General features: G+C 55.0%; 5 protein-coding genes across 16 annotated transcripts; 4 read left to right on the top strand and 1 right to left on the bottom strand.

Annotated features, from left to right (window-relative positions):
* The first annotated feature begins 41,152 nt into the window (after positions 1–41,152).
* Positions 41,153–89,271, top strand: NOS1AP (nitric oxide synthase 1 adaptor protein). 8 transcript variants are annotated; one of them, XR_012043308.1, is made up of 13 exons: positions 41,155–41,347; positions 51,577–51,648; positions 73,352–73,444; positions 73,823–73,896; positions 74,529–74,637; positions 74,880–75,021; positions 76,292–76,455; positions 76,997–77,164; positions 80,327–80,492; positions 81,065–81,214; positions 86,419–86,432; positions 86,724–86,991; positions 87,092–87,231. XR_012043308.1 is itself a non-coding variant. In XM_072866836.1 (12 exons), exons 1-12 carry the CDS (start codon positions 41,243–41,245, stop codon positions 87,576–87,578), a joined length of 1,977 nt encoding a protein of 658 aa, XP_072722937.1. In that variant the 5' UTR covers positions 41,155–41,242; the 3' UTR covers positions 87,579–89,271. The 8 variants fall into 8 exon arrangements, 6 of the variants coding, with proteins under 6 accessions (XP_072722938.1, XP_072722937.1, XP_072722935.1 ...); XM_072866836.1 differs by lacking the exon at positions 86,419–86,432 and having other exon boundaries at positions 76,313–76,455; positions 87,092–89,271; XM_072866834.1 differs by lacking the exon at positions 86,419–86,432 and having other exon boundaries at positions 81,068–81,214; positions 87,092–89,271.
* SPATA46 (spermatogenesis associated 46) lies at positions 84,670–85,969 on the bottom strand. Its single transcript, XM_072866839.1, has 3 exons — positions 85,864–85,969; positions 85,717–85,733; positions 84,670–85,182 (listed from the first exon to the last, which is right to left on the bottom strand). The coding sequence occupies exons 1-3, from the start codon at positions 85,967–85,969 to the stop codon at positions 84,718–84,720; spliced, it is 588 nt and encodes a 195-aa protein (XP_072722940.1). The 3' UTR covers positions 84,670–84,717.
* A 1,231-nt stretch (positions 89,272–90,502) lies between the features above and the next one.
* Positions 90,503–105,938, top strand: UHMK1 (U2AF homology motif kinase 1). 2 transcript variants are annotated; one of them, XM_072869059.1, is made up of 8 exons: positions 90,503–90,899; positions 91,958–92,250; positions 95,077–95,268; positions 96,055–96,149; positions 97,058–97,134; positions 100,372–100,470; positions 101,420–101,508; positions 102,003–105,938. In XM_072869059.1, the coding sequence occupies exons 1-8, from the start codon at positions 90,614–90,616 to the stop codon at positions 102,147–102,149; spliced, it is 1,278 nt and encodes a 425-aa protein (XP_072725160.1). In that variant the 5' UTR covers positions 90,503–90,613; the 3' UTR covers positions 102,150–105,938. The 2 variants fall into 2 exon arrangements, with proteins under 2 accessions (XP_072725160.1, XP_072725161.1); XM_072869060.1 differs by lacking the exons at positions 100,372–100,470; positions 101,420–101,508; positions 102,003–105,938 and adding an exon at positions 100,517–100,662.
* Positions 105,939–106,919: 981 nt separating this feature from the next.
* On the top strand, positions 106,920–115,216 carry UAP1 (UDP-N-acetylglucosamine pyrophosphorylase 1). Of its 3 annotated transcripts, none has more exons than XM_072867833.1 (10): positions 106,920–107,473; positions 107,556–107,760; positions 108,565–108,740; positions 109,017–109,189; positions 110,390–110,583; positions 111,000–111,143; positions 111,574–111,762; positions 112,226–112,240; positions 114,324–114,390; positions 114,655–115,216. In XM_072867833.1, exons 1-10 carry the CDS (start codon positions 107,173–107,175, stop codon positions 114,745–114,747), a joined length of 1,557 nt encoding a protein of 518 aa, XP_072723934.1. In that variant the 5' UTR covers positions 106,920–107,172; the 3' UTR covers positions 114,748–115,216. The 3 variants fall into 3 exon arrangements, with proteins under 3 accessions (XP_072723934.1, XP_072723935.1, XP_072723933.1); XM_072867832.1 differs by having other exon boundaries at positions 106,924–107,473; positions 112,226–112,273; XM_072867834.1 differs by lacking the exon at positions 112,226–112,240 and having other exon boundaries at positions 106,921–107,473.
* A 2,333-nt stretch (positions 115,217–117,549) lies between these two features.
* Positions 117,550–130,885, top strand: DDR2 (discoidin domain receptor tyrosine kinase 2). Of its 2 annotated transcripts, XM_072866301.1 has the most exons (17): positions 117,550–117,707; positions 121,413–121,504; positions 123,426–123,528; positions 123,652–123,883; positions 123,969–124,116; positions 124,272–124,377; positions 124,782–124,965; positions 125,042–125,285; positions 125,408–125,470; positions 125,635–125,765; positions 126,287–126,497; positions 126,999–127,222; positions 127,340–127,476; positions 127,893–128,084; positions 128,216–128,450; positions 128,984–129,133; positions 129,582–130,885. In XM_072866301.1, exons 2-17 carry the CDS (start codon positions 121,423–121,425, stop codon positions 129,717–129,719), a joined length of 2,580 nt encoding a protein of 859 aa, XP_072722402.1. In that variant the 5' UTR covers positions 117,550–117,707; positions 121,413–121,422; the 3' UTR covers positions 129,720–130,885. The 2 variants fall into 2 exon arrangements, with proteins under 2 accessions (XP_072722402.1, XP_072722403.1); XM_072866302.1 differs by lacking the exon at positions 121,413–121,504 and having other exon boundaries at positions 117,622–117,707.
* Positions 130,886–131,144: the final 259 nt, after the last annotated feature.

Below are 131,144 nucleotides of genomic sequence, written 5' to 3'. Positions count from 1 at the left end.
AAGGCAGACAAGCAAAAAAGCTGCGTCTCAAACACACTGAAATGGGCTATTTTTGCTGTTTTCTAAACCAAACATTTCATTTTGAGGAGACAGGAATGAAATGCCTGATGCTGTTTACATTTCTCTTCCACATTTTCTCCTGGCTCTGCTTACCGAATTTGACCTAAATCCACAAATCATTTCAGTCCCATCTTTTCAGCCCATCCTGATCTGTCCAAAATGTTTCACCCAGCCCTGATCCAGCCTTCCAAATTTAGGCCCAGCCAATCACAGCCCTGCTTGGCCACCCTGTCACCCAGGGATGGCTTTGGGGGGTGGGTTCTCTACCGGGAATAAATCTGCTGAGAAACAAAATGGTATCTTTGCCAACAAAAGTGAGTTTGCAATAGATTTAGCCAACTGAAAAAGTTTCTTCTTCCTTTCCCTCAGAGAACATGAGAGGAAGAGGGCAGGTGATTTAAAAGGTATTAGCAGAAATTAATTAAATTGCTAAATTATTCTGGAATACCTATGGAATTACATATTACATCTCTACTGGTGCCATTAAAATACATGCGATTTACATCAGTGCAATTAACTGCCAAGTATCTAATAACATTCTGCTACTCTTTTAGGTAATTAATTTATGAGCCTTTGTTTTACAGCTCTTCCCCAGAACTGAGCGCAGCAAAACCTGCAGGTGCTGGAAGCGCAGTGCTGCCGGCTCCGGCACGGTGCTGCGCAGCGGAGGTGCTGTGCAGGCTGCACCCCCAGCGGTATTTGATCCTGGGGATAAAATAAATTACCCGGGGGTTACTCTGACAGGTTGTTGCGTGTATTTTTATTCTGTCTCAGCCTGCTACCTAGCTCTCCAGCCGTGCCTTATATTGGAGTAAGTTAATATTCCCTTGAGCCTTATCTGTTGCTAAGGTTGCTTGGGGGGATGTCTGGCTGTGCTCCCTGGATGAAGCCTGCATGGAAAGGGCATAGTGCTTTATCCTCCGGGTGCCATAACCTCCAAGCAAGCTTAGGAGTCCCCACAACCTTTTCCCCGAGGCTGCCAGGCCCTGCTTTCTGCTGGCGACACGGAGTTGTTGTGGTTGTGGAGAGCGGTGTCCTTGGGGAAGGGCTGCCCCGAGCCCCCGCGGTAGGAGCAGGAGTGGGAGGGGAGGTCCTGGTCCTGATGCTCACCTGGGATGCAGTGCACTGCATTGCTCCCCGTAAAGGCACCTGAGCTCGCTGCTGCTCGAAGCCTGCTCTGTGGCGAAGGGAGGGAGGGAGGGAGGGAGGAGAGGCTTTTCTCGTCTTCTGCTGTTCAACATCCCCCAGGGGCTCTGTGTGCATCGTGTTTCTTACTCAGCAACACAACCCTTTCTTTTCAAAGCCATCTTGAAAGCAAGTGTAATAAGCTGGCCCCTCCACAGCAGCCGCCGGAGGAAGGCTGGGAAGCAGAGGAGAGGAAAGCTAGCTGGGAAAGGCAGCGTGGCGGGCATCTGCGAGCAGAGGGGAGAGCCAGCACAGCCAGCGAAGTCCTCGGACACACGGAGACAGCGCAGCAATGGGAGCACTACAACTGTTCCTCGCCCGGTGCTTGCTGAGGGCAATGCAAGCTGCCACCTCCTCCCCGAAATCCAGCCCTGCGCAGCAGAGACAAGACCCCTGGGAGCCGTGGGACTGGCAGGAGGGACGGCACGGTGACGGCGGCTGCGCAGGGTGACTGGCTCCCAGCCTGGCTGTTTGTTGGGGAAGGTGATATTTTGCCACGGGCAATGAGAACTAAAGGAAACAATTAAAACTAAATAGGCTGGAACCGAGCAATTTTTCAGCTTTCCGCTGAGAAGGTGTGTTGGCAAAGGAGCTTCTTTGTGAAATGAGAAATCCTCCTGGCAATCTATAGACTCCCACCTGCTGAAGTGAAAGCAGCACAACAATAATGCAGAAGGGACGCAAATTCCCAGCCCTCCAGTGGAAAACCCACGGGGGCAGCATCCCTCGCTGCTGTTCGAAAACAGGCCACAGGCACAAGGGAGCCCTTGCCCTTGGCGGGGAGAGGCCGGTGGTGCTCAGGGGCCCAGCTGGTGCTGTCCTACCAGTTACTGACTCACCAGGCAGCGCTGAGGTGAACGCCTCCTTCCAAGCCAAGCGACAGCCTCTGGAGGAGCCAGGTCCACCCCATCACTTGCAGGGGACACCAGAGCAATGGCAACGTCTAGAGATGCAAAACCTGAGCCTCTCTGAGCCTTCCTACCAGGCTAGTCCCAAAGGGCAGCAAATTGTCCCAGCCCTGCACAGCCACAAATGATCTGTGATCGCTCTCCGGGCAGCAGGGATGGGCTGGACTGAACCCATCCACTTCCCAAGCAGCGGAGAACTGCAAAACAGGAGCTCACAAGTAAGTGGAGCAAAGCAAGCCATACCAGGCTGTCGCGAAGCATCGAGCCCAGATAAATCCATCTGGGTCCTGTCCCCCTGCCAAACATTTGGATGAAGAGGCAGCGATGGGCTTGAGCTGCTGCATGGCTGACGCTGTCTGTGAGAAGAGCCCGCACCCAGCTCTTGTGTCCCAACAGCCTCGTGGTGCCTGCAGTACCTCCGTCCTTCTCGCCACCTCGAGCTGAATTTTACCCTCCTGGAAGCTCACATCCAGCACGCGGGCACGGCAGGTACGGTGGGGAGGGATCGAGGCTGTCAGGTTGCATTTAACTGAGTAGGGTAAAAAGGCTCTCCATTCCCTCCCTTGCGGAATCCATATGGCCTCCCCGCGGGGTGCCACGCGTCCCAGTGCCACCCAGTGCCGCCTCGCCTCGTGCACTGTCACCTCAGACCGCATGCAAATAAGGAAATTTTTTTTGTTTTCTTTTGTTCAATCTGGGTTAATTTGTTGAGTGGAGGGAGACTGACTACTCATGCCAATAATTGTTTTCCTTTTGCCTGCTCCAGATTCGCTGCACTTCTTTAGCTCAGGCCAATGCTGCAATAAAAAAGAAGGGCAGGTGTCCAGAGCACCGTAACAGCAGTTCCTGTCCACCTAAATTTCTCCTGCCCAGGCTCTGTGGCAAAAGTTTGAGTTTCTCATTAATTTCATCCTAACTTCGAATGCCCTGGATTTTTCAGCTGTGTCTGGTTTTTAGGTCTGGCATCCTTGAAGGATAATATCCATTTAAGTTACTGATTCAGGCTTGCTCATTTAATTTCACCTTAATAAAGATTTTATGTGGGTTTGACATGTTCAGTGTCTCAAATGTATTGACATGGCAGCCTGAAGAAACATTATGACCATAATGGCTCAGGAAGCATTAAAAAGACCCTGGCAAGGTATATTGATTGCCCTCTTTTACAGTTGTTTGAAGACAAAGACCAGTCAAAGGGAAGAGTGAGTACTGTAGTTTGTTTTTATGTGAGCTTCCCTGATATTACAGCATTTCATGTGTGCAAAAGGCATTTGCAAACATATCTTTGCAAGTTCTTCATCGGGATGTGGAGAAGCAGCAGTGCTGTTGCTGGAGCTGGGATGCTGTCAGGAGGCGGATTTCAAAGGAAAAATGCTGCAGATAGCAGAAAAGTCACCTCCAAGGAAGGGGCATCAAGGTGTAAATAAATAAATAAGTGAAGAAGATGCCCAGATCCTCCCCACTGGTGCATCCCAGAGGAAAAGCCCACAGGCTGACCATGGCTCACTGGGGACTTGCTGTAACATGTTGAGGGACATGGTAAATCATCTTTCGAAATCTGTTCTTCCAGCTGTGGGATTCCCCATCAACTCTTCCCAGCTAATGTACCCTCAACGTCTGTGCGAAAATGCAAACACATTACGGACATGGTACACTAAGTGCAACGGAGATAAAAATTAGTAGAATGATCCATTGGCAGGGGTAGGAATGTGTTTGAGATGGGAGAGGAGGATAATTAGCGCCTTGTGGCCAGTATTTGCATACAAATATACACCCCAGAGGCCCCTGTGCAGCCACCTGCCCAATTGCTAATGGGAGGAGCTTTTGAAAGGGCATTTTACTAATTGCAACCAATTTCCTCCAACCCAAGCAAGGGTGACTTCTGTTCAGAGGAGCCATGCACCAAGGAAGAAAGCTGGCTGCAGCAAAACAGCATCATCTCTAACAGTATAACCATGCATTATTTTGCCGGGCTGTGCTGGTCTGGGCTCTGCCCTCTGCACCAGCCCAGCATGAGGGTGCAGAAGGCAGTGCTGGGCCCCCGCTTGGCTTTTGGGAAGGGCAGAGGGAGTGGGGATGTCCCCAGAAGCAGGTCAACAAGACACATGCAATGAGGGGACTGGCTGAGGTTGAGGTCCAAGAAAAGACCTTCCTCCTTCACCCTTAAAGCATAACATAGCAGAAGAGATATTGCCATGAAACTAGGCCAACATTTTGGGCAATAAGGCCAGCAGACATGAGGTTCTGCAGGGTGCCATAGCCACAAACCCTTTTCCTAGTGCCTTTACATTGCCTTAGCTGAGTGATCACCCTTGCCTTGGTCTCCAGGGCTCCCCTGCTTCTCCAGATCTGTGGTGGAGTAATAACCCCTCACTCACAGGAGCTCACAGGGCTGAGGATGCTGAGAAGCAGAGCGCGGCGCCTTGAGCATGCCAGCCACATCCTCTGACACCCCGGGTGGGCCACGCCAGCAGGCATCTAATAACCCAGCATCTCAGCTCCCAGGGCTTTGCACATGGAGCCTGCTCTGCCCAGCAGAATAAATACCTCGAGCAGAAAAAGGCACTGTTTCCCTTTTTTGCGCTAGTGCCAGGGAGAACTTAGTATTCAAAAACTGTTTTCAGATGTTTCACTTCACAGCTGGTGAATGAACTCAGAGAACTCAATAAACCTCTTTGTAAGAAATTATCTCTCATTAATCTCTCTGGTGAGGCTGGCACCTGGAATAGCATAAATCTTTACCTGCACATACCAGGAGGCAGGGGAATGGGCCATAGGCAGTAAGCGTGCTATACTGGGAGAGCCCCAAACACCAAATAAAGAATAAATCCTCATAAAATTTTCCTCCTGATCTCCTCCTAGGCAGAGGACATCAGCAGTTGGAGGAGATGGATCCTTGGTGGAAGGACTTTTAGCAGGAGGTAGGGCAGCACAAGGGCCTCAAGCAGCCTGCAGGCGTTTGGGGGGAAACCTCTCCTCCCTTCTATCAAACATCTCAGAAAATGTCTAAAAGCTTTAAATGGTGCTGCCTGCTCAGGAACAAACTGCTCCACAAGGACTGCCAGCTCAAAGACTAGCTGCTTTGGAGACCACATGGCTTCTGCCTCATCCTTATCCACAGCAAGAAGCTGGGCTGGCTGCGCTGGAGCACGCCGTGCACCTCCGGCATGTACCATCACACTCCTACAAGCTAACCGCTACCAAACCCATCTCCCCAAGTCAGGACAGCTCTGAAAAATGCTGCGTTTGGAAAGCAGAAAGATGATTTGAGCAAGCCTTGAACAGCTTGCCATAAAAATAGCATCCAGAGTTTTCTCCCTTGCAGGGGATTTTGAAGTTTATTTCGGTGTCCTTTGCTTTGATGCAACAGATGGCAGGGAGACGGGGTGGCCCAGAATATTAATGCTTCCCTCCAGCATCCAAGTCCTCAGAGCAACCAGCGTCTCCATGGTCTTGCTGAGCATCATGCAGCCTTGTCTTCTGTCTCAGGGCCGTACTCTTCACACGTCGGCTAGGAATTAAAATGTGTGGCTCTCTCCGCAGTGGCCCCCTCAGGGTTGGGGCATTTTGCATCAGGAAAGCTGCAGGGCAGAGGCTGGTGCTGGGAAGCAGGGATGTGGTTATGGCAGAGGTATCAGCCACCTTGCCCAAATCGGAAACAAATGCAAAAATAAAAAGGCAGTGAAGCAAATCTGTTCTGCGCCCATAACCACCACACTGCGCTGGAAAGAGTATTCAGCCCGTATTTTAAGAGTCGTCTTTTATTGATGCCTAATGTCCCATGACCAGTGTCCAACAAGGAGCAATTAAGCATTTCCTTAGATAAAACGTAAGTCTTCAAGTGATAACCGGAGAAAGGATCTTCCACCATAACGTCAATATACTATTTTGTACCATGGAAACAAGTGTGTCATAAAAACCGCTCTGCTCCCATGTAATGGCTACCGTCTCCCTGTTCCCACCATGTTGACAGTGGCTCTCTGCGTGCCAGGGCTACCGGGGCTGTGAAGCATTGCATGGCTCAGCTTCCCAGCTCGCTGGTAAGCAGAGCCGAGCTCAGCCTGCCGTGGTCCTTCAGACATCTCCAGCTGACAGGCTGTGGTAAAGGACTGTAAGCCATTCAGAAAGCATAAAATTATACAGCTCCAAGGTTTGATAGTACGAGCCCCAGCAATCACACAGATAAATTTAACGGTGACCACTTAGAGACCTGCTGGCTGAACTGTAATATTTGATGAGGTTGCTGAATAATATGCCAGTCTTTCTCAGACCCAGGGAGGCCTATAAAAGCCAGTGGGATGGAGACCAGCGTTTCAGCCCTCTCCAGCTCTGCGTAGGAAGGAGCTGGCACTATGCTGCCCATGAAGCGGGGACAGCAATGCGTCCTTCACCTCCCAGGCACAACGCTGTCGACGGGCCAGGTGTTTTCTGCTGAGAACACGATGGCACCAGCCCAGTGGTACCCTGCAGCCTGTGCCACCCCTGCTTCAGGCTGTTGGGACTTCTGAGCATTGCTTCCTGTGGCTGGCTGTGCCCTGCAAGATCCTCTCTCTGCCTCCTCACACCTCTGCCAGGCACCTTCCAGGGGCTCCACCTGATGGAGTTCTTCCTTTATTCATTTTTTATAAAAGTAGGAAATTACATCCGTACTATTATGTGCAAAGAACATGAGTGCTGTGGGGTTCAGGATTTAAAAGGCAGCGAGTGCTCATAGCAACTGTGCCTGTGCCATCCTAACACAGGCACCGTAAACGCTCTTTGATTTTTGTTTTAACAAGAGCAGTGCCAGGTACAGGGCACATGGGCTTGCAAGGGATGGGATGTCCTTTAATAGCTGGCTCTGTTCTTCTTCCACGGGTTCATGTGGGATGCTGGAAAGGTTGCCGATGCCCACAGTCAGCTAATATCTGGGGCCTTGCAGAGAGATAAGCAGTGGTGCCGGGAATACCCTCACTGCAGCAGGTCTCCTCACATACAAACCCAACCTTTCCAAAGCACCCTGGACATTTGCTTTTGTCAGGATCAAGCTTACAACAAGTTCCTGCTGCTTTCTCTTTTTCCCAAACATTCCTCTGTGAGGCACGCAATGGCCCATTTCAGATTCCCGGTCTGTCCCTGGAAGAAATCCTGTCCCCGTCCTGCTTAAGCCTTGCCACGGTGCCCATTTACTCACTCCCTTACTGGGCTGAGCAGCTTGCCATACCTGCCTCCTTCAGCCCAGACCTCTGCAGGGCATGTGCCCATAGGCACACTGGCCCCAGGAGGGGTGAGATGCACCTAGCACAGTTCTCAGGAGCACGGTAGTAAGCTTGGCATTTAATCTGCTGCAGCACCAAGTAGGATTTAGTAAAGGATCTATCCGTAATTGTCGGTGCCTAAAGAACTTTTAAATATGTCCTTTAACTGGTTCCTGAAGGACTTATACTATTTTAATGAGCATCTCAGGAAAGAAAAGCTCTCTGTAGAATATTAGCTTTGAGAACTGAAAGCAATCTCACCAACACACAATATCAAGTTTGATTGACAAGGCCAATACCCATGAACCATGCTGATTGACATTAATTAGTCTGCCAGCCTTTAATTGCTTCTGATCATGTCCTACATCACTCTGATTAAAAAATTAGTTCCATGCAAAAAAAAAAAAAAAAAAAAATCAATGCAGCAGGGGGTGGTTTGAGAAGATCTCAGCTGGGGCCTGGGATTTCACACTCAACGCCTTCACTCGTGGAGCACAGACAGATCTTTTCAAAGGCATATCACAGAGCAGGGGCAGGCAGGCAGGGAAGAAGCCTTTCAGCCTAAGAGTTATAATGAACCTCTCCCGCTTAAGGTATTTTTTCTTCAGAAGAACCCAAATCCTAGAAGAGGAGAGCGGCTAGCCAGGCAAGGTGAGGCCACGCCAGCAGGCAGAGCTGCAGCGTTATGGGGCAGCAGGAGCAGGCAGGACCCAGCTGAGCAGCCGGAGGGATGCAGGCAAGGCTGCCCCTTGTCCCCTGGGTCACCCAGAGCCGTGCACCATCACAACCCCTGCTTTGAGGCTGGACCGGGTCTCTTGCTGCAGAAGGACAGTAAGACACTTGGCAGAGAAGCTTTGCTTTCACCCAGGCCCCATCCGATCCCTGCGGGAGCCCATGTCCCTGCAGCTGCCACCCATGCCCAGCCCAGCAGATGCACACCCACCATGCCGGGTCTGGCCTTTATAAGCACTGATGAGCTGGGGAGCAGCTGACAAGGCACAGAGGAGGCTAATTGCTGCTGCCTGTGGGGCAGGGGCCTGAGCCCTCAGGCTGGGGGTCAGCTCACCTGGGCTCAGTTTAACAGCCAGCTGGAAAGCTGTCTGGGCAGACCCAGCTGAGATGTGCTCCAGCCCCGGGCAGCACGGGTGCACCTGGAGCCTCCGGCCTGCTGCCAAGCTTGAAACACTAACGGCAGCCAGGACCAAGTCGTCTTTCTCTCTCTCCATCTCTTCGCCCTTTGCATTTGATTGCATTTGTTAATATAGATAGACTGTCCCCTCTCTGCTGCACACAGGCAGGCTGAGGGAGGTACAGGCTGCAGCCCCCACTCTCCTCTCCCCTCCTGCCGCTGCCCACCTCACTGCCCTGCATTTCGGGAACGCTGCAGGACCCGGGGAATGCCTCCCCCGCCCTACTTCTCTCCCTCTTCTCAGCTAACTTTCAGGAAGACCCTCCTTTCCATGGCCCACAGAGGTGCATTGCAGCGGGGCGGCTTCCTGCAGGGCGCGGGGCTGGGGACAGAGGGGTTTTGCTTCTGGGGACAGCCCCAGCGCGGGGCAAACACTGCTCCATTCAGCGCTCGCATGCAGGCGCTGCGGCTCGGCAGGAGAGTCCTCCCTTTTCTCTCTGCTTCCCTTCTCCGTGACTCTAGGTTTCACCCAGCCCCGCTGCAGCAAGGGGGTTGGCGAGCAGGGGGGCAGGAGGGTGGGGGTCAGGGCATGAAGAGCAATGCTGAAGAGCAGCCTTGGCCAAGAAGGAGGGGGTGAAAAAGTCCCAATGGATAACTCTCTGAGGGGAGCAAGTCATCGGATCCTTGCAAAGCAAGGACATTTGGGGGTTCATCACCTCTTCCCTTCTTTTGATGCCTACAAACCAGAGCTGAGGAGCTATATGAAATTCACTGTTCCCATGGCAGCCAGCAGCAGCTCCCAGACCAATAAAAGCCAGGATATGATCACACTCTATTAGTTTGATATATCATTTATAGTTGACTTAGAACTGCGTCCCATCTAATTAAAAGAGAGCTGCTTGTGAAAAACGCAAGAGCAGAAAAAGGCAGAGCGGATCGTTGCCCTGAGCCCCATGCCTGCGCAGCTGTCTTGTCGGTGAATGGCTTTTTATTTCCCGTTTCACACTGGAGCTATCATCCATCACCAGAACCAATGTGACTCATGCCCCCAGCGAGAGACCGATGCAATGAGAAAGCACCAAAAGGGAGAGGAAAGCACCATTCTCCACAGCCAGTGTCATCTGGAGCGCCTCTTTTCCTTAATTGTGCTGTTCTGTCTCCTGGGTTTTTCAGGGGCTCGTGTTTCTGCAAAGCCAGGGGAAAGCAGGCAGCCCGAATCCAGCCCGAATCCTCCTCCTCTTCCTCATTGCAAGCAGGCAAGTGGAGGGAAGCAGGGACAGTGCAGGGCTGGCTCAAGAGCACTGGTTAAAAGGGTTCAGGCTGGAGGTATAGGAGAGCGCAGGGATTCCTCAGAGATACGTGTCTTCTTGGCAAACTACCGGTTTTTGTGGAAAACAAAATGCTGCGTTTTCGCTTACAGCCAAAATGTCAGCATTCCCCCAAATGCCCCCAAATTAGGAGAGGAAAGGGAGCGGTTGTGTACGCAAAGGAGTGAGAGCTGACCAGATCCTATTTTCCGCCTGGGCAGCTGCGGTCCTGAGGCAGCTCCCAGTCGCTGGAGCAGCCTGGATGCTGCGTTTGCTCCCTGAGCCGTGCAGGTGCAGGCCGATGGGCTGCAGCCGGGCTGTGATGCTCAGATACCAGATCAACCTGTGGGCTGGTAAATAGTCTCCCACTCCCCCAGGCTGTGGTGGGGCTCCTCTCGTGTCCTCCTGGAGGTGGGAGGGAGCTAAACCGCACCTGGGAGCTCTCTGGAGCCCACCTTAGCTGGGCAGATGATGATCGCCTGTGTTTCACAGCAGGACTCTGCAAAGCTTTGCCAGCGTGGAGCAATCCAGCTTCTCTACTAAGAAAGTCATCCTGGGCAGGACCGTTGCTTCTTTCATAGGCGACTAATTGCTGCAGTTGGAGAGGTGCTGGGAAACATTTGGAGGATGTAGGTCATGCTGATGAAGATAATGCAGACAGACAGGTCCCTGGGATCTCACGGCCCGATGGAGCCGCTGCAGCCGCAGTGGCCGCTGCCTTCCCTTCCTCATGAGGGGAAGGAGGAATGGCGGGCTCTGGAGCCTGCTTGGGTCCCTGGGCCTGGCACCGGCACTGCGGGATGTTTGTACAACTGTGGGCATCACGAGGACTGCCAAGGGCACACAGGCTCCTGAACTACTTAGGTGCTTTTGAAAGATGTGTCCTGAGCAAAGGCATCGAAAGAACTACCAGCGTGGAGGATCCTGGAGCCGCCGCAGCAGCAATCACCCCCGGGGATCTCCTGATGCTGTGGCACCAGCAAGGAGCTCCTCTCCTTGCTCCCACCTGCCAGCCGACCAGGCAATCCCCCTGGCCATGCTACAGCAGGCAGCATTTCCAGCACAGGCTGCTTTCCCAACCTGCCCTGGGGGGTTTGCAAAGGCCCTAACAGCACTGATCCCAGCTCTTCAAGATCAAGGGGATATGAGCTGTTGCTTTCCTTAAAGACTTATTAGCTGGAGCGCTCTCCAAGGAGAAAGCTGTGCAGGATGCTGAGCGCAGAGCGTGGGGAGAGGGGCAGCTTTCACAGGGCTCAGGGCCGCACAGGAGAGGGGCGTTCACGCCGGGGACAGGCAGCAAAAGCCCTCATCTAATGTTCACCTTGTGCAGGAACCTATGCAGGCCATGGCCCCCGCAGACTGGGCACAAGCTCTTCCTCACCCGCCTCCAGGCTGCCTCCCAGGGAGGGCTTTTCTCTGATTTCTGGTGAATGATGGAGTGCAGCGTCCTGCTGTCCTTCAGGGTGATCACCAGCATCTCATGGCATCATCACCCAGCTGCTCCTGCTGCACCTACACTTACAGGTGAGATTTTCTGGGCCATCAAAGTATGCGGGGCTGGCCAGCAGTCCTCATTCGGAGAGCGGAGACCTGCTTGCCTTTCAGAGCGTGATAATGGAGCTGTGAAATTTCAGCTGCTTTATTCTGCAGGCAGCCTTTAGCACACTGTTGTTCTCAGAGAGATTGCCAAGTTGTCTGTTCTCACACCGCGTTAGATGCGGTCATTGCAGGCTCTCACCTCTCCTCGCGAGCGTCAGCGTCTCCCTGATGGATGCAGAGTTTGCTTGTCACAAGTCCAGCTGCAAGCCCAGGGTGCTCAGCCTGCAGGATTCACAAAGACTATCTCCTCAGTGCCTTTTTTCTAGGTGCTAAATCTTAATCTTGTATGCATTACATCCACCTGAAATTCATGGCCTGATGTGAACCTCCCCATCAGAAAGATGCTATCAACAGCCTCTGGCTTGTCCTCCACTGGGAAGCTTGGGGACCGGCTCCCAGCAGCGCTGCACATCCCTCAGCACAGGGACGCTGGCGTGGGAACCTTCCCCGCTACCTGGGCTGGTGCTTCTCCCCTTAAACTCATAACCTCTATGTTGCATTAAACGTCTCCTTAATTTAACATTCTATCTAATCCATGTATATATTGAAACCCAGGGCCATCTTTCCATCGAGGCAGTCACCAGACTTCATCTCACAGCTTCCAACCTCAGCCATTTATTCCTACTACAAAACACCCCCTTCCTGGGCTTTCAGCATCATCCTGCTGATCTCCTGCCCAGGAAGCAGAAACCTGAACAGAGCCACATCGCCTCCAAAGAAAGCCGTCTCCACGGGGCTGGCTGAACTGTCCGAGAGTCACACCTCGGACAGGCTGCAATTAGTGGGTAGGATGCTTTCTCTAAGCCCTCTGCTTTTGCAAGCCGCCTCTGCTAGCTTCACCATGACACTTCGAGGGGACGTGCTGAGATCCTGAGTCATATCAGGGAGCAGGTTACAAACCCTGTGAATTATTTCACCTCTGTCCCTGACAGTTCCTTTCCGCAGAGCCCGGTGGCAGCTCTGCCGATGGGGCATGGAGCACAAGTGGGGTGTTGCAGCTTGGGGCTGTTCTCTGCTGCCGTGTCCTCCCGATGGGCGCTGACGTGAGGAGCGCAGTCAATAATCGGAGCTGATGAGCTGTTTAAAGCAAAGACTCTGTCTCCATGTTAACACACCCCGCCAGGATGCGGGAAAATTAAGCAAACTCACGAAGCAGAAGCCGAATTATCTCCAAATGGGTTTTCTTTCCACCGTTGCCTAAGAGGTGTCAGTCACTTTTCAAATTATTTTCCCTAGCTGGGGATGATGAAGGAAGACGTCTGGGATAAAGGTGCCTTCTGCTGCCATCACGCAGAGCAGCTGTGTGACAGCCTCTCCACCTGACAGGCCTGAAGAATCGGATCATTTCTCTGTAAAATCAGCTTTAACAGCCATGTCCCTGGGAGCCGGGGACGAGGGGCTGGCAAGGAGCGAGTAGCCATGGCAAGACGAATGTCAGAGGTGGGCAGAGCACCTTGCAAAGTATGTGAGACCACCCCGGCTGGTGGTCTGTACACTTTAATGGAAAATTAATTCCAGTCTGTACACTTTAATGGGAAATGAATCCTGTCAAACCCTGCATGTTGGGTTCTTTTTCCCATGTAGTTACAAGCATGATTGATAAAAGTAAATGTGTTGACATTACACATAGGCACCTGCCATGGTATCACCCATCAGTCTGACTAATACGCACACAAGGTACAGATGTGTGCAGTTTATAGACTGAAAATTGGCTCATAGATAAACCTCAAAGTACTTGGAAATGGAAAGGCATCACCCGATGGTGGTAATTCTGGTGGCACCCCACAGGTACCAGTCTTCTGTTGTATTATTTTCTTACTGAGATGGTTCAAAGTGAGCAGGAACACAATTTTAAATAATAAACAGGCAGCAGGGCAATCCCGCTGAAGACAGGAGGCAGCGAGCCAGCCACCCCAGCCGTGTTCACCCTGAGGGCTGGGAGCTGCTCTGTGAAGGTCCACGCTTATTCCCCATGGGCTGCTGCCAGCAGCATCCATTGCTTCATGGGATGCTGCAGCAGGACAGAGAGCAGGTTGGCCTGTGCTGCAGAACACTTCTCTTACCCTAAACCCTGTGTTCCTCCGGCCTGGAAAAGTGCAAGGGCTCTGATACAGCCTCTGCAGTGCAAATCAAAGCAACCACATCAAAGGAGACAACAGTGGAGGAGAAAGGAGCCTTCAAAGGCAGCTGGGCACGGGGCCAAAGAGAATTTATCTTTTATCGCTTTCTCCTGAAAGGGAGAAAATCCTGCCCGTCGCACTGGGCTCTCCCTGCCTAAGGCATGAAGCGAGTGGGGACAACCTCTGCTGCAGCCAGAGCGAGTGAATCAGGAGAGCAAGACATGTCTCCCAGGGCCAAGGACACATGAGGAGGAATTCAAACCCATAAAAATAAGGAACCTCTGAGCTTCCCCCGTGCTGGAGGGCACAGGCATTGGGCAGTCGGGATGCTCCTGCCCGCTTCAGCTGTGCCCGGAGGGCAGGAGGCTCCTGCCCGTGGTGGGATGCTCCCTGCAGCAGATGCCCAGTGCATCATCTGGCCCTTCCGGAGTGGAGGCAGCAACAAGATTTCCACCAGTCCCATCAGGAGGCATTTCTGACCACGACATTTCCCCCTGGGGATTACTCCTGACAGCCGGCTTAATTGCTTCCAATGCTAACGTCCTGCTGCTGCTCCCCGTCCTGCCACCCTGGCTCGAGTGCCCACGGTCTCCGCCCATCCAGCATTTGCCTGCCTTTATGGGCTGCTTCTGAGATGTTGTCTCCCTCTGCCATACACATTGAATTCTTCAAAAAAACCTGCTCAGAACAAAACTCAGATGTGAGACCAAAGACATCCAAGCCAGAAGTCAAGACGCTCTCGAGGCAACCTGCCCTGAGGAGCCTTCACCCTCATCAAACAGGGTGAATAAAATGAATGTATCTGCAATATTATTGCAAATGAACCTGGCTGGTTTGCCTTTTCAGTATTTATGACCCTTTTTATTTGTGAATGTTCAAGAATATCCGCTTATGCTCACAAAACGTTGCTGGAAAGGAAATGCATCACGTCTGTCTAAGAGCAGAAAATAGGGAAGGAATTTCCCTGTCATTTGGAAAAGCTCCTTTTATTATCTGTATAATAAATGTACAGACTTCCAGCCTGCAGATAATTTGCAGAGGACAAGGTACTCTTGGTAAGGGTAAAAACTCATCTAAAATAAACCTCTTTTGCCAGAAAAGTATTTAATTTGGATTTGGGTCAGGGTTTCAAGCTCATGCTAAGTGCCTTTGCAAATCGCACCCCATGCACACGGTACCGTCTTTCTGATGAGCACAATGAATGGGCCATGAACGTCTGTATCTTGAGGGTTCAAAGGAATTCATAGTTTTCAACATTAAAAAATTTCCTGATGATTTTTCAGCTGAGATGTACAGGATCCTTGTAAAAACTTGATTTCTTGGAGTGCAAGACCATTCTAATAAGCCCTGTGATTTCTTTCTGAATGTCCACCATGCAAATTATGCCTGTGCATCCATGGGCCCACACCTGAAAACACAGCTGGGGACGATAACTGGCAGTGCATTTACTGAGAAGGCAGCTCACAAGCTCCAGGTGCTTAAAAGGTGGAGGCCATGCAATCTGACCATGTCCACCTTGGTGCAGAGACAGCTGGAAGCTGGTCTGCATGCTAGGAGCTTGCTGGGCCAGCCTGGACAATCCCATACTACCTGTCCTGCACATGGACAGTGGTGGAGCATGTGGTCCTCAACAAGCTTGGGCTGTCAGAGGGTCCCTTGGGTGTAGAGCTGGTGTCTTCTGGCTCAGAGAGACAAGCCAATGGAAATGTCCTCCGCTGCAGCCAGGAACAACCTGCGTTAAATCTGCTGTAATGCAATCGTAACATGCAGGGTCACTTCTTAGCTGCTCTCTGTTTCATATATAGGTGTGTTTAAGGAGAATGTAAGCAGGAGTTCATACAGTATCCTGACACCAGAACTGCTGTGTAAAGCAGGTACCCAGGGCGAGCCCGGGCAAGGAGAGCGTCCTGCCACAGGCAAGGGCAACCAGGCTGCTCCCTGCCCGTGCTGCTCACCTTGCATCCTCCACCGCTCTGCTCCCACCCTCCAAACACCATCCCTGATTTCCCCATGGCTCCCACCAGCCTGCGGCTGTTTCCTTCCCTCTCCTGCTCCCAAATCAGTGTGAAGCGGAAAGCAGTGGGAAGGATTTCCATTCAAGCGCTTCAAGGCTGATTACACTGGAAAAGCAACTGGGAATAGGGCAAACATAATCACAGGTAGTGGTATTAGCATCACTAAATCAGGCTCTGAAAAACAGCCTCTTCCAAAAAACTTTAATTTCCTTTAATTCCTGCCTTTTGCTGGGCTGACAAGGTATTGATAGCGCCTTGTTCGGCGCAGCATTAAGAACCCTGGTTGGTGCAAGCAGATGCCATCTGCGGAGCAGCACCCGGGCTTGGTGCCTGATTGCTCGCAGATTAATACCAACCCATCGCGTGTCTAATCTCTCCAGCCACGCAGGTGTAATCGCTCCACAGAGGGGATGGCATCTAAGAAACTCTCCCCAGTGATGTTATTTTGTTTATGTATTCTCAATTACATACCTGATAAGGAAAATGTTGAGGAGGCAATAAGCTTTCAGGAGCACAAAGCAAAGACTTTCTTCATCACAGCGAAGAAAAGTCCTTACGTACTGAAGCTGTCAAAAAGATAGCCTGAATTATTTAGGGGGAACTCTGTGATGCCTTCACACAGTGCCGCAAACCGCTGTATCTACAAGCTGTATGGAAAGCAGCTGCACTGGCATCTGACACCTAATATCACAAGAGGGCCCAAACTGGCAGCGTTGGTTTTACAGCATCCATTATGGGTGCTGCTCCAAGCATCCCCTGGCAGATGCCCTCTGCTTGGATCCTCACTGCTCCGTGAGCTATGCTGCAGCATCGGCTTGCTCCTAGGAAAGACAAACACCCATGAGCAGGTGGAGGGGTGCAGGGGCAGCATGAGAGGCCTTTGGATGAGGCTGGCAGGCTCAGCTGTTACATGTGTTTATTTTTCAGATGCGAGCAGGCTTGCCCTCGTGCAGGGATACACCAGCATGGCTGGGTTGCAGGACTGTCTGCGGTCCCGGGTTTGGGTGGGCTCAGTTTACTCGAGTATTTCAGACCTTTCCTTTCCTTTTTAAATGTACACTAAGCCCTCAGCAGACAGGATCTCTCCTACTTCAGCATTTTCATGTAAGCTTAATTCTTGATTTTACTAGAAACTGGTGTTCTCTCCAGAGTTGCCATAGTTACTGATGCATGCGTTTCTGATTTCACATGCTAATGACTGTCCCAATCTCTTGTTTGTGGAATAAACTACGTAACCCTGAAAGCAACATAAAATGGAATATTAAAGCACTTATGGTTCAGAAAGCAGGCATCATGAATCAGCAATTGGAATTAATCACATTATCAAGCCTGGATTAAAATAATCCAAGCCTCTAGGCCAAGTAAGAGAGCAGGACAGCCCCCAAACCAGATATGTAGGGGATGCTCCAAATCTGAGGGGCAGTGCGATGTTGTGGGGGGTGTCACCCCCCTTCTGCACGCCAGCGCTAGCCAGGCAGTGGCTCTGGGTTTCCTGCTCCATGAAATGATGGTGGGAGAGACCTGCCAGCCTGGCACTGGAGGGGCAAGCGCAGAAGCCGTGCTCTGGAGCAGCCCAGGCTGAAGAGCAGCATCCCTACGTGAGATACCATCCCCACTTCCAACGCTTTTCTCCCGCAGCAAGGAAAGAGGAGAAGTAGGTATCTTCTGGATAGCATGCAGAGCGGCACTGGCCGCAGGGAGTGATGCATGGATGTGGGGAGAGCGCTGGCCTTGCAGTAAAGCCCTGAAGCTCTCACCTCCTTCTCCCTGTGTGTTGGCCAGCTTCCCAGGACTGGGCTGCGAAGACACTTCTGGAGCGTGCCGTTGCGCTGGGACAGCAACAGGCTGCTCTGAAAGACTGGCACCGCCCTCGGGATCCTCACAAGACCCTGTCCAGGGCCTCTCAGTGCCCTCCAGCATTTGACAGGGCACACGAGAACCCTGAAGAGCCATCTCACCGGCCCAAGGGCTCTGTTGGGGCTTTTGAGTTTGAAGACGAGGGCAGTGAACCACCCTGGGCACATCCCCCGGGCACTGCAGCATGGCTCTCAAGCATCCTGGCGGCTTCTGTGTGGCTCTGCTGGTCCCACCGCTTGCCTCCCACCTCGAAGGGTGGTTGGCTAAATCCTACACCACCCCCCCAAGAGCTCCTGTCTCTGCCTTTTCCCATGCCACAGCCGTCCCCTGGGGACAGCCAGCAGTTCTGATACATCCCTGTGCTAGCCCTGCTGGCCAATGGCCCTGTCCTTAGAGAGGTCGCTGGGCAGCCAGGTGTCCCCGTCAAGGGCAGTCGTGTTACCCGAGGACACATGGGGTGGGTGAGCAGCCAGTGACAGTCAGGAGCTGCCTTTCCCTATGCTGGTGCTGATACAACTCATTATGCACTTGGCTGGCTTGAGACTAAATTATAATAAATGCATACTGAAATATTTAAATTTCCAGCAATGGGATGGAAGCGCAGCTTCGTTTGCCCTGCCGATGCCGGGCTCTGCTAAGAGCCGCCCTTTCCCCCTGACACCGCGGGGCCCATTGCCTCGTCCTGCAGAACACCCACATCCCCTGGCAGCTCGCGGGGACAGATCCCCCCCAGGCATGGCAGCTCTCACTGGGAACGGGCTGTTGTGGGTTGACCTTGGCTGGCTGCCAATTAAAATGGATTTAGATAGTTAAAATTAAAACAAACACAAATTAAAACAGAGGACGGGCTGGGGGAGCAGAAGCAGAGGCTTGCCCTTGGTGCTCGTCCTGGGTCTGTTTGCATGTGCCACCCGGGAAGCCGGGCCAGTGCCGCCTGCTCCATCCGCCGGACGGGCACCCACATCCCGTGGCAAGCACAGAGCCTGCCAGCCCCGGGTCACGGGATGAAACCTTGACCCCAGGGATGGATGATGGCAAATTCAAAAAACCCTTCCAAAATCTGGCCTGGCCTCCGGCGCACACTCTCTCCTGTTCCATCGCTCAGGAGCACAGCCATGTTTCGCCCAGGAGCAGCTCCCAGGCTCAGTCCAGCGGATGCAGGGCTATTTTTAACCCACTTTCCGCTCTGGCAGACGCTGGCTTTGGCAGGAGATTTTTGCAGTGTCACAATGCCAGGCTAAGCTTGGAAGCATCCCGTCGGGACTGCTGGAGGGATGGATAACTGGCAGAGAGGCTCTCGCCAGCTGCAGCCCTGCGCTCGCTGTGGCAGGCGTGCGCAGGGCAGTGTCCCTCTGGGCAAGCAGGAGGTCTGAGCCAGGCTGCTCCTTTTTGCCACCTCGGCTATTGCAGTTTGGGCAACGCAAAGGGAAGGCAGCAAGGATATTCCTCCCTGAAGCTTTCCTCACCCAGTTACAGGCCAGAGACCAATTTGGTCCTGGAGATGAGTCTGCACCGCTGCAACCAGACCATGGGGGTCTTTGGTGCACCAGCGCAAGCGAAGCATCTCCTTCTCCCCACCTGCTGTTGGTCCTGCTGGAGCACCTAACCCTGGTCTTGGGCCAAGACAGCAGTGAAATCAAGAGTCCTTCTGGTGGGGCTGAGACCCTGGTGGGTGCAGTGAGGTGCAGTGGGGAGGAGGTTCATCCTGGAGCCATGCTCTGCTCACTGCTGCTGACTGCTACCCCTCCAGTGCCAGCCTTGGCCCCTGGGTAAACTGAGGAGATGTCATCTTTCTATCAAGGAGCTCTCCACAGCCAGGGCCGGCAGCCTGTCACGCTCCACGGTGTGCTCAACTCAGGCTAGCTGCTATTAATTCACGATCGATACCTCCCTCGGCAGGGTGCCCTTGGTTTGTCGGTACTGTGAGAAGCACGCAATAAACCCATGGCTAACCGCAGCAATCGGGGCGCAAAGACCCCCCCGTTACGGCTGGGAGGGTTACAACTGCCAGGTCCCTGCACCCAGGCGGCTTCCAGCGTGCATCTCTGTGGCACTACGTCCCTCTGACAAATAGGGTTGCAACAGGTTGAGATGAAGAGGATGGGACTGACAGAGAGACAAGCCATAGGCACACAACCCAGGTGCATGAGTGCCGTTCTCCTTGGGAAGCCAGGCTAGAAGTCACTTCTGCGGAGCCATGTTCGTGTTGCTTTGGGTCCTGAGCCCTGCCTCCAAGGTAATTAGCTCTTTAACTGTCTTTACACTGATGAGTGATTCAAGGAGCTCAATCTCTTTAGCTTATTAAAGAGCTGGGTGAAGCAGAAACTTGACCACAGTCTTTAAGCACCTGTGCAGGGAGATGATGTGCAATATTTAAATAGGTCTTTGCAGTAGCTGATGAAGACACCACAATGTCCAGCACTGAAAATTCAGCAAATTTCAAGCTGAAAATGCAATGAGAACTTTGCTTGTAAGAGCAGTTGGCTGTCTAGGGGATTACCGAGAGACCTGGTGGGCTCAGTGCCACTCGGAGTCGGGTCACCCACAAATTGTTGGTGTCCTCTGCAGATGAGCAGGGAAACCCCCTCGTTCGGGCTTATGCAGATGCCTAAATGAGAAAACTTACACTGTAATCTGCAAGTATGCAGAGCAGTGCACAAGAAGGGCTGTCCCAAGCAGGGGGTGGTGGATGGACAGACCCTCAGAGAAATAAAGCAGTGCATGGAGCAGGAGGAGAACCTGGGAGTAAAGATGATAGATATAAAGGAATCAAAATTAAAGAAAGAAGTTGAGCAGAAGTCCTTTAAAAAAGGCACAGGAGAAGGTGTGCTCCAGGCAGGCTTTCACAGCGTGCTCTGGCGTGGGTGTATTCCCTGCAAATACACAGAACTCATTGCTTTTCCTCATCACCTCTGTGGCCACAAACGTACGCTTTGAGTTCTCCCATCATCGTCGCTTCAAATTCTTCAGCTTCCCTCTGAATCGCTGCTTTACCTCATCTCTCTAAGTACGATAGAGGGAAGAAATTGTACATGGAGGAAAGCAATTAAAGATGTTCATTTTTTGTGAAGCTGTTGAAAAGACAAAACTGACATAATTTCTTAGCCCAGCGTGTGCTCAGGAAAGATGCTCTTCAAAGCAAGGATGTGGAAATGCATGATGGCTACCTCACCTTCGGGATCAGCAGCGTGGAGCTGGCCGTGTCTTGCAGCTCCTAGCTCCCAGCTTTGTAGAAACCCAGAGGTCCGTGACACGTGAGGACCCTGAAGGACATGTAAAGCAGCATATGGAGAAGATGCGTTTTGTGAGACAGCCCAAGCAGCACCAGGCACTCGGTGCTCCTGCCAGACATACTGGCGAGGCCGTGGGGTCTTGCAAGTCACAGGGAGCTTTCAGTTCTCTGAGCTGGGCTGGCAGGGCCCTGGGGATGGTGCATGAGCACCAAGAGCATCCAGGCACATTTTCTGCTCCATGCCCCACGAGCCTTCACACCTGGCTCGGTCAGCGACTCAGTCCAGAGATTTCTCAGTAATTCTTGGAGGTGTTTACTTTACTGTCTCATGCTATGTATTTGCATACATCCAATTTACAGTTCCCGTCATCTAACTGCCTCGGTAATTGGGCAGCTGGTCTCAGAAATGCTGATTTACCGCTCTGCTGATGACATAATGTGTGTTTGCACTTGCGAGAGGCAGCCGTGAAATCCCTCCCTCCTGAACTGAATTCCACTATTGATTTTGCTTTATTAGATTAATATTACCATGACCTGCTGTTTTACTCAGCACGTTTAATACACTGGCAAGAACATACCCATGCAGCTCTTTCGCCGCAAACTGCATTTCCCGCATGGGGCACGTGCACCTCCCCTGCCTTGGCACTCTTGCAAGGAAATAATAATCCCTGCCCGCTGAGAACAGCAACGAGACTGCAGCCAGGAGTGCAAACAGTAAAGGCCACGTCGAAATATTTCTCGTTGGGTTGTGTTTTGCTTTGCCAACACTTGCCCGGGCTGGGAACAACTTTGTTGCTTCCCCCCCACATCTCCCTGTGCCCACTGCTGGCTGCAGGATCTGTCACAGCCACCAACTGGAGGGCTTCGTGGTGACTTGTTCAAGGTGGCTGCATGCATCCCTGCCGAGCTCCATGCACCAGCCGTCACCAGTGCTGGCAGCGGCAGAGATGCCCGAGCTGCCCGACCCACATCAGTACGGCTGACTCAAGGAGGACAATGTGCAGGACAAGTGAAAATGGTAATGTGTGTTCCCGTCGCAGAGTGAGAGTGCTCAGAGCCAGCTTCCCACACGGCCAGCTGTCTCGTGTGCTTTTCACATTTGGTTTCCGTCCAACCTGAAATAAGAGCAGTCTCCGAAGCAAGGCATTTGTCACTGCCCAAAAGAACTTGCGAGCAAGGTCAGCCCGGACTGCCGCAGCGCAGCTTGCCGGTGCCTTGCGCTGAAGAAGGGCATGAACATACTGTCCCCAAGCCTCCATCCACATCCCCCCTCAGCCTCCAGGTGCACAACAAAGGAAACAGCTACAGCACAGGCTCAGTACAAATAAAAAGAGCAAGAAAGCAATTTTGCTTATAGGCATCCTTATTCTTGCAGTCCAGCAGGCCTGATTTTTTTTTTTCCTGTAGCTGGTAATTTGTGTATTTGCTTATTTCCTAAAGGAAAGCTTTCTCTTTCAAACCAGAAATGACAAACAGAAATGGCAGGTGTTACATTCATACAGCGCTTCGGAGGCTGGCACATCCCTGCGCAGCCTGCCACGGTACCCGGGGACATGGCGTCACTTCTCATCACCCAGTGGCACGGGACATCCAGCAGCAGAGCGCAGGACCTCTCCCACTGAATTTCCCTTCGTGACTTTCTAGCCGCACTATGCAAAACCTGCCAGCAGGGACGTGCAGGGGGAAATATTTTCTAAGAAGCTTTCAAAACTCCTGTGCAGTCCTTATATACCAGGACTTCCAGTGAGACCCTTTTTTTCCAGCGCTGCACAATGTGATTGACTCATACATTTCCCTTAATGTGCAAATTTGGGTAGCAGAAAACAGGCACCAGAAGGATAATTTCAAGAGGGCAAATGATGAGGAGAATGTCACAAAAATGAAAGGCACTGGAAGGAAAAATACTTGCAAAAAGCAAGTTGAGGCTGCCCAGAGGGGACTGGGCAGCAGATCTCCAACTCTGTGATGGATAATATTGACTTTTCTGCTAGTTCTTGAATTGCTTTTATTTCTGTGGAGCGGCAGGAACAAGCTCAGACCGTGCGCTCTGCCCGTGCCCGCCTCGCTCTTCCGCGAGCCCTCCGTTTCCCACGCCGGGAGTCCCGCAGGAGGCAGCGGCGGCCGGGGGCTTGGGGGGACTGGGAGCAGCCCTGCGCTGATGAGTCCCAGTCACAACCTCCGTGCAGCAGGTGGGCTCAAGTGTATTAAAATGCCAGTCTTCCAGCTTCACCCATACAAATTTCTCCTGTCTCTTAGTAACTGGCTGGTGGAGGTTATGTTAATATGGATTTAAATTCTCCAAAGAGCAGAAAATTAAAGGAAATTATGAAACAATTTATGTTTCATCTGATTCATAAACCTACACACTCTACAAAATGAGTTGATTTGAAATAATTAAGGTTAAGAATGTCCTCATCACCTCTTCAATACTCCTACTAGATGCACTGCATTTTCCCTGTCTTTACTCTTGCTCTCTTTAGCATTTCAAATTACACGTCCTCCTTTGTTTTTTTTCAAGCTATCACAAATTTACCAGGCAATTAAAAAGTTATATGTAATAATAACAACAGCAATAACAATAATAACAGCTATAAGCTGTGTTCGCAGCAGTAAGAGCAGAATGCTGAAGGAAGGGAGATGAATGGGGAATTCCTGCTTAGATATAGCCCTTTGCAGAGCAACCCCAGCACATGCTATTTGTCAGGCCGTGGGAATCAGATTATTTATAAGCCCTTTCACATGTGAAGGGGGGGGGCTCATGCCTCTCCCTGCAGCTTCAAAACCCTTCCTGGTGCAGCAGCCCCCAACTTTAGCAAACAGCTTCCTTTGCCTAGCAGACACCTGTGCTTTGCTATAGGAGTTTCTTCTGCAGAGCTGCGAGGCCAATTGCTCCGACTCTTCTGAGGATTTTTCATTAAGGTAATTTTTTTACCAGCAGGTTTTACTGTCAGGATGATACATTTAAATCAGCTCAACCACAGTTGACTCACATGTGAATAGCCCCTAATGAGCAGCAGAACCCACTTGTCATGGGGAAATTTTACAGGGAAATAGAGAGGGGATTTTTCTGTAACCTTGCATCTGGTATGATGTGCTTCCCAGGCCATTCGGATTGTAAGATGACCCAGCTGGGTCTGAGACCCCACAGTACAAATGCATAGCACTTTTCTTTACCTATTGAAGGTAAAGCAGGGAGAATGGCTGTTTTCATGGATGCATTTCAGAGCAATGGGATGCATTGCTCCAGTACATGGTTGCTTTCATTGCTGCTTTTTATTGGAGATTACAGATTTGTCAGTGGTTACAGTAATTCTCTTCACTGGCAAATACACATCAGCTATGCGCAACTACGTGGCAGCAGTGGTATTTCACTCCAACAGACAACTGCTGTCTGTCCAGATTGCTCCAGCGATAAAGCAGAAGGAAAATGTCATGCATCCCGAGTACCATTTCTGAAGGTCCCCAGGGAGCAACAACATGTCCTTCCCCACCTGACCTCAGACAAGTGTTATGGCGGGGATTTGTGAGCAGGAATTGTCACAGTCCTTTGCTTGGAGTCAGGACACAGCAGGCAGCAAAGTAGCTGAGGAGCAGGGCCCGTTGCCATGAGAAGGCAGCCCCTGGTGCCAGCTGAAGGGCTCTGCGATGCTTCCAATGGGGCAGAAGGGCTCTGCAGACACTGACGTGTGATGTTAAATAGAAGTGAATCGTGTCTTTCCTTGGCTTGGCTTGCTGAACCCTGCAGTGCTTTGCAAAGGAGAGGGTGTTTGATTTGATCGGGATAACGCAGAAGCTCAGTCATCTCCTTTGTGCGTTGATCTGGCTCCATCCACTGCAAGCCAGAGCATTTGCTCCATGGTGGGTGACCCTGTGGTTGGTAGCCAGTGCTCTGTCATCTCAGGGAGGAGAAGAATTTGTTTCCTCCTCCTCAGAAGCAGGCCCACAGGCATGCCGGTCTGCAGACACACTGCAGGACAAGGCAACCCACTCCCTGGGCTACTTTAGGAGGAGTGAGGCTAGGAGATGGAGGGGAGTTATTAACCCCCTTCTGCTTGGTGCTGGCAAGGCTGCACCTGAATTAGAGCCCAGTTTGGGTCCCTGCCGCCAGTTCAGGAGAGACATGGAGAAACCAGAGGCTACTAAGATGGTCAGGGCCAGATCTGGCACTGGCAATAGCCCTGCCCTGAGCCAGGGGCTGGACTAGGGACCAGACAGCAAACTTTGGTGATTCTGGGGTTCAACATGCAGAGCCTTCCCTGCAAGGGAGGGAACATGGCATCCTTGGGGAGAAGAGCATGTCACTTCTCAGCATGCTGCAGAAACAAGCCGAAGATATTGAACCCCTGTGAACCATAGCCTGAATTTCAGCCCTGCCAAACAGACTCAGCAGCATTTGAACTGAGAGAGAAATATCCAGGGGCGATGTCAGACCCTGGGAAATGCAGAGCAATTACAGCAACACCCAGCTAGGCAAGCCTGTGACTTAGGAGCGTGGCTGCACTCTTCTCTTCAAACCTTCCAGTTTGTATCACGTTTCAGGAGCTATTCCCCCTCTTCCTCCCCGTGGTGTGGACCAGCAGCTTGCATCCCACTTGTTGACACAGTTGTAAACAACTCTTGACAAATTTAACAACTCTTGACAAATTTAACAACTACTCGAGGGCAGTAAAGAAATGGCAAACAGCAAAGAATGAATGTTGTTCCTGCCAAAAATCGGTGCATGGCCCAGTGCCTCCTCCCCCAGCCACCTGTGCCTGCCTCCGTGGGGCCGGCAACACGTGCTGACTACAGCCAGAAAGGTCACTCACCCCCACTTAGAGATAAAATGCCAAATCACAGCTGACATTTAACTTAAACTTCCCTTGCTGAGTGTGCTGCAACAGGCACAGGAGCCTGCTCCAAGCAGGCTTGTGCCAGCGAAGGCGAGAGGAACCCCCAGCACCTCTGCAGGTGGGCTCGCCTCTGCAGCTGATGCTCGAGGCTGGGAGCACTGCCGTTCCCAGGAGCTAATGACCATGGTCAAACCTTGCCCGCAAGCTGCAGTCCCTGTTCAGTCTTGGATCGTGCCCTTGGATGCTCCTGGCTGGCTGGGGCTTTTAACCAGGCGCAATCCCGTGCATCCTGCAGAAGAGCCTGTCTCCCATTTCACACTGCCAGAGAAGCAAAGGGCTGGGTTTTCCCCTAGCAAAGGGGCTGGAAGTGGAGTCACAGCTCACTGTGCCCATAGCTAATTCTCCTGTGGGGCTGCAGGCCACTTCTCTCCTAAATAAAGCCATGGGGCATGGTCAAGAGCCCAACCCTGCAGTCTGGTAGCCAAAAAGGGCAAAAGCCCATGCCCTTTTGCTCCCTGCTCCACTCCTCACCACTGCATGCAGAGAGCACAGTGAGCACCCAAGGTTGCCCAAAGCCAGCACTCATCTGCTAGGACGCCTGGCTCTAGTTGCCTGTGCCCTGCAGCCACCCTTCCCCCCGGCCCCGGTGCAAGGTTTTCGGGCAGTGCATTAGGTCGTGGAGGGCTCCCATCACCGACATGTCTCACCTTGATTTGTGCCTCAGCCCTTCTGCTCTCCAGACTTCTGGGGCTTGGGTGCTCTGTGTGCTCCCAGCAGGACCACGTCAGCCGGAGAAGCAGGCAGGAGTGGGAGAAGCCTGACGGGTTATTTGCATTGATAGCAGGAGATATGATGCGGCTGAATATCAAACTGTCATCTCCGTCATCTTGTGGCCAAGGTAACGGTGGGAAAGGGGTTCACCTTGTTGAATCCCTCTTCAGATGAAAAATAGCTAGCATCAAGCTGCTCTCGTTCACAGATTCCTCCTGTTCGGTTTCTAATATAATGATCCAATTTGCTCAACACAGCTGCAGTTTTTGGGCTCTTTCCAACTTCCGTGTCTGATACAGAAATTCTGCCTCCTGTGTAGAAACGAGCTGTCTGTCCACATGCAGGATCTGGCCCCTTCCCCCTGCAATGCTCCCTGAACATACTGTCCCCCTTGCTCCAGGGTGCAGGACAGAAACTGGCACACGTGGGAACCTTTCCTGCACTTTTAAGGTTTTATTGTCCATGGCAAAGAGTTTGAAGAGTGCAGACCTGGGCACCCGAGCCAGCAGCATGCAGTAACATCATGCCCTTCCCCTACCCACAGCTCAATCCTGAAGGTACTGGGAGCTCTTCCTTTAACTGGGCTCTCCCTGTAACACCAGTAGTTTGCTCCCTGAATTCTTTTGCTGCAAGATTAACGCATATGGCAAAGAAGCAGAGCTGCCCAAATCACATGGCTCTTGCTTGCAAGAGAAGAGCACCTGGAAGTCTTCTGGGACCTGCTTTCCCGGATGCGGGGCCAGCTGAGAGATCCCTATTTCTCGCCTGAACAGGGGAAGCGGACTTTCCCTGGCCTGCTCCCCTTCTCTGAATTACCTTAATCCAGCCGGAGAGGAGGATAATGCGGAAGGGGGTGCCCCCATCGTCCCTGCACAGCTCTGTGCACCTGGGTCAGAGCTTATGATTCTTAATTCTTGCTTATTCTTACCCTGAGCACAGTGGTTCCCTCCATGCTGCCTATCAGCAGAGCCCCCTCCCCATGCCATACAGCCTGCAGGTAGAATTGCTTTTCCATCCCCCGCTTAGAGCCATAATCTGACACCGCTCCCATGGGCAAGCCAGCGTGCTTGCAAATCCAACCATCTTCCCTCTGCTTAAACAAAACCCATCCTAAATATAACCTTGCCCTGGGCAATGGCTCGCCAAGCTTCCCATGCGCTGCAGGAGCCGTGCAGCTGTGAAAGTAGCGGCGTCTCTGAGGGAGGGCTGCCGGTCGCTCGCCCCACACACAGGGCTCAGCACCCATGGCCGGGCAGGGACTGCTCTGACAGACAGACCCCTCAAACTTTCCCCATCTTGCTGGGCAGCCCTGGGAGAGGGACCAGACCTCAGCATCCCTCCGCAGAAGGAGAGGAAGGACAGCAACATCTGCGTCTCGTCCTCTGTGCCGGGCACCAGGCATGATGCACGGGGAGCTCTGACCTTTTAAAAGGGGATGTGCAGGTGGCAAAACAAGCCCTGCACCTCTGCTGCCAGGGGACAGGCAGGCACAGGGCACTGCCACTGCTTGGGGGGATGGCTGATGCCATCAAAGGCTCATTTCTGCTTCACTGATGGCAGAGAAGAGCCATGCAGCGGGGCAGAAATCAGAGCAGGCAGAGGCACGGTGCAGCTCTGGCCAGGCAGTTTGCTCATGCAGCTCCAATTCAGCTTCTTGAAAATGTTGTCCTACTTATTTAATCTTTCAGAAAGATGCCTGACGGGTTTTATAAAGTGTCTGAGTGCAGTTTATGCTCTTGGGTTGCAGCAAATTAAATGCCTTTTGGTTGTCTCTGAGGGTAGCAAAGAAAGAGTTCAGGAGCCTTATTAGACTTCATTTCCATTTCTCCCCATGTTGAAGGCATACTAAATAACTCCATCTGGGTGGATCTGGAGTATCTGTCATTTGCTTATCTGCAGGACAAGCAACAGTATAGATTATTACAAGTTCAAAATTGAAAAAAATCTTACTCATTCTCTTATTTACTTATTTTTTTCACTTTTTTTCCATACTATCATCTTGCAATTGTAAACAGCTTGGGCAGCTGAACTATTGCTTCTCCCCAGTTTCACTGCCCCAATCCCAGACCCTGAGACTTTAAAGGTGTACTGAAATCCAGACAAGAAACTGCTCCCACAAATTCTTATGCTAGGGTCATGTTTCTGCAACTCTAAGTCTCCAGGAATAAGTGTATCATATTTCTTCTTAATTCTGGGCTCAGAAGAGTTTTTCTCCCGTGTGTTTTGGATCTGTTTCTCTGAACAGAGCAGCCTGAGGAGGACCAAGCACAAAGCAAGTGTAGGGTGAGTCATTGAACCTGCCTTTAAATTGGCCCCTTGAATTCCTCCGCTGAGTCGTTGCACCCAAGAAGGCTGCAGGGCATCTGGGCTCTAGAAATTGGGCACAAACGGAATCATTGACTGTCAGTGAGGAAAGGCAGCTTTCCCTTACACCGCTACCTGATGCTACACCCCTGTTTGTGCTGTCACTTCTCACCACACACCTGGCTACCAAGCAGGTTGCAAAGTGTAGGGGTTAGTGGAGAGGTGGATGTAATTCGGGTCAGGGAATGGGGGTCCTGGGAACCCGGGGAGGGGAGAGGGGCTTTTTCTCGTTTTCCTAAAAACAGCACTTCTATCACAAAAAGCCACTTGGTTTGCTGCAAGTGGCAGAATTGATGCTCTTTGGCATTTCTGTTTCCCTGGGACGTTTCTCTTTTACATTCTGTCTATTAAAATACATTTTAAATGATTGTTATGTCTCAGGGAAATGGCATAGCTATTTTAGTAATTATCTGGTTTATAGATTCATAAGCTTTAGGGCCAGAAGGGACTAACATGATCTGCAGAGCAGCAGCCAGAGAAGCTCGCCTGATGATTCCTCCCTCAAGCCCAGCTTTTCTGGCCAAGCGACAATCTATCTTTGCACAGAGAAACACATAGTCGCAATTAGAAAACGTCCAGTGCTGGAGAATTTACATCACCTGCGGGCACCCCGTACCTGCACGGCATGCTCGGCAGTTCTCCTCCCCAGCCATCCCGAAGGCAGCAGAGGGGCAGCCCACGCTCCGCTACGGCTCTCTCGTTAAGACGGAGCTCTCTTTATACCAGGAAAAAACCTCTCTGCTTCAACCATTTCCTTCCGAATGTCTGGAGCAATTGCAGACGAAGGGTGAGCTGAGGCTGAGCTGGCGGCACCGATCCAGCCGGCTGCTGCCATCTACGGCGGGAGCGCGCATCTGTCAGGGCCGGAGAGCCCAGCCAGGTGCACCGCACACGTACCCACCTCCTCGCCCCGTCCTTCGCCTTCCTCCTCCCTACGGGCTCCAGCGTCTGTAACATCCAGGGCAGCACAGCCGGAGATCACAGACTCTGCCAGAGTCCTCGAGCCTTTAATTTATTATCCTTCCCTTTCCTATGAGGAGAAATGCCTAGAGGCGGGACCTGGGGTCCTGTGCAGAAGCAGCAGGCTCTCCAGCCCCCAGGGTGCGAGGACCAGTTAATTGCTCTGATGCAGGTTGTCGATCCATTACCTCCAATCCTCTCTTTTGGGGCCGTGAAGAGTTTTACAAGTGCGGTGGGCAAAGAGGCTGATTCATTCCGCACAGCCCGGGGCTGCACGGGAGCCCCCAGCCCTGTGCTGGGTCCCTGGCAGCCGCTGCAAAGCGTCTGTGGGTTGTTGTGGCACTGTGAGCTGTTTCACCTGCGCGCCATAGTGGGGGACCAGGAATTAAGTGGACTCTAATTTTATCGTCAGGGTTCATTAGGTTAATTAAATACCGTGGACGCACTCTGTTAATCAGCTTTGCAGTGGGAGAGCGATTTCGGCAGGAGTCAAGGAGCTGCTCAGAAGCCGCTTGGCTAATGGTGCTAAATCCAATTTCATGCAACAGCACAGCGCCGGGGAGCTGATTAACAGGTTTCATGTCTCCCCATCTGTGGGGGCTGTCCTCAGCTCCCCCCGGAGCTGGAGGGAGCGGGCGCCGGGCCAGCCTGGAGGCGGCTAGTTGCTGGCTCGCAGTGCGGCAGAGCCCGGCACAGCTCCTTGCTCCTTTAAACAGTCTTGGGATCTGGGCAGGGGAGAGAAGTTTTTCAGGGCTGGTGTCAGCATCCCGATGCCAGGCAGGGCCAGTCCAGCTGCTTGGGTGAGCCCACCTGGGCACCCTGGCAGTGCCAGGCCCCCGTGCCAAACAAGGTTTCAGCCGGTGAGGAGATGCTGATTCGGAGCTGTCAGAGCAGAGAGCACCCCAGTGCTGCATTGGGGCACGGCAATGATTTCAGCGGCTGATAACAAATTGCCCATACAAATATATTGCTGGATTTAATGATCTAATGCCATTTGGAAAGGATTTGCATTTTCATATGTCTGAGAGGAAGATTGGAGACACCACCTTCAAGAAAGCTCTCACAGGCTATTCCCTCCTCCCTCAGTACACAAGAAGTGACTTTGAAATATGAAATGACATCGACTGAAAATTATTTGAAATAAAAGTACTCATTATGTGACACAAAGGTTTTCTTGGTGGGGAAAATTATCACCTGAACAAGTAGGAGGATGTGACTGGTGATGGCTTGAGGTCTGGGCTCCATGCAGAGGGGTGACACAGGCGTCCCCACGCCAGGGAGTTGCCCCAGGCTGCTGAGCACAAGCAGGAGTGGGGTGATCAGAAATAAGCATATTTTCCCCTGTCGTTCAATGGGGAGGAGAGAAGAGGCAGGCATCAGAGCATGCTCCAGCCGGGCGTGTTGACTGAAGGGCCATAAAGGAGCTGGCGGAGGGCTGGACTGGGCCAGTGCTGGGTGATAGCATCTCTTGTAACTTCACAGCAGCAAATAAAGGGCAAGTTTACTGGGATTCGATGATTTTAGAGCAGGTGATAGGAAGATAATTCATTCCCACCCTCTGGCTTTTATGGGGACGGGGTGCTCATCAGGTAATTCTGATTTCGCTCTTTGATGAGATGGTGACTTTGGCTTGTAAAGGTAACGGCACAGACATGAAATACTTGGGCTTTGCTGGCATTTGAGTCTGGACAGTGCGACAGTCTGATTTTAAAAGTTATCAGTAAAAGACACATTAAATTAATTAAAATGTAGCTGACAAGCCCGTTTCAAGAAGTCAGCATCAGCCAGAAACCCTCGGCCAGTGGGCATCGCTGGGGTCTGTGGGGTTCAGAGTTTGGCATTTCTGCCAGTAGCATCGCTGCCGGCAGCATTTGCCGTGTGGCCAGGACGAGCCAAGCAGCCGTGACGATGAACACAGGGCCGAGCTCCGCAGCCCATGCCAAAGAGGGAGCACAGGGGCGGAGGCTTTTTGGATGGCTCCCCTTCCCCGGGGTGAGCTAACGCACCTCTCAGCCTCTCCTCATACGGCCCATGCTCCCACCCCAGCCACCACAGTGGCCTCACTGGACTCACTCAGGATGTCACTGTCCTTGTGCCGGTGAGCCCGAGCCAGCCCCAGCTCTGCACCTGCAAACAGGCATTTTTCCCCCATCAGCTCGTAAAGTTGGGCGATGCTATTTTAAAAGCTAGATTCAATGGATATGTCCGTGTGCTTTTCTTACGGACAGTAATTTCAGCGTCTATTCAGGCTGCTGAAGCACCTTATAGCACTGGAATCGTGTGCTCCAATATTTGTTAAAGGACAGGATTATTTTCTGTTGATTTCAGGCTAATCACACAAAGAAAAGCAACATCTGCTGAGTGAATGGGCTCCCAAGGAGAATTAACCACTCTCACACAGAAAAGAATGGGAAAGAGTTGAACCAGCAAGATTCTCTTTAGGAAGAAGCACATTTATTTTTAGCCCCTCGTGTGGCCCCATCCATCCCTCCCTCTTTTCTGCCCGTGCCTGTTGGAGGCGGGCAAATACTGCTGGCATCGGCTGTTGTCCTTCCTCCCCATCATCCCCATCCCCACATCTTGAACCCCCTCGCTGACTGACCCACTCAGACAAAAGTACAATTTCTAGCATGTCATCTGTCTATGGTGCACATGAACTTATGTGCCAGCAAAATGAGTGCGACAGAGATTATTTGAATCCATGCCAAGGTTACCCATAAAACAAAAGTCAGCTGCACAAAGGTGGAGTGGGGAGCCCTGGTAATAAGATGGAAGCAATATAGGAAATATCCTAACAAGAGCACAGTAATTAGAATTGGGCTGTTTGTTTCCCGTGGCATGAAGAGGCAAGCCATAAATCAGGAAGGCATCTGCCGTGCAGGATCCAAGGGCTCTCAAAGCAGTAGGAAAAAGCCATCCATCACTGTTAACAGAAGGAGGATTTGAGTTTAAATTACAGATTCTCAAACCATGCATTTGCAATTGTTTGGAAACAAAGTCCTCTTTAATTTCTCCCTCCGTTGGGAGGGGGCTGAGCTAGCTACAGCAGGGTTCAGCTGATGCCTAATCAGGCCCCAAAAGGAGCAGAAAGAAAATTGAGGGGGGACCCAAGGGCTCCGGTGCATAGCTGCTACCCTCCCCGCTGAGCACCCCCACCCACCCTCTTACCCACCTTGCCTTCTTTCTTTTGCGGGCTTTTTTCACTTACGGCATGTTTCCAAAATAACGTGGTCCTTGAAACAGAGATAAGGCAAGAGAGGGACAATCTCAAGAGCTCTCTTCCTGCTGAACACTCCCACTGACCTCTCTGTGCTTCCACCAGCACCAAAGTCTCCTGCAGAGAAGCGCATCCTCAGGTGCCCAGAGGATGCTGGAATGTTCCCCCACACCTGGTCCTGCGAAACCCCAGGCACTCACTTGTAGCCCAGGGCAGATCCCGTGCCCCATATTTTTTGGACAGATGACCCTTCCCTGGGTGTCACCTGGAGCTGAGGCTGTGGAAATGGCTCCCTGTGGATCACAACTCCCAGCTCCTCCTGCGAGGCTTGGTCACCCCCCTGTCCCCATCACAGAGCCTGCAGCCACATCCCCATGTGCCCCTCTTGCCCATTTGCTGTCACCCCACTGGCATGCCCAGCGCATTTCCATGTCTCCCGTGGCCCTGGTCCCTCCGTGCGCAGGTGCCAGCACAGGGACACCAGCGCATCCAGGGTGGCCTGCCATCTCCCTCTGGTGGCACTGGCAACGCTGAGGACCAGGCACACTCTGGCCCCAGCAGGCAGTGGGTGGGCACGGGGGGCTCTGAGCATCCCCCACCCCTCTCCCTAACGCCCCACCAAGGAGCCAGCCGGGCTGGCTCTGGGCATACGGCTCCCGGCACCTCCTTCCACCTGTCTGTCCATTCGTCCTGGCAGCAAGCAGCCAAGCGCCCAGGCACCCACCAGAGCTGCTCGTCCCTCTGTCCACCAGTGTCCAACCATGGTGAAATGATGTAAATTCCGTAATGATGGCAGCCGGGGCTATTAACTGTGCTGCTTTAATTCTTCCCTGGGCATTTTCAGTCACTGGGATTTGGGGGGCTGGTATATATATTGTTTTTTCATAAGAATATATCTCCAGGCAAGAAAGTTGACCAAATATGAGACATCCCTTAGGAGAATATATCAGAGTTATGGCATTAGCACGTAAAATATGTGGGAGTGAGAGTGAAATATTGCCTTTGCAGGCCATTGATTATCGACAGGCTGTGAGAAGATGGCTGTGGAGAGGGGCAGAGCTGGGGGAGGTTTTCCAGGTGACGGAAGGGACCGGCACGTGTCCCCGAGCATGTACATGAGTGCCAAGGGAGACATTTGCCATGGACTTCTCCTCGGCAGGGCTGGGCACAGGGACTGTTTCTGGGAACGCTGCACCCATCGGCAGGCACCGGCCCACCAGCACAGCTACTGCACAGGCACAGCTGTGGTTTGGGCACCCGTAGGGTTTTCATGTCCCCTTGCATGGGGAAAGGGGTGCACACCCACACGTTTATCAAGGGTGAGGACCAACCACTTGCACCCAGCAGGAGAGATGCTGCCCCAGCCTGGTGGGCTGGACGGGGGTGTCCCAGCCCTCGCCTCGCCACCCTCGTAAGTCACCGCATGTCAATCCCCGATAAACACAGGCTTGTGTCAGAATTAATCATTCTGGCAGTTTACAAGGCAATTAAAGGAAGGGGCCATGTGTCTGATTATACAGCAAATAAGCCTTGGCAAATTACAAACATATCAAAGGTAGTTCCAATTAGCTGCAGTGATTCACAGGGGAGAGCACCCAGGATAACAGCTCCTCCTCAGTTTGGTGTCTTGCACTTGGGAACCAAGCAATAACATGTCTGAAGATCATAAGCTGCATTCCCAAACGAAGAATGCCAAGTATTGTATTTATTTATCAGCCACAAGTGAGGGATTGCTACAAGAAGCTTGACAGCTAGATGCAGCAATTAACATATCATTTGAATATGGCTATTGCTTGTCACACAAATGAAGAAGATGCTCTTCTTCCTTGCTTCTTCAAATAGAAGCTGAGAAAAGCCATATTCCTTCAGATTCCTTCTTGTCTCTGGTGCCACATAAAAGCTATGGCCAAAATTGTGCCCTCTGGACTGGGATCATAGGGACAAGGCTAGCCTGGAGTCCTGGCTGCCCTGGGCTCTTCCTGTAGAGAGGGGAGGTCTTGCTGTATAAATTCCCCTACATCCAGACAAAACCAGCGTCAAGACCTTTCCTTCTGCAGTGATCCTACCTTGGGAACAGCATCATGATAAACTGTGAATGAATTTCAGACCAAGGGCTTGCAGAGCCAGCACCTTGCGGTGTTGCACACCCGGAGCAGCTGCTTGCTGCCGGAGCCCTCCCTGCCGTCCTGCCGTGGGATTGCCAGCCCAGGTCCCTCTTGCTTCAGGTCCTCACCCTCCTTCTCTGGGCATCTGCCCTCAGCAATTCCCATCCCCATTTCTGTGGGCAGCCCAAGCCTCCTGTGGGCAGGGGAACCTGCCAGCCACCAGGAACAAGCCGACTTGTTGGCTTCTTCCACTTTTGCATTATTTTTTTCCCTCCGTGGTCTGGTAGGCAGCATGGGGCAGCTTCTTTCACTCACTGGGAGCACCTGGAGAAGTGGTGATTTTAGGGGATGTGACTCACCTTGCAGTGAGGTGGTCTGGATATAGAGGATGGTAGGATTTCTTGGGTGGGTGGAAGCTGTGTCCTGTCCTTAGTGCTTGCTGCAGATGTTTTCCAGCTGTGTCCAGGTACAGCCTAGAGGCTGTTGGAGCTGGGGAAGGAGCTGAGCCCTGGGGCTGTATGCTATGCTTGCTGTGGGGATGTGAAATGCTCTACCTTGAGGGGGTAAGTGCTGACTTTTATAATGAGCAGCTGTTAGCACATTTATTGATAAGTTTACTGACAGCTATTACAACTGATCATGCTGAGGATGGTTAAGAATGGTATTATAAGAACACACTGCATAAACATCATTTAGGCATGTTTATCATTAATGGGCCACTGAGATGAGAACAAGATGAATATTGCATGGGATGGCTCCTGTGTGGCTGGGAAATGTGCAGTGGATGTGGCCATTGCTTCAGCCTGCTGTGGGAGTGCTCTGGCTGCTGGCCCTGGGTTGCTCCCATGCGTGGAGCCCTTGGGACGCTCACATAGGTGGGCTCCCACTGCCACCAGCTCCCTGCCATGGCAATGGGACCCTTGGTGCCCCAAACTTTCCAGGCTTTTATGGCTTACTTGCAGACTGTAGTGGGGCTGGCTGAGGCTGGCAGGGAGGAATGTTAATTTTAGCCGGCACCTGCTCCGCTCCAGGGAGTGTATTTATTTCAGAAGCACCATGTGTTTGTCTTTCTGAAACAAAAATGTTTCTAGACTTGGGGTTTGTGGAGAGCTTCCAAAAACCTGGGATAACTGCAAATTGAAAGGAAATTGTGGTGCAAAGAATCAAAGTGTCTATGAAGGCAAAATCTGGGTTTTCAGGTGGTTCCATTAACAGTCTATCCGCACTCCAGTGGATATCAAAGATGGGACCGTGTTTTTAAAAACAGCTCTGAAATTGTTTCCAGTCCTACCTCTAAAATAAACAAACACATACATACGTGTGTGTGCCTGATGAGAATGAGCTCTGCTAGCTCATCAGAATAAAATGTCAGCAAATGCCAGCAAGTTCCTGACCTTAATTCCAGCAGACTTGCCTTCCTCCCCTTTCAGAAGTTTTTTGCTTCCTTCCCAGCCCTTGCTATTTAGATGTTAATCACCAGGTTTTATTAGGCAGAAAAGGCACCTGCTTGCTGTGCTGACCTGCATGCCTTGCTTAGCATTTCTTCCCCCTGGAACTGTGCAGGTGACCGGAGGGACAAGGTGAGTCCCTGCCCAAGCCCACCACGGGTTCACAGGTAGCAAGCTTTGGGACGCTCTGTGCCACCTGGGCCTCGATGTCCCATAGGTGTGTGCTCTAGTGCACTCTTCAGTTGCAGGACCGTGACCCTAAAAGAATTTGCTGCCGTAGGATTTCATGGAAAGACATTAAAGCAAACTGGAGCACCCAAATATGAGCTGGATCCTACCTTTCCTATCTGAATGCCTGCCTAAAAGCCAATTTGCTTTACAATTTATTGCTTAGAGCTGCAAAATCTGCCATCTGCTCATTTCCTCTCATAGCCGTGCTCTGTGATGTTTCTCGTTCCCACCCACATCCAGTACAGTAAAAAAAATATTTGCATACCTGGCCAAAAGCCCTTTTATTGCTCTCCGGAGGAGGGGCCTCCTCAGTGCAAACAGTGCACAGTGTATTTTCCCCAAAACCACTGTGCTGCACTGTTGCTGTGGAAGCAGCACATGCAAAGATGGCTATGGAGTAATAAGCCATGGTATATTGAATCACTTGCTTTGAGAGTGCTAGCAGCAAGAGAAAGGGGATACTGGCCTGCAGGGGCTGTGGTGTGTGCTTGCGTTGCCTTATTTGCAGGTGGTTGTCCTCTCCTCCCACAGTGGTGCAGCACAAGAGTTGTGGGGAAAGTTGCAGCTTTGCCATCCTGGCTCAAACTGTGTTTGATGTACAAAGTGCTCTGCAAACATTATGTTTCCCCGTGTCTCCCCAGGAAAGGATCACAGGTGGTTTCTGTTACAGGCTGTGGATGTTACAGTAACAAACATGCCTTTCTGCTGGAAATACTGCAGTATTTTCATAGTGCCTTTTTTCTTTTCTTAAGGGCAAGACTAGACAATGCATGCTGGCACTTGCAGGCCAAACTGCCTTTGTAAAATATTTGCACAATATCAGCTCTTTTCCAGTCCTGAAACCTACCAAAGCTTTGCCATGCTTTGAAAACCACAATGGGCAAGCTTAAAACACCCCTGACCAACTCTTTCAGGTCCTTTGCTTTTGGGTACATTGCTCGGTGCAGACAAATGCACAAGTGTGCTGCCAGTTGGGGTGACAGCTGCCTGTCCCCACTGTGCCCCAGCAGCATCCTCCCACTGCTGCCGGAGGATGTAGTGGAGCCCCGGGGCTCTGCTGCTGGCCCTGTCTGGAGGGGTCTCCGCAGCGGGCACATGGTGACATGCTTTTTTGTCTGGCTTTCACACAAGCGTTGCGAGAACATCTTCTCAACTTGATAGGGTGAAAAAGGGGGGTCTGCGGATCTTAGGTGGGGCGCGGGACAGGTTTCCCTGGGGTGCTGGGGCAGGAGCAAGGGCAGAAGCCCCCGAAAGCCCTGGGTCGCAGCGGAGGGGAGCTGGGGCACGGCGGGGCGAGGAGACCGCCTCCCCGGCCCGGGCTGGGCTTTCTGGGCTGCATTTCACGGCCTTCCCAGGAGATGGCAGGCCAGTTTTATAAATCCACAACCCGCGGTCGGCAGCGAGCAGCTGCAGCCTGCGCCGGGAGAGGGCTGGGCAAGACCCCCGAGCGCCCGGGGGGGAGCGGGAGCGGGAGCGGGACCGAGCCGCCTTCCCCCGGCACGGCCGCGGCTGGCGGGGCTGCCCCGCTCCCCCCTCCTCCGTGCACCTCGGAGGCTGTTCAAAACTCTCCTGTTAGTGGAGGAGTCCTTCAAAATGTCCTTACGGCTTGCTCAAGATTGCACGGGCCGCATCCCCGTCAATAGGTGTCCCCGGCTTTGGTGAGGTCCCCTCCTGCGCAGGTGGCACATGGGACCTTTGTCCCAGGCCGTTGTGCAAACGCGGGCGAGCCACCGTGTCCTCGCACGGGGCGGGAATGGCCGGGACTGCAAAAACAAGCAAACCGGTTACACAACTTCAACGTGTAATTCCAGCGCTTCTAATGATTGATTTTGAAAGGGAGGAAACAGGTTCTGGACTTGCAGGACAAACGCAAGTGTGAGAGTTTCGTTCTCTCCCTATTCTTCGGGAATCTCCTGTACCTTCTGCTTGTGGTGGTGGTGGACTCGGCTTGACGTCCTGGGATCAAAAGCCCGGAAAGGCTCTCCCAGGAAGAGGTGGTGGTTTGGCAGGCATGGTGCAAGGGGTGGGAGAGTCGGTCATTGATCCCAGAAAAAAGAGACACAGTAAATTTTTGTAACATAACAGGAAGGTGGAATCATGTGAGATGCCACAGGTATCCTAAACTGCCTGCAGAGCCTATGTGACTTCGTCTGGAGCACGACCTGATGCTGCAACTACCACCCAAATCACACTTGGGGCAACAGGCAGGTGGGGGTTTGGGACAAACCGGTTGCAGGAAGAGCTGCTGCCCCCCCCCCCCAAGCTGCTGATTCACATGCCACAGCAGTACTGAGCTGCTGATGTGAAAGGCTCACAAGCTGAGAGTCCAGAAGTGACTGCAGAGTGAAGCTCATCCTTTGGTTCAACCCCAGTATTTTAAGAGCAGTCTCCAGGTTGGTTCTAGGCACTGCAGCAGTCAGTGAGAACAGCCACTGTGACTGTGGAAGAGGCCAGAGGAGCTGGCTATGGACTGCCCAGGGCATCCACCACCCACCAGGGTCTGCGAGCATCCCCAGAGCTGCCAGGCAAGCCCACCAGGACTGCCTGGGAGGAGCTGGTTTGTTTGCCAGGCTCTGAAGGCTTCCCATCAAACACCCATGTCTGCGCCTGGGGGAAAACCTCCCTGAAGGCACCATTCACTGAAGAGAGGCTCGCAAGCCCTCCCACACAGGAGTTCAGTTCTTCACTAAATCCACAGGGCTTTGCTAGCTGTGGAAAGCCAGCAGTTGGCAAGACTGTATGGCTTTAATTAAATTTAGCACAGGAACAGGGCTCCAGAGAAGCTGTGGGATCTCTGTCCCTGGGGATACTTGCAGCTCACCTAGACTCAGCCCTGAGCTGCTGTTCTCATCTTGAAGCTTGCCCTGCTTGGAGCAGGCATTGGACTAGAGACCTCCAGGGGACTTCTCCAGTGGCTGTATCATTCCCAGCACCTGGGACTTCAATGCTGTCACCTAAGCCTTTGCTAGAGGTAAACAGAAACCTTCAGCAAGAACCCAGAGCATCAAACACCACAGAGCAGATCTAGGCTCAAGGCTGTCCCACCACCAGCTTCTGCCTGTCCCAGACTTAAGTGAGCTCGAGTGCCTGGTGGGTGTTCAGTTCTCTGCACCTCTTTTGCCCAGGGATCTCTGCAAGTGCAGTCACCACAGCAATGCACAGCATTGCACAGCAATGCACAGCAATGATCCCCTGCCCCCTTCCAAAAGAAGGAGTAAAGGTTTTCAAGAGCCTAGGGCTTGCTGGCATCTTGCCTTCAGTGGGAAATTGTCCCTTGATTCACTTGTCCAAGTGCTGACAGCTCTGTGATTTCCCCCCCAAGCCTGGTGCGGGGAAGCTGGCAGCAGAGCAGCCATTCCCATACACCTCTCATGGGCATGACTGAGCACAGGGATTTCTCAGCTTGTCGTGTAATTGTCTGTGCCCAGCCTGTTATCTGAGCCTCTGGGGATGGTGGAAAGCACACTCCACTTTGAGGGGAAACAATTTTTCAGATGTGACTGAAATGCTGCAACTGTGGATGGCTTTGAACTACATTATAAACTCAAAGGAACTTTCACCACATTGATTCAGTCTGAAAAATCGATGGCCCTGAATCTGTTATGCCCAGGGAAGGGTCAACAGCCAGCACCGCTGTTTGCATTGCAGTCATTTAGAAACCTGAGGCACGTGAGGGAAACATGCAAGCAGATGAAGGCAAGGGCTTTGGGAACTGTGGGTCTCCTGTGGAGTGGGGAGACATGTCTGCCCTGGGAAAGGCTTGTCCCAAGTGGTGCCTCCAGCGTGTGTGAGGGCCGGTGTGAGCTCTTCAGCCGTGCTGCAGTGAGATGAGCTTCACAGCTGTCATGCAGCATCTGTGGGTGTTAAAACACAGAGGGATGGAGCCCTACCTGAGGGTGTGCCACACACGTGGGGATAAGGGGTGAAACAGCCTGGACTTGCAGTCAGAGCTACATGAGCGGGTCCCTGCACATCTGGAAAGCAACTCTGGGGTGCTTTCAGTGGGTGGGGGAGCACATTCACAGCTTTCAGGGCTTTTATAAGGTAGGGCACAGTAGGGTCTGGTCACAAGGACCAGCCTTTCATTACGCACAAGATGAGATGTTTCACCTCCAGCTCACTTGATTTCCATCACGCCCGGTGTTGATATAAAGACTTTGATACAGAGTTCGTTGGCCTGAGCGTGTGTAGCAGCCCAGGCTCTCCCACCGAGGAGGGATGCCTTTCTCGGGGCCCCGCTCCCAGCCGAGGGCTCGCCGTGTGTGCGCCGGGGAGGCGGCACGGCGCTCCCCAATCTCAGCGCACCCCCGCCCCCCCCCCCCGGGCCCACTTGCGAGGCTTTCCCCCCCCTCGTTTTTGTTTTTTTTTTAAACTTTGGCGGGGCTGGGGTGCAGAGCCGGCGCCGCGCACTAGATGTCAGCGGTGCCTTCCCCGGCGCCCCTTTCGGGTCCTCATTTTTTAACGCTTCCCTGCCCCTCCCTCCCCGCTGGAAGAGGAGGGGTGCGGAGACCCACGCTCCGCGACCCCCCTCCCCTCCCTCCCCGCCCTTCCTCCCCGCTCCGCGGCGGCGCGTCCCCGCCCCGGGGCCGGCCGGCGGCGAGGGGCGGAGGTTCCGCGGCGGCGGCGCCGGGCGCGCTGCAGGGGCAGCCCGGCCGCCGCGGGGCCGCCATGCCCGCCAAGTCCAAGTACAACCTGGTGGATGACCGGCACGACCTCCGCATCCCCCTGCACAACGAGGACGCCTTCCAGCACGGCATCTGCTTCGAGGCCAAGGTGGGACGCGGGCGCGGAGGCGGTCCGCGGGGGTCCCTGCCCAGCGCTCGCACTCCGACCCCCCGGGATGCCCTGTTTTCCATCTCTCTTTTCGCTTAGCCTCGGGTTTTCTCCGCTTACCCCGTTGGCATTGCCTGCTCTCCCCCAAACTCAGCTGCAAAGAGTTGGGTGAGGCTTCCCACCACTCCCGTAAGGATGTTGAAGCTGGCTGGATGGGTCAAGCCGGAGCGGGGTCACGCTGCTGCTTTCCCTCCTTGGCCCTGCATCCCTCCTTGGCTCGGCGCGGTGTCGCTTGGGGATGTTGGCCCAGGAGAGCCAGGGGCTGTGTGCATCTTCCCGGGAAAGAGCAGGGGGCTCGGGCTTTGCTCTGTGTTTCCAGCGCTGTGGGTAATGCTGGAGTGCTGGTGTGATGGTGTCCTGCAGGGTGCCTTGTACCCTGGTGCTCCTCTAAGGGGATAAACTCATCGTGTAAGCAGACGGAGGAACTGCATGCCATTTGCGGTGCAGTGCAAGAGGTCAGGGCCGCCTGCCCGAAATAAAAGCTTGCTATTTCTCCCTATGTATATAAACCATTCTTGCGAGTGGATTTGGCAGGAAGCACTATTTTTTTTTTTTTTTCTGTTGGGACTTCTCAGTCTCTTACTTCACTTAGGCTGTGGCTTCCCACAGCCTGAGTGCTTGCGCTCTCTCAGCAGGCTGGGAAAAAGCTGAGCTGCCCGTCCGCGTTGCCCAGCCCTGAGCAGGTAGCGCTGGCCAGCAGTACACCAGGAAGTAGCTGGCCATGAAATTTGAAAAAGGGAGACATAAAACCCTGCCCCCTTTGCTGTTCCTGGGGGATGCGGTTGTCATGCTGATGAGATACTCCGAGTGAGGTTGACTTGGAAAAAACCTGGTGTAAAACAGATTTTGAGTGGCAGGGCGGGAGGCATCTGTCGCACACCCTTGTCCTTGGAGCGCAGGTGCTGGCAGGGGAAGAATCGCAGCTTTGGCGTCTAATCCTGTGCAGTACCCCGGGGGCAAGGCTGCAGCTCCTTGCAGGGTGCCAAAGTTGTGTTATTTCCCCCTCTTCTCACGTCTGAGAGGGTTCCTCTGCAGAGGCCATCGCCTGCCTGACGGCGGGCACCATGCTGCAGAGAGCAAAAGAGCAGAGGAGTTGTTTATGGAGCAAACTTAAACCTGCTTTGCAACTTTTTCCTGGAAAAGACTGTACAAACCCAGCTTTGCAGCCTTTAGCTCCTGGATTATTGGAGCCAGTTGCTGTTTTACTGCCAGCACCTGCCCGCCCCTCACCTGTGGGGAGGCTGCAAAGCATCTCCCCTTCTAAATCCTGTGTGCCCGGGTGTACGTGCTGTGCTTCTTCCATGCCAGGTTTGGGTGGCCCAGCTTGGGAGAGGAGGAGTGGGATGGGGCTTCAGTTGCCCCTCAGTCTGCTCATGGCTCATCTCTTTTCCATGCTGCTGGTCTGGCTGCGTTAATGGGGTGGTGCGTATTAGCCTTTGTTAGATCCTCTTTCTCTTATTTTGTATCCTGTGGCACGCGTTAACGCCAAGCGCAATCTGTACAAAACCCAGCTTCCGAATTTGTGGGTTTCTCCAGCAGCTCCTGATGCCAGATGCAGAATGCAGATGGCTTAGGCAATTACTCCATCCTTTTATTAGATTGCTGGAGATTAATTAAATGCTTACACTCCTTTAGTTCCTTTTATCCCCAAGAATCCTGAGCGCTTAAAACCGCATGGCTCGTTTCGGCCAGGCACCCAGCGCAAGTCACAGAAATGAGGAACTCTGATTTAGAGCAGAACTTTGGGGGAAGATTAAAGAAGAAAAATGCTCGGCTGGGGTGCCAGGACTCATGTGTCTGTCTCCTAAAAGCCTCCTGGGATTGCTGATAGCACGGGTGGCGGGGATCCCGGTGTTACAGCCCGCAGCAGCTGGATCAGCGGTCTCTGCTCTGGCAGCCTGGGATTCCTGACGAGCTTGCTTGGGGCTCACTGCAGGGGGGTAACACAGGCCTGAGTCGGTATGTGCTGTTTTATTGCTTTAATTTTAAATTTTATTTTTACACTCAGACCTATGCTGTCTGCTGCTGTCCTTAAATGGCACATGCAGTGGATGTAATGTGGGTTTTGGTTCATCAGTAGGTGCTGGCATCCATGCTGATGTTCCCCTTGCTTCTTTCCTGAGGGAGTCCCAGGGTAGGTGGCCGTGAGCAGTCAGGATTTGGGCCCATTTCAAGCACAGAGTGATGGACTCGCTCTGAAGCAAGCAGTGCTGTCACATGCGATGCCATCAGGAGACTTGTGTTGCTCATCCCCACTGAAGCTACTTGCAGCCATATGCTCTGGCATGGGGACACTGAGTCTGAGTGAAGCGTCCTCTAAGGATTATGTTAATCCATTTTCTGGAGATAAATCCAATAGTTGGAAAATCCTACTCCATCTTCTTAGGAATAGTAATACATTTCACACTTTTGGATTGTTTTCATTGGCCACCCCTCTTGGCATCAAACCCCTCTGTGTCCCTGAGGTGCCTCGGCCAGGCTGCTGGGAATCGGGGGAGCTGGCTCCAAGGGAAGGCAGGGCGTTTGCTTTCTTCTGCGTCTTGTGATCTGAATTGTTGAATAAAATAAAAAGCCTGGCCTCTTGAGTTAGCTGAAGCGTTCGGCTGAAAGAGCTGGGAGCTGCAGTGTGGCATAGGGGAGCAGGCGTAAATTCCCACTTGTGCAATGGTTTCCTGGTTAAATAAATGGGTATGTAGAGAGTAAAGACTCCTTCTGTCCTCCTCCACCTCTCCGCCCAGCACTTCTCCTCTGGTTGGGGCGAGGAGGAGGGGGATGTGAGCATACTTCTTATCTTCCCAAAGCCTTGGTGCCGCAGGACAAAACCCAAGGGCCAGCTTGTGCAACACCAGCAGTTCTGCACATTCAGAAATCATGACTCAGGCTACTCCAACGCCTCCAGAGAGATCAGCATGTAGAGGAAATTAAATGGGGTGGTGGAGCCTGTCATTGGACTGCTGGATGCCCCCATCCATTCGAGTGCAGGGGTGCTGGGTGCTGCTGGGTTTGCTGCTGGGTTTGCACAGGGAAGCCGTTACTGGTCCCTGTCATTAGAGCTGCTCTCAGGAGCTTGCTGGGCTGGGTTCTCCTGCTGCCCTGGAGATCCTGTGGTCCAGAACAAGATCCCACCTACCAAATACCCATTATTTGGAAACCGCTGTTAATTCTTCAGTCCTGAGGCTTGTTAATCCATTTACAGTGCCCTAATGTGCGTGGTTCCCAATGAAGGGGGGAGGTGGGTGCAAGAACCCTCTCTGCTGCTCCCCCATCTGCAGGCGAGGGGAGAAAGGCCTGTCCCAGCAAACCTTGGTCCTTGGGCAGACCCACCGCCTGCAGTCCGGGACTGCCGTGGGCTGGGACAAGACATGTGCTGAGACCTGGCTTTCCTGATATCAGACCTGTCTGCAGATAAATGCGGGACTGGAGGTTTGGGAGGATTGCTGTTGTTCTGGGCAGCAGGTGGTATTTTTGGGTTTGGGTAGTGGGTTGTTTTTTGGGGTTTTTTTTCTCCCCTTAAGGGACCTTGGCAACCAGGCGTTTTCTCTCATGTTTGTCAGTACTTTTCTCTGCTTTTGTGTGGGAAACTGAAGTTGAACGCAGCATCTGCTGCTGTCTATGTTTGGAAATGGGACTTGAAGGAGACTTTAGCCTGATCCAGTATGTCCCTTCCTATGAACCCCTCCAGCTTGCCTGCCGCCACCTTCCCGAGGCTGCCAGCGCCTGCTGGTTGCTGCAAAGATAATCACTTTATCAGGAACAGGATTATAGCCTCAGGTGAACACTAAGCAGCAAATGCATGTGTGTTTCCACTCTTGTGTATATTTTTGTGTATGTAGGGGCCATACATAAAAACATTTGAAGGGAGTTGAGTTGCAGGCAGCTCCGATCAGGGTCTTCAGTTCCCCTCCTCTGCTTCAGGCTCCCTTCCCAGTGAGGTTCCCTTTCCCAGAGGGCTGGGAAGCCAGAGACAGGTTGTGGGAAGCTCTGCACCTCTTTAGCTGCCTGGGAGAGACTTGGCAGCTTTATTTGGGGGCTGTTTGTACTGGCAGCTCCGGAGTACGGTGTGCGCTGTCAGGGCTGCTCAGCCCGGAGCAAAGCTGCAGTGTGATTTAGCCTGGGATTGCTTGCTCAAGGCTATAAATAACCTTCCCAAGTGCCACAAAAGTTCTCGTCTGAAACAGTGGCATATTTCTGCCATACTTGTTAAGTCAGTTCACAGGCTGCTTAGTGAAGCTCTTAGCAAAAAAAAAAAAAAAAAAACCAAAAAAACCCCCAAAAAACCAAAAAAAAACACTGCCAGGATTTGGCAAAGCTGCGTGTACCCAGACTGTGGGTACCAGCCAGGCAGTGCGTGGGCTCGTCAGATTCCAGAAGGTCTGAAGGAAGAAGCGATGGGGGTAGGATGCTCCCAGCCCTGCTTTCTGGCCGCTGAAGTGCTCCAGTCTTGCGCATCTCGTACACGAACGCCTGTGAAGGCTGTAGCTGGGTGTAAGTGGAGGAAGCTCAGCCCATGCACAGGGGCGGCCGTGGGTGGTGTGGCTGGGCAGGGTACGGAAACGGAGGCGAGTGGACAGCGCTGCTTTATTGCCATGGAAAAACTTCAGCTCTCCTGCGGCACGCCCTGGCTCCGTGTCCTGGTGTGCCTGCTGCATCCTGCTGCAAAGGTGTCCCCCCTTACTGCGCGAGCCCCATTTTGGCTGGTGAGAGGGGAGGGTGGGTGCAGTGCACATGGCTCTGGTGGGAGCTGGGGTCTTGTCTTGGGACCCCCAGAGCTCCGTGTTGTTGGCGCTCGAGCCCCTGCACAGCTCATAGGCAGTGCAAGTGTTTCTAGGATCAGCAGGCAGGTAAGCACTGATATCCTTAGGGCATCAGCTTGACCAGGGGTGCCTGGCATGAGGTGTCCCTGTGTTAATGCCCACTGGGTGATTGCGTAGCTCTGGATGGGTCCAACATGCTGCGTTAAACTACCTGGCTCCCAGGACTGGATGCACCCCAGTGTCCTCAGGGTGCAGAGCCTCGTTAAAGGAGGACTGGGCAGGGCTGGAGCCCTCCAGCTCAGCAGAGAGCCTGCTGCACCTGCCTGCCGGGCTCAGGCTGGAAAGCCAAGGCTTTTTTCCATTGATGTCAGCTGGCATCATGACTTTTCCATCCCTTTTGGCCTCTGAGCCCACGCCACCGCAGTCTGAGTAAACTTCCCCCATTTCCTTCCAGCAAGACTGGGTGTTCCTGGGGTGCAGGGCAGAGCTGGGGCCATGCCAGCCCAGCCCCGTGACTCCCCAGGTGGAGGCTGTGCGTGGGAGAGTGGGAGCACTGGGACAGCAAAAGTCCCAGGAATTGGATTTCTCCTTGCTTTCCCTGACGATGGCAGCCCCGGGAGAAGCCCTTATCAGCCATGCTGCAGAGAGGCTGCATGTTTTCCTGGGCACTGAGGAAATAAAGAGATTTCAAATCTCAGGGCGCCTGGCTGGGGACTGATGCCCAAGCATTTTGGCCCTCGCTTCGTGGCACGGCCGTGTCATGGGGCCGACGTCCCAGTACCTGGTGTGGCCTCACGCTGCCCTGGACTCTTCAGAAATCTTGGGACCCTCGTGCCCTGTATCTGATGCCTCCCACCCAGCTGCCGGTACCTCTGGTAACCCCTTCCCGGCCCGGGTGCTGGGTCCCCTGCTTGGATGAGGCTCTCCTGGCCCGGAGGATGGCTGCGTAGCCCGTGGTGCAATGCCCCAGCCTGGGGCTGGTGCCAACGTGTCTCCTCTGCCCACGCTGCCATGCTGCCTGCCTGCCTGCAGCTCCTCTTTAGAAGCAGTGGCTCTTCATCTGTGGCAAGCTCTCTGACTCAGGGTGGCTTTCGAATGTGGAAACCCAGCAGACAGCCAATCTAGGCTCCCCTGCAAGTTGGGTATGATTTAGCCCTGACCTTTGCACGAAGCATCAGGCTGGCGGAGAGGCAGCGTGCCTCCCTCGGGAAGGCGGCAGCCTCTCTCCAGGAAGGCTTTCGCTGCCCACCCCTGCCCACCACCCACAAAGGATCTCATCAACACCCCTTGGAAGGTGTCCCCCTGTCAGGGATGCGATCAGCCTTCAGTTTTCTGAAAATATCTGCCACCTGCTGTCACAGAAAAAGCACATTCTCAAGAAAATTTGTTTCTGACGGAGCAGAAAACAAGCAATATTGAACACCCTCAAGGAAAAATGAGAAACTAAGTGACTTGTGCAAACATTGCTTTGGCAAAATGCTCTCCTTTGTGTTCTTGGGATTTTTCTTCTGGCCTGGGGAGGACTGGTATTTCCTTGAACTGGGCAGGTCTTTTGTAAGCCATGGGCAGAGCGTGCATGGTGTGGGCTGTGTCTGGAGGCCCCTTCCAGCCATGCCTGACACAGACAGGGGAGCTTATTTGCATGGGAGGGGGACAGCAAGCAAGCTCCCTTTGGGTGCTGAGAAGCCCGATGGGTGATGGCCACGAAGCCTGTGCAATGGCAGGGAGAAGGGCTGCCCTTTTTAGGGTCCCTGGAAGGACCGATGGAAGGCTGGGTCCCACACATCGGGATGAGGAGCAGCAGGGTGAGTGGGGGACCAAAAACACCCTGCAAAATAGGTGCTTTGTGCCTGCCTGCCCGTGCCGCCGGGTGACCAGCCCTGAGTGGCTCTGGCCGTTCGCAATGCGAGGGCTGCCTTTGTGGGGCTGCCAGAGTGCCTCATTACAGGAGGGACCCCCTCGGCTGCCCATTCACTGGTGCTCCAAGCGGGTGGCCTTTCTCCTCCTAATTGGGCTGGGGAGGAGGGGGCTGCCCAGGACGGCCCTCCCCGCTGAGCCAGCCATGCCCCCCGCCTGCAGCGTGCGGGGATCGGTGACCCCCTAATCCTGCCTGGCTCTTGGCTGCAGGTGGGGGGCTCCACCTCTGTCCCCCATCCGCTGGCAGGGCGGTGGGGCCACGGATCTGGAGGCGATTATTTGGGAAAGCTGCGTCCTGCATATGTGCATATGGTTTCCTCCTCCTCCTCCTCGTTTCCGGGGGCTTGGGGAGGGTGGGTTCTTTCATGGGTTTATTTTCTTTGTCAGTTCTCTTTCACACAGCTTTATTTTCCTTCCTTTTGTGTCGGGCGCCTTCCTTTCTCCTCCCCGGGCTCAGCCCCGGCCCCGCTGCCTCCCTTTCTGGCGAGGTCGACCTGCTGGCACAGATGCTGGCCCAAGCCCTGGGAGCTGGCACATCGGCCCCTGCGGGGACCAGGGCCACCGCCATGCCTGGCACCTCACTTGGGACACGCAGATTTTAAAGGAAGGCAAAAGCCCATGCCTGGGGTCTGGGAGCCCCCATGCTCGGGCGTCCCTGGGGCTCTTGCCCCAGGAGGGGGAAGCTGGGTCTCAGCATTGGGGTGGGATGAGGGGCGAGTCCTCCATCCCAGAGGCTTCTGCTGCTTTGCTGATCCTCGCCTCTGCCTCACCTGCTTTTTCCCGCACCTCTTCCCAAAATGAAAGATGGTGATAGGAGTAGGAGGGCTGGAGGAGAGCGGAGCAGAGCAGGAGCAGCCCTCGGTGTGCTTATCACCTGCAAGTCACTAACAAATATGGGTGGTTTCTCAAGCCATCCCCACTCCTCGCCTGGGAAATAGTAGTTTAGCTGAAAGGCTGACCTCCAAGTCTGCATTTTTGGGAGGATACTCATCACATTGTGAAGGGTTACTCCTCTGCAGTGCAGTTCCTGCTTGTGATTTCTGCCCTGAAGGCAGAAATAATCTGGGGAGACTTTGTCCATCTGTTGAGTTTTCTGAAATGTGCAAAAAATACCTGTCTCCTGAGTGGAGGCAGAAGTGGGTGTTTCTGGAGCTGTGAGCACAGTAATTGTGTGAAGTGAGCCCACACTGGGGCCGGAGGTGCTGCGGGCTCTGGTGGAGCCACACTCCCGGGTGCGGGATGCAGGGGGATGCAGCAGGATGCCCTGGTGCCCAGGCTTGGAAGCAGAGATGAATCCTGCATGGTTTGTGACCTGAGCCCCTTGATTCAGGTGCTTGCAAGCATGGGCTGGAGGGGAATAGCTGAATAAAGGGTCGTATATAGGGTGGCATTGAGACACTTCCTACTGCTGGTGCTGTTTTTCAGGAGGGCCATCCAGGGAGGTCCAAGGTGGTGTCTGGTTTCTGCTCCATCACTTGCTTAAGGGGTCGCCCAGCCCTGCAGGGCTCGCTCATGCAGTTACGGGCATGACTGAGTGTTGCTGCTGGCTGAGGTTGTGGTTGTCAGCCAGGAGGTTGGCATTGCTCGAATTCATGTGGCTGTGAGAGCCAGCAGTGAATGGGGCCGTGTCCTGCCCGGCTGATAGCTGCCACCGCTTGCCCTGTCCTTGCACATGGCTGTACTCTGCGCTCGCCTGTGCAAGGAAAGCAATTACCCCTCCAGTGGCAGTGACCTTGTGCTGTTGGGAATAGCTAGAAGAAGATGGGTATCCTCTGGCTGTCCCTTTTGCTAGCAAAAGTTTGTCCTTTGCATAATTCAAGCTAAGAAGTCTCCCTTGCAGGTGAGTGGGAAGCAGTGCCGGGTGGTCCCCGGCAGAAGAGCGGCGTGGGGAGGCTCGGAGGGAGAGGTGCTGTGGAGCCAAGATGTTTGCCTGGTGGGGGAAGGCAGGGAAAGGTTTCTCCCTTACATGCTGCATGGTGACTGTGTGCCCAGGGCTCTGACTGCCTCAGCCCTCCTCCTCGTCTCCTACTTTTTACTGATGGTTTCCAGACTTTATAGGAAGGGAATCAATTGATGTCAAAGACACCTCTCTTAATGTGACCTGAACCTTTGAAGAGGTGGGAAGGTTCCGTTTAGGGGATACAACTAAAAACTTACCAAGACTTGTGCTTTTGCAGTCGGGCATTCAGCGGCTGGGGTCTGGGCAGTTAATGCTGCCTTTGCCAGCGGTGTGCATCGTGAGCTTTAATTCCTGGTTACATAAAGCTGCCCTGCACAAGGCAGCCTGCTCAGCACATGACGAACACGCCAGCTGTTTGGTGTTTATTTTTGTATCCTCTCACTTCGCATCTACTCTCAGCACTGGCTGCCTGGTGCCGGTCGCTGGACCCATCTGCGCCCGGGGCAGGAGCTGTGCGGGTGGGCTTGTTTGGGGTGTGGCATGGAGGGTTAGCAAGGAGGGCTCTCCAGGATGGCATGCACACACAAAACCCAGGGGCGGTGGTGCAGCCCCCGCTCCATGCCCTCGATAGAGGTGGCAGCAGCGTCCCAGTGGACAGGAGCCGGGAGTCCCACAGTGATGCTGGGTGAGAAATAACCCCTCTCCACAGCCTCTGCCTGTACGGTGACCCCTAGCACTTGTTAGGCCATTGAAGCACCCGTCTCAGTGCTGGGGCTTGAAACCAGCGACCTGGGTTTTCATGCTGTCGGTGAAGGTTATGGCCGTATTCACAGGAACACGTAGCCCTGTTGGGTTTAGTGCCTGCGCTGTGCTGCCGAGGGTTACGTCAGCGCTCGTGTCGAGATGAAGCGTGGGAGCACAGGGGGCTAGTAAATAGACGCAAAACGCTTTTCTTCTAGCAACACATTTTTAGTGCTCTGCATTGACTCTTCATTGCTTGTCTGCTTTCTGATCCTTCTTCTGAATCTGCCCCCTTCCATTTTATTTTTAAAAAGGTTTTTGTTTGGCATCTCTCCGTGCTGGGTCGCAGCGGTGCTGCCTTTGGTCCCCTTTGAATAGCAAAGCAGCTCCTTTATTCTGGAGGCTTGGCCTGGAGGCTCAGCATCGCTGCAAAAACAGCTAAGGGTTTGGCAGGGCTATAATTAAATAGTGAAGGGCCTGTCACAGGACAGGTTGCCCCAGCTATTTTAGGGATATTCCAGTATCCAGGTCTATAATAGATGACTCAGTGCAGCCGAGGGGATATTGGATTATACCTCCGTACTTTGATCATGGCATAGATGAATGAGTCCTGCTGGCCTGATTACTGAAGTTATTTTATTGTTAGAATAAGGGCGGCTGAATCCTTGAAACATTGTGGTGAGGGAACAGCTTCGTGGTGGGAAGCGTGCAAGGCTTCAGGTGCAGTGGGCAAAATGCCGCCTGTTCCCCAGAAGTGACCCTGGGTTCCCTCTGGGGATGCCATCGAGGCCATGGTGGGACTGTGAGGTTTCCAGTGCTGTGGAAACTCGATTGATTGGCTCTTTCTTTCCCCCTAGTACATCGGGAGCCTGGATGTGCCACGGCCAAACAGCCGGGTGGAGATCGTGACGGCCATGCGGCGGATCAGGGTGAGTGTGGTGAGGACGCTGCTTCCCTTTCCGCATTGGGGTAGTGGGGGCACCGCTCCTCCGTCTCTGCTTACAGCCTTCTCTTGCATAAGTCCTGTCCTCCAGGTTATTCATAACTCTGTATTTTTCACCGTCCCTCTCTCCATTGAGATCTCCATGTAACCCGGGCGCGGTGCCTGCAAGTTTCATGTGCCACACTGTCACGTTTGGAGCATCCCCAGCCCTGGCTGTGCCCCGTGGTACCCAGGCATCCTGTGTGCCATGGCTGGGGTTAGCTGCAGCCCGAGTGGTAGCAGGGCTGTCCCCGTGCTCACGGTGCTGCGTCCTGTGCAGGAGCGTGTGCTGCGGAGGCGGGGATGGGGTGGAAGGTGGGTGCGGGATGTGGGGCTGCTGGCACTGGGTGGAAACTGTAGCATGTCTGCAATTCGGAGGATTTCCTTGTGTGTCAGTCCCAACTCAAAGATAACAGCAAACTATTTGTGAAGGATGTTTGTGTTTTACTGCTTGTGTAAGCACTTCAGCTGCATGAAAATTTGGGCGCTGCCTGGATATGCTAGCTGGTTAGTGCCTGGTAAGTGGCAATATGCAAATTAAAGTGCTGAGTAACGAGCTCTGGGGCCAGCCAGCAGTGAGCTTGTTTAACAGCGAGTAGGTCAGGGGATGTCAGCTGGTAATGAAGTCATCTGGCTTCCCAAAATACTTATAGTCAGGATACGGGGAGCTGTTGCCGTATAATGCTTGGCTGATAGCCAGGAGAGGAGCTTTTCCTCTGTGCCCTGGCCTCTCGCCTGCACAATTGGAAGGTGTTCAAGGGTGGGCTGGGAGCGGGGCAAACCACACACCTGGCAAGCTCGCTGCCCCAGGCTTAAAATAGCAGGACCTTGACTGCTCTCCAACATACAAGACAGCCCTTTGGGCAGTGGTTGGACCTTGGTCTGATGTACGTGGTGGTGTGGCCACAGGCGCAGGTAATTTGGTGTGCTCCATGGTCACAGCAAGGGGTCTGCCCTGTCTGCCAGGGATGGCGCTCCCCTGGGAATAACACTCTTAACTGGAAGGAGCTGAGGATGGTTGCAGGGACGTTGAGTAATGGATGAGCTGTCTTTCTGGTGGCCTCGTGGGATCCCATGAGCACTGGAGCTGCTCATGTGGCTGAGCAGCCCTACTGGGGCTCGGCTGTCGCCCTGATCCTCTCTCGGCCTCTCCTGCGGACTCTTGCTGTAATCTTGTTTTCTCTTTTCTCATTGCTAGAGCAGGAGAGGAGTATCATATCCCAGGGACACAGATTGCAAGGCTCTTCTGTTTCAAACTTTCAGTGCATAAATAGTTTGTGGGCTTTTCTCAGCAGCTTTCCTACCCGCTGCCCTGTCCCCTCAGTGGTGGTCAATGTTGTGGCCGGTGGACAAGTTGAGAAGTCCTTTATGGCATTAGGTTTGCTCACCACGGTTCCAAACAAGGTCTGGGGCAGAACAACTGTTATGCAGTCAAGAGCCCTTATAAACAGCTGTTTCCTCTGCTGCCTTTCAAGATAAGACCTTTGAAAGAACGCAGCTCCAGCCCCAAAATTGCATAACTCCACATCAGTATGGGAGGATTGGCACAACTTTGAGAGCTTAAATAAACCCTAGGAAAAAAAAAAACCAACACCAAAACATCCTTGTTGACCAATATAAACAAACTTAAGCATAGTCTAGAAAATTCGTAGATAAAGCTCTGAATGGTGGGGAAAGGACACAAATTAGGGTAAGATAATGATTTTTCATGATGAATGATGTGCTTGAAACACGTGCTCAGTCTTTCTTGATGTAGTGTAAGATGGGAGAGATGCAAGTCATTGAAAGGCCATGGGTTTGCAGATGAGATCTGGCAGAGAGACTTTTAATGTCAGTTTATTTGTCACGGGGTGCTGTTTGTGAAGAGGATGCCAGGATCGTTTGTTTGACGGGAGTTTACGTACATAGCCCTTCCCTGGTTTCCCATGCTTTGCGCTGGCCTTGCACCCAGCAGCAGGACGTTACCCCCGGCGTTGCAAGGGCATTTGCTGGTTGGGCTGGGCACCAGAGGCTGGTTTCAGTTTGGCTGGACGTCAAGGAATGCGTGTCCTTCTTAAAGCAGAAGGGTAGTTGTGTTCTTTAAGGAATGCAGTAATCCCAGAATATTGGCATGGGGAAACCAGAGGAAGAAAAAGCTTGTTTAGGCACAGAAAACGAGCAACAGGAGATCTTCAAGTGCAGGCTGCAGTGATTCTGCATGTGGTGTGTGAAGCAGCTGCTGACCCTGAGGTTTGTATGGTTTTTAATGCAGTCCCTGGTTTAGGGGGAAAGTGCTGTGTCCCGGTTTGTTCTGAGTTAATTGCTGCTGGTCAAGGAGGGGGACCCTCGCCGTCCCCCACTGCCGCTGCAACTCCCCTTTCCCAGTGCTGCCTTCGCCCTAACTGCTCACTGGGCTTTGCCTCTATTTACTGAATTATTTAAAAAATGATCCTGCAAAGAAGTGAGGAAGCACCCTGCCCGACAGCAGGGGTCCCAAGGGGGAGAGCACCCTGGAAGCCCCCTGTAGCTGCCTGTGCTGGGCTGGGAGCAGGGAGGGATGGGGCCACGAGCAGCAGCAGCTCCTGCAGCGCTGCCTCTCCTCTCCTCCCCGGCAGTCAGGACTCAGGGTGAGCACCACGGGGCCTGCCTGATCCCGGCTTCCTGTTTAGATGGAGACCTGACCCTCTGGGGGCAAAGAGAAGGACACGGCATAGCCGGCATTGCTGGGATTCCTGCTCCAGGCCGGGCTCTGCCACCCTGCTGGCAGTCTCCCGAGAGCAAAGCAGAGCGACAGCCATGGGCAGAATGGCTCCACCAGAGTAAGATGTATATATTAAGCCCAAATCTGGTCCCTTTTGTGGATCTGGGTTGAGAGGGACTTTATACAGGGAGTTGGTGTTGCAGGGCAGGGATGCCATCCCCTTCCTCCCCCCTGCAGAAGGGCTGGCGGTGGCATGGCCATCCTCACGGTGCTGGCCAGAGGGAGGGTTTCTGTCCAGCAGCAGGAGGATGTTGGAGAATTCCTGGGATTCTCACAGCTCAGGGGTGAGGAGGGAAGGGGGGGTGCTCAGCCAGCTGCCTCTGCCTTCCTGCTTTTCCTGCCTGCATCGGCTGGGCTTGCTGGGGACACAGCCCCGTCTTGCTCTGTGTCTTAGTGCAAATCCCTGGCCGTGAAAGGACTTGGTGGAACAGGACATTAGCCATGCCAAGGATGCACTTGGACAGCAATATCGTGAGTGTTTGCTGCAGCTTTCCTCCAAAGCCTACGTCTTCTGGCTTTCCTGCAGAGCACCGATGGCCACATCAGTACTAATAAAAACAATAGACCAGGGCTTGTTTTCCTGGCAAGTGGTTGGGCTTGTGTTTTTACAACTGATCCCCTTCTCCTCCTCATGCCAAAACAGGGTGACCCGGTCCATGTTGCTTCATGCCCTAAACTGCTGGGGTAGGTTGGCCTTCAAAATGCTCCTTGGCTCCTCTGGATGCAAGGTGTGAGAAACTGATCCATAAGTCCAGATAGTTACCCATGGGCACCTGAACATCAAAAAGTCCCAAACTCAACAGTAGTTAAATGGTTGTTAAAGCTGCAGCCAGCCTGTCCTATTGGTGTGAGCCCAGGCGACCTTCCTTGCCCAGGCTCTCCTGGGAAGCAGCAGCCCAGAGGCCACAGTCCTCTTCTGCTCTGTGCCGGTCACGGGCAAAGCCTGAGAAATTCAGAAGGGAGCTCATGAGAGTGGTCTGGGACGGGTTGTACGTCTGTCAGTTACCAAAGAGGGTGTTACGATACTGGAGAGCAAGAGCCCAGCTGATGCATCTTCCCAGCCATAGGGACTATGAGTTGTTGAAGATTTCAGTTTAAAGTGCTGGAGCTAGCTGCAAGATATCTTTTCTTTTGCTTTTTTTTCCCTTTTTCTTTTTTTTCCAGAATGGCTGAGCACATGGGACCCTAAATGACAACGATACCTGTATATTTTTTTATGTTGTCATAATGTAAATATATGCAAATGCTTTCCTCTCTGTGCTCCTGGCATGTCTCCAATGCAGCCAGTGCTACCTGGCTGGGGCTTGGTGCGGCTGTTCTAGAGAATTTGGAATCATCCTTTTTTTGCTACTTGGATTGCTGAGTGCAGCTTTAATCCAGGTTTTCTTTGATGCCAGAAAGGATGAAATCCTATATAGGCACTTCTTAAAAGCTGCTTCTGTGGAAGTCTTCTGCAAGCCTGTTTCTGGGAAGCGTCCAGCTGAGTTTTGCAGGCTCAAAACAAGGAGGCATTTCAAGCACTTGAAAATCTAGCTCTTCTACACCTCCTACTCTGTCAGGTACATCTGATTTTGTGGGACTTCTGCTGCTTTGCATAGCTGAGCTTTATTTTAGCAAATTGGCAAAATTGCTGAATTTCAACAAGCTTGTTTAAAGCAAGATTTTGCACCCTCTGCAAGCCACATGCACGGTCAGACTGGTGTGAAAATTGCTGCGATTGGCCAGTTATTTGTGTAGATCCTGGTGTAATTTTGAGTTCATTTAATTAAAATATTTCTGAGATACCCCTGTTCCTGCCATGGTGAGTTTTTAAAATCGTTAGGTCATTTACAGTGATGCCTTCTTTTTTTTGTCTGGTTTTTTTTTTGTTCTTTCGTCATGCAAGGAGCAGCATGGCTGTCCCTGCTGTAAAATGGAGTAGGATTTGAAAGCGAGCTGGCCCTGCGTACATGAGCCCTGCCTGGGGGCAACCCACCCCCGGCTGCCTGCTCGGCGGGCAGTGGGCTGGCCAGGAGATGCTCAGGCTTTGGCCACCTGAAAAGCGCAGCCTGCTCTTTGTCAAGTCACGGCCCTTGGCACAAGGTGAATTATTGGTGAGCTAATGACTTGACGTGATTATCTGAGATGAACAAGATTACGTTGTATTAGATCTGGGAGGAACCAAAGGGATATCTGTAATAATTTCAATTGCTCTTTCAGTGCTCTGACAATCACAGTAAAAAGGGTGAAGGCTTCCGGGCAAGTTCATTGTATTTCTCCTGGCACCACCAGTGCCGCTTAACTTCGTAATAAAATAATGGCTAGTCCGGTATTGCTACCAGCGTGCCGCCTACTCGATTGCATGAAATAGGTCAGGATCTCATCCTGTGGTTAGTATTTAATCAATAAACTGGTTAAATTAGTACCCAGATTCACCGGAGCAGCCTTTTGACCAAGACTGCCCATAGGGGAGGGATGATTTCCAGGAGAGTTGGCCAAAGTGTGGTGGCCCTGGCTTTGCTGTCTGTTTAATACCACGGCCAGGATGCAGCGAGTGCTTTCCAGCAAAGCTTTGAAGGTTACTGGCAGCGTTAAGTAGTGTGAGTTGTATGTACACTCTGTTGTAATGCACATCTAGTAAAATTACAAGTTTAAAGAGGTAAATGACTCCATATGGCAGAGGGCAGGCGTCTGAACTGGTAAGAAGGTGTGTAGTGTGAGCTATTAATGCTGGAAAGCGAGGCTTGAGCCCTGGAGGAAGCTGCGTAGGGATGGGGCTTTGGGCACTGCTCGCCAGAGGGACTTTGGGAAGGCATTCCTGAGTAGACATGAGCAAGTACTGCTGGTGCCGGCTGTCTGCCGGGCTTGCCGGGTCACACGGTGGCAGCAATGACTGGGCTCAGCTGGGCGTGCGACCTGACGGGTCCCGGCGAGATGAGGGACGAGCATGATCCCCTTCCCGTGGTTGCTGGCCTAATAAATAAGTCATGACAAGCTCATTGCCTTTTGGCCTTCAGCAGAGCTCTAGCGAAGCCTTCTCTGCCAGGTTTGGGGCGGCAGCATGTCCCCTGTGGCCAGGCTCCAAATGGCGCTGGGGAGGAGAGCTTGGTGGCAGGGGTCCTGCCTGGGAAAGAGCAGGGGTTTCCCAGCTGGACAGAGAGCTTGGTTGTGGAGCCAGCGAGGATGAAGGAAACCATAACCCAGGCAGGGGAGTATGCTTTGGGAAGGCTGATGAGCCAGGAGATGCGTGCTGGTGCGTGGTCTTCCCTATACCTCCTGTCTCTCTGGGGTGCTCAGCCCTTCTGCTCTGGGCAAGTGTCCCATGGGTTGGTGGTGCTCAGGGCTCTGTCAGGAGCACATCAACTGACGCTGGGCATGCCAGTGCAAGCAGCAATGCCTCTGGTGGGTGATGCTGGCCTGTAGCCGGGCAAATAGCTTTGAGAGGGCTGGGAGCCAGGTAGGCACTGAGCCTGGGGCAGGACTGGAGTTGCTGGCAAAAAGCTGGGAGGCAGCGGTGCCTTGTGTCCCCTAGGTCCCCATCACACATTCTTGCCCTGTGTTTGCTTGGGTTTGCCTTTCCTTGGTTGGGCTTTCTTCCTTCTCTGAGAGCCGACAGCGTCTCCCCGTGACTCATCTCGCTCCCTGGCTGGGGGCTTTCCCCACCAGCGCTCGCAGTGAGTCACGTTACTGGCTGGCTGATGCCATCGTCTGAGCCATTGGCAAATATCTGCTGGGAGCTCAAGGGAGAGGACGGGAAATAACGTCTGCCAGGCTCCCTGAGCGTGGGGGAGAAGGCAGCCTTCAGCATCGCTCCTTCCCAGCCCGGGGGTGCTCCGCCGTCTCCTGCCCCCTCTCTGAATTCATGGAGAGCCTGTCAAGTCATTTCAGAAATGTCTGTCCCCTTTTGTGTCCTCGTGCTCCCTCCTCTTCCTCCTGCTTCACGCTTGTTCTTCCTTGGCAATGTTTCTTCAAGCAGGCTTTAAGCATTGCACCAATGGGTCACGTTATCTGTTGGGCTCAGCAGAGCACATGCAGGGGTGTTGGTGGGTGCTGGAGAAGCGCCCCTGGCTTTCCGTGGCTCCTTCCTTTGAGGCTCTCCATGTTGTGCACACGTTTTTGGTAGCGCAGCAGGCCCAGTTTGGTGCCAGGGCTCAGCTGCACTAGAAGCAAGGCAATCTGGTGCTGCAAACCTTGCTTTCCGCAGAAACACGGCGCAGCCGGAGCGCTGACGCACATATCGTCTGCAGCGCCGCAAATGCTGTGGAAGCTGCCGGTGGTGCCGAGGCAGCTCTCCTGCTCTCCGTGTGCCCGCTCTGGCTTTTCCTCCTGCCTAGAAAGGAGTGATTTGTTGCACGCTCTGGCTCACAGGCATGATTGGATTTAGTCTGGCTGTCAGGGGAGGTCTGCAGCTTATTCTGGGAGATTTGGGGTCATGAGAGCACTGGTAATTGCTGTTTGTGAGGGTCTGAAGAATTCTTACAGAAAACGTCATCCTTTGATGGTTGTCTGCTCCTTCTGCAAGGTGACAGAGCTGCCTTTGATTGCCTGACCCTCTAACTTGCATAAACCCCTGCAGAAAGTACTGTTATTGAGGGAGAGGGCTGTGTTCAGTGTCACCATCCAGAACACACCGAGCTCAGTGCTCTCCAGCCCCACCACTGTCACAAAGATGTGACAGTCTCTTCTGCTTCTAGAAACTTGCTAGCGAAGATAACCATCTCCGCTTATCTTTGCCTTTTAGAGTAAATTCCTAACTGTGCATAAGAATAAGCTCCTGGTGCACCTGAGAGGTTGTTGAGAGGAGAAAATGGGTTTGAGAGGAGTACACTGAGGTGTGCCTGATTTCAGGGTCTGCAACTCATCCTGGCATCTCCCAGCACTCTCCTGGTCAGTGCAGTGGAGAGCTGGACCCGTCTCCCTTTTCCCATCCCCTTGAGTTTGTGTCTCCTCACACCCATGGCATTGCTTTTATTTGTGGGGGTTTTTTTCTTCTGGTTTGCTGCAACATGGAATTTTCCTGTGTTTTTTAATAAATAAGGGCTTTCATCAGTTTGCTGCCATCATGGCAGCATTTTACTCTTGGGATGGAGTGGGGTCCAAGCGCTCCCTTGTGCTGAAGCTGATGTTGCATGGACCTGAGCAGAAGAGACATGGGCAGCCGCCTCTTCCAGCCAGGCGTGAGTGTGTCCAGAGATGATACCTGGCTCTTGCTCTGTGATTAAGGGGAGAAATAGCTTAGGAAAAGGAGAACAAAGAGTAAAAAAACCTCACAAGCAGGGGGTTGGGGTCAAGCAATATTTAATATCTGTTTTACGGATGAGAAACTGAGACACAGGGAGACTCAGTGGCTTGTCAGACTCTTTCTGAGGGAGGCATCTCTGCGCAGGGAACCGGACTGTATTAAAATCGAACCAAGCTGAAGTCAACACTTTAAAATGCTACTCTTTGTATGATCCTTTCTGCTCTTATGCTTCTCTGCTGGTCCTCGAAGGGCAGGGACCTCTTGATTTAATTTGTTGAAGTGTTCTCCTCTGCTGCATCACCTCAGAAGAGGGGCAAAGCGCAGAGCTGCAGCCTTTCAAAAAAAATGCCACGTGCCCCAGTTTCTTCACTGCTAAAATTAATGCTTGGTGGTTTTGGCTTGGTGCAGCATGAAGGTTTGTTCCAGGCGATGCTGTACACAAATGGCCAAGGGGGAAGAGCAGCGTCAGAGCCTGCCTCACAGCCTGCGGCAAGGTGAGAAGCATTTTGGCGCGGGGTTTTGTGGCTGCGAGAGCTGTAAGGGCGGGTGTGTTACGGCATTGTTTCTGCTGCGCATGGGAGCGGAGGAAAGGATCACATCTGTTTAAAAGGAGAGGCTGCAAAAACTATTGTGTGAGCCGGTCTGTAGAATGGATCTCGTTTAATTAGGGAGCTGGAGGAAAGGATGTGTCTATTGTAGGACAGCAGAACAACAAGCACAGCCAAGAACAAGATAAAGGAGCTAAGCACTCTCCCAGTCCCAGCAGAGAAGGGCTGTAGCATGCAAAGCACGACGGAAGCCCTGGAGGTCCCTGCCTCCTCCTGCCCGCACCTCCTCACCCTGCGGGCAGGCTGCAATGGCCACGAGGGCTGATGCTTCTCGGCACGGCACTGTGGCCACGGCTGCGGTCCCCCGGCTGCTCCTGTGGATGATAGTCGGTGGGTGAAGTGATGTGCTTCAACTGGGATTTTTGGAGGGATTGGACTTTCGCAGGCTGCAGGGAAGTCTGCCCAGAGGAAGACTCTAGATGAAGAATGTAGCCAAATTTGGATGAATTTTCAGAGAAGAAAATGTTTCCTTCTCAGGCCAGGCTTCCCTGATGGCGAACAAGGATCTTAGTGATTCTTAATCTGTTGTTTGGTCTTTGCCAGCATGAGTTTAACATGGCGGAAAAAAAACCCAACCAAACCAGCTCTCCTTGCCGTATGCTTCCCTATGGAAACTGCTGATCCGTTTCAGCAGAAACTGCAAAAATTGGCCTGAAGTGGATATTCACTGCAGGAAACTTCAGCAAAGATGGTTAAATTTCAGCTTAACTCTTCAGCTGAAAACAGCCCGACCTGTGATGTTTTACAGTGTTGTTCTTGGATTGCAATAGTGATATGCATTATAGAGAGCCATCTCTCTCTTTTTTCCTTCCCAAACCTCCAGTTTTGTTTTTGCTCCAATGACATTTTCTTACTCCCTCTTAACATGATGAATGGGACTCGTCTGGACTCCTTCAAACTCGTCTAGACTCCTTCCCTGATCGCTGGGAACTTTGGGGATGTGTGTGTATCTCTCCAGTACTGCAAACACAAAGAGCACATCTCTGCTGACCTCTACATACATGCTAAGAAATCCTCAATATTTAAAAAAGAGAAATCCAGAGTAATTGGCCCAAAGCTGGTGGTGAGTGTGATTTGGGGTGCGGGTCCCACCAAGCTTTCTGTGAAAAGATGAGTCCTTCTGTGGTTTGAATGGATCCAACTTCAACTCCCAGCTGGTGGATCTTCTGCGTTTGCCTGAAGTCAAAGAGCCTTCAACATGAGGAAGCTCTCCCCGAGTCCCACGTCTGAGCTGCAGACAAGTCCCCTCCTGGCCTACTCTTGGATAAGCTAAATAGACCGAGTTTGTTTTAACCTCTGAGACTTAAGAGTCTGGGAAACCTGCCTAATGTTCTTGTTGCTTTTTTCTAAACTCTTTTCTATTGTTCCTTTGAAGTGTACGATAAAGCAGAACATGTTATGTCGGGATGTATTACATTAGTTGTGATTTCAACAGTGCTACGTTTTGAGGTGATTTCAGCTTCTTACGTTGCTGTGCATTGCCCTGCTCATGTGCCTAGGACCACACTATCTTCATAGTGTCCTTTCCACTGGGATGACACCTTTCGATGTCTCCAGGGTTTTTTAGGATGCATTTCTGCATCTTGTGGATGCAGCTTCTGTTCCTTTTTCCTTTGGGAGCCTGCTTGGCCAATGCCATATAAAATCAACCTGAAATGAGTAGATGCCAAATTTCTGTACTCTCGACCTGGATAGCAAATACCCTGTGTTTTCTTCCAGACCTGCATAAAAATGAGCATTGCTGTGCTCTCCGTGCTGTGGGGTTTCCTGCAAGCATGGTGGCATTCTGTCATCTGTCTCTGTCGTTGGTTCACTTTTGGGATCCACCAGTGAGGTGGATTGTGTCACCTTTATCTGGGCTGTATGGTTGTTACAGATAACATTTTTGTCAAAACGCATGCAAAGGGGGAAACAGCAACCTATTCTCTAAGTTTCTTAGCCAGCCTAATACCTTTGTGAGGTACACTTTTAATTTTATTGAGGTAGTTTAGGATCTCAGCTGGCATAGAACTAGTGCTGTGCCAGGTTGTACTGTGATCCTTTTGCTTGACATTAAGTCCTATATTGGCTGTTTTCTAACTCTGCCTAAAATCTTGGAACTTTTATTAGTTTGGAATTTTTTCAAGGATCTGATTCTAATTCTTTCTAAATCTCTCTAAAGGACATTATTCAGACTTGTTGACTTTAAAATGTAGAATTTACTGAATGATTTTTAATACCTGCATTAGTTATTGCTGAAATAGGAACCGTGAAACAAGTGTGATATGAATAATTACCTCTTTTCTCCAGTTACAACCCGGAAACACTGTTGAGCACTGCTGGCATCTAATGAGCCCCACAGGGCTGGCTTGTTTCTGATGCACTAAGCGTTTAATGCTGCTCATTCATTCTTTATTAATTGTCTGAATTTTGTAATTGCTGATTTAGTTACAGTATTACCAGCTCGCCTTCCTTCAGTTTGTCACTGCTCTTCTGCCTGGCTATTCTCATCTGCCTTCTCAGCTGGTCTTGCTCAAGCTTTTTATGCAACTGTGGGAGAGAGCAGCTCTTTGGTGAGCAGTAAAAAATACTGAAATAAATCCTGTATTTCACAACTTGGGGCGTAAATCTCGCCGTGTTCTGAGTCGGCTCGCTTTGCTGCGCTGACACCTTCCTGAAGCACTGCGTGGGTATGTTCTTATGGTGCCCTTCTCCCTGGCACCTGCCCTGGGACTGGCGTTGGGGTGTCTTTAGCTCGAGCCCGGGTGACTCTGCGCTCTTCTGCGGTGCCAGCCCTGCCTCCGGCCCCCTCTGTGCAGGAGGGGATGATCTCAGCTGCCTTGAGGCAGGGTCTGTCTTAGAAAAAAAAGCATTTGGGGAAGAAAGCTAATCTTGAACACAGAAATCTTGTTTTCCTGCTGGGGCGGAGGAAGGTGTCCGGCCGGGCACTACCTTCACTGCTCAGCACCCAGCACTCCCGGGGTCTCCAGGGCATCAGGTCTTGCCGGTGCCGGAAAGAGGCAGGATTTTAAGTAGGGATTACTGTAAACGGGCATGACTAAACTGCTGCAAATGGCAATGCTTTTCCTTAAGCTGAGGTCTGTCTAGCACATGGGTTCAAACCCACTGTAGCCTGGATGAATGGAGGCCATTTCTAGGCTCTTGTAGCTTCTTACCCTCTTCAAAGGGTGGTTGCAAGGAGCCATCACCGAACGGCTTGTGCACCCGCTGCTGTTGCCCGCATAGGTTGAACCAATGCATATTTAATTAAAAATACCACAAATTCCAGTCAGATGTGGGGTTTCCAAGGAATGTGCTTCTGCTTATTTTAGCAACAGGTGGTAAATATTGAAATGTCTACAGCTCATCTCTCATCTTCTATCTCCAGGGCTGCGAAAAGCAGTGCGAAAGCAGTGCCTGCAGATGTGCACAGGGCCTGCTCTTTGTTTTCATTAACCAAAGGGAGCAGCTCAAAGCCTGGTTAGTTTTGCAACCAGTTCGACCAGTATCCCATACGCACCCACGCACCGGTTCGCACGCACCACATTTGGTCATCAGAGATGGCAGCATGTGAAGGCAGGTGGGAGCTTGCTGTCTCCCACGCATATCTGGTCCGTGCTGTTATCGCTTCTTTGCATTTCTGAAAGGGGTTCCGAGATGTGTTCAAGGCTGGAGGCTAGCCTGTGGCATGGTCTTCACCGACCTTCATGCCTGGCTGAGAAGCGCTGCTTTTCCCTGCCCACGAGCGGTCGCTCCCGCTCGGACCCATCGCTGCAATGTGCCCTAGCTGGGGGAGAAATGATATGGCTGTGCTGGGATGGGGTCCCCAGCTTCCTCTTATAAGCTCAGGATTAATTAAGCCCCAATGAAGTGAATGATAACACATGCACAGGGACCTGTTGTTGGCTTTGATGAGCTGCTGGGTGGAGCTGAGGGACGTTGCTGGGAAGTGCGCTCCTGCACCACGTTGTGCACCACGCTGCTGCATCCCCCTGCACAGTGCTGGGCTTCCACGGCACACAGGGCAGCTGCAAGCTGACACTGGTGTGTTTCAGGTCTCCTTTGAATCTCCGATTTTAAGGTTTTTTTTTAAAAAAAAAACCACAAAAACACACCACTTTGAGACTGTGACAGGGAGGTATGGAACCCCAAAGGATTTCTTGTAAGGGAGGTAAATCATCTTGTAAATGTAAGTCTGCAAAAGAGGGGGTGAGAATAAGCTGTTATTTAGAGGAACTTTCTCCATTTAACCCTGTGATTGATATTGATTTAATTTTTACCAGTTCTGGTTTCTCTGAGATTCCTGTGAAACTGCTTAGACTGAAGATGGCTTGTGTATGTGTCCCAGTTTGCCACCTCAACTCATGAAACTTGGAGGTAGTGAGGGGAGGTTGGAGGAAGTGGACCGAGGCAGCTATCTGGTAGGAAACAGCAAACCGAGCAGAAGGAATTTATTGTGAAGTATTGAATGTTATTGGAAAATATATTTTGTGTGATAAACGGGTACGCTGTGATCCAGGGATTGTTTCAAAGCAGCAAGCTTAACTCTGCTCTGCTGCTCTCACAACATGGGTATTTTTAGACTGGTTCCCCTTTATACCCATCAGTACTCGCAACCATCACAGACAGTTACCAAAATTAAACCTGAAGTTGGATGGGAAAACAGGCACTGACCTTGTCAGTACAAACCAAAATCATATCTTATTTCAGATGAACACATGCACCTCAGAGCCTCATTTTCCCATATGTGCAAATGCAAACTCGGAGGAACTGTGAAAGAGTTTTAAAAAGCATTGTTAAGCCCAAGAGCGAGCATCCAATACTTCATTAATCCTCCCCCCTTCCAAATTACTGTGCCCTTTGATTAGTCTAGCTACTGGCAAAGCCACCAGCACTGGGGTGTAGACAGGATGATGGAGCAGATGTAAGCGTGAGGAGCAGCTCAAACCCGAGCTAGCAGGGTGGCAGAGGTGTGTCCAGCGTGTTTGCCCATGCCGTGCCAGTGGTTTGCCAATGGAGCCGGTGAGAACCTTGGTCCTGCCCCCAAACATCTCTGGGACTCCGTGCCCTGTGATGGGAGCCGTCCCCTCTGCAGGCGTGAGTGCTGTAGGCTGGTTGTGTCCCAAGTTTTGGCAGCAGGAGAGGGGAGTGCAAGCAAAGCGACCGCACTGCAGGGATCCACAAATCTCCCTGCTGTCCTTACCTCTTTGTCTCCCAGCCCCAGGAGGGAGCAGGGAGATGTGGCTGGCATCCCACAGGCGAGCACCCTGCCGGTGCATGGTCATGCCCAAGGCTGGGCACGTACCTTACAGTTGCAAGTGGGAATTGGGGTGGTAATGTGTCCTCATGGGAGCCGCAATGGGATTGCATGCCCATGGCAAAGGGGACTCCTTGGTAAACACAGGCAGCAGCACAGCACTTTGGTAGGGCGGCTTAAGGTAGTCTTCTAAAGATGGGTTTTAGTCCATTTATTGCTGATCAGATTAGTAGGCTAAGCAGGTATTCCAGTGTACTCCCCTCCAGCAAGCTTGAGTCACCTGTGGGGTAAAGCGCAGCCCAGAAACAGTGGACTGTCAGGTATTTTGAAGCCTTGTTCAGAAATGCCTCTTGGATGAAGCTGACCGCCCTCCTAGGAGGTATCCTGCTTTCCAGCCGCTTTATCCCCCGACATCTGCTGCTGCCCCATGGGGGAGACGTGGGCCGGGGCAGGCTGGCAGGTGCCTTTCTGCTTTTGGGGCAGCAACCTGCAGCGAGGGCAGCGGGAGGGAGTGATGCTCCATGGCTGGGTACCCCGCTGGCAGGACCCCTGGCTCTTTGCTGCCCTACCCCCCTGACAGCCGGGCTCTCGGGATGGCTGCTGCCTCCGTTCCCTGCTACGTGGTGGACGGTGCCCAGCTGTCCTCTGGATACCTCCCTGATATTCCCAGACCTGTGTGGCTTGGATGGTCAGGGACTCTCTTCTGATCTGCAAGGCTACTCCTGGCCAGGTTGCATCTGTTTGCTACCGTGCCAAAGCTGTATTTTAAATCATTCCCTTTTCCTCTCCAGTGCTCTTTTCTTTCTGCCACTGTATTTAAAGATACTGGTCATGTTCCTCGTTTAGCTGAAACGGTTAGGCTCCTCTTGGATGGCCAGCACTCCATGCTGAAACTCATCTGGGAGACCTTTCTCTGTGCCTTTTCCTTGCCCACCTAAGTGTGCCTGGGCTTGTGCTGTGTGATTCTAAGAAGATCTCTGGCTTATCCTGCACAGTGGTGTTGCATCTTGCCTGTCCTTATCAGGCGCGGTTGCATTTGATGCATCCCACACGCATGCTGCCAGTCCCAGCGCACACCACCTCTGCACCTGGCAAGCTGGGTGCAGTGTGCGCCTTACCTACACCTTTCCCAGCCTTTTGGCCCAAGAAACTGTTGGTTCACAGGACACACGGGCACATTGCGGTCCTGCGCTCAATGTGCTGCCTGCCTCCGTGTGGTGCAGCCCCGCCGACGCTGGAAGTCACGCTCATCCTCCCGTTAACAAAGCACCAGAAGGAAATAAAGGAGAGATGTCCCTGGCTGCCGTCTGCTCCTAGCACTCCCACAGGACCCCGGCACTGAGCTCTGGGCACTGTTTTCCCCACGAAGGGCATGCGGGCACCAGGTGCTGCCTTCCTGCTCCTTCTGCTCCCTGCTTTCCGTGCCCATCCCTGGGGCGGCTCGCCACCCCTGCCCAGGAAAGAGCCATGTCCCTCTCCGGTTCCCTTTCCTGCACAGCCCGTGGGTGGCTGTGAGTCATCCAAGGGCACCGGTGTTGGTGCCATTTCCTTGTGTGGTTCAGTAAAGCAAAATCCTCCTCCCCTGCGTGGTGCTGCTGTTTGCCGTTCCTCCCAGTTACTGCTGTTAGGATCCCAGCAAGGTTTCTCAGGCTTCCCTCCTGTGGGCTATGCCTGATCTCCTGTACGTTTCTGAGATTTACTTTCATTCCCTGTGTTTTCAGCAGCAGAAATTGTGAGGTATGTAGTTCCCCCCCCAGTCATTAATTCTTGGAGCCGTGGAGCCTGTGCCAATTGAACTCAAGCTCAGCTGTCATTTTGTAATAAGTTAATTCTTCATCAAGAGAACAGTGCTGCTCCTCCCCTCCAAAGTGCTGGGAAAGACAACTCTGCCGTGTCTTTCATTACCCGGAGCTGACCTTGGGCTGAAGTCTAACTCCAAAGGTATTTTATTCGTTTCGTGCCAGCCAGCTGTGAGGAGGAGCTGCCGCGGGGTGCAGAGGGCGCTGGGCACCGGCTTCCAGCGCCCTGCCCCGCTCCCCTGCCGGGGACTGCACCGGCCCTGCCAGCCCTGCGCTGGCGGCTTCGTTCCCCTGACGAAGTGGGCTGCGGGCGCTGGGGGAGAGCTGCGGGGCCGCGGCTGCAGGCGGGCGTCAGAGCCGGAGCTGCTCGCGTCGCAGGGTCCGTGCCAGCCAGCCCTTGGCGTTCAGCACAGGCGGCTCCGTGGGATCCGGCTTTGCGCGGAGTTTCGTGTCCTTTCTGTATAAACACAAAGAAATACAGTTTTCTGGCAAAAAAATACATCCCCTTCTATGCTTCTTTTCCTAACACAGATTTTCTTTTCCTCTGCCTCCCTGAGTTAGCAGAGTAGCAGTGTTTTGTGGAAATCGCTTTTTCCCTGTTAATTAAATTCTCAGGCCACTGCTCTTTCCTCAGTACAAGCTTGTAAACCTCTTTTTTTTTTTTTTTTTTTTTTTGAGAAGGAGGGGGATAGAGGATGGAAGGGCACAGGGACAGCTCAATGCATTTAGGTGCACTTCCATTAAAAAATTTCCCGTTTATTTGTATTCTGCTGGCAGCATCTGACCATATAGTATTCCTGGTACCTTCCCTTACTGCTGGAGAAAGCTAGTGGGCAGACTTAAATCTGTACCCGCTGCAGTTTAGATGGGCTGGAATGAAATGAGGGCATTTTTATTTAGGTTAACCTTTTTCAGATGCTTGCGAATGTGGGGGGATGATAAATCTAGAAAGACATCATCTCTCTTCTCCAGTGTCTGCTCTGCCTAACCTACCGTGCAGTGTGTGGTTGCAAGTTTGCTTACACTTCTACCGTGTAGAAACAGTGCGACAGGGACAGATAACATGTTTCTACGGGCGCTGAGTTTTTCATGCCTTTCACACGTGCCCATCACACTTGGATTCATACATAATTTTACTCTAACCTGACAAGGTTACATGCGCTCTCTATTAAGCATCATATGTTACTCTGTTCTCCAGAAAGGGCAATTTTAATACTCTGCCAGGAGGAATGTGTTGCGCAGTGATGCATGCACCAGCTGGCATTATTTTCCATCTAAAGTTATTTGCATAGTGAACTCCGCATAAAAGACAGATGTTGAAAATAGACTCCCACTAACCTAAGGTCAATGGTAAGGCTCTTGTGCTCTGACAAAATAGATGCTTCTTTTCTAATTGAGAAGATGAACATGTTTTTTTGTGGGCAGTGTAAAATTAAGGGGTAATCTTTATTCCCTTTTTAGCTGGTTGGAGTTTACAAGTGATCTAATACTTCTTTTTCATTAGTGAGACCACCTTTACTTTTTTTCTTGAATAATTTCTTTTTTTAACTTTGGCATATCTCAAATGTCCATTTTCAATCTTTGCTTAAAAATTTTAGTAGAGTGCCACAGAGGAGACCGACTGTGGAGCTGTGCAAGTCCAGGATCAGAAGGGTTTCTCTGTTGCTCTTTCCATTTTCTGTGCTTTTCCCTGAATCTTCTGGATTGCCACATTGCTATAGACAAGAATTAATGTAATTAACCCAAACTCATAGTATTGTTACAGATATTTCAAAATCCATAATTGTGCCCAAGATGGGCAAACTACCTGGGCTGAAAGTCAAGAAAGCCGTTCTGACCGTTTCGTTATTTGTAAGTAATACAGTGAAATGCTACGTGGTGTGAAACCAAAGGGGAAAGAGTCACCTAAAATCAGAATGCTGTATCCAGAGAGCGCGGGGTGAATTGCTGTCACCCAGCTCCCTGCACCCGGTTACAGAGGCACTCCTAGGGCTCCTGCTGCAATGCATAGCAAAGCTCCTCCTGAGCCTCCCCGTCCCCTCCCGGCAGCAGAGCGGGTCCCACGCTGGCTGCTTTGAGAAACCCTGCTTTTGCTTGGCTGCACGCAGAGTTTTGTATTGGCTCGGTGAGAAGCTTGTTGGCAGTGATGGGGTGATTTTTAGCGCAACTTTGGGGATGCAGGGTGTACTCCTAGCAAGGGTTGTATGGCATTGGTCCAACCTCCCTGGAAGCATGCGGGTTTTCTTCTCTTCTGGGTCAGGTGGTGCCCGCTGGGTTTGGATGTGGTTGTGCAGATGGTCTTGGAGTCCCTTTGGTGGCATTTCTAACCCCGCCATCACCTCTGCTCTCCTCCCAGCAACAGGGAAAGCTAAAACCCTAATGCTTTGCATCCCTCTTAAGCTTTCCCTCTCTGTTTTACAGCAGAAGGAGGGATGTTGACAAACGTGTGCAGACCCAGTAGATCTCTGTGCCTAGGGCAGACAGAGCTATGGTCAAGATTAACTCCAAGCCAGGGAGGTCCTGATCAGTCATACGGAGAGAGGTTTCTCATTGCCCAGTTAGTAAACAGGCCTGCAGGGCAGGTGTTAGCAAGGGCAGGTCTTGTTGATGTGCAGCATGCCGGTGAGACCCATCTGAGACATGCAGCAGTCTTCAGGAACAAAAAGCCCGTACTGGCATCTGTAGTCTGCTAATGGAAAGGATTTGCCATTGCTTTGGAGAAGTCCAAGGAGGTAGCATAGGGCCAGCAATCCTTCCTGGGCTGGGGAGAGCCAGGGTGCATGCAGGGCACCCAGCCCAGCCCCGAGTGCTGCTCCTGGGCTGCTGTCTCACCTGGTGCTTCGGTCTGACTGCAGCCATCAGCCACTGCATTCCCGGGAGCTGCAGGGGTTTGCTGGGGTGTGCAGGGACTTGTGGTGGGATGTGCCTTTCTTCTGCCGTAGCCAGCGAGCAGCATCCCAGCATGGCAGGGCACTGAGCGGGGCTGGTTGTGGCAGCTGCTGTCACTGCTAATGTGAACTGCTGCACTGTGAGCTGGCAGGTCTGAGCACAGATTCTGCCCTGTACCGTTTTGGGTTCATCCCTTACAGTCTCTGTGGCTGAAATCTCACTTAGAGGAACTGTGCAAACCTAATGCTTCCTTTGACCCTAGCCAGAGCTACTGCTTGCGGTGAAATCCCTCTGGTTTGCTGCATTAGCCTTGTGAACAAGGCAGAGCAAATTGCACGCTGTGGCTGTAAGCAGGGGGGGAGCAGCACACGAACGGTGTGCCGGGCTCTGCAGAGTGATATGTGCCCCCTCTCAGTTTGGTCTGTTGCTCCTCTCTCCTGGGTGCTTTTCCTCCCTTCTTGCACCTATTTGCCTAAACTCATATTTGAAAGTCTGCAAAAATTAGCAACGCATCTCCTGGCCCGTGGGACTCGGCATGCCTGCCCCGTGCAGCCCAGGGATGTGAGAGGCAGCTTGGCCGAATTGCCATTTTACTGAATCCTCTTCCTCGCTAATTTGTTATTACATTACAGTTAGTGTTTCATTAGAGCCCCAGTGGGCATGAGTTCATTAGCGTTTTATTGGTTAGAGCTGCGCTTTGTTGCATGGGAAATGCATCCCGAAGAGCGGCTGCTCTGGGTGGAGGGATTGCGCTAACGACCTCTGCTTGGGGCAGGGCATGCAATAGCTCCCGAAGCGCATGGCTTGGACTTGCAAAGGAGCTTGGCTCTCGCCTCGGCGTTGAGATAAAGGCCTGGATTTATGCAAGGACTTCACAAATCTGGCTGGTCGGCCCTTCTGAGAATTTGACTTCTTTGCTCCCATCGGTTCTTGCTGGAGTTTTGCTGTGAGCCGTCAGAACAAGGGGACTTTGGCTTCAGCGTGGCAGAGGCAAAACCTCTTTCCCCATGGCACTCCCCTCGGCCAGGCTCGGGGCGAGCCCAGGCAGAATCCCTCGCCTGCAGCCAGGGATTGCAGAAGCCTCTCCGAGGAGCTCTGTGTTGATTCTGTCCCTGGAGCATACGCCGGGGCTGAGTAGCATCTTCGTTGAAACGTCCTGGCCTATCTGCGTCGCTGTCCTGGGGCTGTTACTCGCCCCAAAAAAACAGGCTAAAAATAGTGTCTCTAACCCTGAGATGTTTTTCAGAGTTGCTGTCTCTTTCAAGCCCACATTAATTAACACTTGGGATGGCCCAGAACGGAAACCCCACGGCTCCATCAGCTCGGAAATGCAACTTGATGTTTATATCAATGATCGTTAGGACCAATAAATCAGGCTGCAGCTCCACAAGGTGCCGTGCAGTCGCTCTGGGTGCTACGGAGAGCATCCAGCTCAGCCCGCAGCTCCTGGAAAAATCGCCTGCAGAGCTTCAGGAGGTGCTGGGTTAATTACTCCAAGGTAGCCAGGCTGGACCTCACCTTTTGAGGGCTAAATCAAGACATTTCTTCAGTGTTAAGTACCAGACACACTGCTGTGATCTTGGTAGCGGTCTGGTGTCTTAGCAAGGCACAGAGAGGGGGCTCTTGGATGCAGTTTCACCTCTGCTTGTAATGACAGGGAAAGGCAGTATGAGAGATGGGACTTGGAAACCCACCCCGGTGGGCTCTTTGGTGAGGGACTCTGGTGAGACACTCCTCCATGAGGAATAAGCCCTGAAAGCAGCGTATGGATATGTGCTGGGGATTTTGAGGCTGTCTGTAGCCATGGTGGAAGCCTGAGCTCAGCTTTCTCCAACCCATCGCCATGGCTTCAGCCCCGGAGCGGGTAGGCTTGCACAACTTGCCTGGTCTGTGCACTGGTGAAGGCAGAGCTGTGTTCCCCCTGATGTTTTCTGAGTCATCTATATCTCCCATCCCCATCGGCGACTTTAAAATGGCTTTGAGGAATTGTGTTTTCAGGTCTTTTATCATTCGATCGCAGGTCAGGGCCAGCAGCTTTTCCTGCCTGCTGGCTCTGGCTGCCAAAGTTAATACATCATGCAGTGCTGGAAATGTCACACGGAGGCTCGGCGCGGACCGGAGGCAGGGCTTTGCATCGAGGTGCCTGCCCTGTGCTCCCTCTGCAGAGAAACTGGCGAAATAATGAGAGGATTAATTAAATTCCTCTTCCTTGGGTGCGCAAGGCGCAGGATGAGGGGCTTTTCTGCCGCTGGGTGGGCACAGAGTGTCTGTCCCCACCGCTGTGCACAGCACCCTACGTGTGGGACCAGCACACCGGGTACCTGATGTGGGTGCACCCATGGTAGACTGGCTATGGGACTCCCCAAAAGTCCCACAGCAGGAGGTTGCTCAGCTTAAATGGCTTACCTAGCCTATTCCCCTGCCAGCCCCCTTCCCGCTTGCAAGACTCTAAATGCAAAAGTGGCTGGATTTTGGGAAGCTTGTTCTCTCCCTGGGGCTGGGCCAGAGCTTTGTGTTTAGTCACTGATCTTTGGAAGTTCCTGTTGGGTTTTTTTCTTGTCCAGTGACTTCTAATCAAAGTGGGTAATTGCATTATCCCATCTCCCCTGGAGAGGTCCACAGAGTCCTCAGCAATCGTGTTCAGTTTTATACCGAGCCCCTAAAAAACCCCACTCAGAATGAGGTTTCTCTTAGGAGAGCTCAGCAATGGCCACAAGCCAGCTTGGCAAACCTGGCCAGGCTGTGGAGCCCCGGGTGCAGGCAGGGCTGGGGAGGTGGCGGTCCCTCTCCAGGGAGGTACGGCCCTTCGGAGGGGCAGAGTGGGTGCCTTTGAAACAAAAGTTAACATTCCCAGCAGCATCCTGGGCTGAGCAAAGCGTTATCCCCATCCAGGGGCTGGATTGCTTCAGGGTGTGCTCCTCCGGATGCTGGGCACGGGGACACTGTGGGGCAAAAAGGCCCCTGTCCTGTCCTAGCATGGAAGTGATGTGGAAGTGATGGGCTGATGTGGGCATGTGCTTGTGTTTGGGGAGGCACGTGGGGTCAGGGAAATCTTTCCTTGCCCCTCTCGCCCCTTCCCATCAGAGCCTCTTCAGCCTCCCCAGAGCTTTCCTGGCACAGGAACACTAATTCAGGTGTTTCCTTCTGTCCTCTGCAGTACGAGTTTAAAGCCAAGAACATCAAGAAGAAGAAAGTGAGTCTCATCGTGTCAGTGGATGGCGTGAAGGTTGTTCTGAAGAAGAAGAAGAAGGTAGGCGGCCCCGGTCCCTGCGGCAGCAGTGCCTCAGCAGCAGGAGCCCTCCCGTCGTGGTGCAGGGACCTGCAGGGTCCTTGAATTTCTGGGGAGCTCTGGTGGGCTGGGAGAGGGAGGGACGGGCTGGGATGAGCCACGGATGAGCCGTGTTCCTGCAGGATGGCAGAGCCAGTCCTGATGCGGGTGCAGAAGGGGCTCAGGGGGCCCAGTGGGAGGTGGCGTGGGACAGTGCCGGCCCCAGCAGGATCCTGCCCTCGGCAAGGGGCTGCAGGGGAGCAGCAGCAGAGCTGTGACAAGTGCTTCCTGGGTCTGTCCCTGGACTGTGTCTGCCCTGTTCTTGATCTCAAGGGCAGCATCTGACGTACTCATTTTCAGCTTCTTTTGTTGCAGAAAAAAGAATGGGCCTGGGACGAGAACAAAATGCTCGTCATGCACGATCCAATCTACAGGTAAGCCTGCCCGCTGAAGGGACGGAGGCTTGCGTGGCTCTGCCGTGCCCCTTACCCCACACCACACTGGCACCGTGCTGGGGACCGACCATGGAGAGCCACCACTGTCCCTACGGAGGGCAGCTCCCCTCACGTGCTGTGCTCTCCAAAAGTCCCCAGCTCTTTTCCTCCATCTCACTGGCAAAAGCTAAGAGCATGGGGCATCTGTGTCCCAGGGAAGCTGAAAGCGAGCGAGGAAGGGCTGTGCTGGGGAGGGGATGGCATGCTGGCTGGGGCATGTGCCCAAGCGAGGAGGCCAGCTCTCCGAACAGGCAAGACAGAGGAGTGAGGTTTGCTCTCCTCGGTCCCTGGAGGGCTCCTGGGCTGTCGGCTCTTTCCCTGGAGGCTGAGCAGAGAAAGCCCTGTGCTGCCTTCACAAAATGCTCGCTGCTGCTGAGTCAGCAGGCTAATTTTCCCAGCCAAGGCAAAACCACTGCCAAAAAAATTTCTGATGGGCTTTAGCAGGGATGTGCTGCAGAGGCTGGGCATCTGCCAGTACCCCATGCCCTGTGAAATACTGGCTGTGGCCTTGGCAGTCTGCTGGGCATGTGGGTAATATGTATGCTATCCTCCCCTCCTTTCTGTCCTTGCAGGATATTTTATGTGTCGCACGACTCCCAGGACCTAAAGATCTTCAGCTATATTGCCAGGGATGGGTCTAGCAATGTCTTCAGGTGCAACGTCTTCAAATCCAAGAAGAAGGTAAAGGTGTTGGGATGCTCATCCCGCCGTCGGGGGTCTCGGTGGGGTGGCTGGGGCAGGACCCCATGGTGCTGCACTGCAGCAGGCAGCCCAGAGCACTGTGGTGATCTGAGCTCTGGTGCCTGCGGCTGTGCTCAGTCCCTGGGGCAGCGCACAGAGACCCCTGAGAGCTGTGCCAGGCTGGGGAGGGCACCAGGCAGGGGCAGCTGAGATTACGTCCCTCCTCTCCTCACCCGCTGCAGAGCCAAGCCATGCGCATCGTCCGGACTGTGGGGCAGGCGTTTGAGGTCTGCCACAAGCTGAGCCTGCAGCACACTCAGCAGAATGCGGACGGGCAGGAGGACGGAGACAGCGAGAGGAACGGGGACGACCTGGATGTCCCAGGTACTCTGTGAGGGCGGAGGCAGGGGCGGCGTGGGGGTCCTGGAGCCTGGCAGATGCGGTCTGCAGAGTCACTGTCTTCCCACACTGCTCCTTGCGGGCTGACACCTGCGGAGAACGGATTTGCACAGCAATCTGGCCTGCGGCGCCTCGGGCTCAAGCTGGGATCTTGCCCAGCAAGGAGCCTTTGCTAGGTGTTAGCCATCATCCTTGCAGACTTCCCCCTTGCTGGGAGCCCATTAGCAGCGCCCAGGACTCTGCTGGGCGCTTAAATACTCTCCGTGCTCGGCTGCACACGCCGCAAACATTTCCTTGCTGCTTCCACAGAAGATGCCCTAAGCACAGACCTTCCCTGCATCCCAAGGCGCTTGCACGGCTGGGGCCAGCTCTCTGCCATGGACCCAGCTCATGGTCCATTGCCACCCGTGCAATTCCCTGTGTGTACAAAGCTGTGCTCGGGATCTTGCATCAAGCTCCCAGGGTGCAGGCAGCCTGTGGACCCCCCTTCCCTTCTCAGCCCCCTGGGCAGAGAGGACAGGGATGCTCCTGGCCAGGGGCTGCTGGTCCACCCTGTCACCCCAGGCTCTGTGGGGCCCTGGGGAGCTGCTGTGCTCCTTGGTGCCAGCAGCTGCGCTGAAGAGGAGGCAGATGTTTTGCAAGAGGTTGGTCAAACAGCTACAGTGCCCATCGGGATGCTGGCAGGTCCTGCTGCCCGTCCGTCCGTGGGCTGCCTGCCCTGCAGCCCCATGCTGGGGGCTAGATCCCCCCCACCCCATCAGGAACAGCCTGGGCTGTGCCGCGGTTTCCTGCCTGCCTTTGCAACCAGCGCTGTCATGATGACCTAACCATTGGGCTGTCCTGGACCCATCATTGTTTGTTTTTCCTCCACACAATGTCCCGGCCACAATACGCAGTTCCCTGGGGATTTCTGAACATAGAGGATTTTTTTCCCCATAATCTCTTGTTTACCTTTCTTTAGCTTTCTCTGTGTCTTCTGCTCTCGATGGCCCGTTTCTCCCACACCAGGGGTTTTGGCCGCTGTTCCCCAGGTTTGGCATGCTGGGGCCGGGTGTGTTTTTGGCTGCAAGCCTCATCCCGGGCAGCAGCAGGAAGCACAGCCGTGTCGCTCTGTACCTGTTTCCCCCCTGGAGCTGGAGGGTGGGTGGCACGGGGGCGGTGGGGACCGGTGGGCATCATTCGCTATTCCGTGGGTGCATCGTAGCAAGCTCCTGCTCCACACGGGCTGTGCTCTGCTCTGATGCCGCTCCTGCAGCCTGCCGCCTCGCTGGTGCAGAGAGAGCGGCCGCCTCGGCAGAGGAGACGGATATTGATGCTGTGGAGCTGCCGCTGCCCGGAGCTGACATCCTCGACTTCAGCCGCGGCGTGACCGACCTCGATGCCGTGGGCAAGGAGGCAAGCGCCTATGCCGATGCCAAGGTGTGTGGGTCCCTGCTCTCCGCGCTCAGGGCACGGCATGGCCCTGGCCCCGCGGCTCTGATGCGCATCCTGAGGGGCCGGGGATCAGGAGGGATTTTGCACGATTCCCCGGCTCCTGGATCAAAGCCATCTACCGCCAAAAGGGCTGCCCTTTGGCTCGGGGCCCAGGGCGCTCCTGGAGAGTGCCGTGCCGAGGCTCAGCTATGTGCAGCCACATGGAAAGCATCTGGGGCAGAGCTGATAGGGATTTTTTTCCACCAAAAAAAAACCCAAACCCAATTTTGATACAGTGGAAATTCCCATGGGAAGTGTCAGCCTTTTTGGGAATTTTCTACAAAAGTATTTGGGCTTTTGTCAAAACTTAAAAAATACTGTCTTCAAAGTTTTTCAGCGCCCCCAGCAAAGTGTGCGTTTGCTTTGAATGCAGCAGCTTCTTTCCTGGGTATTTTGGGGGGCTGCTCTGTGCCACAGCCCATACGTGCCTGGCGGCTCTCCATGGCAAGGGGCATGAGATCACACTTTCAACATCGGTGTTTTGCAGGGCTGCCTGCACCCTGAAGATATCCTGACAGCGTCACCCAAGATGCTGCTGCCCTCGTCTGCACAGCTTCCTGACCTGGGAACGCCCCTCTCTGCCCACCACCAAATGCAGCTTCTCCAGCAGCTCCTGCAGCAGCAGCAGCAGCAGACGCAAGTGGCCGTGGCACAGGTTCTCCCCTCCACTCTTTCCTGGGGGCAGTGGCAGGGCTGGGGTGTGCTACTGAGCCCCTTGGTGCCGGCGTATCCCCTGCCCGGAGGGGGACAGGCGTGGGTGGGGACCTGAGCTGGGGTGGACCCTGACACTAGGGCGTGGGAGCAGGCTGGGCGGTGTCCCCTATCTTCCGTGGCACAGCCTGCTCTGTCGTGCTTTCCTGGCATGGCTCGCTGTGCCCTTGCTCCCAGCGATAGCTCCGTTAAGCCCGGATGGATTAGCGTTAGGTATGCATGCCACTGGCTTCTTGGTCCCTTGGCCCCTGTGTTCTTGCAAACGCCTGGCCTCAGCATTAGCCTCTGCCAACTCATTCTCCATGCAGGTATTTCTCATTTAAGCAGCTCTGGCCACTTTAGCCAACTCATTACCTTAGCTTTACTTGTTCCCTGACCCTTCCCAGAGCACTCTGCAATTGCTCAAATGTCTTCCTGGCCTGACCGATTGGCTCCAGCAGCCTTTTTGTGCTTTCCCATGGCTTTCCTCTTCATGCATCAGAAAATCAGTATTGGTCCTTGTGGCTGTGCTGCTGCTCCAAGAACCTGCATGCCTTCTGGGGTCACAGGCTCGGGAAGTTGCTTTCCCCTCTGGAAGAGGGACCTGCATCCTCAGGGGATCCTTTACGTCTGCCCCAGTATAGTGTTGCCACAGGCAAAGCTTTCTAGGCAAAGCTGGGTCCCTCTGTGGTAGGTACTGCTCACCTTCGGTAGTTCCCAGTCTTTGTGTACCTGCAGAGCTTTGCAGTGGCGATTTCTTTTTCTTCCTACTTCCAGATAAAAAAATACCTGAAATAGAATAATGCCATTTCTTGGCTATCTCATGGGATGGCAGCCAGTGGCCTCACCCCCCTCTCTCCAAGGGCTGACACCCTGCCCTGGACCTCTGCCCGCCCTGGGATGGTTCTTGTCCCAGGAGCTGTCACTTAGCTGCTCTCTAATCCCTTCAGGATGCGCCATAGTGATTTTGTATCATTGTACTTTATTAATGAAAAAGTTGTGCCCTATCATGTCATCAAATGCCTTTCAGATGACTCAATTCATTACATCAACACCTCTGTCAATGGTGCTTGTTATCTTCTCTCAGAAAGTACTGAGTCAGTTTGTCTCTGAACACGTGGTGATGGGCACGGGCTTAATTCTTTACTACCAAAGCTGGGAGATCCACTGTGTTGACCAGGATCTGTGCTTGGTCTATAGCTACAGGGACCATCCTGTAATTTTCTCGGCCTCTAATTACTTGGCTGAGGATGAAATACCATTTAGTTCCCTTGGTGACCAGAGACTTGCTTTTGCAAGGCATTTCCAGATGCCTGTGAAAGTTTCTTCTCTTAAGGCCAGGAGTCCTTCCTGGGTGTTGTCCCCAGGGGGTGGCACGAGCCACTGCCCCTCTGCAAGACGTGACCTTTGGGTTCTGCTCGCATCTTCTCCCAGCATCACCTGAGCATCACCTGGGCTCTGCTGCAGGTGCCTGGGATGGAGACAGCTATCCAGCTGCGAGGAAGGATGACTTCCAGCACCAAGCTTTGGCACCTGCTTGGCGTTTAATTGTGATTCCACCTCTGCTAGCTCGGCTCGGGGTCTCCGCTTCGCCCGCCATAGTTCAGCAGAGGGCTCCCGTCCCACCACGCTGCTGTGCCACACTGTCCCACCACTGGCAGGAGGAGGAGGAGGTGACTGCCTCTCTGGCTTCCCGCAGCAGTGACAAAGCAAGTCCCAGCCCCTTGCCTGGCCTCCTGCCACCCCCCGAGCTCGCTGTGCTTCAACTCTGCCCTGCCAAGGGCGCTGCCCTGCTGCCTTGCTGGCTGCAGTCAGGCAGCACAGGACAAAGCAGGCAGCACCTGCCTGCCAGCAAACCCAGCGCTGCCTCCTGGTACCCATCCGGGGGGCAGGTGGCCCCCAGCTGTGCTGCTTTTGGGGCCCTGCAGCTGCAGCTCCCGGGTTTGGCAGGCTACAGAGAGTTCCCCCCCTCTTCCCCAAGGTTACTTTCTAGGCCAAGGTAAAACTGCCTTTTTTTTGGTTGTTTTTTTGGGGTTTTTTGGTGGGTTTTTTTTGGTTTGGTTTTGGGTTTTTTTTTTCGGTTTGGGGTTTGTTTACTTTTTTTTTTGCATTAAATCCTTGCTTTCCTGGTTCCCTGCGAGCCTGGTTGGCTCAGTCCTTGCTGGAGAGAGGAGCGCTTGTAGGAGCCGTGGGTGGGTGGCAGGAGGGGATGCTGAGCTGGTGTGGCTCCCGGGTGGCTCTGCACTGCTGTCCCCTTGTCTGGAGTGCGCTCCTGGAGCTCTCCTTGCTCGAGCTCAGAGCAGAGCGCTGCCCCCACTGCCCCTGGGCAAGGGCTCCTGGCTGGTCTCGCCCAGCAGCATCCCACCCTCCCTGGGACGCAGTGCTGGTGATATAGATGCTTGCGTATGGGTAGTTATGCCAAAATCAGTGAACATCTTGCCCGTGGACTCCCACTGGCTAACATCCAGGCATTGCTTCCCAGGGCCAGAACGAGCAGCCAGCTCGCATCCCCAGAGCCGTATCTCAGCGACACTGCCATCTGTGTTGCTCGAGGCGTGTCGTGCCTGTCACAGCCGGAGCCGCCTGCAGCTCTGGGGCAGCTCCGATGCTCCAGCCCCTGCTAGCGACAGATGCCGCTGGCAGGACCCTGCCTTGTGCAAAACACTGTCTCTGGAAAACCTTCCCAGAAAGACAGCTCGGCCAGGGCTGGCTCACGGTGCATGGCTGCACCCTTGTGCACCCGCAGCACCATCCAGTCGGTCGAGCATGTCTTCTCTTCTGCGTCCATCTGGCTTCCTCCTGGTCCACCCTTTCCTTGTGCATTCGCGGCACACATACGTGACTGACGGGTTCGGTCAGCACCTCCTCCCTTTGCCTCGGGCTTTTCCATCAGAGAGACCAGGGGACCACGTGCTGGATTTGCTGAGCGTGCCCTGGTGTGGCACTGCCGCCTGCCCCCGCTCTCCTCATCACGTCTGCAAGTACCCTCAGGGAATGGCTTCTTCATCAAATCATTTGGTGGGGATGCTGGTGAGCCCTGGTAGAGGAGCAGGGATAGCTGGAGTCGAAGCTCTCAGCCCTCGAGCAGCATCTCCCACATGCTCACCCACTCTCTCCTGTCACACAGGTCCACTTGCTGAAGGACCAGCTGGCCGCGGAGGCGGCGGCGCGGCTGGAGGCCCAGGCTCGCGTGCACCAGCTCCTGCTCCAGAACAAGGACTTGCTGCAGCACATCTCACTCCTGGTCAAACAGGTGCAGGAGCTGGAGCTGAAGCTGGCGGGGAACACCACCAGTAAGCGCTCCTGCCCCTTCCTCTCCCCTCGCAGCTAGCCGGGTCTGTGGAGGACATGCATGTGGGTGTCTCTTGTGGGGTTTTTGTGCATTTCCAGTGGTTTTGTGCAGGGGAACATTAGTGCCCTTCTGGCCTGGCTTGTGCGTGTGCGTCAGGGTGCTTGCATGCAGCGTGGGAGGGGGCATGGGGAGGGCTGTATGGACAGGCCGTCACATACATCCATCAGCTGTACGTCTGCTTTCTCCAGTGGCTGCATGGTCTAGGCCAGCTCCTTACCTGCCCAAGAGCCCCTCCTTGACCTTCCTCTCCAGCAGACATGGCCATCAGCTCCCCAAAGGAGCTGGGGTGGGAGACAGATAACTTTTTATCCTGCAAAACTGGCACTTTGCTGGCCAGCAGCAGCTCCTGGCACCAAGTGACCCCCTCTAAACAGTGGTGGTGGGGAGGCTGACACCCAAATGGCCCTAGACTGTGCTCCTCTGGCCAGTCTGCAGCCAGCCGTGGTGGCTGGGGGACACCCAGGCAAGCCAGGGTGGCACTGTCTGCCTCTCAGCCGTGCCCTTCTCTTGCAGCAGGCTCCCAGGACAGTCTGCTGGAGATCACCTTCCGCTCCAACGTCCTCCCCGTCCTCTGCGACCCGACCACCCCGCAGCCCGAGGACACCCATCCGCCGCCACTGGGCCCCAGCTCGGGCTTCCCCAGCGCCCTGGGCAGCCCTATAGGTAGGAACGACTGTCTGGTGAAGCTGGAGTGCTACCGCTTTCTGCCGGGCTCGGGGCCACCTGCCCCAGAGCCGGCACTGGGCAGCCTGGAGCTCATCAAGTTCCGCGAGTCGGGCATCGCCTCTGAGTACGAGTCCAACACGGACGAGAGCGAGGAGCGTGACTCCTGGTCCCAGGAGGAACCGCCGCGCCTGCTCCACGTCCAGCCCAGGCAGGACCTGGGCGACAGCCTGGAGGACGAGATTGCGGTGTAGGGGTCGCAGGAGGTGGCGTGGAGCAGCCGGGACCCGCCGGAGCTGGGGCGGGCCCTGGCCGTAGCCCCCTGGCCCTGGCAGGGACGGGACAGCCCAGAGAGAGAGGGGGTGGAGGAGGGAGCGCAAGGCTTTCCAGCACACAGCTGGGAGGTCTGTGGAGGTGAGGACGGAGCCGTGCCGAGGGGGTGCGCCGGGGATGCTGTGTTCCAGTGTGCATGGGCTTGTGTGCTGAGCTGGAGCGTCCCCGCTTTGCATCGGACAGCGAGCTGACAGCTGCTTGCGCTACCCCTGGTCCCTGTCCCCCTGCAAGCTGCATTTTGAGGCCAGGCAGAGGCAAGGGACTCCCTGCCAGATTAGCCACTGCTGCTGGTGCTGCTGTAGAGGGGAGCAGTAAAGCAGATGAAGGTTTTTGCTGGGGGAGTGAGAGAGCAGGCATGGGGCAGTGAGTGGGGACAAGAGCGCCTGAGGAGCCAGCACACGGCGGTGAGCAGGGACAGAGCCGCTGGCAGGGGGTCTGGCTCTCTGCGTGGTGGAGAGGGTGGGAGATGAGGCTAGGGCTGTGCTAGCGGGGTGGTTAGGGTTGGTGACGGTGCAGTCAGCGTAGGTGTGCGAGTGAGAGGTGAGGCAGTGAAGGACAGCGGGGACGAGCCTGGGAAGGAGCTAAAGGGGTGAGAGGAGGTCATGCAGGGTGGCCGGGCGCAGGCAGCTCCTGGCAGAGTGCTGGTGTTTGTGGCACTTCCAGGGCAGGGTTTGTCCCTGCCTGAGGCAGGTGGAGGGTGTGCGGGCACTGCCCGCTCCTCTCCCAGGCTGTGGAGCAGAAAGGAAGGCATGGCTCGGCGAGGAGCAGGAAGCCAGGGCATCCAGCACGGGCCTGTGGGGTGTCCTTCCCTCATTGCCCAGTCCTCGGGCTCCTCGGCATGGCTGCCAGGCTTCAAAGCCTTTCTGGTGCTCTCAAGTCACGTTTTCAAGCACTTCCCTGCACCCACCGTCACCACAAACTCCCTGCTTTGCTTTATAGACAAACCCTCCCATTTCCAAGCAGTCGCTTGTCCCCGGACCAGGGCTGGGGGATGCAGTGCTGGCGTTGGCCGTGTGCAGGGATGGGCACGCTTGCCGCCCCTCGATGGGGAGCGAACTGCTGGTGTCTGCAGGTGGGCTCCTTCACATCTCTGGTTTGCACCCTCCAGAAAAGTGAATCCAAGATCTCAGGATCCCCCACCAGACTCTGAGATGGCCACAGCTGAGGCATCTGTGGGAGCCTCCAAGGGATCCAGAGCTTGTCTCTTTTCTGCAAGCACATTTATCAGCTGCCTGTTGCTGCAGCCTCTAAGAGGCCATGGCTGAAGCAGTGTGAGCCAGAGTCCTGATGTCCCCCCTACTCCTTGTGGAAACACTCGACAAGGTGGGGAATGGCACAGTTGTCTTCCTCCCTATCCACCCTCCTATCCTGCTTCTGCTTCGCTTTGTTGCTTCCCTGTGCTCTTGCCTTCACCAGCTCTGTCTCTGCTAGATCTGCCCGCACCTAACCCCTAGCTGAGCATCTCCCAGGCACGAGCTCTTGCTCTCCTCCAGGGCTTAGCCCAGCTGCTGCGGAAGGTCCATCACGTCTTTCTGCCCTGGTCCCCTTGGGACTGAGGGCTGCCGAGGAGCGAGGTGTGGGTGAGACCCCCGGGGTCGGTACAAGCTGTGCTGTGCACCCTCCACCGCAGGAGGAGGATGGATGCCGTGAGGAGCTAGAGAGTCCTAGCGGGAAGGAAGGCCGTGTTCCAGTGTCCCCAGCAGCGGCCTGGTGTCCAGGGGAGCCCCTGCACCGGCCACAGAGGGGGCAGAGTGGGAGCGGGTGCTGGCTGGGACACAGGTGCTCCTGTCCTCTGGCCACCAACACTTCCGTATGCCCTGTCCCGCGCTGCTGTGGGCACAGCTGTGTGCCAGCCCCTCTGCTGGGGACCCCGACATGCCACTGCCAGCTCGCAGCAGTTGGAGGTGAAAGCGTGGGGTGGGAGGCTGGTCCCGCCCAGAGGGAGAGCTGGGGATGGCAGCACACACAGGACATGGCGCAGGCAGGGTAGGGATGCGTGGGTGAGTTCGGAGGGGGATTTCCACGTGGGCAGATGGATCGGATCGTGCAGGAGAGGGGAGAGCAGGAGCACGGCCATACGGGCAGGGCAGATGAAGGGAGAGCCTGGGAGGAGCAACAGCAGGCGAGAGGTCTCTTCCAGGCTGGGCTGGCACAGAAAGCAGGCAGGGCTGAGCCACCTCCCCAGGCCACCGCTCCTGCCCGTCCCTGCTGCACAGCGCAGCCCAGGCGGTGCCCGCGAGGAGCTGTTGGGACTAGCTGCCAGCTCGGGCTCCTGCCCGGCACTCTGCCCACAGGTGATGGTGGCGGGTGCCCCACGGGCTGAGGGGTGCTGCCGGAGCCGGGTGGGACCCTGCCAGCGTCCTGCCGCACCACGGGTGTATGTGTGTAAATGATCCTCCTCCTAACTCAGCGCTGCCTCCAAGACGCCTCTCTAGCCTCTCACTTTTGTTATGGACCTTGACTGGGGATTTATAGCTATATTTTTTGCCCTTTCTTTTCCTACAACTGTTGTGTTACTAACTGTTGACTCAATCTATCTGGGAAACCAATCTGTCAATGTAAGTGCACTTAACCCTTGGGTGTTGTCATTAGTTGACTGGCTTTTGCTAAATAAATCTTTCTATTTCTCAAGGCTTTCTGTTGCCTTTTCCTTCTCGCTGACTCTCTCTCTTTCTGTACTTCTCTCCCCCTCCACGCTGGGAGCCCACACCGATGGTGGCATCCCTTGGCCTTGCACACACCCCCTCCAACCTAAGTATCCTCCCCTGCGGGATCCTTGCTTGTGGTGCCAGCTGCGGGCCACCCTTGAGAGCGAGATGCCCTGAATGTTGCTGGGGGTGGATGGGTTTCAGCCTTCCCCTTCAGCCACTGCACAGCACGGGCTCATCTCAGGGCTGACCTGACAGCTCAAGGGTGCCGGGGGGTTCCCAGCATCTGCAAAGCACCCCATGGAGATGCAGAGATGCTAAGCAGCGCTTTTAGGGGCTCGGGAGATTTTTGGCTGCTGGGGAAGGAAAAGTCGGGAAGAGCCTCTCTTAAAGGATGGCGGAAGTGTTGTGTAGGCAAGAGCAGCAGGCAAACAGGGCTGGCTGCTCCTAAAACAATTTATTCTGCCACTGGCAGGAGCGATGGAGCAGTGCCCTCCCGTGGCGGCCGCCCGGCTGGTGGGGCTACACGGGCACCCTGAGGGCTGCAGCCTCCTGCTCCTTGTGCCCCTTCTCCCACAGGGCCTTGAGCCTGCGGTAGTACACCTTGCAGCTGTAGCCCTCCTGGGAGCTGTGCTGGATGTGGGTCTTGACTGACCACAGCGTGGGGAAGATGCGGCAGCACGACATACACTGGTAGCCCTGCTGGGGCACCGGCTGCCGCTGGGAAGCGGTGAGGATGTCCCGGACCGTGATGCTGGCTCTGCCGCTGGCTAGCCTGTCCCTCTCGGGGGGCTGGGGCTTGTCTGAGGAATCAGAGGAGGAGCAGACGATCTCCGAGAGGTCATCGAGCTCCTCAGGCTCCTGGGTGCTGGCGGGCAGACTGGAGGAGAGGCCGCCCAGGTGCTGCTGGGCAGCTCCTTTGATGCATGTGAAGTAGCTGTAGGGCGAGAACCAGGGCCGGTAGATGGTACAGGTGCGGGCAGGGAGCTCGCTGCCCGGCAGGGATGCGGAGCCACAGGCTGTGGAGGGAAGAGTCTGCAGTGAGTTGGGGGTCCCTGCAAGAGCCTGGCCCCTATGGGGTTGGGAGCAGTGCTGGGGACCCTTCCTCTCTGTCTCCATGGGATGCAGAGATGGCTGGCTCTGTCCTAGTACATCCTCCTGGCATGGAGGGTACCATCCCTCCTGCCACGGGACGCAGGGGTAGAGACGGGCACAGCATGCTGGCAGGCACCGAGGCACTGGCACAGCACAAAGCTCACCCAGCAGCTCACTGGAGCTGTCCCACGGAGAGCTGCACTGGTACAGGGGCAGCAACGGGGGGGGGCGAGCTGGTGCTCCTGGGGGCAGCACCCACAGCTTTGAGGATTCCTGATGGGAAGTCATGGAGGAGAAACCGGTGTAGCTCAGAGGTGGGGTGTGACTGCAGGACCCCCCCCAGATCCCCACCCACTGCCATGGGTGTTCCCGGTGCCCTTTTCCCACCCGTGCAGGAGGATATGCCCAGCTAAACCCCTCCACAGCCTGCCTGCCCGCAGGCCCTTGCTGTGCCACAGGAGGCTGAGCGGTGCTGCGGCCATGCCCAGGGGGTGCAAGGGGGAGCCCTCCCCACAGGCACTGCCAGCTGCCTGCACCCCCTGCCTGGCCGCAGCTGGCAGGTGCCAGGCTCACCGGGCAGGTTGGCAGGGCCCCAGGGACACGGGGCCTCGGGGTTTCTTGTCCTGGTGCCATGGGGCACAGCCCCAATGGAAACGGTGGGCAGCACAAAGCTCTCCATCACCCTCACGTAGCTGGTGTGTGGCTCCTACGCCATGGTACCCATGCTGTCATCAGCTGACATCACAAAGGGCTGATGTCACACGTGTGGACGGTGCACAGCAGGATGCTCCTGGGCAGCGGGCTCAGCCCCCGGGGTCTCTGCAGTCTCTCTGGAGCTTGGCCAGTGCAAGGGAACAGCGAGCCTGGGCTGGAGAGGGAGCCTTGGTGGGGTGGGCAGAGCAGAACCCAGGCTGTGGGTGCCCCCAGAGAACCCCCGCTGCTTCTGGGGTGCCTGGCTGATAAGGGCCCCACGTAAGTCCCATCTCCGCAGGCAGCGTGGTAGGTCTGGGCAGGGGGTTGGCAGTGCGTCTCGCCCAGCAGCGTGGAAGGGACAGGCCCACTGTCCCCTTGCTGTTCCCTTAGTAAATCCTCTCTCTCTCTCTTTCTTTCCACAACCTGCTTCCCAAGTTGCTCGGTGTCAGGTAAGAGACGCTCTTGGTGTGTTGGCAGTGCTAGCGTGGAGCCCTGGGCTCGCTGCTACTCTGTCTCGCCCCATGCTGTCCCCACTGCATGCACTGCCCTGCACAGCCCTGGCATGGCCCTGCTGCCCACAGCCTCTGCGGGGCTGCAGGAGCCGCCTCCCTGTCCCCCAGATTGTGTCCCCCATGCTGCTGGGTTGGGAGCTGGTGGGCAGCTCTGGGATGTGCCGTCCCCGCTGGGGTCCCCCCTCCAGCCCGGTTCACGCCCCCTCTCTGTTCCCTTTCCCCCTCCAGTGGACCAGAGCATGTTTGAGAACGCCAGCGCCAGCACAGCACCCACCCCGCGGCCACAGCATGTCCCCGCTGCGGCGGGCACCCCGCTGCAGTCCTCCCGCCCCGCTGGCAGCCAGCACCTCCGCAACCTGGGCAAGGCTGTGGGGGCCAAAGTGAATGACCTCCTGCGCCGCAAGGAGCCGGCTGGCCTCCCCAGCGTGGGGGTGATGGAGGTGAACGCCAGTGCTGGGGCCATGCTGGGCACAGGACAGCCAGCCAGTGAGGATGGGTGAGTGTCCCCATGGCATGCACCCTGCAGCAGGGCTGTTGGGACAGGCTGGAGGGGCCCTGGCATGGGGCTGCATGTCACTGCTCCTCTGTGCTTGCAGGGCTGTGGGGCTGGACACCTTCCCCCGGCTGGACCCCCCACCCCCCGTCACCAAGAAGCGGACGCCACGTGCCCTGAAGACCCCGCAGGACATGCTCATTGCGCCGCAGCCGGCAGGGACCAGCCCAAGGAGCAGCACAGAGGAGCCCCCTGAACTGCCCACGGCCGACCCCGCAGAGGAGTGGCTGGGGACGAGGGACGCATCCCCTCCAGAATGCCCTGGGGTCCCCAGCGTGACCGGCACCCCAGAGCCGAGCGGGGACCAGCTCACCACTGCCCTCCCCGTGCCCGACCTCATCCATAAGGGCAGCCTGGAGAGTCAATGGCGAGTGGGCGAGAGGGCCACTGAGACCTCACCCTGCATGGAGAAGCCCTCCTGGAGGCCAGGGCTGGAGCATGAGCCGCTGGGGAGCACAGAGCGGCCGGAGCCATGCACCCCCGGTCGGGAGGTGGAGGGGCCCCATCCTGACCTGCTGTCCTTCGAGTAGCAGCGGGGGAGCCACGACAGGGGCACCATGGGGGCTGGCTCTCCCAAACACGTCTCTCACTGCCACTTACCATTTTTGGGGTCATTATTTTGGAAAGGGGGGAGCCCAAGAGTGGCAGGAGCCATTGCTGCCCCAGCATGGGGTGTGGGGAGCCGTGACACCCCATTTCTTCCCAGATTCCCAGGAAGGGCACAGCCTGTCCTGCCACAGCTTCTGCAGCCCCATTCACCTGTCATTGCAAAGCTCCCGTCCTGCCAAGGTGCCACCATCCTGCCTGCAGTCAGGGGCCATGCTGAGCTGGGGAGCAAGGGTGGGCTTGCTCAGCAGCCTGGGTCCTTGTGCACGGGTGCAGAAATGCCAGCCTGCTCCCAACCCTGTCCGCTGTGCTGGGGCAAGTGTCCCACAACTGTCCCTCATGGTTCCCCACATCTGGGCTGGCTGCCCTGGCCTGGAGTATGTCCCAGCTTACATCATGTGCTTGTTGAGATACCCCATCCCGGTGTGCCAGCAGGTTGACCCAACCCTAGTGCCCAGTGCCAGGGAGCCAGGATGGCAGACATCCCCAATGCCTTCTCCAGCTGCCAGCCCCTTGGAGTTAGTCCTCCCAGTGCCATCTCTCTTTGAAGTGGAGCCCCAGCCACAAGAGACCCGCTCGTGGCGTGGTCTCTGGCAGGGAGCAGGGCTGGATGCCTGGGGCTGCACTGCTGCTGGCCGGTGGGCTCTGGCAGGGAGTCGTCCTGCGAGGCCCCCCTCCAGCTTCCACTTGTTTCCTGGTCTCGCCCCAGCCACCACGGGCCAGACCGACCTGCCCAGGCAGGCAGCCCACTCCATGTGGGCCAGTGCCACCTCTCTCCTTTATTTCCTGGGACAGTGATGTCTTGGCGAGACTGGGACACAAGAAGCCATGCGGCCCTCTGATACTGCTCTGTGATTGTTTCCCCATGAATTACAGGAGAGGTTAGCCAGCCTGTGGACCCCTGGGCCGGTGCAAGGAAGCAGCTGCGAGATGGCACTTTGCTTAGAGCTTTTATGTGCATTCTCACTGCAAAGGTGGGTTTGAGAGGGAAAGCTCCAAAGACCAGTTTTGGGCTGGAGGAGGTTAGGGGCTCATGGATGGGGCACCTCTGCTCGCAGCTCCTCCTGGGCCACACAGGGCAGCTGGGCTGAAGAAATGTCTTCTGCCACATTGTGGTCCTGCTGAAGGAAGGAGGCCGCGGGCCCGAGAGATCCCTTTGCCCTGGGAGCAGCCACCGTGCCTCCTTGCCCATCGGCGCGGCAGATGCCATAGCGGTGCCGGGGCTCTGCAGCACTCAGCCCCCAGGGAGGCCCTGCTCAAGGGCGAAGGAGACAGCAGAGCCGTGCAGAGCCCGCGGCCAGCTGGCAGTCGGTGCTGAGGTATAACAAACCCTGCGTATAATGTGATTATGCTGTGCATGGCCGATGCTACCCCACAGAAATCTGTATGAGTATGTATATGTGTATACTGCCTAGACCTACGCTGCATTGTATATGTTGATGGAAACAAGAGTTCATAGCCCGTCTTTGAGGAACCAGCATCTTCCAACCCTGCCGATCACAAGGGAACCTCACTGCTGGTCCAGTCCCTCTATTTATGTTGTCTACGGTGTGTGTGTAGTTTGGGACAAAAAATGCAGATTGCACAATAAATTTTTTTTTCTTTTTTACCCACTGACACGTAGCAGTCCCTTGATGGGAGGTGTGCTGGTTTTGGCTGGGATAGAGTTAATTTTCTTTATGGTAGCTAGTATGGGACTATGTTTTGGATTTGTGCTGAAAACAGTGTTGTAACACAGCGATGTTTTAGTTGTTGCTGCACTAGTCAGGGACTTTTCAGCTTCCCATGCTCTGCCAGGTGCACAAGAAACTGGGAGGGGACACAGCCAGGATAGTTGATGCAAACTGACCAGAGGGCTATCCCATACCATATGGTGTCATGCTCAGTATATAAACCTGGGGAAGAAGAAGGAAGGGGGGGACGTTCGGAGTGATGGCGTTTGTCTTCCCAAGTAACCGTTACGCGTGATGGAGCCCTGCTTTCCTGGAGATGGCTGAACACCTGCCTGCCCATGGGAAGTATATCTCAACCCACGAGTTTTCTCACTTTTACCCTTCTGGTTCTCTCCCCCATCCCACTGGGGGGAAAATGAGCGAGCGGCTGTGTGGTGCTTAGTTGCCAGCTGGGGTTAAACCATGACAGGACGGGACCCCTTGCACCAGCTCGGCATAGCCCCAAAGCCCCCCGATGAGGCCGGGGACCTGCTGGACGCTCCTGCACGGGGGCTGCAGAGCAGAGGGATGAGGCAGCAGCCCTGGCAGCCCCGTGTGGCTGAGGGGTGCCGGGGAAAGCCGTCCTCCAGTGCCAGGCTTGCTGGGGTGATTGCATAGGATGGTTGGGTTTGCCGTGTTAAAGCCATGGGGTTAAGGGAAATATCCCCAAAGAGCACTGCTGGAGGCCCGACACCTGCAAAGGGCACCCCCATCCCAGGAGCCAGGCCCAGTGGCACGGCCACGGGGAGCTGGGGGACCTTGAGGGAGTTTGGTGGTGCCGGGGCTGAGGGGGTGACACGGCCGCCCTGCTCTGCTTGGCGCTGAGGCGACGGGACCCCCGGTCGGTGCCTGAGCTGAGGGGTTGGGCTGCGGTCAGGGCCTGGGCTGAGGGGATGGGACCCCTTGTTAGTGCCCGGGCTGAGGGGATGGGGCCCCCGGGGTGCTGAGGGGACAGCACCCCCGGGGGTGCCCGGGCTGAGGGGATGGGGCCCCCGGGGTGCTGAGGGGCCGGGACCCCGGCAGTTCCCGGGCTGAGGGGCCCGCAGCCCCGTGCGAGGCCCGCCCCGCCGCCGGCTCCGCCCCGCGCCGCGGGAGGGGAGGGGCCGCCGGGCGGTGCCGCCGCCGCCCCGCCCCGTTTCCGGTGTCATGGCGGCCGGAGCGCGGCGGCGGCCGGTGCCGGGGTCGGTGCCGATCGCGCGGCGGCGGCGGGGCAGCGGCGGGGGGGCGATGTGAGGCGGGACGGCGCCATGTCGGGGTGCGTGTGGGGCGCGGCGCCGCTGCTGGAGGCGCTGGGCCGGCTGTGGGAGGTGCAGGCGCCGCTGGGCAGCGGCTCCTCGGCCTCCGTCTACCGGGTGCGCTGCTGCGGGGACCCGCGAGCCCCCCCCGGCGCCGTCAAGGAGTTCGTGCCGCCCCCGCCGCGGCCCGGCCCTGCGCGCCGCCCCGGCGCCCGCCCGCCCGCCGCCGACTGCGCCGAGTACGGCTTCCGCAAGGAGCGCGCCGCGCTCGAGCACCTCCGCGGGCACCGCAACATCGGTAACGGCACCCCGGCACCCCCACCCCGCCTCGTCCTCCAGCCTGGGCACCCCGACACCCCCGCGCTCCCCAAACCCCCTTCTGGGAGGGCCCCCGCAGGCACCCCTGTCCCCGGGACCCCCAAGACCGCCTCCCCAGGGCAAACTGGTGTCTCCAAACCATCCCCCCAACTAGGGAGGGGAACCCCCAACCCCTGTGGGAATATGGCTTCCCTTGCCCCCAAGCCGACCCCCGCTGGCAGGGCTAGGGCCCCCAGACCAATGTGCCCCTTGGATTGGCACCCCTGGGCAGGCAGGCTTGAGGGCCCCGAGCCTGGGTGTCCCACCCCTTCCCTGGGCTGGGGGCCGGCCGGGCACCTCCCCAGGGTGGGCAGGAGGTGGGCATCACCCTTGGGTAGGCAGAGTAGGTCGCCCCAGGCAGGGCACCCCGAAGTCCTCTGCTGGGCAGGGCTGCCCGAGCCGCCCCGGCAAGAGCCGCGCTGCGGGCCGGGCAGCGGTGGGGCGGTGTCTGCCCGCCGGCCTGCCTGTCTCTGGCAGCAGCCCCCAGGCTGCCTGCGTGGGTGGGAATGGGCTTGGGAGGGCAGGAAGCCAGCATGTCAGAGGTGGCTGCTGGAAGCCCCCAGGTTCTCCCCACGCTGACTTTTTGTCTGTGTGAAATGCTTTTTAATGCTGTAATATACCTAGACACGCACACAGGAAGAGATTGGCAGATGTCCTAAAAGGAGCGGAGCTACCTCCATTTTACCCACTGGGATTTGCTTATCCATGTCCCAGAGATTGCCCTGAGCAGGAGCGCCCGGCCCTGTTGCTTTAGCACAGCCTGGTGGGGCGTTGTGAGACCAGCCCGTCTGCCGAAGCCCAGAGGGGTGACATGGCTGTTTTTCCCCTGCTGCTTCCCTCTGAAGTTTGGTTCTCCACCTCTCTGAACGTCACACTTTGTAAAACAGATGAGCTGCCTCCTGCAGCTTTTGTGGTCTTCTGGGCAGTAATGGAGAGCGGTGGAGCATGATGGCCGTGTAATTGCTCCTTACTAATGCCTGTCAATGCGTCTCACCGTAGTGACGCTGTACGGCGTGTTCACCAACCACTACTCTGCGAATGGCCCATCTCGCTGTCTCCTGCTGGAGCTGCTGGACATCAGCGTGTCCGAGCTGCTGCTGCACTCCAGCAACCAGGGCTGCTCCATGTGGATGATCCAGCACTGCGCCCGAGATGTTCTGGAAGCCCTGGCATTCCTGCACCACAAAGGCTACGTGCACGCAGACCTCAAGCCACGCAACATCCTGTGGAGCGCAGAGGAGGAGTGCTTTAAGCTCATTGACTTTGGACTTAGCTTCAAAGAGGGGAATCAGGTTTGGAACGTGCTGCTCTCAAAGCAGTTGGCTTTGTGTTGAGTTGTATGGGTCTGTGATGCTTTTGGCTCATGAGTGTAGGACTCAACGTGATCTGGTCAGAGTAGTAGCTGAGCTGGTGCTGAGGGTTTCCTGGAAAAGGCTAAAATGTTGTCTGGCCCCAGAAACAGAAGCTCATGTTCCCATTCTCCTTGCACGTCTCTGGTTTCTGTTGATGTCCTAGCCTTTGTGCTACACGTGACCACCAATTCCAAAGTTAATGACGCACTGAAAAAAGTGGTGTCTCAGCTTCCTGGAAAGTTTGCTAGTTTTCATGTGGTCAGATGAGTGGGAGCACCCAGATCTGTAGAAGTTCCCTTTATCATCCCTTATCATATGTAGTAGTAATCCAGGCTTCACCATCAGCATCCCCAGCCAATTGCATTATCTCTGGCAGTGTCCTTGTGCTTGTCTTTACATTCATCCTGTCTTTAGCAGCTTCCCTTTTTCAGTAAGTCTGGATGTTTCTCTCCCATGTCATTGTGTTGATGAAAGCCCTTACTCTGGCTGTGGGTAGGCAGTGTCCATTCTTTACTGACACAGACAGGTCTCTGCCTGTTCTGCTCTGCTTTTCCCATTTGCTGGACTTTCACTCCCTCTTCATGCTGTCACTTTTTTGTTTTGGTGATACTGTGTTTTGTAAGTTTGTTTTTGCCCTTTTTATTCTCTTCCATGGCCTCTGATGAAAGCAGAGAGCTGCAGGAGGTTGTGCTGTTGGCTTGATAGAGCTTCCTTTCACCCCTCCCTCTCTCGGTAACAGCCTGTGAGGGCTATCAGTAAAGCTTTTTCATCAAGTAGCCTCTTGGCAAATTTGCCTTTAATCACTGGGTGATGGGCAGTAAGTCTAGTAAACAAGCTATGATTTTTCTGTGCAGACATTGTCCTGGCTTGTCCCTACTCCATGCACTCTACTCGTTTAGAGATTTTAAATTCATGTACTTTTTTTACTGGTTTACCTGGTATTGATGGTACAGCCCACTGATCTGTGAATATCAGAGGATTGTGTGGGTGACCTGTCTCTGAATTCTTTGGTACAGGAGCTGTTTTTAATGTTTGTACTTCTTAACTCCTCCATGTTGTTCTTCGGTTCTCCCACGTTCTTCACTGAACGCTGGTTTGTGCTGCTAATCTGTTGCTGTCTATCAGCAAAAAACATTCGCCTGGTGTCATGTGTCTAATGCAGATATTTTTTTAAATTCAGATCTGTTTTGCTGCTTGCTCTGTGAGTTGCCTCATAATGGTTGATCGGGTGTTTTATTTGCTTCTATGGTTCATTCCAGTCTGCTTACTTTGGGCTGAGTTTCCTTTGCCCGTTCTCAGAAATGTGCTGGCTATATGGGTGAACCTTCTGACCCTGCTTTGAATGTGCACCGGGTATCAACTTCCCTTCACCACCCCTGCCTTGGGCAGCAGCATACGTGCATGACTTCCTTATCTGAGTCAAGACTATACTACTTTTCATTTGTGACGACTCTGCCGAGCTTATCCTTGCATAACTTTTACTGCTGTTACTGTTTAACAGAGAATGGCTGTACATAGAGCAAGGTCTCAGCCACTTAGATCTCTCAAAATGCTTTAGAGGGTAGGAGTGAAATTCCATCTCGCAATTTTTGCTGGTGGCATTGACCACAGTGTTTTCTCTATCTCTAAATGCTGTTTGGTGGGGCTGCTACACTGCTGCTTTTGCCATGCTAGAGGTTCTGCTCTTTGCCGATAGGAGGAGGGACACTGATGAGCAATTTGTGTATCAATTTTTTTTAATTCATAGAACACTTTTCAGCTCTGTTACCTGAAAATGTCTTTTGTAAACTGTATTTTCAGTCAGAGAACCAGATAATTTTGGTTTGAATATATTCCCCTGGTAAGGATTCCCAGTCCTGCGCTTTATCCAGGAAGTAGGCTTGCATATGCTTCTGTCATTCCTTGAGTTGCATCAGTGTGTCTAAAACGAGCCCTCCCGTGTTAAAAAGACACAGCATGCAGTTTGTCTTTGGGAACTTACAAGACTTGGCTAGACAAAGCCACGACTGACTGATCAGGTACTGGCTGCGAGCAGCAGGCTGGACTGGAGACCTTCAGAGCAGCCCCTCCAGCCAGCACTTGTGTGATTCTATAATTTCCTGTTTTCTCTTAAGCAGGCAGCGCATGGGCATTTTATTTTACTCTGCCAGCCATGGCAGCCGGGCAGGTATTGATTGCTGCAGCACTTCTGGCTGCGAGAGGGAGAAGGAAGAGGTGCGTGGGAAGTGCCTTTGATAATTTCCTTGTCTGAGCGTTAGGTGCTTGCTTCATTCTTTTAACATTTTGTTCCAGAGAACATGAGTGCTTGAATAATGGCAGCTGTTACCAATCCTCACTGTTCAGACTGAGCTGTTTGTGCTCTGATGCAGCCGTTATGGGAGCATGTTGTGGGTGTTCAACCCTTATCCTGAAACTTCTAGCATCTTCCGTGCTTATGAGAGGTTACCTGGGCCAATCCGCAGTGACATCCAGCCTCTTCCTCCCAGCAGTGCTGTCTTTCAGAGAGATCAGATGTTAGTAGGATGCCTGCTGTTTTGCTGGGAGATGTTTTCTCTTCCAGACAGTCTTGGTTTTTTCCTCATCAACACAGCAGTATAGGGAGTTGAACTGCCTGCCTAACACGACTGGCTGTACAATGCTTTCTGTCAGTTTAGCAATAGTATTTTGGTGACCCATTTGGAAGGGCCTCTGTGAACTGATTTAAGGATAGAGTGGAGAACCCGAATCTGGAAAATTAACTTTCTGTGTGTGTTTGATCTTCTGTAGGATGTGAAATACATTCAAACAGACGGGTATCGGGCTCCAGAGGCAGAACTGCAGAACTGCCTGGCACAGGCAGGGCTCCAGAGTGAGACAGAGTGTACCTCTGCTGTGGATCTGTGGAGTCTGGGAATTGTTTTACTGGAAATGTTCTCAGGAATGAAACTGAAACATACAGTCCAATCTCAGGAATGGAAGGTAAGAGCTGCTGCGGGCATTCTTGCTTGTACCAAACAAGTCCTCCCGCTTCTTGTTTGTAACCTGGATTTGTGAGGTAGCACCTGGCAACTAGAGAGTGTTTCCAGGATGTTTCTCTAATCCTATTGCCTTGAGAATTAAGATTCCAGAGCCTTAAAGACCCGCCTGCCCTGTGGGACTGACGTGTCTGAATGCTGCCTGTGTTCAGGTTACTGAAAGCTAAGGGCTTTGTGTTTGGAGCCTGTGTCTTGCCAAGATTTGGGAGGTGAGTTGCACTGGCTGTAGTGTGGCACAGAAGGAAGAACGAAATGGATGGCTGATGGCTGCCAGCTAGTTCAGCAGCACAATGACAGAGGAATTATTTGCTGGTTTTATTCTAATGTTAGCTCTAATTTGGGGATCTTCTCGTAAGTCTATATCGTGAGAAAACAAGAGGAAGGCTCTGTGTTGTGAGCCCAGAGCCTGACGCTGTCCTCTGTTCTGTATGGAATAATTTTGTTTTGTCTTCCCCTTCCCAGTAAGAGTATCCTTTCAGCATCATAACATCCACAGTAACAGAGAATTTGCCTGCGCGTGGAAATTTCCAGCTTTCACACAGGCAAATGAGAAAAACTTCATCTGATGTGGGCCTGCTGGTTTAATGTGTGAGGCTGGAGCATTGGGGATCTCTCATAAAACGCCACAGTACCAGAGCCCTCTGCATCCAGTCCAGAAAATGATGGGTTATTGCAAGCTTTGCACTGGTCTTCTCTTTCCTCCCTAAGCACTGTTTCTTTTTCTTTCCAGACAAACAGTTCTGCCATCATTGATCGCATATTTGCCAGTGAAGGGGTGGTAAATTCAGCCATTCCAGCTTATCACCTCAGAGACCTTATCAAAAGGTATCTTATCATATTTACTAACTGTTGCTTAACACGTGCTCTGTAAAGTCTCCTGCCTTGCTCTTGGTAACTTAGAGCCCACACCTAACACTTTTTTTTCTATATTTCTTTTTTAAAAAAATCTCCCTGCCACTGTGCTAGTAACAAGTGCAAGCATTAGCAGAGACACTTCAGCTCCTCTGATTTTGGCACGGTTTGGAGTAAGCACGTAAAGAATATCAGTCATGATGTTCTTTTGCTGTTTCAGTGCTTTGCACTTCCTGCCAGTGAGGTTATATTTGGAGAAAACTGGAGACTTTGCCGCTTTAGGGGAGCGTTGTCAGAAACAAGGGAGGGGGGCAGACAGTGCTGCTTCTCAACTGCTGTCAAGATTCAGATGCACTTGTGCAGCTCTCTACTGAGAGGTCTGTTGAGGGGATTCTTTTCACTGTCCTGTGACTCTGCTCTGAGGCTACAGAGTGAATGAGGACACAATTTGGCAGAAATAGCATTGGGAGCCACTGGTAAAACTGAGTAGGGGATGTTCTCAGGCAAGCCCTGGGCTATTAGCTGCTTTGCTTTGAATCACACTTGTGGAAAGATGTGGGAGCTCCTCAGAGTGTGATATGAGACTGCATATGTGCCTGAGATGTGGGCTGAATGGGCTGGGGAGGTGGAGCCGGAACATGCCATGTTCCTTATTAACTTGTAAGTGAGCAACTTCCATCATTGGGTGTTGAGAGACATTGAGAAGGAAAGCCTACTCTACCATGTACCCAAAATACTTTCAGGGGATCCTTCTGGTGTGCTTCAGCTGTGAATTGGAAGATGTGCTTCCCACTCTTCTCTTTGTACCATAAGCACCCCAAAGACAGGGTATTCCTTTGTACTGGCTTCCAGCCTGAGTGTAAGGGTGTCTTCTCTTCCAGCATGCTTCATTGTGACCAAGGAAAGCGAGCCTCTGCTGAGAAGGCTTTGTGCAGCCCGTTCTTCAGCATTCCCTTTGGTAAGCTGTGCACGTCGCCCCTGCTCGCGGCTTTCCCAGCACGTACTGGAAGCAGCACAGAGTGCAGTTGAATTGTGTTGTTTCTGGTTCTGGCCTCGTTGCTGCTCCTTTGCTCTTCGCAGCGCTCGCCAGCCCTCTGCAGTACCACAGCAGGCAGGTCAGACCGATGCCTGTGCTCTCAGTGCTGCCCTGCCCCTCTAGCCCTTTGGGCTGTTGTTGCTTTTCCCTGGTTGGACTCCTGGTAAATTCTCTCCAGATCAAACTGACCAAGAGTGTATTGGCAGCAGCATTCATCTGAGAGGACAGAAATAACCAAGGTACTTACCTAATACTGTGACGGTTAAGGTGCTTTTGAAGGGTGCAGTGCTATTTATGGTGAGTGGATGTTTTTTCTTATGCCAAGAGTTTCCCAGTTCACAAGCCAGGAATGTGAGCAACTAGGGCAGTGGCTGGTGATAGCATCGTGCTGCTGCCTGCTCTGCACAGGTCGAATAATCCTGGTGTATTCTCGTGGTGCGAGCTTATTTTTTGCAGTGACTGGCCTGCCTCTTCTGGTGTGTGTGTGGCAGGTCACAGACAGATGTCACTGTTGCTTTGATCTGGCACTTTCTCTTCAATTTAATAAAATGGTGGTGTTTCCCCAGGACCCCCATGTGGGTTGCAGGCTGTCAGCAAAAGATGGGCTGAGACCGCCCTGTTTAGGCTTGTATCCCTCCCTGTTTTCTGTTCCAAAAGCAGCACGGTAACATTCTCCAGGTCTTCTTTCAAGAACACCAGTGAAGAGCTTTGTGTCCAGCTTTTCTGCAGCATAAATTAATGCTTCAGGCATCCAGCTTCTGGCTGGGCTAGCATTTTCCCTGGAATCTCAGCCCTGCTTTTCTTAAGCTGCTTGGTTTACCTTGCAGTGAAGGTTAAGTATTGCCTCTTGAGGTCACGTCAAGATACTGGTGTTCCTGTGTATTAGGCAAAGGTAACAAACTCGTTCCTGTTTTCAGATGTATCCTGCATCTCAGAAACCGGGACTGTTGTAATCAAAGCTACCTTCCGTGGAAGGAGCTGAAACTTGCAGCCAGTATTGCTTCAGAGCAGAGGGAATAATATACTGGCAGTGCTTTCTGGTCTAGTTTTAAACACACAGACTTCTAACTGTACCTAGGAAGGTGCTTCTGTGGTTAGTGCTACAAGTTTATACAACAGCTTCAATTTTTCTTAGTTGCTGCTTCTCTTCTTTGCCAAACTTGCACATAAGCTTGTCTGCACAAAGAAGCATTTACTGTTGCTTTCCTGGGAAGTCAAAAAATGATCTGTCATTGCCTTTCACTTGGACACAGTTGTTCTGTTTAAAGCAAAGACAGCTGAGAATGACTTTCCTTGTCATTTGCAGCCTAGTCTTGACTTTCCAGTTAATCAAGTTCTTTCCTGAGCTGCTTGCAGGCTGCAGCCCTCTGTGTTGTCAGTGTGGTTGATATCTGGTACCTGGCACTTTGAAGAGGAGCAGAGGGGCTGGGCAGAAAGTACCTCCTAGGGCAGAACGGTATTGCAAGAAATGCATTTGTCATTTGGTTACAGGAAGACCAGATGGCTCTGAGTCGTAGGCGTTGGTTTGTCTGCCTCCCTGAAAAAAAGACACGTGAAATGAAGGACAGACTTACTTGAATAAAAGGGGCAGCATATAAGACTGAGGCAACGCTTAAATGTTCTTTCAGTCATCAGTTCATCTGATGTTGTCTCTTGGTTGCCAACAGTCCTGTGGAAGAATAGTCCCAGAGATTCGCTTGGAGTTGGAACATGCGTGGCTATCTGAATGCAGCACCTTTCTTCGAAGGGCTGTCCCTGAGCGCTGTCTGGGCATCGTCTAGACTGATAAGGCCTTTCATCCTCTAAGCTTTTCATAAGGACTCTTCCATGTCAGACAGGAGGGGATTTATAGTGTGTATGCTTGCCTGTCATCTCCTCTTGCACTATGAAATCAATGTCTTCTGTCTGTGCCTGACAGAGATGTCAGCTCCTTCATACATGTTGTGTGCTTAGCTTGGAAAAGTATTTCCAAGGAAATAATAGCCTACTATCTTTGCAAACATAGTAAGAAGGCTCAGACTGCAGAAGTGGAGCCATTTCCTCCCTTTTCTCTCCTCTCTCTCACTGTCAAGTGTGAGAACTGTGAGGTACTGCTATTGTGTTTGGATACTGTAGCTGCCAATACAAATAAAAATATAACACTCTCCAAGTACTGCAAGTTGGGCCCCCAGATCTTAAATTCATGACTGGCCTGCCAGTCTCTTTCAGGAGCACGAAATCAAGCTTTTGTCCCTGGAGAAGTGACGTTGTCCCTGCTGCTTTGAGTTTCTAGAGGACTGGGTGTCCTCTCGGATGTGACTCTCATAGTTTGGCATTAGTCTGTCCACCTCGACTGTTTCCTTCTTCCACAGTAGTATCCATGCTACACTGTTCCAGGCCATCCTGGAACTGCCTGTTTTTAGACCCAAGCGCCCTGTGGCAGCGAGCTTTATTTCTGCTCCTGTAAAGTTGTTCACAGGATCACTGCTTACGCACCTTGTGGCCACCCTCTTGTGGCCATGCCTTATTCTGTAGCACTGCATTGTTTAAGTAACTAAGTAGTTTTCCCCATTTGTGTTGCAAGATTCTATGGTGGTCTTCAAAACAGTGCATTGCAGTTGGATTTTGAAGGGGGGAGGGTTTACATGGTGTTTAGGGAAGAACTGAAAGATATCCTAGGGAGAGATGAGGCTTGTTTCTTAGTATAGCTTAAGAACTGGAGTTACAGAAGCTGGCCGGCCTGTTTTCAGCTTATCTGGTAGCAGTAACAGGAGAGGCAAGTTGCGGAATAGTTCTTTCATCTTGCATCTCCATATGTATGGGGCAGTTTGCTCAACTAGCATAGCTCTTGAGGTCACATCAATTTCTGAATCTCAGCTAAGTAGACATAACTCTAGTCTTAATTTCTTCTAGCTTTGTAATTTTAAAAGCAATTTTACATGCTGGCCTCAGTATAATTGCAGAGTGCACTAAACCCTTTAGAAGAGTCTCTCGGTGCACAGATAAGTTGAAAACAGGGAGAATGCAAGCTGTAAATGCAGGTAATAGTGGAGAGAAGCAAAACTGTACTGCAAAGAGCAGTAAGTGCTTGTGTATGATTGTGCATATTGAGTCAACTTCCTGTTTTCTTGCTCCTTTGGACTTTAATTTATTTTCTTTAACTCTGTGGGTGTCAAACAGCTCCCCATATCGAAGATTTGGTGATGCTCCCCACGCCTGTGCTGAGGCTGCTAAATGTTCTAAGTGATGCTTCTCTGCAGTGCGAAGAAGAGTATGAAGGTTGGTGTGAGCTGTGCAATTCCCATATAGCAATGTTGTCTTACAGGCTCTGTTTTGTTTGGCTTTGGGGATGCGAGAGCAAGCAGAAGAGCAAATAATAGGCACGGGAACAGCAAACAAAGAGCTGCTCAGCTGAGATTTGGTACCAAGTGGGTCAACTGCACAAACAGAGAATAGACTAAAAGATTGAGACAGAAAGCAGAGCTCGTAGTGAGTTCTTGAAGGATCCCAGAACAAAAAAAAGTTTATTTTGATTTTCTTCTTTGGTTAAATGCCCACAGACCTCATAATGTGTTCATGGCTCTGAGCTTCTTCTGGACACACAGAGGAATCTGGAGCCCAGTAGCAGAGATCCTCCAAAGTTTGCTAGTGAACTTACCCAAGATCTCAGCAGAGAACTCAAATATCTCATTGGAGTTCTTAAACTGTAGCAAAAACTATACATGGTAGGTGGCAAGGCATGTCAGTGGAATTTGCATTTCTGCTTGCTCTCTAATCCACATGAGTGGCAAAAGCTAGAGACCTCTGGGGATATGAGTTTAAAAGGCTGGGTTCTGCTCACACAAAGAAGTGTTTGTGGCAGCTACGTTAGTTCCCCTCCTCCAAGTGCCGTAACCAGAAAAAAAAAAAAGCACTCAAATCCCAAATGTTTTAGCTACTGGAAGGCCAGGCTTTGTGTGCAAGGAAAAGCACTGTCCATGTGCTCCAAGCCCTGCTGTCGGGGATGCACTGGCTGCAGGTCTGTGTTCCTGAGCCTCAGTTCAGACACTTAATCTTGTTATGTGGCCATTAAGCAGTGTCGGCTTCTGCCATGGCACCTCTCGATATTTTATTTTAAATTGAGAGGAAAAGACTATCTGTTGACTGAATGTTCTTGATGTGTTCATCTGGCCTTCTTGGCTCATCCTAGCTTGTGAAGTGAAAGACAACCAGCTCTTTCCTTTCTCAGATATCCTGGAAGACATACGGGAGGAGTGTCAGAAATATGGACCAGTGGTTTCCTTGCTTATTCCAAAGGAGAATCCTGGTAAAGGCCAAGTAAGTGAATGGAGGGAAGAGGCTGTGTATTCCCACGTACGCTCCATGTGCTGCAGAACTGCTGCTCAGCTCCTGGAAATCTCCTGGCTGATGATAGTGCTAAAAATAGCTGGTTATCTTGAAGGACAGCACAGGTTCCTTCCTGGTTATGTAAGGCTGCCTAACCTGGGAGGTCCCCAAACAGCTTTAGCGGGGGGGCCGGGATATGGGAGGGAAGGGGAGAAGCCAGCGGGTGGGACAGGAGGTGTTGAGGATGTAGAGCATCATCATACTTTCTCCCACCTTGCCAAATATGCCGCCCCTAGAAATGAGGAGCAAGAGGTGAAATTCCAGTTCAGAGATGCAGCTCCTTCCTTTTTAGCTCCACTGCTCTGGGCTCAACCAAGGATAGAGGGGAAAAAATTCATTTGGGAACTGTTTCCCTGGTTGCAGGGGTGGGAAGGGGCGGGTGGCATGCTGCACTGGAAGTCCTATTTCTCCTTTCTCTCTTTCAGGTCTTTGTTGAATATGCAAATGCTGGTGATTCCAAAGCTGCCCAAAAAATGCTGACTGGAAAGATTTTTGATGGCAAGTTCGTTGTGGCTACGTTTTACCCACTGAGTGCCTATAAGAGAGGTTATCTGTACCAAAACTTGCTGTAGGCAGTAGCAACAATCAGGAGAGTTGTCTTGCTCCTCTTCCTCATGTGTTTTACAGTTGAATGTACAAAAGAGCTTCCTAGCCCTGCTTTTGAGTCATCTGTGAAGGAGAGATGCAAAGGACTTAACTGGGCTTTGAAACCTTTACTGCTGCTTTGTGATGTGCAGAGGAGGCCAGGATGGCTTTCAGTGTGTGCTTGTGTGTGTGTTGTGCTTGCTCGTTTACATTGGGTGTGTGGCTTTGCCCCGGCGGGCGCTCGGGTGGGAGGAGTGGTGACTGTGGGAGCCTGGGAGGCCGAGCAGATTTTGGCAAGCACTTTTAAGTGATTTGAAGTGAGACCTTTTAAAGTCTTGGCCTTAGCACTTGACTTTGCTCTGGAGAGAGGATTTCTTTGTTAAGCTTTCCTATAATGCATGTGCTCTCCTCCAGTGTGGAGGAAGAGGAGGAAGGCTTCCCTGCCTTTTGTTGATATCTATGGTAAATAAAGAACCAGAAGCACCATCCTCTCTAAACTAGACCAGGAAGACGTTTGAGTCTTCAAATCATGTAGAGCAGAGAGAGGCAGTGAAATCAGATCTGCTGGGCCTACAGCGTTACCCTGTCACCGCCTTGTGACCCGAGAAGAGCCATCCGTCTGACCTGGCACAGATGGCATGCTGGGCTTAGGCAGTGTGGGTGATGCTGCCTGCAGTGAGCTGAACCTGCTTGTATGCCTGGGGTGCGCAGGGACTGGTGGCGGATACATGTCATCAGAGCAGTGCCAGCCTCAGTCCCAACACAACCTGTAAGCACTTTGTAGCCTGAGGTGATGTGAACAGCCTGTCGTGTGGAGTGATCTTTCTAGCATATACCCTGTGCTGGCACTGATGCTCCCTAGCTCTGATGCCAAATCATCTGTAATACGTAAGCGTCTTTAAGTGATATTTTAGGAAAGGAGTGCAACAGCACGCAGTATTCTTTGTGTCTCAGCAGGACTCCAGCCCTGCGAGTCTTAAAAGAAATAACAAATATTTGTCTGTTGTAGGTCCCATGCTTGGCTTTTCTGTGTTGTGCGTTTTGGTTTTGCATTAACCCATTAGACTTGTAGATTAGAAGCACTGACACTTTTGGTCCTTCATAGGTTACACAAAGGGCCTGAGGCAATCTGAGATCCTGTATGGAAAGAGCTTGCTCAGTCATCAGACTTGACTGGCCAGAAGAAGGTCTTTCCCAGTGTCAGGGGCAATAGCCACATGCTCTTGGGGGAAAAAAGACTGGGCGAGCAGCATCGCTGCTCCCTCCAGAGCAAGTTCTCTGCTCATGTGGCTGCAATGCATAGGCAGAAGCTCGCTAGTGCAGCTGCTGGCATGGGGTAGGTGGTGGCTGTTTCCCAGGGGTGTGCAAACCCATACACCCAGTGGAGCCTCTCCCTGCAGGGGTGGGCACTTTGCTCCTGGTGAGCACAGTGCAGAACTGCCCTACGTAGAGGGGGACCAGTGTATTCTGGCTCGCAGCCCTGGTACTAGTTTTAGCGAGGAGGAGAGCCCTTGTGAATTATTTTCTCCAGCTTGCAGGAGAATACTTGCAGGCAGCTGCCTGAACCTTCTCTGACCTTCCCTGGAATAATACCTGAATTACCTTGCAGTTTATTTTTTGCATCTTGCTGATGCTGGACTTGCTGGAATCCTGCACTTAAAAGTTCCTCTTGATTTTTGCCCTGTGCGTGTGTGTGCGGTGTGTCTGGAGATCCGATGTCACATTTCACGAGTCCGAGTTCCTCTCTGTGCTGATGTAGAGTCCTGTCTACTATGGCCCTTCCCAAACTCCCCCAGAAAGGACCAATCTCTTTGAATTTTTCTGTTGCCTTTGAGGTGGTAGGTTTTCCAGGAAAAAAAAAAAGAATCCTACAGTGAGTTTTAAGGTGTGATTTGCTGATCAGACTCTTTCTGGGAATTATGCTACTTTGGTGTACATAGCTGTAAAGCAGCTTTGCGTAGATGGGGTGTGTGATTCATTGCTTTTAATTTAACTGTCCTTGCAGTGAAGCACCTTTAGTGTCTGGGAGGAATTGGATGATTATGTGGGTAAGGGTTTTTCCTATGTGAAGAGCAGTGTTTCAAGTACTCAAAGTATTGGTAGGTATTGATTGACCTCCTCAGCTCTGAGTTCTTGCTGTCCCTGGCAGGCTGAGGCAGGGGTGAAAGCACTTTGGCCCAGAAATTCACATGTTGAATGTCATCGTGTCAGCAGCATTAAGCTGGCTGCATGTGTGCCTGTCAGCTGGCAGAAGCAGACCTGAGAGCTCTGGGACAGGGAGATGCCCGGGTGCAGGTGCAGAACTGAAATGCATTTAAGTTCTCACATGCATTTGTCTAGGACTGTGAGCTGCTCTGTCATCTTTCAAGCATATCTTTTTTTCAGTCAGAATTGTACTTTGGATTTGCAATTAAAGATAAAGAGCTGTGCCAGGATTAATCTTTAGAGAGGAGCTACAATCTGTTCCTGCAGCATGGTAGAGCTGTTACACCAGAGTTTGGCTGGGATTTCATTCAGCTGCTTTAAGAGGCGCTAAATAAATCTTCAAGATGCAAACTCCTGCCACCAGATTTTCTCTCGGGATGCTCATTGACCAGGCTTGAGCACTGAGCTGGGCAAAAACCCCAAAGCTGCTTTTTTTTGTTTTCTTCCTGGCAAGAGTTGAAGATGCTGATCTCTGTCCTGTCACTGGATCCAGTCCCTGGCTTCTCTCTGTAGGCTGTGGGGTACAGGGAGGTTTAGAAACTCCTCAGAGCAGAAGCATTTTATCATTATCCCTCACCCTCTGCCTTCAAAGCCTTTTTCTATCAAGCTGAAGCTCACTCTGGTGTCTCAGCATAAGTTTCAGCCCTGCTAAAACCTGTGAGTTTCTTAACTCTAGATTGTATCCGAAGTGTGCACGGTGATTCAATCCAAGGCATCTGTCGTGGTGTATGCCTGGATGGGCCTGGCTTTCCTCATCTCCAAATTACTGCCTGCTTGAGTTGCAGAAGTGTTGAGGCTTTCCACTCAAATGCTTGCTGGGTTTCTCCATCTGTGCTGCTGACACAGCTCCCTCCAAACAGCCCTCAGTGTAGCACTAACCTACGTACTCCTAGCTAGGCGACAGCTAGATGTGAAAACCTGCAGGCTGCCTTTGAGGCAGAGATCTGCTTTGAGGGGGAAAGGGATGAAAGATGAAGCCTCTGGAGACAGCCAGGGAAGGCTGGCACTGCTCCGGTGGGATGCCAGGGCAGGCACCTGGCCCTCCTCCCCAGGAGGAGGCAGTCCAAGGGGCTGCATCCCCTCAGAGTGTGTGTGTGAACGGGAAACACGTCGGTGCTCAGCTATTCCTTGGTGGTGTTTGGGTTTTGTAGCTGATCTGACACGGAATGTCTCTGCCAATTGAAGAATAGCTGTCCTTCCTCTGCCACCGATGTCTGTGTGGGAGCAATGAGGGAGAGAGCAAGTTCTTTACACTTCCACCTATTTATTATGTGCAAGGAGGGTAATTGGTTTTTAAATCACTGGCCAAAACACAAGTTGGCTCCAATTTTAGTTCTGCTCCGGACTATTATTCTCACTGGTCTCCAGCCTCGTAACCACAAAGCCTGAGCACCACGTTGCACCCGGGTTGTCTTTCCAGAGGGTTCAGTACACTTCCTCCCGCTGTGCCGGATCCTGTAACCACGTGCCTCCCTTCGGGTTAGATGTCAGCTGTTGTATCCTGTCACGCACCGTTGCTGAGCAGATGTGTGCTTGATACAGATGATTAATAAATGATGCTTCAGTATGGAGCGGTTGTCCAGCGTGCTTTTCTTGTGAGACCGCCGGTGAAATGCCACGGAGCTGAGCAAGTTCTCTGTCACCCTGGGTGTCTGTCCGAGGGGGACACACCGGGCTGTGACCCAGCCACGGAGGCGCTGGCATCTCGCGCTTGGCACCCGCAGCTGTGGGGACTCGGTCGCCCCTTGCTCAGCCCCACCAGCGCGGCTGAAAACCCCGGTGGGAGGGCCGGGTGGCCTTTGCCCGTCACTTGGGGCTGAGCCTCCTGCGGCAGCACCGCTTGCTCAGGCCGCGCACGGGCGCTTTCCACGCTCGCTCTGGCGTAACGGTTTCCGAAGTGATATCATCCGGAGGGAAAGTCGCCTCTCGGCTGACGCCGGCCGCTCCCCCGGGAGGTGCTGCGGGTTGCACAACTTTCTGCAGCTCTGGGCGGTGCGCGGCCGGAGCCGGGAGGGGATGCGTGGGGCGAGGCGGCGGCGGGGTGACCGGGGTTTTGGCTGCAGCCCGCCCTGGTTCTACCACACGCTCCCCTAATTACGGGGCAAGGGCTCTCTGCAGCGGTGCGCGCTGGGGCTGACCCCGGCGAGGCTCCCGGGGCACGGCTGGCGGCGAGGGCTGCTCCCTGGGGGGCTCCTCCTTTGCAGAGACCTCGCCTGCCCTCTTTTGGGTGGATTTGGGGTTTTTTTTCCCTGCGTGCCCCTCCCCTCTTGCTGCAGGAGGGGAGACGGAGGCGAGGGAGGGTGCTGCCAGCCCGCCCACCGTGGAGGCCGCGGCCCTGCCCGGCGGCTCCCTGGAGGCCCGCCCTTCCCCTGCCCGGGGGCAGACGACGGCCGCAGCTCCCGCTTGGAGCGTGGGCCCGGCGCGGGGAGAAACAGCTGGAAGGGGTGGGGCTCTGACGGGAAACCCCGCTCCGCTCCCCGCCCGCCTGGGAGGGGGCCGTGACGGGGACCGGGGCGGAGGCCGCGCCGCCGCCGCCGGGGGACCGGGGCCGCGCGCTGACGTGGCGGGCGTTGCCATGGCAGTCGCCGGCGCGCGCGCCTCCGCCGCCGCAGCGGCCGCTCCGATTGGCGGCGCCGCGGGAGGGGTGGGCTGCCGCTCGCCCCCCCGGCGCCCATTGGTGAGGCCGTGCCCCGCAGCCAGTGAGGGCGCGGGACGTGCCGCCGCCGCCTGCCATTGGCGGCCCCGCGGCGGCGGGGGGCTATAAAGGGGCGGCGGGGGCGCGGCGCCCCCGCGGCGGCGGGCGGCATGGAGGCGGCGGCCGGCGTCGGGGACGGGGTGGCGGCGCTGGGGCAGCGGCTGGTGGCGGGCGGGCAGGGCCACGTACTGCGCTTCTGGCCCGAGCTGGGCGGCGCGGCCCGCCGGGCGCTGGCGGCGGAGCTGCGCGACATGGACGTGGCCGAGATCAACGGCTTCTTCCTCCGCGCCCGCGGGGGCGGCGGGGCGGCGGCGGCGGCGGGGCTGGACGCGCGGATGGAGCCGGTGCCGCGGGACGTGCTGGGCAGCGCCTCCCGCGACCGCGGGCTGCTGCCGCGCTGGGAGAGCCGCGGTAGGTGCCGGGGGCGGCGGGGCCCGGCGCGGCGCGGTGCCGGCGCGGCGGGCCCCACGCGTGTGTGCTCTCCCGGGTGCAGGGCTGGCGGAGATCGCGGGGAGCCGTGTGGCCGCGCTGCTGCTGGCCGGCGGGCAGGGCACCCGCCTCGGCGTCCCCTACCCCAAGGGCATGTGCGACGTGGGGCTGCCCTCCCGCAAGACCCTCTTCCACCTCCAGGCCCAGCGCCTGCGGCGGCTGCAGCAGCTGGCGGAGGAGCAGCACGGCACCCCCTGCCACATCCCCTGGTGAGCACCCTGCCGCGGGCCTCGGTCGTGGTCGTGGTGGGAGAAGGCTCGTGGAGCGGCGTTGGCAGGGCTCCCTCGGCGCTGGTGGGTCAAGGTCCTGTGGGTTGGCGTTGGCAGGGCCCCGTTGGCATCAGCCCGGCCGGTGTCGGTGGGCTAAGGGCCTGTGGGTTGGTATTGTTCCATTGGCGTTGGCTGGGCGAAAGCCCCGTAGTTGGCCTTGGTGGGTCAGGGTCTTGTGGGTTGGCATGGGCCCTGTTGCTGGCAGCAGGCCAAGGACCCCTGGCTTGGTGCAGACCCCCTTGGCAGCCCAAGGGGCCACGGGTTGGCATAGACCCTCTTGACACCAGGGCTATTGCTAAGGGCGTAGCCTGTTGGAGTTAGTGGGTCAAGGCCCCGAGGGTGGCACTGGCAGGTCCTACGTTGTCAGCTTCAACCCCACGGCCCTTGGGAACATGTGTCACGTCGCCTGTGGCCAGCCTGCTGCATGGAATGGCAGCCACGCAAGGTGGGGTCTGGGAGGCAAGGGGCTGTGGCAGTGCTGTGAGCAGGAGGTTGGCGTCATGGTGGGAGCTGGCTGCTGCAGCTGGGTGGCCCCCTCACCTCACAGGGTGCGCTAGGGTTTTGGAGATGCACGTTGCAAGGTGAGGTGAAGCCCTTCGTTGGCTTGCCAAAGAGGTGGGACTGCAGCGGGGTCAGATCCTTCTAAATGTAGGGGGAAGAAGCCTGTCCTGGGTGTTACAGGATGAAGAGTGTGAGACCCTGCCTCTCCTCCTGGCTCATTGGGTCTCTTCTGCGCTCCAACAGGTACATCATGACAAGTGGCCGGACTATGGAGTCCACCAAGGAGTTCTTCCTGAAGCATCACTATTTTGGCTTGAAGAAGGAAAACGTCATCTTCTTCCAGCAGGGCATGCTGCCTGCCCTGGGCTTTGATGGGAAAATCCTGCTGGAGGAGAAGGGCAAGATTGCTATGGCGCCAGGTCGGTGGCCTGAGCTGGCGGGAGGGGTGCTTGGGGGTGAGACACGGTGCTGAGGACAAGCTTTTGGAGCTGGAGCCTGCATAGGGCAGTCTCACAGCGTGACGTGGCCCATGGGTGACGCAGGCTGGGAGGTCCGTCTTGGCAGGGAGGACCAGGGTGGGGTATGGCCGGGCCAGTGACCCTCCACCCCGGCTCCATGGGGAAGGAGGATGAGTGTGCGTGGCTGACGGGACAGATGAGTGTTGCTGTGGCCCCAACGGTTTGTCCCCTCTGCAGACGGCAACGGGGGCCTGTACCGGGCCCTGGGGGCGCACGGCATCGTGGATGACATGGAGCGGAGGGGCGTGCAGAGTGTCCACGTCTACTGCGTGGACAACATCCTGGTGAAGGTGGCCGACCCCAGGTTCATCGGGTTCTGCTTGGAGAAGGGAGCGGACTGCGGGGCCAAGGTACTGTTTCGGGGGTATACAGGCACCATTTCCCTGGACCAGGGTGGGGTCTGTCCTTCTCCTTGCCTGGCTTCCCTGACTCCTCACCTCTCCTTTGCTGGCTTGCTGCAGCCAGGAGGGATAGCTAAGCACCAGGAGCTCACTGGTGGAGTAGCACATGCTGCCAGAGTTCCACCTGCCCCTCAGGTCTGGCATCCCCGGGGGATGTGGGGCATCACTGACCCCTACCTGGCGCTGCTCCCCTCCTGCCTTGCATGGGGACGTGGCACCGACAGCCCCAGGGCTCACAGGTCCCCTAGTCCCGGGGGCTGAGAGCTGCTGTGGAGCCCCATGGGGCTGCCCAGTTCCCACCCGGACGCTGGGCAGCTGTTGTCCAGGTGGCTGTGGGGAGCATGGGTAGCTGGGATCCCGGCTGCAGGCTGCCAGCTGTCCCCAGCCGTGACGTCCTGGGCACCAGAACAGGACACAGTGGGTGCAGCTGACTGCTGACGCTGAGCCCAGCCCCGTGTCTCATGGGTAGGACGTTGCACGCCCAAAGCTTTACTTAAACCCAAAGGGGCTGTGCAATTGTGTTTGCGTTGGGCTTGGCTCTGGCAAACAGGTGAGAGGGCTTGCTGGCCTTGAAGCTTTTGGAGAGCAAGCTAGGAAAGGGAAAGCAGTTCCTCCTTCTGTCCTGAGCAAGAGAAGGAGGAAATAAACCCTAGCATGCGCAAAGGAGAAAGTCCTGTGTCCCTACATGCCACCCTGCCATAGTGGTGGTGATGGGTAGGGATTTGCTGGGGGGCCCGTGACAAGAGGGAGGTGTGGGGTGCGAGGAAGAGGAGGGAGGTCAGGTGTGGGGGGATGGCTCTGCTGAGCCAGCAGTCACTTGCTTGTGCGTGGCAAGCTGGCTCTTCACATGCAGGCTGGGTGCTAGAAATATCCGTGCCCTCTGCCAGCTGCATGTGGGCTTGGTGCCAGATCCTGCCCACACCCTCTGAGTGTGCCTGACACCCTGTCACCCAGCGCTGCCATCTCACCCTTCCCCGGTCACTGTTACCAGAAGCACCTGGGAGGGAAGGGCTCCAGCATCCCTATCCCTGCCTTAACCTTGCTGTCCTGCGCAGGAAAACACTTCCACGGGGGCTGCTAGATACAATGGGGTGTATTTGAAGTGTGGGACTTTGGGGGCCTTTGCCTGATGGTGCTTCTCTTGGGCAGGTGGTGGAGAAGACCAACCCCACAGAGCCAGTCGGCGTGGTGTGCCGAGTGGATGGCGTCTACCAAGTGGTGGAGTACAGCGAGATCTCCCTGGCCACTGCCCAGAAACGGGGCCCGGACGGGCGGCTGCTCTTCAATGCGGGCAACATTGCCAATCACTACTTCACCACTGCCTTTCTGAAAGATGTAGTCAAGTAAGGGCCTGCCGCGGTGCTGCTGGTGTGCCGGAGGAGGAGCACCGGTGCTAAGCAGAGCTGGCTGCCCAGCCACCTGCGCATTGCTTTCTGCTGCTTGAGCTCCGGCTGTTTGCAGGCGTGCTGGGGTGAGGCCCGTGGGGTCTGGCCCCTGGCCCTGCATGCATGGCCTGACCCCCACCTCTCTGCAGTCCCTTCCTTGAAATAAGGTTTCCCCCGGCCATTGCTGGCTGCTGGTGCCAGAGTGCAGGTGTGCGGAGCCATCCTCTCCTGGCTACCGTGGGGATGAGCAGCCCATGCCTCCGGGTGGCTGGCGGTCAGGGCAGAGCAGCCATCCTGCGCAGCAGTGTCTGAGCCGGGGGGCCGGGGACGTGCCTTGCTCGGGCGAGTGACAGCTCTTTCTTGGCCTGTTGCAGCACTTATGAGCCGCAGCTGCAGCACCACGTAGCTGAGAAGAAGATCCCACACGTGGACATCGCTACAGGGCAGCTGATCCAACCTGAGAAGCCCAATGGGATCAAAATGGAAAAGTTCGTCTTTGACATCTTCCGGTTTTCCAAGTATGCCCTTTTCTCTCTGTGGGGAGGAAGCTGCTGGTGCTCCCTCTGAGAAGCTCTGAGAGCCTCTGGGGGATGGCGGGGCTGTGCCCACTGGTGATGCCCCGGGGTTGGGACAGGATGCCAGCTCCCGTCCTGTTCAGCAGCAGTGGACGATGGTGCCCTGAGGTGAGCAGGGATGTGAGCAGCAGGAGGGCCACGCGCTGCGTGCCTCTTGCTTGGCTGAGCACTGCTCCTGGGCCAGAGGAGCATCTGCTGACCCTACAGCCCAGGTCCTCCCCTCCCTCCTTTGTGGCTGTGAGGACAGCCCGTGGGTGTGGGCTGTGGGGGGGCTCTGGCCCCAGTTCAGCCAGCCTGGCAGGGGAGAGGCCAAAGTGACAGGGAGCAGCCACGTTTCCCAAACGTGACCCTCCCGTGCCCTGTTCCCCCCCAGGAAGTTCGTGGTGTACGAGGTGCTGCGTGAGGACGAGTTTTCTCCCCTGAAGAACGCGGACAGCCAGAATGGCAAGGACAACCCCACCACAGCCCGACATGCCTTGATGTCCCTGCACCACTGCTGGGTTCTCAATGCAGGGGGACACTTCGTGGATGAAAACGGCACACGTATCCCCGCCATCCCTCGGTGAGTTGCTGCTCCCGGTGCTCCTGCTTCCTTTTTGGGCTGGGTATAAAGCACCCAGACAGTCCCCAGCCCTTCTCTGTTTCAGTGCTCCTGAAACCAGCGTTTCTGGAGCAACTAGCTGTGGGTCCCTTCTCCTGGGTGGTCCATGGGGCAGAGCTGCGTGCGGGCTGGGCGGTGCCTGCAGGAGGGGTGCTCGCTCGGTCAGCAGGAGCTTTCCTTCTTGATTCAACACCTGTGAACTGAATCCTGCCAGTCTCCATTGCACAGCCAAGGTTGCCCCATGCAGGGAGGAGGTGGCTCCCCAAAGCCCAAGCACACCAGCAGATCCATGCAGCAGCCAGGCTGGGGTCACGGCATCCCTTGACCGAGACCTCCTGCCACCCCTGTTTGGAGAACAGCAAACCCCAGACTTGTTCTGCTCTGTTTTTTCCACCCTCGCTAACCCTTGTTTATTCCCACGTAGCGTCACAAACGGAAGGTCAGATGCCACCCCAGCAGATGTCAATGACAAGTAACTATACCGTGCAGCATGCATGGTGGCGGGGCTGTGCTTAGGTACTAACAGGCTGTAGGCGAAGCAGTGTGCCAGGCTGTGGTCGCTGCGATGAGTGCACGCTGGTGAGCAGGTGCCCGTAGTGACTAACGGGGCCGGGGGGCTTGAGGCCGCATGCTGGGAGCGGGGCACGTCTCACCACAGGACCCTGCGGATGCCGCTTCTCACGGTGGCGGGTGGTAGGCAGCCTCTGCTCCCTCCTGGGCTCCCTTCCGCAGAGGCAGCTGGCAGGGATAACTGGAAGGGGCTTGTGCCATTGGTACAGATGCAGGGCAGCAGCCCCCAAAGGTTACCCCGCAGGCGGGATGCTGTTGGGAAACAGGCTGGCGTGTCCCTTCCGTGACACTCCTCTGTTCGTCACACCACAGCATAGCACAGCCTGGACTGATCGCGGCCAGTGCTGTAGCTGGAGACTGTTGCCGTCTCCCGGTGTCCACCAGGCGTCCAAGCAGATTGAAACAGGATTAAAAACGTTAAGTAAACGTCAAACAGGCTTTGTAGCATGTGCAAATCTCAGCGTAGGCGGACAGCTGTGCTTTGTGTGACTTCAGCTCTTGAGTTTTGAAGATCCGGACCATGACACCAGGGAAAGCCCCTGGCTTAGCGCTTGGAAGTTTACAGAAGTAAACCGGGAAAGTTGACAGAAGTGTTAAAGCAACTTCTGTAGTAGCAGCGTGTTCTTCTGTAGGCACAGGGCATGTCTGTGCAGCTGGGACTTAGAGCTGGTGAGTGTAAATGACTTGCAGACTAAGCAAGCTTGTTACAAATTCTCCTGAAGGGGGAGAAAGGTATCTTCTGGTACTTTCTGGTGGGATACACGTAGGGTCTCTGCTTTGAATTCAAGACTTCAAGTGCTTTCAGGGTTATAACTAGGCCATCACACTAGTTATAATGTAGGATAAAGGATGCACTTTATCCTACATTTATCCTTCATTGCCAGTTAATGGCAATTTTTTTTTTTTAAACTATTATCTTGAAATGAATCTGACTCTAAGGCAAACACAAGTGCAAGAGCTGGGTTAGGATGGGTGAGTTTTATTTACTCACAGCTGGGACAGGAGGGGGCTGAGTGAGTGCGTGGCAGCAGGGATGAGCTCTGACCTGGCGCAAGGAGCGTTGTCACAACGTGACGTCCTGCGATGCCTGTGTGGCTGCAGCGGCGGGCGGATGTGAAGGGGCACCCTGGGGTGCCGCCATGGATCCTCGTCGACTCTGCATGGCTGCACCCCCCGGCCAGGCTTACACACCGGCTGGATCCAGGGAGCATCCAGGGGGTCCTACAAAGGCTGGTGGCAGCAGGAGTGGGGTCAGGGACCCCATGCGCACCCCTGCCCAGCAGTGCTGCTGCATCTGTTCTCGGGGCCAGGCTGCGGCAGGCAGTGCTGTCGTGGGTCTGCCGTTGTCCTCACCGGCTCAGGCTCTCATGCAGAACAGAGGAGCTGAGACTTCCTCAGAGGAGTTGACCTAAGAGGCAAAGGCAGGAGGAGAAGGCAGTGCCACAGGGAATATTTCTGAGCGAGTAGACAGGCTTACCCTGTGTCCTCAGGTTGTCCTTTAAACAAGGAGTGTGTTTAAAAAAAGACCTGTTGTGCCTAGCAAAACAGGAAGGTGCTGTGAGTGCATCTCTCATCACCCCAAGGATGCAGGAGGAGGAGGAGGAGGAAGGGGTGACTAGCTTGCATGCAGCATCAAATAGAGCAGGGCTGTAGTCCAGGCCGGGGATGTAGGCACTGCTGTAGTTGCATACATAGAAAGGCATGTAGATCCTCATTAAAGCTGCATCTAAAGCTCTCTTCCCTTTCAGTCGCTGCTGGTGTCTAAACTTTAGCTCGCACCTCTGTGGAGAGCACGCAAGGCTTGACTAACCCAGGTCTGTGTGGGCTGGCAGCCACCAGTGCCCCAGACAGCCACTGACCCCCCGCGCTGGCGTCTGCGAGATATCTGGGCCTCATCCATGTCCCTTGGTGGGATGTGGCTAACCCTCCTGAATTTTTATTTTTCTCTGCAGCTTGAAGGATGCAAATGACCTGCCAATCCAGTGTGAAATTTCTCCCCTCATCTCCTACGGAGGAGAAGTGAGTACTGGCTCTCCAGAGCTTGGGCACCCTTGCAGATTACCTAGGTGGGTGGGGAGGCTGGCAGGGCATGTGTGTGAGCCCTGGCCAGTGAGGGGGTAAGCCACAAAAGTGTGACTTGAATTCACTGTGGAGCTTTTTGAGGCAGTGTTCCCCAAGCCACTAGTACGGGAGGGGACTAGAGCTGCTTGTGAGCAGCTCAGCAGGTCAACAGAGCAGATGACATGTGGTGCATTCCGAAAGAGCTGCTTCATCCTCCCTTAGGGTCTGGAAAAGTACGTGAAGGACCGAGAGTTTCGTGCACCTTTGATTATTGACGAGGACGGGATCCACGAGCTGGTGAAGAACGGGATGTAGGAGCGGCGCGGTACCCAAGCCAGGCTGCCCGTCCTGTCTGGTGGGCTGGGAATTCGGACATATGAAGGTTTATAGCTGTAACTGGTAGGGCCTGATCCTGCTCGCTCTGGCCCTGTGCAGAGGAGGATGTAACCCACTCTGTTCTTGGCATGTTGTACGGTTCTATTTATATTTTAATTTAAAAACCAAACACTTTATGGATTCCCCTGCCACGAAGCACAGCTATGGCGCTGCTCTTTGCACTCCAGGCTGTGGGCATTTATTTTTAAACATGTATATAGTAATAGTCATTGTACATGCAGAGGATTTTTATGGTACAGGGCTGGGGTTAATCTTGAATTTTTATTTTTCTCAAAGCTACATGACTATTTTTTTTAATAGGATCCTTGTCATTGCCCATGTCCTCCCTTTTGGTCATCCTTTGTACGTTGCGCAACTGGAAACACCCGATTAAACTCTGAATCCCTCCTGTCTGTCATCTGGTGGTGTTTTAGTGATGGTGGCTTTCTGGGGGGGTTGCAGGCAAGTACTCTGGCCCGCAGTGCTCATTTGCGGTGTTTCTGGAGGAAGCGGAGGGCTGTGCTTTCCTCTTGAATTTCTGCGAGCTGCGGCAAGCCTTGAGCAGGTAGGATCGGGTGGGTGTTCAATGCCGCTGGAGCGCTTGAGGTGAAATCAGCCCCGCATGGTGGCCTCCAGCAGCATCGGGTGCCCTCTGCTTTTCCAGGGAGGGCTCTTGGGCTCCTGCCAGAGCCCACTGCCCTGAAGCGTGGTGTCCCCATGCCCTTGGGCAGAGCGGCTCTGCTGTGCCTCCTTTTTGGGAGGGGAGATGGTGCTTGGCCAGCTCCTCTGCTGCTCCCAAGTCCTGTTGCAGCCCCCACTGCCCCACGTCTGCCTGGGGAGGGATTTTCCCTTGCAGGGCTGGGAATGGGGCCCAAACCACTCCCCCCCCAGGGGAAGTCACCAAGTCCCCTGGGTGCCAAGGTGGCTGTTGGGTACCCCGGGCTCAGCTGAGCACTCGGCTCCACAGACAGTGTGCCTGGGAAGCCAGGGCCATGTGGGGGGTCCCACCGGGTGCTGTGGCTGCCAGTGGCTCGCCACGGGCCAGGCAGGCTGCGTGTGGCCGAGGCAAGCTGGTGGCCATGGGTCTCGGGGGAGATGGCCTGGGATGGGGGCCAAGGAGCTGGTGCGGAGTGCTGCGGGTGGTCTGCACCACCGCCTCCCCTGCCCGCCGGCTCTGCTGGGCCCTGGGAGCAGCTGCTGTAGGGAAGGGACATCTCTGCTCCCTGGGGAGCAGGCAGGCACCCCTAAAGCTGCTCCTTCTTGGCATGGGGCAGGCAGCAGCCGGAGCACAGTGTGGCCCACCTTGGGGGGATGGATGCATGTGGCCCCAGGAGCGAGGGGCTGCACAGTGAGCCTGTGGGACTGCTGCTCCGGCTGGCTCCCCGGGTGCAGGGAGGGGTGGAGGGGAGGTGTTTGCTTTGGCTTTTTGGCTCTGTTTGCACACCAACACCTTTGCATTAGGTCCTGGGATAGAGCGACGCGGTGCTGGCTGCTGCCAAGTTGCTTGAGTGCCAGTTCCAGGTAGCAGTAGGCGAGCGGGGCGGAGTGGAGGCAGCCAGCGCTTGTGCCGGCGTGCACGTAGGGCAGCCTGTGCTCGGGCGAGGGCATCCCCCTGCCAGCTGAGCTGGGGCAGCGTGCCAGGGCATGGTGCGGAGCCCTGCAGCAGGCACCACGCTAACCTGGGAGCTAACCTGCTCCCTGCCTGTTCCTGCCTGCCCTCCCTGCCAGCCCAGAGGTAGCTGGGGTGCTCTGCCTTGCCTGCGTCGCCCTGGGGCACACCTCTCGCTGCACCCGTGGCTGGGCTGCCACCACAGCCCCTCTCTGGTGGCAGCGGCAAGGGTTACCGGTGTCCTGCTGTGGGCAGCTGATGGCTTTCCCTGCCTGTGACTCGGTTGGTTTGTCTGGAGAGCAAACAGGCTGTGGGAGTCTGGCAAGGAGGCTGGTTGAGGAGCCAGGCTGCAGCCCTGGGGCTGTGGGGTGCCCTGTGGGACGGGAGCACTTTTTGGGAGCCGCTGGCCTGCTGCCAGGGGTGCTGCTTCCCTCCCACAGCAGTGTGGGTGCTGGCGTAAAATACAGCCAAAACACTGATCTGAAAAAATTTGCTTTTTAAAAAATGTTTTTAATCATTTTTAGCTATTAATGTGACAAAAATTAACATGAGCCGATTATTATTATTTTCTCCCTGCTGCATTGCGTAGTCGGTGGCCGCGGTGCCAACTTAGTGCCTGGAAATGATGTAAAACCATGAGCTCAGCGTGCAACTTGGGGAACCAGAGCGCTGCTTCCGCGCCACGTGCTGGGGCAGGTTGGCTCTCTGGCCGGTGTCCTGGCGGTGCGTGCCTGCACAGGAGCCCACCACGGGCCTGGAGTGGGGCAGCCTGTGCGGGATCCTCCAGGCCAGCGATGGGCCCTTGTGGAGCGCCTCCATCACCTGCATTTTGGGGGAGTCCTGCCTGGCCCCTGCACCCCACAGCGCATGAGGAGGGTCCTGGACACGCATGCCATCCCGCAGCCGCGGGGGCGAGCGCCGGAAAGCAAAATGCTGCCTGTTGCTTTAAGTTCCCTTGCCAGCCACAGGGGTTTTTTTTTAATTTTTTTTCTCTCGCGCTATGAATGGGTTTTGCTGTAAATTATAGCTTTGCACACATTCCCTCGGGCCGAGGAAAATAACCTCTGCCGAAAAGCCAGCCTGGATTGGTGACTGGCTCCCCCTCTCCGCTCCCTAATTGAAACCAAATGTGCAAGATGTAGGATTGTGGGATTTCTGGCCAGCTCCCAGGAATCCGCAGAATGTGAACGCGCTCCCAGAGGCATCTTGCATCAGCCCGGGGAAGTTCGCTCCTCGCCTGGCTCCCCGGGCGAGGGGCGAGGAGCCCGCCTGCCACGGCCTCCCTGGTCCGGTGAGTCGCTCTCAGGCGCGTGGGGAGGCATTTGACCCCCGGCTTTGGGATTTTGGGGGGCTGTGGGGTCACCTGTGCTCTGCGGCAGAGCCCGGGCAGAGGGGCTGGGGTGCGGGTCTGCCTGGGAAGGGGCTGGGGCAGCAGCACAGCAGTGTCCCCACTGGGGAGGTGACATTTGGACCCTTCTCTCCATTTCCCCCCCCCCCCCCCTACTGCCAGTGTTCTCCCCTGTGCCAGGCCAGCGCTTCCTGCTCTCCCCGCTCTGCTCCTGCCTGTGTGTCTGTTGGCAGAGCTGGTGGCAGTGCTGGCTAGCCAGAGAGACCCTGCTGTCCCCAGGGTCCTCCAGCCAGGCACCAGGTCACACTGGGGAAGGAACACAGGGCCACCAGTCTGGTGCTCCTGACATTCTGCTTCCCATCCTGGTGCTGGGGACCTGCTTGTAGCTTTTCAGCCCTGCAATGTGGCAGGGCAATGCTGTGCAGCCCTGTTCTGTGGCGGGGCAATGCCGTGCACGGTGGCAAGGTGTCGTGGAGGAGGAGAACTGCAAGTTTTCGGCTGGCGGGAGTGCTTGCTGGGGGCAGCACCCACAGGACCACGTCCCCAGGCTCCACAGCCATGGGCTGTACTGCTGGCAGGTCTCCTCGGGGCAGCTGGCAGCCACGGGGACGTGCCAGCCGCAACTCGCACCCTGCACGGCTGCGATGCATCTGGCTGAGCCAGCCAGCCTGTGGCTGGAGAGGTGCTTGCTGCTGCAGAAAATGGGGCTGCATCTAGCCCAGTGAAGGTCTAAAATGGCATTTTTGGAGGGGAGGGGGACTACGGGTCCCGGCATGCTGCACTGTGCTCCTGCTGAGGCTGCGCTGGCGGCACAGCATGCTGGGGGCTGTAGTGCCAGCTGGGGCAAGGGTCCCAAACCCCCTTACCAAGACGTCACATGCCTTGGGCCATGGTCCAGCGTCACAGGGAGCCTCTCGCTGCTCGGGGACATTCCCTCCAGCATGGCCTCGGCGTGTCCCACCCACCCGCCATCCCAGCAGGAGGCGGGTGCGAGGATGAGGGCTCTGCCCGGGAGCCCTGGGAGACCCGTGTCCAGGACCTGGCGTGTGCAGGGGGTGCGGGCTGCTGCTGTCCAGTCCCTTCCCCATGGACGTGCTCCTCCGGTGCCGGTGAGGACGGCGGTGCCCACCTGGGAAGCGAGCTGGGGCCTTCACCAGCTGGTGCGGGCTGGGGGCGAGAGGGACTGGGGCTCAGGTGAGGTTTGTCTTTAAACAAGTGCGGATTTAATTTTTTTCCCCGCTAATTTTCCGTGGTGATTTCAGTAGAATAAGAAGGGGGAAAAATAAAAAAGCAGTGGCCAAGGGAAGCTCCCAAGCCCAGGCGATGCCAGGGAGGAGCTCCAAAAACTCTGCACTAAAAATTTCCAGTGATTGAAAATTTTCGGCAAACATTTTCAGACAAGATGTTGCAAAGCCATCCCTTTTGCAGGGCTGGTGGATAAAAATGATTTCCAGCTGGGTTTCCAATACTGCTCGGCCGGTTTGACTGCGCGTCCCTTAGCCCCCAGCCTTGGTGCCTGAGTCACCATCTCCCTGCTGTCCCCCAGCCCTGCCCCCCTGAGGAGCGACGAGTGCTTCAGAACGGCTGCGTGAGGATAATTTCCCTATATTAGACTAAATGTAAATGCGTTCCTTGCAGGAGATTACGGCATCTGGTATCCTGATGCTTAAAGAGTTTACTCAGCCTGAAAGAATAGTAGGAAAAAATACCCCTGGATGTTTTTTGGAATGCAGAAGGAAATTGAGATTTTAACGTTGGGGGAACTGGCCATCATCAAACACAGGAGCCTTGTGTGTGCCTCTCAGTGATGCGCTTGAAATTCCCAGTTGCAGCTGAGTTAGTTGCAACTAACTAAACTTTCCCAGCTGGGAATAGGAAAAAAAGCAACCATATATGTGCTTTTCAAAAAAAAATTAGAAAAAAAGGGCAAAAAATCACCCTAAGTCCAGGTGTTTATTTGTACCTCCTGCAGAGCTCGTGATGTTTAGCAGAGACCCCAGGGAATCCAGCAGCATGCTGCTGGGTGCAGAGGGCCTCTAGCAGGCTGTGGGTGGCAGCTCCCGGGGTTTTGCACTCCCCTTGGGTGCTGGCATGGTCACAGCAAGCCTGCCACCCTCCTGCCGTGACAAGCCCTGGTTGTGCCAGTGAGCAGGGCCATATCCAGCACCGCCCAGCTGGGCTCCACAGGACGGGGGCATCCGCCGCGTGGCAGCTGGTTCAGGGTGGGTTTGGGCTTTCTCTTGGTTGTGGGGACAAGGCTGCAGGTCCCTGCGTGGGGTGGGTGCAGGGACACAACCAGGCATTCACCTGCAGGGTCACTGGTGTTGGGCCAGCTTGGGGACCCACCAGCCCAGCCCAGCCCAGCCCAGACATCACTGGTATGGCAGGACTTGGCTGGGATTTACCCCAGCACTCAAGTGGCAGCCAGGTCCCATTTGGCCAGGAGCTATGGTCCTTTTAACCCCCAGGTTAGTAAGTCGTTCCTGCAAGGGTTAATGTGCATGTAAACTAGGTTAAAATAGCCTTTTTTAATAAAAAGAGGACTAATCCGCATCCAGTGCTTGTGTGAAGGGCTGTTCCAGGAGGACAAAAGTCCCCTTGGCAAATGGGGTGGGGGGGTGGTGGTGGAACCTGGGGCGGGGCTGGTGAGGTTTAGGGGATGCTGGGTTTTGCCACCCAGCGCTGGTTACCCTGGTGCATCCCCCAGCCTGGGGCCGTGCCCCATGGCACTTCCCCAGAGGTGCGTGGGTGCAGTAGGAGCTGCTGGGGCTCTGGGGGCTCCTGGCAGCCGAGGGCTAGCCAGGGTGGTGGCCGCTGCCCTGCGAAGTGGCTGTGGTGGCAGCATTGACTCAGAGGGCGGGCATGTCCTGGGGCCGGGGCCAGGGGGATCCCCTCTTGCTGCAGGCTGCACCCTGCTCCCAGAAGCCTCGCCAGCACCAGCCCTTTTGCTCCCCTTGCTGCAGCCCAAGCCCTGTTGCCAGGACCCCCCAGGTCCCCCCATCCCATGCTCCCCAGGAGGCAGCAGGTGCAAGCTGGCTCCCATGCCCTCTGTCACACCTTCCTGTTTCACCCACATCCCCAAGATCCACTCCGCCATGGAGAACTGTCACAATAAATATGCCGTAAATCTCAAGCGCCTATCTGCTATTATCTCTCCCGAGCCAGGAGGCAGGGAAACCGCGTGCTGCAACGTGCTATTATTTTGTTACATGACGGGGTTGTGCAATGTCTTGCTTTCAAAGCCATCCGAGGGCAGGCTGGTGGCCCAGCCCGAGCCTTTCTGCCCGTCGGTGGAGCCGGACGGCGCCAGGCCCAAGCAGAGCCCCAGGATGTTCGTGTAGGTCCTGTGGCCGGCTCCAGGGACACAGCAGGGCCATATTACCTGCCTGTGCCCCGGCTGCGTCAGCACGGCACCGTGATGCTGTGGCTCCCGGGCGGTGGTGGCAGAGGGCATGGGACACTGGGACCCCTTTGACCACCATCAGACATGAGGCCTGGGGCTCTGCTCCTCCTCCGAGGCTGAGGTGGGGACACAGGGTCTCGTGCACGGGAAGCCCTCCCGTCCTTGGCTGGCCGCCTCAAGCAGAACTGGCGTTCCCGCGCAGCTCAGCTGCCTCGGCGTGACAAGTCCCGGCTCTGTCTCTGCAGGACTGCCGACATGCCGGTCCCCCCCAGCCCAGCCCTGCTCCTGCTGCTGCTGCTGCACATCCCGCAGGGTGCGAGAGCCCAGGTCAACCCAGGTAAGTGAGATGGGGAGCAGGCGGCTGCAAGAGCCGCAAGGTGCGTTTCCTTGGGCTGTGCTCCTGCCAGGGCGTCTGAGCTTGGGCTCACGTCATCTCCACTGTCTCCGGGACTTCTCTGGCTCTGGGACCAGTGTGTGATGGCCCCACAACCCCTGCCTGCCTGGGACACTCTGTCCTGCACAAAGCTCAGCCCCTGCTGGTGACCCAGAAAACATCCTCCACGTGCCATGGGCACCTGTCCTGGCACCAGCGGGCTGGCAGGGCATTGGGGTACAGGCAAAGGGCTGCAGACAGAGCCCCGGGCTCTGAGTGGGGCCCTTCTCCATCGGGGGCTCATTGAGCCCGTTCAGTTTTGAGGCTGCAGCGTGCAGAAGGCAAGGCGCCAGGGTATTGTTTGCTGCTCCTGGGACGTGCTTTCTTTGGCGGTTTCGCAGCAAACCAAGGTTGGCTTTAGTAAAGCGGCTTGACTAGGTGCCTGGCTTCTGCTCAGAAACCACAACACTGCACCGGACATCAGCAAGGGAAGTGTGTTTAAATGGTTGTTTCTACAGAGCGCAGCCCCCTTCCTGCGCTGCACGGATGGACACAGAGCCCAGGCCCCTTCAGTGCATCAGGGTTTCCCTGGGGCATTCTTGTAATAAGTCCCTTCAAAGGCTTCTTCCATCCATGGGAAGAGTTTGCTGGGTCTCAGGGAAGTAATCCTGTTTCTTCTGCAGCCATCCAGGGTGGGCAGCTTCGGCTTTTGCTTGGCCAGGATGGTTATTAGCTAGGGCAAAGGAGCTGGGCTGGCTCCACGTTCAGCGAGAATTAAATGGGAATTCAGTGGGAGCTGCACTCTGCAGAGCATCACAAGTGGGAGAGCTGGAGACAAGAAGAGATGCTCCCCGCTGTGCCAATGCTCATGTTGAAGATGTGCCCATCCTGCTGCCAGATGCAGGAGATGGTCCCTGTGGTGCGGGGACCCAGGAACGGGAGCCAGCTGCTTGGCGGCACTGCACGCTGCGACGCGGGCTGCTTGCCGGCACAGCACCGGGCGAGCTGGAGGCCGTGGGGGCAGAAGATGGCCCTGGCACTGCACCCTCGCCTGGGCCCTGCAGCCCCGGTGCGGGTGTTTGCTTGGGGCAGCATGCGGAGGGAGTGCTGTGGGCTGGAGCCGGCGGCCAGACAGTAAACATGGCCAAACAAGCCAGCCTTTCAGCAGCTCTCTTGGCAGCCAGGCGTGAAAAAATAACTCCTGGGAAGCAGCGTGGATGCGGTGCCGGGGGAGCCGGCTGCCGCTCGGGGATGCAGCCCGCCTGCCGCCCCCGGTACTTTTCCACTCGCAGCTGGGGCAGGAGCAGGGCTGGCAATGGGAGCCGTAGGACCAGTGGGGAGGGCGAGCGCCTGCCTTTGTCACTTGTTCACCCAGGCAGGTGGGGGGAGCAGCGGGGCGGCACGGACGAGAACAGGTTGCTGTGGGTGGGTTTTTTGGGCAAGTGGCCTCTGGAGCGAGCCCTCTGGGTGCCCCCAGAATGAGGAGCGTGGGGACAGCAGTGCCAGCCCGTGGGCTCTCCCTCCACTGCAGCTGAAATGCTTGCCAGCAAGGCTGACAGGATCTCCAGGGATGGGGACTAGGTGCATCCAGCAGCCCCTGGAGCACTGGCTCTCCTTGCGCTCAGCTTCACTTCGAGCTGGGCTGGCCAGTGGCTCCATTTGCCTGGGCAGGTGTCTGCCTGTGCAGGACCATCCCATCGTGCTTCATCCCCCCTCCGCAAGCCAGAGGCAGGGAGACTGCTGCACCTGAGCTGCCCAGGCTGCAGCACCCACAGCACTGTGGATGAGCCCCAGCCCCAGCAGTGCCGTGCTGTGTTTTGGCATGTATCTCAGCCGGGGAGGCAAGGAGGGGTGCCTGCTCAGCACCCCACTGGTCTCGTTGCAGCGGTGTGCCGGTACCCCTTGGGAATGTCGGGCGGGCACATCCCTGACGAGGACATCTCGGCCTCCAGCCAGTGGTCCGAGTCCACAGCCGCCAAGTACGGACGGTGAGTGCGGGGACCCTCCTGTGACAGCCGTGGCAGGGTCTGGAGCTGCCACGGAGGGGCAGAAGAGGGGCGCGGGGCTGGCTTCGTCCTCCTGCAAACGGCTCCTCCGCTCTGGGTTCGCAGGCTGGACTCGGAGGACGGCGATGGTGCCTGGTGCCCCGAGATCCCGGTGGAGCCCGACGACCTGAAGGAGTTCCTGCAGATCGACCTGCGCGCCCTGCACTTCATCACGCTGGTGGGCACCCAGGGACGCCACGCCGGGGGCCACGGCAACGAGTTTGCCCCCATGTATAAGATCAACTACAGCCGGGACGGCACCCGCTGGATCTCCTGGAGGAACCGGCACAGGAAGCAGGTGAGGAGGCGGGCGGGGGCTGCGCTGGGAGGCGGGTGGGGGGCTGCGCCTGCCCGTCCCCGCCACGCTTCTCTCTTCTCCGCAGGTGCTGGATGGAAACACCAACCCCTACGACATCGTCCTCAAGGACCTGGAGCCGCCGCTCATCGCCCGCTTCATCCGCTTCATCCCCGTCACCGACCACTCCATGAACGTCTGCCTGCGTGTGGAGCTGTATGGCTGTGCCTGGCTGGGTGGGTGGCATGGTCCTGCGCCCTTCCCCGTGTCCCCAGAGCCCGGCTGTGGGGCTGTCTGTCCCATGGGGGGCTGGCAGCACCGCGGGGCTGGCAGGGCTCACTGGCAGCGGGGTGTCGAGCGCGGGCGGCTGCTCACCCTCCGCTCCCTGCAGACGGGCTGGTGTCCTATAACGCGCCGGCCGGGCAGCAGCTCACCCTTCCTGGGGGCACTGTCATCTACCTGAATGACTCAGTGTACGACGGGGCGTTCGGGTACAGGTGAGGACTGGGGGGGCTTCCGCACGCGGTGGGCTCCAGGCCAGGCGGGAGGGGATGGGGGTGTTTCTTCCCTGTATTTGCAGGCTGGCATGCTGATCCTCAGCAGAGCAAATACTTGGGGTCTCCCTGAAGCGGGGGACATGGCTAGCTCTGGGAGGCTGCACATGGTGACAAGGACAGTGTGATGGGGGCACCACGCCCAGCCCTTCTTTCTGATTTACGCTGACTGCACCACACGGTCAGCATCCCACAGCCTTTTCCAGAGAGAACCTCAAGCAGCACAAAAAAACCCCTCTCCCTAATTTCCCAGGGGCTCCAAGAAGCTGCTGGGGGGGGTGCCGGGTGCTGGCAGGTTTGTGTGGTTGGCTAGAGTCACGCTCCCTTTCCCTCCTCACACACACCAGCATGACGGAGGGCCTGGGCCAGCTGACAGACGGTGTGTCGGGGCTGGACGACTTCACGCAGACCCACGAGTACCACGTCTGGCCGGGCTACGACTATGTGGGCTGGCGCAACGAGAGCACCACCGGCGGCTACGTGGAGATCACCTTTGAGTTTGACCGCATCAGGAACTTCACCGCCATGAAGGTCTGTGCAACCCCTGCCCCATCCCGTCCCCCGTCCCTGTCCCCCACCATGGCCGCGCTGACGGGCTGCCCCACAGGTCCACTGCAACAACATGTTCTCCAAAGGGGTGAAGATCTTCAAGGAGGTGCAGTGCTACTTCCGTGCCGACACCAGCGAGTGGGAGCCCAGCGCTGTCTCCTCAGTGCTGGTGCTGGACGATGTGAACCCCAGCGCCCGCTTCGTCACTGTGCCCCTGCTCCACCGCATGGCCAGCGCCATCAAGTGCCAGTACTACTTTGCCGATGCCTGGATGATGTTCAGCGAGATCACCTTCCAGTCGGGTACCTGCCACCATGAGCCCTGCGGGGACCAGACCCTCCTGGGGAGGGGGGAGTGAGGAGAGAGCGGGGCTGTGGGACACCCATGCCCCACACCCTGATGCTCTCCTCTTCTCCTTTGCCAGATGCAGCCATGTACAACAACTCAGTGGCCCCCCCGGAGGTGCCCGTGGTCCCCACCACTTATGGTAAGGCATTGAAAAGCATATTGTCCTGAGCTGGGCAGGGGCCGGGGTCACCCCCCCGTGGGGTGATGCTCTTTGGGGCTCTGCCCCATCCAGTGGAGGAAAAGGGCATGGGGTCTCCCTTTGCCCTGGCATGACTGGTTCTTGGTGTCCCCTCCTCCTGCCAGACCCCACGCTAAAGGTAGACGACAGCAACACGCGCATCCTGATTGGCTGCCTGGTGGCGATCATCTTCATCCTGGTGGCCATCATCGTCATCATACTGTGGCGGCAGTTCTGGCAGAAGATGCTGGAGAAGGTGGGCAAGGACAGGGTGGCTGGCGAGGTGCCCCAGGGTGGTGGGCTTGGCCCAGGCAGGTTCTCCTGGGAGCTTAGCACAAGGAAAACAGAGTCTGTGTGGGGGCTGATGCTCCCTTCTCCTCCTCGGGAAGGTTGTGATTTGCACCCATCTCCCAAGCAAGGGGGTTTAGCTGTGCAGGGTGGTGACTTTGGGACCTGCCTGCTTGTCCATCCCTCTGTCCTGAAGCTGGGCTGGGGAAGAGGAGCCCAAGGGCGTCTCACTGCAGCCCCTGGCTAACTGAGGGCAGTCACAGAGGTGATGGAGCCAAACTCTTCTCCACAGAGGCAGACAATGGAAGAGGGGAACACGAGGACAAATGTCTTCCCCAGGAGGGTGCTGCAGCCCTGGGACAGGGCACCAGAGAGGGGGGCTCGGGGCTGGGCACGGCCACAGTGCCATGGAGCACAGGAGACCCCATCCCACCAGTGCTGTGGAGACCCCCTGTCCCAGCTCTCCCCTCCCTTGCTCCCGTCTCACAGGCGTCGCGGAGGATGCTGGATGATGAAATGACCGTCAGCCTCTCCCTGCCCAGCGAATCCAGCATGTTCAACCACAACCGCTCCTCCTCCTCCAGCGAGCAGGAGTCCAGCTCCACCTACGACCGCATATTTCCCCTGGGACCTGACTACCAGGAGCCCTCCCGCCTGATCCGCAAGCTGCCTGAGTTCACCCCGGGGGAGGAGGACACGGGTGAGAGCCGGGACACCCTGTGGGCTGAGAGCCAGCCGCCATGCACCGAGCCCACTGCAACCCCAGCCCCAGCTTTTGGCCAAGTTCCAAACATTTTGGCACAGAGGGGTGGGGAGGATGTTGCACGAGCTCCTGTGCATCCCGCTCAAAGGTCACACAAAGCCTGTGACCGAGAGCAATCACTGGTGTCCACGCCGGGCTGAGCTGTCCCCCCACCATCGTCCTTGGGATGCTCCAGCATTTCTTCCTCAGTGATCTGGAGGATGGGCATGATCCCTGCTCATCTGGCGCTTGGGGCTGGGTCGGTGCATTTGTCAGTGGTGGGGAAGGAGCGCAGCAGCCCCCGGTGTCTGCAGGAACCCAGCCGGGCCGAGGCAGCACGGGGCTCTGGGGAGGACGGGGACAGAGAAGCCAATGACTGGAGCGCGAGCGGGCGCCGGGGAGCGGAGGGTGCAGGGCAGGACACCCACAGCAGGGCTGGCCCCGCTGTCTCCCCTGCAGGCTGCAGCGGCCCCGTGAAGCCGTCCCAGGCCAGTGTCCCTGAGGGCGTCCCCCACTACGCTGAGGCCGACATCGTGAACCTGCAGGGCGTGACGGGCGGCAACACCTACTCGGTGCCGGCCCTCACCATGGACCTGCTCTCGGGCAAAGACGTGGCCGTTGAGGAGTTCCCCAGGAAGCTGCTGACCTTCAAGGAGAAGCTGGGGGAAGGCCAGTTTGGGGAGGTGAGAGGGATCTGGACCTGCTCCGAGCAGGGCTCGTGCAAGGCTCTTCCCGGTTCGCGAGGGCCAGGGGAGGCCGTTGGTCGGCAGAGGTAAGGGCTGCCCATTGCTCCCCTCCAGGTTCACCTCTGCGAAGTGGAGGGGATGGAGAAGTTCACGGGCAAGGACTTTGCCCTGGAGGGATTGGACACCAGCTCCAACCACCCCGTGCTGGTGGCTGTGAAGATGCTGCGAGCGGATGCCAACAAGAATGCCAGGTACGGGGCCGGGGGGTGCATGTGCCCTGGCCTCGCTCCCCCCCACACAGAGTCCCCCCAGGAGAGCCGGGACGCTTGGAAAGCATCCCCTGCCTCTGGCAGCCAGGCGCTCGGTGCAGCCGCGAGGACCACACGTGTCCGAGCCGTCTGGAGATGCTGGGCTGCTGCGATTCAGGACTCTTGGTTCTTGCTGGTCCTAACCAGCTCCCCAGCACCCCATCTACCAGCCGAGTCCACCCCACAGCCATGCGCGGATCAGCCCCGAGCTTGCCCTCATGGCCCCCAGTCCCAGGGGAGGGGACCCACGGGTCCCTGTGAGGCTCAGGCGGGTGGGTGGCACGCTCAGCCGGTCTGTGCACACCTCCGTGCCCCTCTGGGTCTGTCTATCCGATCTGTGTGGTTTCTGTTCCGGAAAGGAATGATTTTCTGAAGGAAATCAAGATCATGTCGCGGCTGAAGGACCCCAACATCATCCGGCTGCTGGCAGTGTGCATCGCGGATGACCCACTGTGCATGATCACCGAGTACATGGAGAATGGAGACCTCAACCAGTTCCTGTCCCGCCAGCAGGCAGGCAGCTCCCCCACCAGCCACGCGCCCACCGTCAGGTAGTGCTGCCTGGGACGGGCAGGGGTGGGCAGGGCTGCCTGCTCTAGGCACCCTACCTGCCTGTGGGCCATGTACCCCCCGGCTGCCGTCCTGCCCGGCGCCTCAGTCCTCCCTTGTCCCCCCCCGGCAGCTACAGCGACCTGCGGTTCATGGCCACCCAGATCGCCTCTGGCATGAAGTACCTCTCCTCCCTCAACTTCGTGCACCGAGACCTGGCCACGCGCAACTGCCTGGTGGGAAAGCAGTACACCATCAAGATAGCTGACTTCGGCATGAGCAGGAATCTCTACAGCGGGGACTACTACCGCATCCAGGGGCGGGCGGTGCTCCCCATCCGCTGGATGTCCTGGGAGAGCATCCTGCTGGTATGTGGGGGCTGGGGTCCTCTAACAGACACTGACGTGGCCCTGGGGCTGCTCACAGCCTCTTGTCCTTGGGCTGGGGGGTGCAGAAGGGATGGGGAAGTCTCTTCTCCCTAGAGCTCAGCTTTGGGGTGAAGCATGCAGAAAGCAGCAGTGGTAGCAGCTTTTTTGAGGCGGGATGGGGGGACTACAGTGATCTTTGGTGTCCCAGTGCCCAGCCTTTGAGCAGAATGCTTGACATTTTCTCCTGGCCATGGTCAGACCTGGAAGAGGGAGCAGGGTTACTTTTTTATCTCTGCAGGGACTTGGGTCCTTACCAAGCCCTAGCTCTCACAGCAGTTGCTGCAAGCTGGACCCGGAGCTCGCCAGACTCTGGCCCCAGGCAGAGAGCAGGTCTGCGGGACCAAGCCCCCCACTGGGCCCAGATCTGGAAGCTGAAGCATCCAGAAAAAGGTTTTGAACACTGGGCATGTAGGGCTTATGGAGCAGGATAGGGTAATGCCCATGCCCAAGCCTGCTCTGCTCCCTCTGGCCAGGGCAAGTTCACGACGGCCAGTGACGTGTGGGCATTCGGCGTGACGCTGTGGGAGACCTTCATGCTCTGCCGGGAGCAGCCCTACTCCCAGCTGTCCGATGAGCAGGTCATCGAAAACACCGGCGAGTTTTTCCGGGACCAGGGCCGGCAGGTAGGGATGGGATGGGGTGGGATGGGATGGAACAGGATGGGATGGAATGGGATGGGATGGGACGAGACAGGACAGGCAGTGGTATGCCTGGAACACCGGGGACCTGGGAAAAGGCTTTAAGGGGACCAGATAGGGAGCTTGGCTATGGGGGAGTTATGGGTCAAGGAGTCCTGGTGAAGGGCCCGGCATGGCAAACTCTGTACTTTACACGGCTGAAGGCACTGCTTGCCCACTGAGCCCACTCCAGCATTTAGCCAGGCTGGGAGGCATGAGCAGGTGTCCACAGCCCCCCACCATGCCGTTTGGGGGTCCCCTTGCCCCTGGGCACACAGCAGCACAGCCTCCCGCCCTGGTGCACGGAGAAATGGGGCTCCCCAGGAGTGGTTTGCTTTTTGGTTTCCATAGCAGTAACTCTCTCCCTTTGTCATCTTTGCCTTTTGTTTTGAAGACCTACCTTCCCCAGCCTGCACTTTGCCCTGACTCAGTCTATAAGCTAATGCTCAGCTGCTGGAGACGGGACACTAAAGATCGTCCCTCCTTCCAGGACATCCATCGCCTTCTCCAGGAGTCAGCCAGTGAAGAATGACCCTTTGCTCGCCCCCAGCCCGGTCCCCACCCTCCCCATCCCCAGAGGAGCCCCATACGCAAACCGAAGCCACTTCACTCAGACTTAGCAATAAAACCCGGGCAGCTGGTCTTGTTCTCATTGTACAGTGAAGCCTCAGAGGAAAACCCCAAGGGCAGCAAGGAAAGCCACGGCGTGGGACGACTCAGACCTCCCGCTCGCTTGCTGACCCGAGCCCGGGAGCGATGTCGGCTGAGACGAGGGTTATTTATTGACGCGGTGTGTTCTTGGTGACGATGACCGGGACAGAGCAGCTTCTCTCCCCCCGTTGGAGGGGAGGAACATCAGCTGGACTCTCTCTGTGAGGAAGCTCCCGGCCCGTGCGTGGGGCAGGCACCTGGGGAAGGGATGCACGCGGGTACGTGCCTGCTGGAGCAGGGACCATCTGGCAGCCACTACCTGCTCAAGGAGGAGCCGGGAGTTGCCACTAGCTCACAGTGGGCTGTGCAATTACAGGGCGAAAACAAAAACTCTCCAGACATTTTGGGCTTTGGACATGCCTCATGGAGGGGCAGGAAGCCCTGTCCCTGCTGGCCAGACCCCCGTTGCACAGGGAGAAACCTGACAGCACTCTTGGCCCCTCGCCTGGCTGCTGGAGCAGGCGGTGTGCTCAGCCGCAGCTCCGTGTCGGCCAGGGAGGAGCGGGCATGCCAGCCTTGGCGAGAGGCGCACCAAAAGGACCTCTTCTCACTGACCACAGGCACTTCAGAGCTGCTCAACTGCCCACGAAATGCATTTTGGATGCCCAGTGGGTGCTGCACGGCAGCCAATGGTGGGATGTTAGCACCTTTCACCTCCAAGGGGAAATCTCCAGGTCCTCCTCTCCCAGGGTTAACCTGCATCTTCCCCTGCTATGAGGAGAAGGTACATAGCAGAGCTTTCGACGTCTGCTGCCCAATGCCCAAGCCTGCAACAGCCCGTGGGCATGGAGCAGCGGGCACCCCAGCTCTCCCCAGCTCTCAGCCTGGGGATCGCAGTTTGGCTGAAGTGTCTGGGCTGGAGTCTGCAACCCTGAGCATCCTACAGCAGTCTGGCACCTGTCCGTCCTCCCAGATCCGGCAGCTCCGTGAGCAAACTGGGCAGGTGCCAAAGCTGCGTGCCCCCCAAGAGCCCTGGCAGGTTATTCATCATGCCCCAAAATCGGATCCTCCTGCAGCTGGACAGGAGGAACTTTGTACTTAGAGGGTACATGGACCCCTCCATACTTTTGTACGCATTCGTTCAGCACCATCAAGTCACGCGTGGCACAGTTTCCAGTATACTATTGCTAAGGCATGTATATATTCAGTAGATGCACCTATATATAGGGGCAAACCCGCTGAAGAGACACTTGCTACGTGAATCTGGTTGCATGGTTTCCTTGTGGCAATTCAGAAGGCAGCTCGC

The sequence above is a fragment of the Ciconia boyciana genome, chromosome 7 (genome assembly GCF_034638445.1).
Source record: "Ciconia boyciana chromosome 7, ASM3463844v1, whole genome shotgun sequence".
NCBI classification, from domain to species: domain Eukaryota; kingdom Metazoa; phylum Chordata; class Aves; order Ciconiiformes; family Ciconiidae; genus Ciconia; species Ciconia boyciana.
This window is presented reverse-complemented; position numbering and strand designations above follow the sequence as displayed.

What these genes read in the sequence shown, in the direction of transcription:
- UHMK1 (XM_072869059.1), top strand. Translation starts at nt 90,614, where the DNA reads ATGTCGGGGTGCGTGTGGGGCGCGGCGCCGCTGCTGGAGGCGCTGGGC. An exon ending in GTTCTTCAGCATTCCCTTTG is followed by an intron (nt 97,135 to 100,371) that starts GTAAGCTGTGCA and finishes GGTGTCAAACAG; the next exon opens with CTCCCCATATCGAAGATTTG. An exon ending in AGAATCCTGGTAAAGGCCAA is followed by an intron (nt 101,509 to 102,002) that starts GTAAGTGAATGG and finishes TCTCTCTTTCAG; the next exon opens with GTCTTTGTTGAATATGCAAA.
- SPATA46 (XM_072866839.1), bottom strand. Translation starts at nt 85,969, where the DNA reads ATGGAGAGCTTTGTGCTGCCCACCGTTTCCATTGGGGCTGTGCCCCAT.
- NOS1AP (XM_072866833.1), top strand. Translation starts at nt 41,243, where the DNA reads ATGCCCGCCAAGTCCAAGTACAACCTGGTGGATGACCGGCACGACCTC. An exon ending in GGACGACCTGGATGTCCCAG is followed by an intron (nt 75,022 to 76,291) that starts GTACTCTGTGAG and finishes CCGCTCCTGCAG; the next exon opens with CCTGCCGCCTCGCTGGTGCA. An exon ending in CGCCCTGGGCAGCCCTATAG is followed by an intron (nt 81,215 to 86,723) that starts GTAGGAACGACT and finishes TTCCCCCTCCAG; the next exon opens with TGGACCAGAGCATGTTTGAG.
- UAP1 (XM_072867832.1), top strand. Translation starts at nt 107,173, where the DNA reads ATGGAGGCGGCGGCCGGCGTCGGGGACGGGGTGGCGGCGCTGGGGCAG. An exon ending in GCCGCGCTGGGAGAGCCGCG is followed by an intron (nt 107,474 to 107,555) that starts GTAGGTGCCGGG and finishes TCCCGGGTGCAG; the next exon opens with GGCTGGCGGAGATCGCGGGG. An exon ending in CCAGCAGATGTCAATGACAA is followed by an intron (nt 112,274 to 114,323) that starts GTAACTATACCG and finishes TTTTCTCTGCAG; the next exon opens with CTTGAAGGATGCAAATGACC.
- DDR2 (XM_072866301.1), top strand. Translation starts at nt 121,423, where the DNA reads ATGCCGGTCCCCCCCAGCCCAGCCCTGCTCCTGCTGCTGCTGCTGCAC. An exon ending in CGAGATCACCTTCCAGTCGG is followed by an intron (nt 125,286 to 125,407) that starts GTACCTGCCACC and finishes CTCCTTTGCCAG; the next exon opens with ATGCAGCCATGTACAACAAC. An exon ending in CCCGGGGGAGGAGGACACGG is followed by an intron (nt 126,498 to 126,998) that starts GTGAGAGCCGGG and finishes TCTCCCCTGCAG; the next exon opens with GCTGCAGCGGCCCCGTGAAG.